At 42.2% G+C, this 144,179-nt stretch overlaps 5 protein-coding genes and 1 long non-coding RNA gene across 6 annotated transcripts in view; 3 read left to right on the top strand and 3 right to left on the bottom strand.

Annotated features, from left to right (window-relative positions):
- LOC138981726 (poly [ADP-ribose] polymerase tankyrase-1-like) overlaps positions 1-28,393 on the bottom strand; it is a 33,209-nt gene extending 4,816 nt beyond the window's left edge. Inside the window, exons 1-27 of the mRNA XM_070354790.1 lie at positions 28,196-28,393; positions 20,769-20,993; positions 20,268-20,363; positions 19,774-19,886; positions 16,320-16,414; positions 15,882-15,948; positions 15,298-15,484; positions 14,744-14,865; positions 12,222-12,313; positions 11,570-11,648; positions 10,918-11,089; positions 10,314-10,393; positions 9,720-9,871; positions 9,222-9,288; positions 8,857-8,955; positions 8,321-8,414; positions 7,674-7,799; positions 7,034-7,143; positions 6,382-6,504; positions 5,870-5,935; positions 3,964-4,079; positions 2,918-3,222; positions 2,364-2,461; positions 2,003-2,071; positions 1,441-1,624; positions 960-1,068; positions 224-380 (exon numbers count right to left, since the gene is read on the bottom strand). Of these exons, the coding sequence (XP_070210891.1) occupies positions 224-380; positions 960-1,068; positions 1,441-1,624; positions 2,003-2,071; positions 2,364-2,461; positions 2,918-3,222; positions 3,964-4,079; positions 5,870-5,935; positions 6,382-6,504; positions 7,034-7,143; positions 7,674-7,799; positions 8,321-8,414; positions 8,857-8,955; positions 9,222-9,288; positions 9,720-9,871; positions 10,314-10,393; positions 10,918-11,089; positions 11,570-11,648; positions 12,222-12,313; positions 14,744-14,865; positions 15,298-15,484; positions 15,882-15,948; positions 16,320-16,414; positions 19,774-19,886; positions 20,268-20,363; positions 20,769-20,993; positions 28,196-28,385 (3,393 nt within the window). The 5' untranslated portion in view covers positions 28,386-28,393. The remainder of the gene's footprint in view (positions 1-223; positions 381-959; positions 1,069-1,440; positions 1,625-2,002; positions 2,072-2,363; positions 2,462-2,917; positions 3,223-3,963; positions 4,080-5,869; positions 5,936-6,381; positions 6,505-7,033; positions 7,144-7,673; positions 7,800-8,320; positions 8,415-8,856; positions 8,956-9,221; positions 9,289-9,719; positions 9,872-10,313; positions 10,394-10,917; positions 11,090-11,569; positions 11,649-12,221; positions 12,314-14,743; positions 14,866-15,297; positions 15,485-15,881; positions 15,949-16,319; positions 16,415-19,773; positions 19,887-20,267; positions 20,364-20,768; positions 20,994-28,195) is intronic.
- On the bottom strand, positions 17,022-19,275 carry LOC138981725 (uncharacterized). Its single transcript, XR_011460701.1, has 2 exons — positions 18,103-19,275; positions 17,022-17,417 (listed from the first exon to the last, which is right to left on the bottom strand). It is a non-coding gene; the product is annotated as an uncharacterized lncRNA (long non-coding RNA).
- A 127-nt stretch (positions 28,394-28,520) lies between the features above and the next one.
- On the top strand, positions 28,521-37,509 carry LOC138981727 (DNA replication complex GINS protein SLD5-like). The gene is made up of 7 exons (XM_070354791.1): positions 28,521-28,785; positions 30,144-30,290; positions 32,158-32,211; positions 32,967-33,064; positions 34,053-34,141; positions 36,160-36,250; positions 37,396-37,509. Exons 1-7 carry the CDS (start codon positions 28,696-28,698, stop codon positions 37,490-37,492), a joined length of 666 nt encoding a protein of 221 aa, XP_070210892.1. The 5' UTR covers positions 28,521-28,695; the 3' UTR covers positions 37,493-37,509.
- Positions 37,510-47,666: 10,157 nt separating this feature from the next.
- LOC138981724 (RNA-binding protein 33-like) lies at positions 47,667-100,825 on the top strand. Its single transcript, XM_070354789.1, has 20 exons — positions 47,667-47,693; positions 48,192-48,351; positions 52,285-52,330; positions 53,409-53,506; positions 54,024-54,054; positions 54,696-54,867; positions 56,814-56,923; positions 64,143-64,296; positions 68,539-69,154; positions 69,876-70,035; positions 70,719-70,788; positions 71,010-71,111; positions 71,570-71,655; positions 73,520-73,767; positions 83,771-83,933; positions 84,917-85,058; positions 85,350-86,362; positions 86,907-87,017; positions 87,968-88,056; positions 99,286-100,825. Exons 2-20 carry the CDS (start codon positions 48,305-48,307, stop codon positions 99,329-99,331), a joined length of 3,504 nt encoding a protein of 1,167 aa, XP_070210890.1. The 5' UTR covers positions 47,667-47,693; positions 48,192-48,304; the 3' UTR covers positions 99,332-100,825.
- A 39,283-nt stretch (positions 100,826-140,108) lies between these two features.
- Positions 140,109-144,129, top strand: LOC138983299 (uncharacterized). Its single transcript, XM_070356719.1, has 3 exons — positions 140,109-141,165; positions 141,577-141,762; positions 143,537-144,129. The coding sequence occupies exons 1-3, from the start codon at positions 140,820-140,822 to the stop codon at positions 143,764-143,766; spliced, it is 762 nt and encodes a 253-aa protein (XP_070212820.1). The 5' UTR covers positions 140,109-140,819; the 3' UTR covers positions 143,767-144,129.
- LOC138983061 (uncharacterized) overlaps positions 144,048-144,179 on the bottom strand; it is a 2,346-nt gene continuing 2,214 nt past the window's right edge. The window contains exon 3 of the mRNA XM_070356465.1: positions 144,048-144,067. Within this exon, the coding sequence (XP_070212566.1) occupies positions 144,048-144,067 (20 nt within the window). The remainder of the gene's footprint in view (positions 144,068-144,179) is intronic.

The following is a 144,179-nucleotide window of genomic DNA, read 5'->3' as shown; positions in this document are numbered from 1 at the left end:
AAAAAGAAACAAAGGCATAGTTCACAGGAGGTTGACCCTATGGCAGTGTTGGGATGTGGACCAAGAAGAGAAACATTGATGTAATAAACTTATTTAATTCTCTTTTCTCCATCCAAAAGTTAAGCTTACACAACAGTCTTCAGTTGTGCTCACACACTGTCAGCACAAGTTGAGTTATTACCAACAATTGTTATGCACCCACTCTCGTTCAGTGAAAACGTACCTGTTCTCCACGGTAGATGACATACTCTGTGTAGTTGAGGCCGCCCTCGGAGGGTCTGCCAGTGACGGAGTGGTGACCGGGGGGAGCGTGCGCCATCTTCATTGCCGAGAACTGCAGGAATGACTTGCCCAGCGTTACGCGACACATCAACAGTTGTCTGTCAATAAAGAAAATATATCCAAAATGACACTCAGCCGATTGCACAGACATTTAGATCCACACTACTGAAGAAGGGTCAGCACAGAGAAATCCAAGCCATATCACAATCACTGTTCACATTTGCCAGTGTAGCTAGAATAAACAAACGCTCTCACATGCTCTCACAGCAAAATTTGTAGATGCCAAGAGTGAGAGAGAAAAATATGACAACATATGTGCATGGAGGAAATCCTTGCAAAATAACACAACATCTGTACAACTTGATTCACCACCATGTAAGAATACCCTTCCAACTTCACTTAACAGGGGAGATAATTTCAAAAAGCAATTGAACACTAATGGACACATTTTCTCCACCAAAAGTTGAAGGAAAACTGGCATAGTTCAAAAAAACTAAATCTACTTCTCATTAAAACTGTCTATTGGGTTTGTTCAGTTAGAATTCTAAACTGCAAGGAACAAGGGTAAATAGAAGGATTTTCTCCAGCAAAAATGGTAGTACAAACTGCAAAATTCAAGACATTGAACAACAATTTCTGGCTAACACTGTCCACAAGACTGGTTCCAAAGCACTGACCTGTTACAGATGTAGCAGGACCTGTCTTTGTGCAAGGGACAGCCAGTGCCTCCACCGATGCCGTACACATACTGGTTGCTCTTGGACGAGTTTTCAGCAAAGTAGATACCTGTGAAAGGACCTTCACTGGTTATTACTGCATCAGCTACAATTACAGACAAGTTTATTACAGACAAGTGTGTTGTGACAACGAATTCAACAGAAGCAATTCTGTTGAATTTTAAGCAAAAAATGTCATCTGTTTCTTCAATGAAGATCTATTGCTTGATATCACTTTGCCCCTTAACCTGATGTTATCACATAAAATAATCACACACCAAACTTTGGATGTTCCCAAATCACTGCCCGTATAAAATCACTCGTCAGGATAGCATGAGGGTTCAAAGCTTAAATCCATTGTGACAGAATACACACACACACATAGCCCCGAAACATTCAAGCTGTTCACCAGTGAGAATTGTTAGAAACCTGAAGGCCTCACCTGCCCCAAACATGCCCCCAATGTAGGCGTGGCGCTCGTCAAAGCCCTTGTGGACGATGGCACTGATGAAGGGTGAGCCGTGGAACAGCAGGTGCTCGTTCGGCTGACCGTGGTTCTCCTCCGACACCTCCTTCCTGCGATGCTGGTACTTCTCCAGCAGCTTCTTGTTGCGGATCTTCTGCACCTGGACACACATCACAGGAAAGGTGGAGTTACTGTCTCTGAAGAAACTACATGTGAACTGATGACACGTGAACACTCAACACATTCAGATTTTTAACTTGTGACATGTTGAACAATCCCTTGTTAGCCTCTCAGAATTCACATGATGGAGAACACTTCAATACAACTTCAATAGTCACGACGGAGGGAATAACAAATGCACCTGCCTGTAAGAGTGCACCTCTCATACCTCACAACACATATATATGACAATATTCTTTTACCATCATATATCAATTAAATATCACAGGTGACTTATAATCCTTAATTTGTCTCAATTCGAGTCTTTACCACACTTCTCAAACTCTGATAAAAAAAATGAAAGTCATTGAGATTTTACCTTCACAATGTCATATCTGTTGAAGATGCCACCAACGTTGTCCTTATGGTCTTTGAGAGTATTCACCATCTGCAATGACAAAATTATATTCCTTGTATTTGTCAGAACTGAACATTCCCAAAACAGAAAAAGATAAAAAGAAGGAAAAAAATCAGGGTTGAAAGAAATCAAAATTGAGCATGCCCAAAACACTAAATAATAAACAATACAATCGGCAAACAAGAACCAAAAAAACAAACACACATTCAAAGCACAATGAACTACAGAAAATTGACTTTGACAGAAGCTCTATTTACATTACACATGACACATGTAGGTGACCATGTATTCTCGGACAGAGAGACAAATGCCATTTCCCTACCTGATCATTGACGGAGATGTACTCAGCATCGTCAAGGTTGAGGTCGATCAGAACTGTGCCTTGACTAGGTACCACACCGATCACAGCTGTGCTCATACCTGCAATGAAAAACACAGCATTGTGGTCTACATTTCACACCTGATTTGTCCTAGTTTCATGCTATATCCCTGCTGTCTCTCTCTGAAAACAGGAAATGTCACTGTTGTCAAATCCAATGAGGTAACATATACCGCATGAACAAAGCAACTGACTGTGTTATTTTCGTGGTATTTTAAGATGTTCTACATACACAGGTATTAAATGACTGTAGTGTACAAATTCAATACTTATTTTCCACACTTATCTTATCATGGCACATAAAGTCAGAATTTCCCAGAAAATTATTCACAGCCATGGATGAAAACTCACAGAGAGACATACAGACACAACAACCAACACAAACCTCCCAGAGGGACTTTCTTGAAACGCTCCGTTGCTAATAGGTTTCACCAGCAAAATCAATCCACCTTCAAAACATCACGAACCGAAAGCAACAGCACCAAAGACGCACTGACCTCTTGAAGCAATAAGTTTCTCCATGCCTTTGAGGATCTTGTGGCGGTGGCCGTACGCGTTGATGCCAATGTCTTTCAGCTCCTCGTGACCCATCTCCATCAGGATGTCCATAGTGATCTGCTCTCGCTCGAAGATGTCACGCAGCTGTTCCAGACCCAGCGACCCCAGGAAGCCTGACACGCTGACCCCTTCCAGTGCTCGCTCGCCTTCCGCCATGGACCGCTCACCCACACAGCCGTCGCCCATCCCTGGCATGCCCCCCACTGCCCCCAGCGCCGCTTCCGTGCTGCTGTTGAACAGGCTACTGTTTATAGAGAGAATGCAAGACGTTTGAATCTCTCCCATAACACAAAATATCCTCATCTCTTCCCATAATACAAACTGTCCACACTTTAATGACAACAAACTACTGCTTTAACTGCTACTACTACTTCAGCTGAAAGTCATAAAAACAAATGTACATCAAGTACTTCCTTAATGCCTACTGAAGATTCAAGCACATTAACAAATAACACAAGAAGGCAATACAAATGGAGCAGGATAAGCACCATTCGTTGAGGAATGTGGTAGGTAATGTCAGTTTGGAAAGGTAATTAAAATCAACAAGTCACAACAAACTACTTCAACTTGTGAGAAGCTATCAAAGAGACCAAAGAAAATCAGAAATCCGCCAGAAAGGAAAGCAGCACAACTGTAGATCAAATACACAGCCTCCTTTTACATTTGTCTGCATTGATGATACCTTTCACACTGGAACTCCCCGTTTGATACCCCCCAATTTAAGACTCCCTCCCTTTTAAGACCCTGTTTTTGTTGTTTTTATAACCTCAGTAAATTTACCCCTTTATTAAAGACTCCCTCCCTTTTAAGACCCTGTTTTTGTTGTTTTTATAACCTCAGTAAATTTACCCCTTTATTAAAGACTCCCTCCTTTTTAAGACCTAATTTGGGGGTTCCACTGTATACATCATTTGCACCTGTTCCACAGAGAATGCCCTGTGAAGTGATGCAGAAGTGCAGAGTGTAAGCGAACACTACAACTCACTTGTTGGAGGAGGACTGACTAGAGGCCATGCTAGTGCTGGCCTGGGCCTTGGGCAGTGTGGGCGGCATGGTCACTGGAGGCATGGCATCCGTCAGCAGCGCTCTCACGTCATCCGCCTGATCACACACACAAACACACACAAGTTGCATGTTGATTCTTAATTCCCATGAAAACACTCAGTCTTGCAAACAAATCTGTGTGCAATAAAGGGAGGGTAACCCATGAAAATGTGCCCCGCACTGTCTTCCAAAACTCATATTGAGGCAGCTGGCCCAGACTACAAAAGAATGCATGTCTGTGTGCATTCAATCATAAAAATAAAATGGATCGATCAAAACATGAATGTTATTTGTCTTTTTGACCAAAATACGATATTTCACAAAGATCTCAACATTCATTGTTCACCTTGACCGCCAGCACGGTCTCCATTAACAATAACTGTCTCGATCTGTGTAAAATTTTGTATTTTGGTCAGAAACACAACTAACGTATACAATTCGAGCGGCTATATGCCAGGTATGGTATTGTAACTAAAGCAGAACTGGACCTTTCACATACAGGTAAAACCATCTTTGTACCATTGAAAAACAGGCATGATAGCCATCATAAGTCTGCATGCATCATAAGTTTAACAGATTGTTTGGTCTTACTGCCTTGACCGCACATCAAAACAATCAGACATGGGATTCAGAAAAAGTGATAATTAAGGAAAAAGAAGGTGGAGGTCTGGGGGCCGCAGAAGGTCCCCAGTAGGGTTCAGGGGCAACGCCCCTGGTCGGGGTCTGGGGGCAAAGCCCCCAGAAGCTGAAGGTTTTTAGTGTTTTAGATACACAAAAATGGCCCTGAAATGCATATTTCAGCTTAATCATAGCCCCCTCCCCTCCCTTTCTCTTCCTTCCCATGTTTCTCAAATTAATTTTACGCTAAGACTCAAAATAAGGAGGAGAAAGAGAGAGAGAGAGATAGAGAGAGAGAGAGAGAGAGAGAGAGAGAGAGAGAGAGAGAGAGAGAGAGAGAGAGAGAGAGAGAGAGAGAGAGAGAGAGAGAGAGAGAGAGAGAGAGAGGCGGGGATGGGGGAGGGGTGGTGGCATGTGACGGTGTGGTTTCAATGTTCTTACCTTGTCGGTGCCAAACGACCCCAGTGACTGATTACACGACTGGGTTTTCAGGATAGTCAGGTGCTTGTTGCTTTTCAAGTGGCTTTTGAGGGCAGTCTTTCCATTGGAACCGTAGTTGATAACATTAACATCGTTGCACAAAGTGCACTGAGCTTTTCCCGGCAAGTTGATTTTAGCAAAAGCATCGCCAACTTTCAGTTTCACGTCTTGTGTCTTCTGGCCTTTCTCGTATTTCCAGCTCAATGATACAACTTCATCGAGCCAGTCGAATCGCCAGAGATTTTTCTTGTACTTCTGCTGGTCAATTTCCCGGGATAGAACGGTTTCGTCTCGCTTTAGCTTCCTCATCATTTTGGCAAGTGGCTCGAAGCGATGTAAAAATGGCGCCGAATCATTCTCATACGGTATGCTTATACTGAATCCCTGATAGCTACGTTGAAACGGTGACTGTAGGAGACAAAGACACAGAGCGCGTTCCCATACGGATCGACCAGCAACAGTCTGACCGTTTTAGGAACCAACCGTTCAAGAATAGTATGGAATGGAGCGTCGCGATCAGCGGACCGGCCGAAAAACTTGGGTCTATACCTACATATACCCCAAAATTTTCTCAGCGGATTTGCACGAATCTCAAGAATGATCCCTGGAGCCTAAAAATTTACGGAATTCCGTAATTTTACGGAAGAATCCCATGTCTGAACAATAGGACTTGATCCTCATCTTACTTTTGAATAATACTGTCAGTTAGCACTGCACTTGACTAACACTATTCTCTGCTGCTGCCTTACCTGTGCCAGGTCCAGAGGTGTCTGTCCCTCCTGGTTCTTCATGGTGGGGTCCGCTCCATGAGCCAGCTGTCAATCAAACAATAACAAAATGTCAGTCTCAACAGAACTGGGGTTCTCTTTTCAGTCTCCAACGTTCCCAAACTGGATTGTCCTCCATAACACTAAACACACACTGGCTCCTACATGCATGATTATAAAAATCTGATTTTCTGCCAGAATTGTAAATAATTCAAAAGTTACAACACTTCAGCTGACCAAACGTCAAAATCCATTCTCAAGGTCAATAATATCTCCAGACCTAATAGTAATAATGTAACTGACTGACTAGAACAAAAAGAATATCATTCTATTCCAAGTGACAACTGAAGACTAGTGTGAAATGCACATTATCATCAGGATGATCAACCATATGAGTGAGAGCAGATCAGGGGAAAAGTATCATCCATTTGACAATTCTCTGAGCATGTGATGCAGTTGTGTAACTAAGTTAACTAGCAGTTCAAAGTACCCACCAACAAGGCACAGAGCTGTGTGCGTCCCTTCTGAGCTGCTTCATGAAGGGGTGTGAAGCCCCACCGGTCTTGTGCGTTGACACACGTGTTGAACTTGATCAGTAAAGCTGCGATGTCTACATGCTGCAAATTTGAAATACACAAGACAAGTTCAGGGACTGGTACAAAAAAGACAGTAAACAATTAGTCAAACCTGTCTAAAGAGACCACCCAAGGGACTGAGCAAAAGTGGTCTCTTTAGACAGGTGGTCTCTTTAGACAGGTGATTTATATAGTTGTCAAAACCGTCGGGGATCCTTATGGGTGGTCTTAATGGGCAGGTGGTCTTTATGGAGAGGTGGTCTCGCGGGCAGGTTCCACTGTACAATCATTTAACGCTAATGTCCAACAAAGCATGCGAAAGAAGTAGTCCTGGAGCATCACTGAAAAAGTCTGTCAGCACCAGTAAACTACGAACTAAAACAACGAATCTAAACGATTCATCAACAATGCAGCAATGAGGCCAAGAAAAATAAGCAGGTTTATGTCAACACGCCTCACAGAAATAGAGTAGGTTTAGGTTAGTTGAAAGATGCTCACTTAATCAATTTTTCTTCAAGCCACAGGATGAACAAACAATAAAGATGCAAAACTATTTCTGTTTCATACTGACCCCATATGAAGAAGCGTTGTGAAGAGGAATCAGGCCTCCCTTGTCCTGGGCGTTCACATCTGCTCCATTCTCCAACAAGAACTCGGCCACCTCCACATTGTTGTAGCCAGCTGAAACAACACCACGCACATCATGATATTGACAGAATACACTGGAAAACACACCCATTTTCTTTCTTTTTTTGTTGATGAGGAAAAGCCATTATTCAACACAATACGAAACCAGTCCTCCAGCAAAAAAACGGGAGTGAAGATTGGTCTTATTCTTCTGTATTTGTGGGCTGCAACTTCTGCATACATTTGAATTTGTATGAGTGGTTTCTTATGTGCGTGACAGTGTCTGACCCCATACTTCCATACTGCGTTTTCTTGTGATTCCATGACCCACTTAACTCTGGCACGGATCAAAGGATCTTGTCAGTATGTGATTATCTGCATGCATAGACCCACAAAGGGGGCTCAGGTACTAGTAGAGTTGCACAACTCAGATGTAAGAAAAGTTGAACTGAACTCTTAAATCAAAAAGCGCTGTCCAGAGTTGAACTCAGATCTTCCACCTCGGAGGAGGCAGCACAACCACTTAGCTATATATATCCCAGTCTATGAGTTAGCTAGAGACAAATATGCAAATGCTGACCAACCTGCAAGATGCAGCGGTGTAGAGTTGCGACCTTGTGTGTCCCGACAGTTGATGTTCTCCGTGGAAGCCAGTTTCTGTACACGTGCCAGGTTGCCTTTCTTTGCCGCCTCCAGGAGTGCAGCATCACCTTAAATCATAGGATAATAAATATAGAAATGTCAATATCAATTTGTCAACAGTACTTTTACACTCAGTTTCTCACATTAACCACAGGTACTTCCTGAAACACTACCTAGGATTTTACATGTCCTGTTGCAAATGTAATCAAGTTCACTCGTACTCATCATCTTGAATTCAGATTATGTCTTTATCGCACCCAGTCTTCTATCATCTGTATACAAGCCTCTATGTTGTCAACTAACAAGCATGACACTTTTGTTTTAGAAATAAGGCAGCAAGCTGTGATATGGCGCCCAGAAGAGATGCCCTAAAAGACCAACTCCGGAAACAAGTCTGTCAGGTTTATATGGGTTGTCAAAGACTCAATACTTTTGCTTTTTTTGAGGCAAGCTTTCTACATGTGCTCACTTGTACACACCTGAGTTATTTCCGAACATCGTCCATTAGAATAAATGCAAATCACCACCACACATAAAACAAACAAAAGTCAACATTCATGTTATTGTTATAAAAGAAAAGGGGGCTCACCTCTGAGCAGATCAGCCACGTCCTGGTCGCCCTCTTTGACTAGATCCAGCGGTGTGTGACCGTCACGGTTCTTCTTGTTTGCATCCGCTCCATGCTAAGAGTCACAGTTCAATACACTGTATCACCAGACATATATGTTTAAACCACACTTTTTTTTCTCCCTCAAACTGTTAAGCATTGCTCTAAATATCTTTTCTCAAACTGATAGGCATTGCTCTGAATGTTGTTTTTTTATCACATTAACACTCCATTCCAGCTTTCCAAATCCATCATTGATCAGTGGATTGAATATCAGTTCTCACACTGTTTTTGTTGTCTGTTTCAGAACACATTGACAGAGATGTAGCAGTTGAGAGCAGCAAACCCTGTGGGCAGGCCGATGCTGTTAAGGTCATCAGATTGAGAATATTTTTTTTTAATAAAACAACTTTCTGACTGACAACTTGTTGAAATTTGTTCCTCCTGCTTGAAGAAAAGTGTAGCTCCTATTTTCAGGTCAAACACTCAAATCTAGCAAGTACAATAGCATTGCTCACCTTTAATAACAGTTTGCAGATTTCAAACTTCCCTTTGGATGCTGCTTCATGTAGCGGTGTGAACTTCCACAGGTCTGCCACATTCACACACGCCCCATGCTGAAACACAACAAATTTCAAAATACTTTGTCAAAAAACAGCAACATCGGCATCACACACCAGAACAGCAATACATCAAACTCTCCAGAAGTAAGCCCATGATAATAGTTACAAAATGTAAAACGCTTCTGCTGATTATTTTTATTTCATGAAAAAGTCTGATAATTTTAACGAATGCAAACTATCAATATTTCATAGTTTCCTTTTCTTTTTCCAGTGCACAACACAACATTTCTCCGTCTGGAAGTTTTATTCTTTGCGCTCACCTTGATCAAGAGTTCTGTCACTTCATAGTGTCCATAAGAACAGGCGTTGTGAAGAGGCACCAGTCCCCTGTAAGGAAACAGCACTCGTGATATATGACAAACACAATGACCTTACGCAAACGTTACAAATCTGAACAACATCTATCAGGTGTTAAAAAGAACAAAGTTTAAAAAGGGAAGTACATTTACAGTGGGGGCAAACAAATCCGAAAAATCAGGCTGGTGCTTCAAAAAGGACGGGAGGGGGCAACAGCAAAGCTAATGCTATGTTCAAACAAACCTGAATGATGTATTCATGTTTGACTCTTATAGAAAGTGAATAGTGCAGACTAACAGTGCTATACACAATCATTACAACGTAAAGAATGACAGAAACATTAAAGTTATTTTCAGTCCTCAGCATAACTTTAGATAAAACGACAGATATGGCATCAGTTATAATCAAAGACTGAGGAATGGACATGCAGACCAGACAGACAAACAGATAGACAACCTTACCCTTTATCTTTAGCATGGACATCAGCCCCGTGCTCCAAAAGGTACTCCACAACAGCCACCCTGTTGTAGCCTGCAGCAAAGTGCAGTGGGGTGGAATGTCGCCCATCCACGTCACGGCAGTTCACCGCGTGCACGTTGGTCGTCACCAGTTTCTGAAGTAATACAGCTTACATCGTAAATACTTTTTCAGTGATAGGTAGCAAAGTATTTTGGTCCCCCCAAAAGTTGTTTTTTCATGGTCTGAACTGACAACCAGTTTACTGAATCGAAATTGAATCTTGGTTATGTAACGTTAGCAGTTGATCTGTTTTGGAAATATTTTTTTTACCAGTACTCAGCATGCAAGCATATTTAACTTTTTCAGTTGTATTTTCATAGTAAATCAAGTGTCATTCATGACCCCCAACTCATTGCTACCAAACACCAAGCGACTACAAGAGACATCACTAGTCGCTGAAGAAAACCGAAACTTGAAGAAAACTGGTACTTTACTTAACAAAGCAGGTAGGTTTACGCCAATAGTTTGAAAATTCCACTGTTGCACACACAAAGTTGCAGGTTTAACCACAAATAGCCTGGAAGCCAATTCCTTACCTTGACCAGTTCCATGTCCCCTGCCTTTGCTGCCTCCAACAGCTGCAGGTCTATGTCTGTGCCACCCACCGGAGGGTCCTCTGCAAAACATACAAATTCTCTTTCATGAATAACATTTTCAAATCTTTTCATTGAACACTGAGAAGAAAGCACCTTTTTACAGGATAATGCAGAATGCTTTCCATCATGTTATTTCAGACTCTAGAATTTCATACAGCACTCAATCCTCCATTCCTGCTGTTCTTCCTTCCTCTCCTTTCTTTTGCAAAGATGTTGCTAAAATATATTTTCACCAGCAAGAGTTTCAGCAATTTTATTGAAGCTTTGTGCGTTTTTTGGCATCACTTTCTCTTACAGTGAAAAAAAGTTTGGCAATTTCGCCAAAATGATGGCAAAGTTGTTCATGATTTCAAACAAGTTTCATTGTCTCACTGACTGCCGATGCAAAAGAACATCGATAAGCCTCCATTGTCCCTCTTTTTCAATCACTTCATATTATCACTCTTTCTTTCTTTCTCTCCCTCTCATCCCCCCCCCCCCCCCCCCCCCCCACTCTCCTTCTGTCTCATACCTTCTCGAAAAATCCAACAACAAAAACACCAACCTTGCAACAATTTCTGGATGTTGTCCGTGGCGAGCTGTGCGGCGGTGTATCCCTGATGGGAGACGATGCTGGGGTCTATGGCGTAGGACATGAGCAGGCGACAGGCCTGCATGTTGCCCTGTTGTGCCACGCGGTGCAGCGCTGTCTGACCCAGGCTGTCCAATGCGTTCACCTGTGGGTTCAAACCATGCTGTGTACAATGGTGACACAGACAGATGCATACAATCACTGTGGCATTCCGTCATATAAATTCTCTATTTTGCTGCACCAACAGAACCAATCCAGCTCAAGAAATTAAGCTGTACTGCACACTGATTTAGCTGATAATGTTTTTAACATGACATGCACCTTCAGCAGTAATTTGGCTCTGTCCGATTCTTCTGCATTCATCAGCTACAACTCCCACATGCATTCAAATTACAAATGAGTTGACTGTTACTTGACTATCCATGCCTCATTTGAATGAATGCTGTGTGATTTACTGTGGATCAGCATCATCTGGTAAAGCAACTGTTTTCTCAGACATAAAAGGTGACCTCATTTATCTAGACAAACAGGAATGGAGAACACGTTATACCAGGTAAAGGGGTCCAGTTACTTTCAAAAGAAAAACATACACACACAGTAACATTTAGACACAACCATTCCTGACCTTAGCTCCATGTTTGAGGACGACATCCATCACATCGTAATGAGCCTTGTCTGCCGCTATGTGGAGAGGAGTTAAGTAGCTGCACAGAGAGAAATATAAAGCGTGTTAGAATAAAGACTGCAAACTGATCATGTAAACATGCATCAATGTCAACAGATGTGTCAACACACACACTTTCGGATAAGGATAAGATTTCGTAAAGTCCTGCGAGATTACCCTCATTGACATTTGGGCTGCTTTCTTACTGGGGAAAGAAAGCCAGCTGCCATACAGTGCGGTGCTACCCAATTTCTTTTTCTTCCCTGCATGTGTGGACCATGTATTCTTGTTTTCAAGCCCTGAGACTTTCACTGTAAACTTGAGTTCCTAATCGTGCACATTCGTACACACAGGGGTGTTCGGACACAAAATTGACTCTGGAAAATAGCTCCCTTGGCGAACGTTGGGATCGAACCCTAGCTGAAAGCGACAACTGGTTTTGAAGCCAGCACAGCTACCAACTGAGCTACTCACTTGAAATAAATTCCCACCCTCGTTCACTTAAATCAAACACACACCACCAACCAGTGTCCACAAATTGAACACGAAACCTACACCAACAAGCTTTCGTTCTTTTCCTCATACCAGCAACAGACAAAATTAAGCTTCTCACTCTTTGTTTTTATCGTTGAGGTTGCCTCCCTTTCTGACCAGCAACTCCACCACTTGTTTACGTTTGGGGAAAGGTGAAGCCGCCGCACAGTGCTGAAACACAAAACAAAGACCAATATTGATTAGAAACTTGCCCTCGTGTCATCAGTAAAATAGTACTTTGTAATTCTCCCCCTCCCCCTTTCCAACCCAAATGTTCCTTGACTCTACACAATTTACAATGAAGTGAGCTAATGTAAACAAGATTCTAGAATGTCCTTAAACACTGACATAACCAATATTTTGAGCATTTTTATTTAATAATACAGGAAAAGAAAAGACCACACATCAGTCCTACTGGTTTTGATTGCATTTGGCAGATTTTCATATCATAATTAAGGTGCCGGGTTGTAATTACAACATAGTTTGAACAGTTATCATGACTAAGTGACCAGTTTCTGTTCTGTGTATTCCTTTTGCCTTTGGGTAATACCAGTTTACAATATCCCAGGCTCACACAAACATACACATGCAGGAAAAAGGACAAAAAAGACGAGATCGGGTTGCCCAACTCTGTCACTGCACGCTAACCCTGGGGATAGCAGCTCAATTTTCCCTGAGGATATTCCCCAAGGACAAAAAGTATATCAAATCACCAAGCCAGGTCACTGCATAATGCCTGACCATATTGGCAGCTGATAGTGTTGCTTAGCAGAATTGCTCCCCTTGCATTATGCACACACCATGTGCAGACCTGTCAACCTGTACGGTTTTCCAGTATTTTGTACGGGATTTACTCAAATTTTGGTGTGTACGGTGTACAACGCCTAGCTGTACGGGTAAACCAAATTGTACGGGAAAATTCAAAACCCGAACAAAGATTCGAAACCGATCATCAGATTCGTTTCTGTTTAGCAGACGACAACAACTAACAGAAAAAGACTGTAACTGAGCTTGTGCGCATGCGCAGAAGGTATCATAGAGGGCGCTGTGGCCCAATCCGCTACTTCCGTGTCGCGAGATTTGGTCTTTGTTTTCACAACTTACTTCAGCGACAGACAACGATTCACGTCACTTTTCGTGCTACAACTGAAGATGGAGAGGCCAGCGAAGAAAAGAAAGAAAGCCGGACATGGTCAGCACATGTCGGAGTGGGAGAAAACGTACTTTGGTGTCGTGCGATCATCGGACAAGGGAAAGGAGTACAGTTTGTGCGTGCCATGTGGCTCGCACATCAAAGTGAAAGTTGCTGCTTCTGGTCACTACGACTTGAAGCAGCATTTTGAAACGGCGGTACACAAACAATCATTGATTCGTTCGAAACAGTTCAAGCCTGTGAACCAACATTTCCAGAAACGAGACAGCCGCCTTCCAACGGAAGAAGATGTGACGCAAACCAATGCCATGAAACCATTACCACAGCCAATCTGCTTGCCACGGCAAAGTCAGCTACTGCTACCTACAACAAGTGTCGTGCTTGAAGTGATCTACTCATCTAGTGAGACTGGACTGTGGTTTTTCCTGGTGAACAGTAGTACAAAGTAGTTGTGTGGGTGTGACAGTGTTATACATTTAAGCTTAAAGTGATCTGGAGAGACTGGACTGTGATTTTTCCTGGTGAACAGTAGTACAAAGTAGTTGTGTGGGTGTGACTGTGTTATACATTTAAGCTTAAAGTGATCTGGAGAGACTGGACTGTGATTTTTCCTGGTGAACAGTAGTACAAAGTAGTTGTGTGGGTGTGACTGTGTTATACATTTAAGCTTAAAGTGATCTGGAGAGACTGGACTGTGGTTTTTCCTGGCGAACAGTAGTACAAAGTAGTTGTGTGGGTGTGACTGTGTTATACATTTAAGCTTAAAGTGATCAGGAGAGACTGGACTGTGATTTTTCCTGGTGAACAGTAGTACAAAGTAGTTGTGTGGGTGTGACTGTTATACATTTAAGCTTAAAGTGATCTGGTGAGACTGGACTGTGATTTTTCCTGGTGGACAGTTATAGTAGTTGTGTGGGTGTGACTGTGTTATAAATTTAAGCTTAAAGTGATCAGGTGAGACTGGACTGTGATTTTTCCTGGTGGACAGTAGTAGTGTGGGTGTGACTGTGTTATACATTTAAGCTTAAAGTGATCAGGTGAGACTGGACTGTGATTTTTCCTGGTGGAAAGTAGTAGTTGTGTGGGTGTGACTGTGTTATAAATTTAAGCTTAAAGTGATCAGGTGAGACTGGACTGTGATTTTTCCTGGTCAGTGGACAGTAGTAGTTGTGTGGGTGCGTTTTACAGTAGTTGTATGTATAATTTATTAATGCTAAATCAGATGTGTTTTATGAATACACAATAAATGTTGAGTATTTACCAGCTGGTCTTTCTTCTTTTTTATGTCGTGCGAGTCTTGCGTGTGAACTCAGGTTTGCGTGTGTTCATTTTTTGGGAGTGTGTAAGGGATTGTTGCCCTGATTACAGTTTTTAATCATATTAGTACAGGTTGGCCTTGGAAGGGGTTGACAGGTCTGCATGTGCAGGTAAAAGCGTAAAGTGCTCACCAAGGCAGAGTCTCCGTTGTAGGGATGCTTGAAGTTGACGATGTCCACAGTCAGGTATTTCTTCACCCGAGCCAGGTCTGCCTGTCGTGCTCCCTCCAGCAAGGAATGACCCTTGTACTCAACTGCAGACAAACAAAGACACATCATAACAGTTGTTCACAAAACTTTGTAATATGAAGCACATGTACCTGTTTGGCTTCTTCTATGGAAAGTACCCCTTTACACATTAAAAAGAAATCAATATTGATGAAAAGCATCCTGTTACAACCTGGAACAGTACATTAAAACTCAATGAAGTCGTTTCTCTGTCAATTCCACAGCTCATCTCAAGTCCAATGTTTGTGTTGATCTCTTTGTTTGCTTTGTTCACCCTCACCTTTCCCCAAGTAACAATGGCACAATTTACTACTTTTGTCGGATCTTTCATTTCGAATGAGATTTGTCCTTCCAGATCACTATTTCAAATTCTCCATTCAAAGATTCCTAGTTTCAAGCATGATCAAAAAAATAAACTCTTAAAGCAAATAACTAAGAAAAACAAGGCATGTGCATACATTGGATGCGTTCTTGCAGTTCTCTGGTTGGCCCCACATCGATGATGGACTTGGAGTGACAGTTGACAAGGTGGGGGTCTGCACCGTGGGCCAGTAGCAGGGAGCACACCTCAACACGAGACTTGGAGGCTGCTTCATGCAGAGGGGTGAACTGCCACAGGTCCACTGCGTTTACACTCGCTCCAGCCTGCAAACATGAAAAAAAAAGCATCATGTGAAAGGGATCATCAAACTAAGACCCTGCCGTAAACTTCATAGGCAAAAACAATGAAGGCATCATGAGAATGGGATCATCAAACTATAACCCTGACGTAAACATCATACTCATCGGCAAAAACAATGAGTGCAATAGATGACATATATTTTGCTTTTTCAAGTTATATCTATGCTCACAATCCAAAAACAGGACAATAATCTAAATGCAATACAGGGCAATCTGTATACAAATACTCTTTAATGACAAAATAATTCTAATATCAAAGAAGTTTGATTATCAAGGAAAAAAACCCGAAGCACAGATAAATATCTTTTTAACTGTTTTTTGACACAAATTCATAAAACCATTCTTTCACAATGATCCTTACCTTGAGAAGCATTTCTGTGACTTCAAAATGTCCATAAGAGCAAGCATTGTGAAGTGGTACAAGACCTCTGCAGAGAAACAAGAATTCAAGATTGATCAAGACATACAAAACATCCAAGAAATTGGATCCGGTCCCCCACGGGAAGAAGAAGATCAGGACATACAAAACAGTGCACAAAGAGTATCCTGTCTAAAAGCAAGGACAAATATGAAGATTATACTCAGTGATTTTAAAACAGCAGGTTTGGTTCAGCAGTTATTCAAAAACGAAGTAACTAAATGAAATATAGCAGCAAGTTAAGTCAAAAGCTTGAATGGTTTTACAAGAACAAATACTTTATTGTCTGTTCTTACAAAACAGAAATTTGTTTTTCCTCATAAAAATGCGCATCATTTCACTCGCTCAATTCACTTTAGGTATTTGTGTAACTCCTCTTACCCCTTGTCTTTGGCATGGACGTCTGCTCCATGTTGTAAAAGCAGCTGTACAATGCGAGTTCTGTTGTAGCCTGCCGCAAGGTGTAGAGGAGTAGACTGTAACATAAAATACAACAACCCTGTCAAGTTTTGCCACCAAAGTAGTCACAATTGATTTTGGACCTTAACATCTCTTTAAGGGGAGGCACTGGTGTTAAAAGTGATTTTTTTTGTTTCTTAACTCTTGGGTCAACAAATGTTTCAGAATTTAAGTACTCAGTCCATCTCCTGAGAAAATGAAAAAAAATAAAAATTTGGACCATCGGTTGCCATGGTAGCAATCCAAGATGGCCACCAAACTGCCCCTTTTTAAAACCCTAAGGCTTTTTTAAAACTGCATGAAATTTTGTTTTGATGCTTGTTATTTATACTTTAGCACAATGCCGAGAAACTGATAGAGTCGTTTTTTGATATCTCAAGTCATTTAAAAAATATCAGTGATGAAAGTGAGTGATGTTGAGTTTCATGAAAAAACGCCCCCCAAAACGGTATAACTTCTCAATAAATATTTTTTTCAAGAAATCACTCTATCAGTTTCTGCAAAATAACACACTCAAGATGTATGCAAAGTTTCAACAACGCAAGTTCATAAGAAAAAAAGCCTTAGGCTTTTGAAGTGACAAAAAAGTAGTTTTGAGAAAATACACAAAACGCGAAGAAAATGTATTTTTTGTACACAAACGTTTATGAAACATGTAACAAAACAACACTAACAAAACAACAAGTCTTGCTTAGTTCCACAAGAAAAACAGAAACTAAATTCAACAAAATTTAAAATAACAACACCCAGTGTTCTGCAAGCACCAAGGAAACTGTTCGAAGGTCACAATGATCAACTCTCATCCGTTATGTTCACGCTGCGTAAAGTATGCCCATCCATAACTCCCAACTTGTTATCAGTGAAGCCTTTTATCTTGGACCTCTTTTGGACTTGCTTTGAATAATCAGGGAGTCATATGACAGTGTCCTTTACTTTCTATACTACAATATTTGGGTTGACTTCTGTGAATTGCCTTGCAATGCCATGGGTACTTTGGAAGCTCCTCTCCAGCTTCTGCATCTGTAGAGACAACATAAATTCAAAATTAATATATGTCTATGACAAACTCATATACTGCTATTCACATTTTCCCAACAATGACCCCCCCCCCCCCCCCCTTACACACACATTTGAAAAAAGGTATTCTAATATTGTGATACATGGTAACACGATATTTGGGCGCATGCATATGTCAGTGCTGATAGTCAAGCAGTGAACAAAAAGATGTTGACAAATCATGTGAATGGTACTATTAGGCAGTGCTGATCTGGTTTACAGCTATTGCACATACATTGCATGCAGAAACCATATGGTCTGCATGGGACGTATGACCACAAGCAATGTTCACTCACTGGGCCATGTGAATGCATGTTTGTTTGAGCCACAAGAAAACTGTGATCAAAGGAGCAAGCTATATATAATATGCTCGAGAAAATAAATGAGGAAAGAACAGATGTTTTGCCCCAACACTGACAAACCTTGTGACAACCAAGCTTCACAGTAGCAGCACATAACTGACTAAATTTGCATCCTATTCAGTTTCTTTGCATCAGGGTGTTGTTACTTAGATTCTGTTCTTCAGCATAAAACAGTCACACACACACACACACACACACACACACACACACACACACACACACACACTCAAAACCAAACAAATATATAAACTTCTACATGTTTGTCAAAAGAAGAAAAAAATACATACCTACTACCATCTTGCTTATCAGCTGCTTGGAATCTTCCCTGCTCTGCTTGGGCTAGTATTCACTGCACCAGATTTCCCAGGAGATGCAAGTTGCACCATGGCTGAACATAGTCATTTTTGTATTGATTGTTCTTTTTCTAAGCAGTTTATTTGCTTTTTTCAAGAGAAAAGATATAGGGTCTGCCTTCTCGTTGCCATAAATGGCAAACTCCGTGTTGTCCTTTTTGCCGTACGCATTCCGCTCCGCAACTCTAAAATAAGTCGTGGCTCAAAACACTCATGGCAACGTGCTTCAAACGTACACCACCGGTGGTGATTTCTTGCTCCATCTCAGCTGTTGCAAGGGAAGCAGCATAGTTTCCAGCCAATTTTCATTCTGGACGAAGAAGAATGCACAAACTTGATCTTCCGATTCGTTCGTAGCAATAGCAGACGACACTATCGACTCGCACTTTCTTTTTAAACTTCTGTCACGCCAGCCTCTGCAACTGATCTGATTTTAGTCGATAATTATCTCCTTTGCGTGTCAAGCACTGAAATCCGGGCAAAACGTGTGATAAACTGAAGTTTCCACAAAGATATCCAAGGAAAATCGCAGCTGTAGATGTTTCACATCGCCTTTGGCGAGACCTGGCGGAAATCAAGAATATTGCATTCTGGGAAGGCCGAATCGAACCGAACGAGACCGAGCATAAACGAAGTTTAATATCCGCGATTCGATTGGTCAGTAGACAAAAATGTTCACACGGAATCTCCCGGAATCTTCATCGGTTGTCTTCGGCTCATTGGAATGTCTTCTAGTTGCTGTTACTAACGGCGCGAAATCTGTAAACGGAAATTCCCGTTGTCCGCGGTATGAACTGATTGTAGCAAAGAAAAGACAACTCATTCCAGTCATGCTAACGTGACCACCGTTGACGATGTGTTTGACTCACATTCACCTCTCAAACATACGCATTTTTTTGATGTTTTGTGTTTGTTCAATACACAATTGCATACACATACATTGTTCATTTAGCCGTTTTGACCGTTTATGATTAATTCTGATCTAATATCAGTACATCAGAGTAACCAGAAGAGGTTCAAAATCCAGAATCAGAAAGAAAACCGAAATGACCAGGGAACAAAAAAATCACTTTTTTCACTGTGGTGTCTGCCCTTAAAGGCCCAGTCTGCCTCAAATGGTTTACACAACGATTTAAAGCCAAAAAGAGGCCTCCGATTTGTCTAATGGTAAATACGTTCTGACTGCACAAAATAAATTTGTTGAAAATGCCTCATTCTCAACGGAAAGCAGCCAGGATGTTCCCGTTCGGTGAGCGTTCAAATGGAAGTATGTTAGTACTGTATGTAGAGGCTCGGGGAGCTCAGCGATCAGAAACGGATGGTTTATGGGAGGCTGCGTGTACCTTTAAATTTTAAATAACCTTAAAAATCTGCTATTGGTACCAGGACAAAAGGAAACATACACAAAATGGCCAACAACAACACAATAGGTCAATTGTAATGGTATTAGATATGTCTCCTCGGTGACCAATACTGACACACATTTACATCCGACATACAACGAAAGGGATATACTCCACAGAAGTACACAAAAACTAATCAAATAGCTTGTTCCCCGGCATCAGACATATCTGCATGCAAGAATGTTTTGTAGACACTGCTTACCTTCCTGCCATCGCTGGCATGGCAGTTGACGTTGAGCGGTGTGAGCAGAGCCATCATCTGCTCCTCGTTGCCACTGCGAGCAGCCTCCAACAGCTCATCCTTCTTGTACTCCCCTGCACAGACAGAGATTGCGTCATCCTTACGGCACTAACAAGAGAACTGGAACACTGAACCACAAAATGTAATTGTCTCTGTCAGTGACAGACCGATGGTTGGGCTATGCAGTTTTCATGCTGAAGTAAATACATGTTAACTTTTCTGAACATTCACAAACTTGCTAGTCAGTTACCCCCCATGTTATAATATTGCACATGATCACACATTGTTGAAACTTAGTTGCTGACAGATTTAACTATAAGAGTCACCAGCAACTGAGAACTAATTACTGATTATCAATCAGTCCCTGTTTGTTTTTTTGTAAATCCAAGACATTGCATTAGTTCCACATTATAAAGCAAATTCTGTCGAGAAAAAGGCCAAAATGTCAAGCTGACCTGTAAGGACGACCTTGGCGGAGGCATCAGCAAGATCCAGAGCGGTCTTTCCATCTGTATTCCTGATGTTGGGGTCCGCTCCATGCTGCAGTAACACTGTTCAACAACACAATAAGCACCGATTAACATTAACCATTTCCTTCAAAAATTACCTGCAACAAGAAATTAATAAGCACAAAATTAATGCATCAAAAGGGAGGCTAAACGGCTTCACATCGGTGCAAAACAAAAGATAAACCAACTAAGAGCACATTGATTTTTCCTCAGAAGGAGAGCTGTGGTTTCCACCCTTGATGCAAAGCTACACAGCAGTTGAGACTAATAAATAAGCATACATTTCTTTTTTTATCCACCAGACACAGACAGACTTTTTAAGGCCAATGCAAGTGCTCAACTTATTGTCAAAGTTTCTCAAGAATTAATTTCTTATTATCTCGAACAGAAAATAAACACACACAAACACACACTCTCTCACACATAAGACACCCTTTCTTTACTGACCTATGCAGACATCAATCTTTCCCTTGATAGCTGCCTCATGCAGAGGGGTGTAGTTCCAGTTGTCCCTGGCGTTTGGGTCAGCCCCGTGACGTAGGAGGAGCTGGACCACCTCGGCATGTCCGAAGGAACAGGCATTGTGCAGAGGGATGAGGCCACCGTCGTCACGCGCATGCACATTGGCACCGTTCTCCAACAGGTGTTCCACAACATCTTTGCGACCAAACCCTGTTGACAGACCAATAAACTGTGTTCAGCGGTGCATAAAAACATTCAAAAACCTCAACATATGTTGGTGAGGATCAGTAGAGTAGTGGTGCAAAAGGGTGAAAAGATGTCGTTGAACCTGTCTGTAAGTGTAACAACCGCCAAAGGGACCGACCAAGGGCAGTCATTATAATACATAGACAGGTGGTCGCTTTAGGAAGATGATTTTTGTTTAAATCGTCGTGGATCCTTTGGACAAGTGGTCATTATCGAGGTGTCTCCATGGCAAGTTTCATTGTTCTAACTGATAACTCAGTAACTGCTTCTTTTTTGTTTTGTTATGTGACAGACATACACACTCTTATGACAGTACATGTATCATAATTGTAAACTTTATGAAAGTATACTATTTAATTTGGGGGGGGACAATCGCAGATACTGAGATAGTGAACACTTTGTAACAGCGCTTTCATATCAGTAAACATGCATACCTTCCAGAGTATGATGATGTTTACCTAAATTCCTCTTTCCTCAAGTGACGTCAAACAAGGTCGATCAGAGGCTAACACTGCGTGGGCACTTCTACTACTGACAGAGTTGTCCGTCACGGATTTCACTTCGTTTCAACCCGCCAACAGCTTCGCTTTCTTTCAGATTGTGAGTACTAGCAGCAAGTTTCACACATTCTTATGGTTTCAACCTGTAAATAAAAGTGTGTTCTTGTGGACCAAATCAACTTTCTTTTGTTGAATCTATTCAGAAATCTTTAAAATGCATTTTTGCAAACGACTCCGCGTATTTTTGTGGCGAGGCAACCCGACAGCTGCCCTTTAAATTAATAATGTGATAGTGTGGACTCAGCTCTGCATTGGATCAAGTTTTTGTTAAAATCGGCTGATTGATTTGGGAAATATGTTTATGTACATTGAGAAACTGATAGGCAAGTAAGTCTGTTACCACTTAGGTGTAAAACAAAATGTTATGTGGTTGCGGTTATATGACCGTACCTATTTTTTCCTCTGCCGATTCTTAACTTTTTCTTGTGAAGAACTTCTGTTTTTTTTTTATAGACACACAAACAGAATAGAGAAAGAACAAACTGGCCATAGACTTACAACACTTAAGTGCTTTAAACAAAAAAAAGTTACCATGGAGATGATGTACCTACCCTATATGTTTGCTTCAACATGTTACCATAACAATCACTATTGTTTTTAGGAGGGGGAGTGTACCTCTTTATTGAGTCCATACCAGACATAGTCATAGTAGAGACATTTTGCTGCACACTCAAAGGCCCAACCGGCAGAAATAGTAAGCGTGACAAAAACACTTAAAATAAATAGGAATAAACAGAAGAGAACATTCTCTGACATCAGATTTAAACCTCTAATTTCCAAGGACTGAATGAGGTTTTATAGCCTCTGTGACTAAGCGATGTCCAATGAAAGCTGTAACTAAATTTAAATTTGTTTGTTTGTTTGTTTGCTTAACGCCCAGCCGACCACGAAGGGCCATATCAGGGCGGTGCTGCTTTGACATATAACGTGCGCCACACACAAGACAGATGTCGCAGCACAGGCTTCATGTCTCACCCAGTCACATTATTCTGACACCGGACCAACCAGTCCTAGCACTAACCCCATAATGCCAGACGCCAAGCGGAGCAGCCACTAGATTGCTAATTTTAAAGTCTTAGGTATGACCCGGCCGGGGTTCGAACCCACGACCTCCCGATCACGGGGCGGACGCCTTACCACTAGGCCAACCGTGCCGGTCAACTAAATTTAAATGGCTAATGGGGTATTCACAGAGAAAAAACTACTTCAACTTTCAAGTCCTCTTGACTGAGAACTTAAATATATTGCAAAATAAAGGTGGGGCATTACAGAGTATGTGAAGCTTTGATACTTTTAACAAGAATAAACCAATGTCATATCCAGTGTGGACACTTCATTTCATTCTAAACTGAGGCAATAGTGAAAAATTTTCTCCCCAAAGGAAAAACTGTACTGACTTCCTGCTGAATTGGAGCAGCACACTTTGCACCATAAGCAGGGATGTTGCTACAAATTTATACCTATAGGACAAATGTCCTTGCTCTTCAGCATCAATAGAACATTTGACCGCTTTCAGAAATTTCAATAGGACGTCAGAATTTTTTCATTTTCAAGAATGACACTTGCCGTGTTCCCCCCTGTTTTTGACCCTAATGTGGCATAACTCAGTGAGCTTCGTCAAAATGTCTCGAACTGAAAGCAAAAGCAGACGCAAGACTTAGTCAGTTGGAGTTGTCTCCCATACTCCTAACTTTAATGTGCTGCAGACGGGTGTCACCCAAACGCAAGATCCGCACTGCACAACCCCAGTGCACCTGTACGCGAGAGTGCTTGGTCGCTTTCTGAAAATGTGTATCTTGAAAGGAACATTAACGAATATCGCGCTGTCCAAATGAATTGAGTTCTTATCGGACAATGCCAGCGCTTAGTTCAAAACGTTACATCTGACCGCCATGCGGCTATGTGAATCGGACATTTGAGCCTCTAAATCGGTCTATGTCCGATGCCTAACAACATTCCTGCATAAGGGCTGGTATATCATTTTTTATTTAAAAGACACTACACACAAATAAAAATGTACATGTTGTCACTTCAGCTGGGTGAAGCAAACAAACATCCCCTCCACCAAATAAAAAAATTAAGAAATCGCCGACAAGAAAACAATAACAAAACTAATCACACAGAAACACTGACACCCCCTCTCTTTTTAAGTGTTACAGAGTTACAGTCACACACACAAGCTACACAAAACAATACCAATGGGTGCATATGACTGAGTGTATTCTTCCCACCTAACCCCATGATACAGCTGTACAAACAAGATCAGCTTTACAACTTTCCCCTCAATCCCTGCAATACACACACACACCCCCCTAAGCAGATAGGAGTTAGGACCACATGTGTAATAGCTGCAGGAGTTGCTGACACTTGAATGGCTGATCCCCAGCTGACACCCTCTGACACCTGTAGCCACAGATGGTTATCCCTTGTCAGCAACCCACTTGAAGTTGAGACCCCCTCTCCCCACTAATTTAGTAATTAACTTCCTCTGCTCCACCCCCACCCCACCCTTTTCAGGTAGAACATGGTCTTACACAGCTTTGCTCCCAGGCCCTAGCTTGCCTCCCCATTCTTCTTTCCCTTCCCATGGCCTTGTCACAGCAGGTAACAACTACACTCTACAGAGTAAATTTGCTTGCTCATGACAACTCTTCCTTCCACCAATGTCCCCATAAAAAGCCCAGAGGGGAGAGGCAATTCTTTTTTCCAATGTTGATGTTACTTTTCAAGTTATGTAACCATCGCCAAATAGTGACTTTCAAATACTCTTCCTCTTCCCTCTGACCCTCACCCCCTTTCTCGAAGCCTGAGTGCATGTAGGGTGGAGGGGTTTGCTGGGTAGGGGGTGGGCGGCAGGAGAGGGACTAGGTGTTATTCCTTTTCTTCTGTCCTCTGGTCAAAACAAATACATGTACAGACTTTCTGCTGGTGGTAGGACACTTCAAATCTCAACAAACAAACAAAACAATCCTTTGTGGACTGTTTGAACAGGCCCTGCAAGTGTCAATATAATTGACAGGGGGTTTCATGTTGCTGTCCTCTGTCAACACAAACTAGCTCTTACAAGTTACAGGTCTACCTCCCCAGAGACAAAGCAGTGAAAGTTCTGGTGAGGTAGGCCACACATTTCGATTTTAAGCAAAGACTTATCCTGGTATGATATCAATTTGTTAACCTCCACTATCATCCATAAGATACAGGATGTTGAGCATTGACCACTGACCACCTGAGAAAACAAAATATGGGGACAGGGGAGTCTGATGTGAATGTGATGAAAGATGCCAACACCTTTACTGTCTCTGGCTAATTAAAGTGATCACCACTCTGCCCCCACCCCCTCCCACAAAGATGTGACCTCAATCAAATTTCCAAAACATAAGGGTTGGGGAGTGGAGCAGTGTTCTGTAAACACTGAGGTCAGTTTTACTTTTGTGTCTGCCTCCACACTAGCAGTACATATACTTACAGTTACACCATGAAACTGTGTGGCAACTTTCTATTTCTTAAATTTCTTTTTATTAGTGTTACAAATTTCTTTTTATTAGTGTTACATTTGTATTGAGAATGTCAACATGGATGTGTTCTAATATATATATTGGCAACTTAATTAACGTTACAACATCCACAGGCAGTAGAGTAGCACGGGGTTAAACGCCCAGGTGAGGTCAAACGCCCACCACCGATATTTCGGAGATGACATGACCAAACGCGTCTGCTTGGTAAACGAAGTCAGAAAAGCAGGAAGTGACGCGCTCGGTCATGTTATCTCCGAAATATCGGTGGTGGGCATTTGACCTCACCTGGGCGTTTAACCCCGTGCTACTCTACTCTACACTTGTTTATTAAAGCAAGGTGTATACAAACATTTCTGTTGTCCCCTACCATCCTTCTAATAATATGAACTGAAAAGTGCAAGCAAAGCATGTTTGTGCAGTGGAAGTTGGAATCCCCCTTTTAAAGACAGGCCAAAAACTTAAAGGTGGTGGTCAACATTTTTGCCTTTTTTCAATAATCTTATGGTTAGATTTCACTAAAAAGTTATGTCAGATGATGAATGAACCATGGGGAAAAAATGTATACAAAATAAATATCGGTAAAAAAGTTTTTATTTTTGAGAAGTGTTAGTAACACTTCCAATGTTTTGATTTCCATGTGCAGAGAGTATGTGCTTTGACTATAAATATCGACCAATCAAATTCATGTCACTATGCTGACAACCACACCCACACAATCACAGCAACAGTTTGACTCTGGGTATTGGAGCGCTGTCCACGAATTTGTTTTAAACGCACGAAATGCATGGTATTTGAGAGGAGTTTTGACCTCGGCATTTGCCAAATAAGGATATCCTGCCTACTACGCTGAATTACTATAATGAATTTTCAATCGGCTACCCTGGCTTCGTCCTTCCTGGTTGAAGGGGGGTGTATTTTTTATATTTGTAGAGCATAGACTCAGTATTTCAATGGTCAAATGCCAATTTCTGTATAAAAATGTAGACAAGGACTTTAAAGAAAATCAGATCTTAAAAAGGAGGGACTCTCCAAATCGAGGTAAATTAAGATATATTCAGCCTTACACTTTTTACAGGTTCTGGATTCATACAGGCACTATGGATAAAAAATGTATACACACCAGGAGTTTTGTATTGAGCGGTACAAAACACAGTGTTCATATCAATGTGTGATAGCTCCATGAACAATGACTGAATGAGGGAACTTTGGAGGCGAAGGAAATTGTGTGATTCACTGATTGTGAACCAAGTTGGCTTTTGTATAAGTCTATAACAATCACTGAATCAGTATTAATTTTCAGGGAATTTATAAGGCGTCGGTTATAGTCCGATTAACTGCCAGAAATGTCTAATTCATATGGCCAGAACAAAAGAACAGAAAACAAGTTCTGTAAAGCAAAATTAATACATTTACTGATTTAGTCAATTTGTCGAACTCACAGAATGAAACTGAAGGCACTGCATTTTTTTCCACCAAGACAATAGCTTTGCCGATACCCTGTGACCAATAAAGCTATGACACATTCATGTGAAAAGCGTACAGAATTGCCCCGCTGATCACTTGAAGTGACAAGCAATAATAGCGCAGTAGTTCTTGCCCTCAAAAGGAAAGCTCGCTTTTTAACTTTCTGAGCTTGTTTTAAATCCAAACAAAACATATATAGATCTATTGTTTTTGGATTCAGGAAATGATAAAGAATAACATTTTGGATCGATTACGAACATTTTAATTTCAAATAGAATTTAAATGACCAAACTTATCAAAGAATTTTTAAGCTTCCAAGCTGAAATGCAATCCCATAGTCCGGGCTTTGTTGAAGATTGCTTGACTGGAATTTCAATTAATTTGATTGAAAAATGAGTGTGTGACTACGTTGCGTATGTCCATAACCTTAGTGGGATTCAAACTTCATAATAGTTTACTTAACACAGTGACAGACACACATTTAGAAATCAATTGTGGGCCAAGTGTCAAACAATCAACTTTTATCAAGTGTACATTCGAACAAGTATACCATCCAACAAGTGCCCATTTGTTCATGCCTTTTGAATGTATTTCAACAAGACACGGAAACCTAGACATACTGAACAACGCACTTGCAGTTGCACTAGCTTCATCCAAAGATTATTTTGATCATGATTTTCTTTTTTTTAAATGTTTCTTTTGATTTATTACATTTTGTAGGTCGGGTGACAAGATTGCTACTGCTGCATGCCGTTGGAGAAATTGCCATGCAACATGATTCAATTTCAATCAATTAAAAAGAATGTCTTATATTCCATTGTGAGCTACTATCATGGAAAATCACTACTGAAGCATTGCCGTCCAGGTAGCATAACATGTAACACGACGATGATAAAGTATTGAGGTCTAACGAATGACGTATCACAACGTGCGCGGTCGTCCTTGGCGGTCAAGAAAGCCGCGGGCGCCGCCGTGATCATTGCGCAGACGACACTTCTAGACCGCCAATATTTTTTGTGCGCATCACGTGCTTCACATTTATATTATAAATCGGCCGGAAACGAAGCAATTGAGAAACCTGGATATCCATTCGACCAGCAAACTGTGGTATTGATGTGCTGTCAGCTGTTTAACACATGATCTAAATCCTCCTAGGTAGTCAAGTAAGCTGTAAGGTGTGCCTTTGATAATGGCGGTGAATGCAGTATTTCAGTCTCTTAGTCTCTTAAGTCTTATCATCAGTTTACGGTAGTCTCGCGTAGGTCAGTAACTCTAGGACACGAGACTGAGTGTGATCTGTTTTCCTACAGCAACAGCCCTTTAGGAAATCATCCAGTCCCACTAAAGGTCGAATACTACTACTAGTAGTAATAGTAGAGTACTGGACCCATTCTGCATGGCAGCATGATCACTGTTATTGTTTGTGTTATTGTTTGTGTTACTTTCTTGCTGTTTTTATAATTTTAAAGATATTTATAGTGTTGTGCGCTATGTGCTTCTTTGAGGTTAATAATAACAACTCTAATTGATTGCACATGAAATGAGATGACCACATGTAAACACAAATTAACTGAACAGGAAAACTGACCACACAGGAAAATGACAAAACAAGCAAAGGAAAACAAACCAGCAGCAAAATGCAGAGGGGTAGACTTCCTTCCTGCGGTGTCCTTCGCGTTCACATTGCTCGATGTCACTAACTTCTTAACTTTGTTTAAATCACCATTTCTGCACGCTTCGAATAATTCTCTTCCTGGGTCATTTTGTGACGGGATGTTAGAATCGTTGGTGAGAGCTGCGCGACGACCGGTCGCCATATTTCCCTACTATCATCTCGCACTCTCTCATAGAAGTGACGAGACTTCACGTTGTACTTTCAAATTTAGTTCAGTCCAAAACAGATTCTTGGCTAAAATAATATTTTTGCTGGCATGTTTTACTGCTACTACACTGAAGCTTCTTCAAGTATGTTATATTTATCAATAACGTTGTTTTAGAAAAAGGGACCATCTCTACTTCTCCAATCCATACTTTTTATCTTTTCTCGCGGGAAAGTTTCATTGACAACAAGGCAGAATCATCGTTTGTCACCGCAAAAGAAACTCATCTTCGAAAAGTTGAAATAATATGGCAGAAGTTGACATGTTTCACGAGGAAGGAGGAGATGAGGAAGATGTTGTGATGACAGCAGCTGAAGTTTTGGAAAAGCTAGAAGAGGTGCACACCGGGTGTCTGTGATGGTTCATGTGTGTGTGTGTGCACTGCGCTTTAAAGAGATAGAGAGAGAGAGAGAGAGAGAGAGAGAGAGAGAGAGAGAGAGAGAGAGATGTTGACCATAACTATGCTGCAAGTTCCTTGATAACCAAGTACTTATACAGAATGTCTGCCTCTCTTCCGTCGATATGTGTGCGTTTGATATTGAACGAAGAATATATTTTTAGTTCCATCTGCATTTGCACAGCATTGGCAGGATCACTAGGCCAAAAAAAAAATTGTCTGTTTAGGGTAACATGACCAAAAAAAGTAGGGTCGGTAGGTAGGTAGTTTTTTTGTTTTTTTGTTTTTTTTGTTTTTTGTAAATGCTATGTTGGCTGAACATTCACTTCTTATATTTGATGAATACATGTTTCAAAACTAACGTATAAATAAAACAGAGAGAAAGGGAGAGAAAGAAACGCCAAATGTCTCTTTTTAGCATTTTTACCTCTTTTTTTTTTTTTTTTTTTTGAAATCCAAAAAAAATTTTTGGGTCGGCGCCAAATCGATAGGGTCGGTCGGGTTACCCTAAACAGACAATTTTTTTTTTTGGCCCTATGTAAAATGGCTAAGAGTAGGATCACTATGTAAAATGGCTAAGAGTAAAATCACCGTGTAGATTCCATTCTCATGTCAACATGCAAGAGTGCGCCAGGTGGCTGATGCTATAGAATCACCAGAACTCGATCGGTGCACTGATGGGTAGAAAGTCGCTACAACTCCTTAGTTTCTTTTTTTTTTTTTTTTTTTTGTTTTGGGGGGGGGGGGGGGGGGGGGTGAGTGAGTGAGTGTCCAAAATATTTCACTTTTAGGGTGGGAGAGAAAAAAATAGGGTCGGTCAGGGAACTTAATTTTATTTTGTACGTCTTTAACAGTACATTGGCAAATGGGGAAAAAACAGGAACTGGGCTCAAATGATTGCATGCATCCTTTCCTAGCATAGCCTCTGTTAGGAAGGACAGCTGGGACTATGAATTGTTTCTACTTTTTAATCCATGAACCAAGTTGCACAGCTGGTAGAGCACCCGACTGCGAGATCCTCGGATCACTGGTTCGAATTTGAGCCAGAACACACACGAGTCAACTCTATCTGCAGACTCTGAAATGGAATCTATGTCCTGTTGCTCGTCAAAGAAGACGGTCATTCTGCCATAACTGCAGGTGGCTGATTACACCTTAAGAAATACACACACGCCTGCTCTAAAGCTGCTAGATTGGTACTAAATGGTAGTGACCCGAATTTCCCGGTTGCCATCTAGGGCAGCAACAAAGTAACGAAAATGATGGGAAAGAACTTTAAATCTGTTCACAACTTTCAGGCATGGTTGAATGAGAAGTTTTCCCCCGAACTGCTGGAGGGGCGGATGGACCTGGTGGACTGCATGCTGGACCAGCTAGCGGCCATGGAGAACAACCTGCGCATGGCCAGGAAAGGAGACCTCAAGATCAGTTTGCACCGCATGGAGGTCAGTGTTCATCTCTTAAATTGGAGTAATGTTGTAAGACCTGTCGAGTTAAAAGAAGCACTAGACAGCATATACAGTTGTCACATTGTCAAATTATGGAAGAAGATAATTTCAAACGCACTGGCTATATGCACTCGGAGTGTATACAAGACCTGACCACTGTAAACACTCCGGCTTTAACTTCCGGTTGCGAAGCAAATTTGCCATTCGACACCACTTTGCGATAGGAACGCAGAGCAGTTGATTATAAGAGTACAAAGAAACGAAAACAATCTGATGCTGCACGGCCTTTGCTGTGACGTAGATTACATTTTCGACACTGAACCGCATCAACATTCGGAGTGTCATTCGACGCCATTTTGCGAAGGTACGATTCCCTTTTGATTCATGGTATCAAAGTATGCTGGGAACAAACACAGACAAAAACAAACACACACACGAAACTGATGCTTCATGGCAGTTTATTGTCGGAGTTTGGAACACACTTGGAGTGTGTATCGACCTAGAAACGGTTGTATACTAGCTATGTGAATATGTACATTATTTGCCAACCCTCGACACTCCAAAAAAGAGATAGCGGAAGTCCATACATCAGACTTATTTTTCCACCTACGACGCATCGCCTCTATCCGTCGCTACCTCACCCCTGATGCCTGTGTGAAGCTGGTCGTCTCCCTCATCTTCAGTCGACTGGACTACTGCAACTCCCTTCTGGCTGGCTTCCCCGCCTCATCCATTCATGGCCTACAACGAGTCCAGAACGCTGCTGCCAGGCTGGTGTTGAAGAAGAGGAAGTGAGATCACATCACCCCCCTACTTCGTTCCTTGCACTGGCTCCCTGTCAACACCCGAATCTCCTACAAACTGTCCACTCTGGTCTACAAGTGTCTCAACGACTCGGCTCCTGCGTACCTTCAATCCTTCCTGGACCTGTACACCCAGCCCTCCGACCGTCCCCTTCGTTCTGCTGCTGACCCACTCCGCCTTCACATACCTCGCTCGAAACTCGCATCTGCTGGTCAGCGTGCATTCCCCTCCGCGGGCCCCTCCGTCTGGAACTCCCTGCCGCTGGAGCTTTGCCAGAGCCCCTCTTTTGACGCGTTCAAGAGTAGGTTGAAGACTCAGTTCTTCCCGTAGCTGGCTGTGACTTTCATGTTCGACGCGATGTGTTGTGCCCCAAATGACATCCTTGTGTTGTGCTCTGTGAGAGGTGTTTTGTGTGTGCTTAATATTATTTTGTTTGGACCTAGCTATTGATGTGTACATTGTTGTTAAACAGTTGTTTGTTGTATGTTTATTAGGGTCTGCTAGTGTGTGATAGGGTTTATGTCCGTCTGTAGATGGGTTTTTTCTTTTTCTGTTAGTCCTGTGTTGACAGCTCTTCGACAAGCGCTTAGAACTGTACCCACGGGATACGCGCGATATAAGCTTCTTGTTGATTGATTGATTGATTTTTCATTGGCTACTTCCTAACGACTTGTTAGGGGCATTTCATTGGCTACAGATTTGTAACAGAGCTTTTCATTGCCGGAGTGTATACAGACTCATCGATCCTGTATACTCTCGAAGTGCGTATAGCTTTTGCCAATTTCAAAATATATGATTATGAAGTAAGACAAGAAACAAAATTGAAACATAATCTTGTTGTGTTTTTTCTCAGGCAAATCTTACTGTAGTCATCTGGAGTACACACAGAAGTTTTCTTTTTATTTGATTTTTAAATACGCGTATATATTTTGTAGTAAAATTCCACTTCTGTGATAACATTTGGCAATATTTGTCAGAGTGTTTAGATTGATCAAGCAGAGTTCATGAGATTTTGTTCTTGTGAAACTGACTCATAATTCATATATCTTTTTTGTTCAAGGTTGACCGCATCAGATTTATCGTCAGCAGCTATCTAAGGCTCAGATTGGAAAAGGTTTGTGCATAGTATAAGATGCTTATATGTATCCCATGGATTTGTAACACCCTATAACAAAACGTATAATGTATGGTATGTACACATTGAAATATTTTTAGATTTTTGTACGAAAAAGAATCTTTCAACATTACTTTGCTTGAAGGAAAGAATCATTGCTTACTGTCCGAAACTCAACAGTCCTGTGATCAAAGCTTTAACTGAACAATACTGGTGGGTGAAATTTTTTTTTACATACAGTTGAACCCCCCTTTAAAGACCTCCACAAACCTGAGAAAATCAGGTCTTAACAAGGAGTGAGTCTAAAAATGGGTGTACAGTTATGTCTGTTATAAACAGAAAGTCTGAGAAAACAAGGTCTTAAAAAGGAGTGAGTCTAAAAATGGGTGTACAGTTATGTCTGTTATAAACAGAAAGTCTGAGAAAATCAGGTCTTAAAAAGGAGTGAGTCTAAAAATGGGTGTACAGTTGTCTGTTATAAACAGAAAGTCTGAGAAAACAAGGTCTTAAAAAGGAGTGAGTCTAAAAATGGGTGTACAGTTATGTCTGTTATAAACAGAAAGTCTGAGAAAACAAGGTCTTAAAAAGGAGTGAGTCTAAAAATGGGTGTACAGAAATATGTCTGTTATAAACAGAAAGTCTGAGAAAACAAGGTCTTAAAAGGGAGGGAGTCTTACATTGGGGTGTCTTAAAAGGGGGGTTCCACTGTACTTTGCTATTAAGTGGGTAGGACATTGGCCTCTTGTGCTGTGCAGGTTGAGAAATACACTAGCCATGTGCTGGAGAAGGAAGAGCAGAAGAAGGACAATGAGGAGCCTCTGATGTCCGATGCTGAAAGGCAGTTTGCCAGAAAGTGAGTTTCAGCATGATCCGGTTCTTGTAGCTTTCATATATATATTTTCTTCTGTTATTATTCTAAAGCAATAAAGAATGTATTAACTTCTACTCTAAGCTCTGACTGCAATTCGGGGTTGAACACTTCTCAAGTTGTGGTCACAAGAGGCAGGTTTTTTGACAAACTAAAAGCAGATTTTGCGACAGACTTCTTTCTCACGACAAGTGACTGTGCATGCAGCAAACCATCTTTGTGTCAGACAAATACTTTGTACCTAGCCCTGTTGTGTCTTGGGAGTTGCATGCATTCAGTAACAACACCTGCACTTTGTCAATGTCAGCAATAACTGGAGATGAGCATTAAATAAGACTATAACTAAGCACACTCATAGTCATTTTCAACATAAGGCCCAGAACAAAAAAATTCAATGATTCCCCGACTGACCTTATTTTTTCCTCCCAACCCTAGACCTTTTTCTTTTATCCTGAAATGAATAAAATAAAAATGACAAAACTCAATTTTCCACCCCAACTCTTTACAAGGAAAGTTATTGTTCTGTTCTCCGACATCCAGGGGATACAGTTGCATGATTTTTGCCCAATAAAAAAATCAAGTGCGCCTGTGTAAATACATGTAAAAAATGAACTGCAATAAAAAAACAACTGTTTTTAAAAAATAACAACAGGGAACAGACCTACCGATCCTAACCTTTTTTGTCTTTTCATTGGAAACAAATGTTTTAATTGTTTTGGCCTTATCACTAATACTCTTCATTCCACTCGCTGAGAATGCTCTCACAGGAAATTGCATTAACTCTTCAAAATTCTAATGTTTGTCTCTGATTACGTAGGTTCTTCAAAAACTGATAGATAACATATTTTTACATTCTGTACAAGAGAATTTAGGTTTTTTGTAAAGGCAAAGAATAAAGTTTCTTTTGGCTCTCACTGTCAAGCGATTGCTTAAGCTCTTCAGAATTCTGCATTTTGTCTCTTTCATGTTACAGGTTTCTAGAGTGCAAGAAGAACCATTTCGGCGCACTTGCTTTGAAACACATGCCTCCAAACATGCAGTCTGCTGAGAAAGAGCTTGCAGGTACTATTTCAGTTTCTTCTTCGTTCATAGGCTGAAACTCCCACATTCACTCATGATTTTGCACGAGTGAGTTTTTAAGTGTATGACCGTTTTTATCCCCAGACATGGGATTCTTCCGTAAAATTACGGAATTCCGTAAATTTTTAGGCTCCAGGGATCATTCTTGAGATTCGTGCAAATCCGCTGAGAAAATTTTGGGGTATATGTAGGTATAGACCCAAGTTTTTCGGCCGGTCCGCTGATCGCGACGCTCCATTCCATACTATTCTTGAACGGTTGGTTCCTAAAACGGTCAGACTGTTGCTGGTCGATCCGTATGGGAACGCGCTCTGTGTCTTTGTCTCCTACAGTCACCGTTTCAACGTAGCTATCGGGGATTCAGTATAAGCATACCGTATGAGAATGATTCGGCGCCATTTTTACATCGCTTCGAGCCACTTGCCAAAATGATGAGGAAGCTAAAGCGAGACGAAACCGTTCTATCCCGGGAAATTGACCAGCAGAAGTACAAGAAAAATCTCTGGAGATTCGACTGGCTCGATGAAGTTGTATCATTGAGCTGGAAATACGAGAAAGGCCAGAAGACACAAGACGTGAAACTGAAAGTTGGCGATGCTTTTGCTAAAATCAACTTGCCGGGAAAAGCTCAGTGCACTTTGTGCAACGATGTTAATGTTATCAACTACGGCTCCAATGGAAAGACTGCCCTCAAAAGCCACTTGAAAAGCAACAAGCACCTGACTATCCTGAAAACCCAGTCGTGTAATCAGTCACTGGGGTCGTTTGGGACCGACAAGGTAAGAACATTGAAGTCACACGCCACCACCCCCCCCCCCCCCCATCCCCGCCTCTCTCTCTCTCTCTCTCTCTCTCTCTCTCTCTCTCTCTCTCTCTCTCTCTCTCTCTCTCTCTCTCTCTCTCTCTCTCTTTCTCCTCCTTATTTTGAGTCTTAGCGTAAAATTAATTTGAAAAACATGGGAAGGAAGAGAAAGGGAGGGGGGGGGGGGGGCTATGATTAAGCTGAAATATGCATTTCCGGGCCATTTTTGTGTGTCTAAAACACTAAAAACCTTCAGCTTCTAGGGGCGAAGCCCCCAGACCCCGACCAGGGGCGTCGCCCCTGGACCCTACTGGGGGCCTTCTGCGGCCCCCAGACCCCCACCTTCTTTTTTCCGTAATTATCACTTTTTCTGAATCCCATGTCTGATCCCGCCATTCAGGCAGCCATACGCCGCTTTCAGGGGAAGCATTCTGGGTATTTTTGTGTTTCTATAACCCACCGAACTCTGACATGGGTTTCATGATCTTTTCCGTGCGCACTTGGTCTTGTGCTTGCGTGTACTCACGAAGGGGGATAAGACACTAGCAGGTCTGCACATAAGTTGACCTGGGAGATCGGAAAAATATCCACCCTTAACCCACCAGGCGGCCGTGGCCAGGATTTGAACTCACGACCTCCCGATTAGGAGGCCGATGTCTTATCCACTAGGCCACCGCGCCCATCCCTTGCAGATACAACTGTAGAAGCATTCTGGTGAAGTAACTCATGGATTTACGAGACTGAAACATTAGACAAGGATTGATTCACAACATGTTATGTCCGGTAATAGGGAGCAGTTTACTGTCCTATTGTTTAAATCATAAATGTCCAATGCACTTTTTTTAAATGTGCCCGGCTAAATAGTTTGTCCATTTACAAGTTTCCCTGTAAAAAGGATGTTTCCTCTGGAGATCGCGTCTCTTAAAGTAGCAGCCCACTTTGCAACCATGTTTACCGTCAACTGATGCATGAAATCCCGTGTTTTCAGTATAGTATTCATGCTAGTTTTGCTACAGGAACTTACTTATTCAATGAAAAATTAAGGTTGGGGTGGATAGACGTCATTTGCCTTCCTCTGTCTAACTATTACTGCATGGTCTAGCATGCTAAAACATGAACTTGAAGAAGCTTTTGTTGGTGTGTTAGGCATGGGTATAGCACGTTTGAGTCTTGTAATACATAATCTTTATTTTTTCAGGAGTTGCACCCAAGCTCAACAGCTATGTGTTCCTGAGAGTGAACGAGAACACTGCAAATGTATTGATAGAAGAAGACACAGTCGATACCGGGTTGGTGCCAAGTTGCTTTTTACATTTAGTCAAGTTTTGACTAAATGTTTTAACGTAGAGGGGGGAATCGAGACGAGGGTCGTGGTGTATGTGCGTGTGTGTGTCTGTCTGTGTGTGTGTGTGTGTGTGTAGAGCGATTCAGACTAAACTACTGGACCGATCTTTATGAAATTTGACATGAGAGTTCCTGGGTATGAAATCCCCGAACGTTTTTTTCATTTTTTTGATAAATGTCTTTGATGATGTCATATCCGGCTTTTCGTGAAAGTTGAGGCGGCACTGTCACGCCCTCATTTTTCAACCAAATTGGTTGAAATTTTGGTCAAGTAATCTTCGACGAAGCCCGGACTTCGGTATTGCATTTCAGCTTGGTGGCTTAAAAATTAATTAATGACTTTGGTCATTAAAAATCTGAAAATTGTAAATAAAAATGTATAAAACGATCCAAATTTACGTTCATCTTATTCTCCATCATTTTCTGATTCCAAAAACATATAAATATGTTATATTTGGATTAAAAACAAGCTCTGAAAATTAAATATATAAAAATTATTATCAAAATTAAATTGTCGAAATCAATTTAAAAACACTTTCATCTTATTCCTTGTCGGTTCCTGATTCCAAAAACATGGCATTGCGTTCAGTTTCATTCTGTGAGTTCGACAGCTACTTAACTAAATGTTGTATTTTCGCCTTACGCGACTTGTTGTTTTTCTGTTCTTTTTTTCGCATATGTTGTGCTGTATCTGCATATATACTATTTTTAAGCAAGTCCATGCTCCCTGGAATTACAGGTCATTGGCATTGCGTGCAGTCATGTTGTCTGTGTTACTCATAAATAAAAAGGTTGTTTTCTTTCTTTTTTTGGCCTATTTTATTTTTTTTTTTTAACTATTGATGTGATATTTTTAGATTATATATTCATTCACTTATTTGCTTAGTTGCATGTCCTCTTGTATTCCCTCCCCAAAAAAGAGTAAGGCTTTGGCATATTTTACTCATAATATACTAGGTTGATAGTAGCAGGACACAAAGAAGCACAGGCATTCATTCTGACTGATAAAGTATGGTAATTGCTGTTTTATTTAAAATGGTATTTGATCTCAAATTTGAAGTTCATAACTTTTTGTGGCTTATTCTTGCAGGGAAGAAATCATTGACTTGGAGAAGGGAGATCAGCACATTCTTCGCTACAAACCCATTGCTTCTCTTGTCAACTCTGGAGCAGTTTCACTAATTTAGTGAATGTGTGTGTGTGTGTGTAAAAAATAGAGAGCAAAAGAAATCTTGGAGTGAATCAGAGAAAAATCAACAAATATTAAATTATTCAGATGACACAAATATAAGGTTAATTAGTTTTAAAATGTTTTTTACTTCTTCGCAGCAATATATCATTACTGTACATGATAAATGTAATAACAATGTGGTATATATTCTTCTTGTATAGTACATGTATCTGTTAAGAATAAAGTTTGCTCTTCACGCTTCCTGTTTCCCCTTTTCCCTTATTTTCTTCTAAAACCGTATGCCTTATTGTTTTTCAATTTTAAAATGTGTGGATTGTCTTTTAGTTGAGTGAAGCAAGAAAAGGACGGTGATATGAGATTGCTATTACTTCTTTTGGGCACACATGAATTGACAGGTTATAACCTTGAAAAGCTTGACTTGATTCAGCAAAATTTCCATGCCCTTCATCCAACCTCCCAATTTTCCCTGAATAAGAGAAAGTACAAAATGTTGTAATGTACAATATTGCACAGCTGAAAACACCAGTCATAGTTGCAAGCTTTTCACTGTGGGGACTTTTTTCAGAATTCTGATTATTTAGTGCAGAATGTTGAGGTTGTCTTTTAAAAATTGTACATGAGCTTTGAAGGGTTAAGAACTGTTTTCAAAGTTAGACTGGCGATTCTTGAGATGTTTAGATTGTAAGCGAAATTTGTCTCTTTGTTGTGCAAGACACTTGGACGAAGGAACACATGCATGTCGCGACTACAAGAACACAGGAATTTTGGTTCAGTGGCGGCAGCTGCTTGTCAGTGTTGATCAGCAAACACCAGCTGTCTCACTTCTGCAGAAACACATCAGACGTTCAGGCCACTACTGAAAACATCACACACTTTAATAACTTCATGAATATTCTCCTTATCGGCGGCTTTACCAGACAACTAAAAAGTTGAATTGACCTGATGTTTAATAGGCTATCTTGAAATTTCTATCTACTGCTTGTGTCACTCCCTTACCGAATTCAAGCCCGCTTTACAGCTTTTAAAACGTTTTGGAGGTATTTTTTGTTAAAGCTTATTTTACGCCTATCAAATGTGAAACGCAATGGAAGTGAAGTTCCTCAGAATAGCCAATTCTATGAATTCGATTTCTCTCGGCAAACAGAAGTTCTGTTCATTGAAATCGGAAGTCATGTTTACTAAATTAAGTAGAAGTACAATGACAAGGCACTGCATACCCCCCCGTGAAGGACAAATCGCCTGCCTCTCTCTCTCTCTCTCTTTTTTCTCTCTCTTTTTTTCTCTCTTTTTTTCTCTCTCTCTCTCTCACACACACACACACTCTCTCTCTAACACATACACACGCGCACATACACATCCACATAACTAAACACACACGCCACGCGCGCTAGAGGGGATGACGTCACGATGCATTGAAGTGAAACATCGTGACGTCGTCTCAGTGCGCAAACATAATTGCCGTAGTCTCGAAAATTCTACCCCAACAAAACGGCCCTGATATGTTTGGATTGAACACGCTCACAAAGTTAACAAGTCGCGTAAGGCGAAAATACAACATTTAGTCAAGCTGTCGAACTCGCAGAATGAAAATGAACGCACTGCAATTTTTCAGCAAGACCGTATACTCGTAGCATCGTCAGTCCACCGCTCGTGGCAAAGGCAGTGAAATTGACAAGAAGAGCGGGGTAGTAGTTGCGCTGAGAAGGATAGCACGCTTTTCTGTACCTCCGACTCTTCGTTTTAACTTTCTGAGCGTGTTTTTAATCCAAACATATCATCTATATCTATATATACTAGAGGAATACCCGGCTTCGCCGGGCCTGAATCGCGAGACAGAGACAGACAGCGTGGCGGTTCACCACAATCACCTTTGAAGGCGAAGTCCTGTCAAACGGGTTTGAGAATTTTAGAGCTTATTTCTTAGCCCTATATTATCTGTTGTGGCTTCTCAAATGCCAGAACATACAGACAGACAAAAACCGCTAGACCACATCACAAACAGAACTCTACAATCCACAGGTTTTTGCCCACACACACACACAGACAGACACAAGTCGTATATACATAAAGATATACTAGATGATTACCCGCTTCGCCGGGTACCGGCTTCACCGGGAAGAAGTAGAGCCGAATACCAGGCTGCGCCTGGGACCCGGCATTGCCACACGGAGGAAGGGAGATAATCGCGGCTAGAGGAATACCCGGCTTCGCCGGGGTGAATCGCGAGACAGAGACAGACAGCGTGGCGGTTCATCACAATCACCTTTGCAGGCGAAGTCCTGTCAAACGGGATTGAGAATTTTAGAGCTTATTTCTTAGCCCTATATTATCTGTTGTGGCTTCTCAAATGCCAGAACATACAGACAGACAAAAGCCGCTAGACCACATCACAAACAGAACTCTACAATACACAGGTTTTTGCCCACACAAACACACACACACACAGAGAAGCCGTATATATATATATATATCTATAAATATATAGAGATAGGTGACAGTGTATTTTTCGCGTGGCTATAAATTGATTCGACCTTTTCACTTTGACAGTAAGAACAACTTACGGGTGCAAGGGAAGCGTTCTGGTCAGCGCAGTGACATTCTAAAAATAGTAACTTAGAAACGGGAATATGGATTGAAGCCACACGAAGGAAGGGAGATAAACGCAAAACACTGGAGAAGACGATAAGGAAGAGTTACTTGTAATGGTGAAATGAACACAAAAACCAAAATCGGTTCAGCGCTGCGCGCTGAGAGCACGTGTTGAAACTGATATCTCATCGATGATATTGTGTCCGGGGTGTAGCTGAATACGGTGTCCAAATTTGAAAAAGATCCACCGAGAACTTTGGCTTTGGTGTGTCGGTATGGGGGCCCGGGTAGCTGAGGTGGAACCAAAATCGGTTCAGCGCTGCGCGCTGAGAGCACGTGTTGAAATATCTCATCGACCAGATTTTGTGCAGGGTGTATCTGAATATGGACACCAAATTTGAAGCAGATCCATCGATAACTTTGGCCGTGCATGGCGAACAAACACATACACACACACACAGACACACACACAGACACAAGTCGTATATATATATATATATATAGATGTATATCTATATCTATAAATATATAGAGATAGGTGACAGTGTATTTTTCGCGTGGCTATAAATTGATTCGACCTTTTCACTTTGACAGTAAGAACAACTTACGGGTGCAAGGGAAGCGTTCTGGACAGCGCAGTGACATTCTAAAAATAGTAACTTAGAAACGGGAATATGGATTGAAGCCACACGAAGGCGCAAAACACTGGAGAAGATAAGGAAGAGTTACTGGGAATGGTGAATTCGCCGGGGTGAATCGCGAGACAGAGACAGACAGCGTGGCGGTTCACCACAATCACCTTTGAAGGCGAAGTCCTGTCAAACGGGTTTGAGAATTTTAGAGCTTATTTCTTAGCCCTATATTATCTGTTGTGGCTTCTCAAATGCCAGAACATACAGACAGACAAAAGCCGCTAGACCACATCACAAACAGAACTCTACAATACACAGGTTTTTGCCCACACACACACAAACACACACACACACAGAGAAGCCGTATATATATATATATTTATATCTATAAATATATAGAGATAGGTGACAGTGTATTTGGATTGAAGCCACACGAAGGAAGGGAGATAAACGCAAAACACTGGAGAAGATAAGGAAGAGTTACTTGTAATGGTGAAATGAACACAAAAACCATGATCGGTTCAGCGCTGCGCGCTGAGAGCACGTGTTGAAATATCTCATCGATGATATTGTGTCCGGGGTGTAGCTGAATACGGTGTCCAAATTTGAAAAAGATCCACCGAGAACTTTGGCGTTGTGATGTGGTGTAGCGGCTTTGGTGTGTCGGTATGGGGGCCCGGGTAGCTGAGGTGGAACCAAAATCGGTTCAGCGCTGCGCGCTGAGAGCACGTGTTGAAATATCGACCAGGTTGTGTCCTGTCCCGGGTGTACCTGAATATGCCCACCAAATTTGAAGCAGATCCATCGAGAACTTTGGCCGTGCATCGCGAACACTCACACACACACACACACACACACACACAGACAGACAGACACAAGTCGTATATATATATATAGATATGACTACTGTCTGTCTGTCTGTTTGCGATGCACGGTCAAAGTTCTCGGTGGATCTTTTTCAAATTTGGACACCGTATTCAGCTACACCCCGGACACAACCTCATCGATGAGATATTTCAACACGTGCTCGCAGCGCTGTGCGCGCTGAACTGATTTTTTTTGTGTTGGTTGTTGTTGTCGGGATCCACTACCAGTAACTCTTCCTTATCTTCTCCAGTGTTTTCGGCCGCGATTATCTCCCTTCCTCCGTGTGGCGTCAATCCATATTCCCGTTACTACGTTACTATTTTTAGAGTGTCACGATTGCACCCGTAAGTTGTTCTTATTGTGAAAGTAAAAAGGTCGAATCAATTTATAGCCACGCGAAAAATACAGTCATCTATCTCTATATATTTATAGATATACATATCTATATATATATACGACTAGTGTCTGTGTGTCTGTCTGTGCGCGATGCACGGCCAAAGTTCTCGATGGATCTGCTTCAAATTTGGTGGGCTTATTCATAGAGACCCCGGACACAACCTGATCGATGAGATATTTCAACACGTGCTCTCAGCGCGCAGCGCTGAACCGATTTTGTGCGCGCTGAACCGATTTTGGTTCCACCTCAGCTACCCGGGCCCCCATACCGACACACCAAAGCCAAAGTTCTCGGTGGATCTTTTTCAAATTTGGACACCGTATTCAGCTACACCCCGGACACAATATCATCGATGAGATATTTCAACACGTGCTCTCAGCGCGCAGCGCTGAACCGATTTTGGTTTTTGTGTTCATTTCACCATTCCCAGTAACTCTTCCTTATCTTCTCATCTTCTCCATGTTTTCAGCGTTTACCTCCCTTCCTTCGTATGGTGCACTTATGAGGGGGCATCTTCGGATATTCCCGGCGTTCTGTTACTATTTTTAGAAGGTCACCGCAGTGTCCAGAACGTAAATTGGACCCGTAAATTATCCTCACTGTAAAAGTGCAAAGGTCGAATCAATTTATAGCCACGCGAAAAATACACTGTCATCTATCTCTCTATAGATACGGCTTCTCTGTGTTTGTGTGTGTGTGTGTGTGTGTGTGTGTGTGTGTCTCTCTATGTGAGCAACACCTGTGGATTGTAGAGTTCTGTTTGTGATGTGGTCTAGCGGCATTGGTGTGTCACTATCTTCAGACGCCTCCGTGCCGGCGGCTGCCGCTTCCATATCTTTAACAAGTCCTGCCATTGTGGAGAACCCTATTCATTTCAACACATTTTCGCTCCATGCGCTACAAATAGAATTACCTTTAAAACCTTATATGACCATATGCAGCTCCATGGTCTGAGTCCCCAGGATTATTTGCGCAGTAGCAGTTCTCTAGGCTGGTCACACAGCTTGCTGCTGTGCCGACTGGTCAGGGACTCGGACATGGGGCTGTGGGTATAACTAAGCCCAGATTATCACATCAGCGTGTTTCAGTTTGAGGTCGAGTGGCTCCCGCCATCCCTCCTGATTCTAGCGACTACCCTCTAGACAACATATCCTCACCCAAGGCCCACTAGTCGCCAAACTGTACATATTGTTTTTATTACCACGGCCTTCGTGGCTTACATCTTAATCCTTTTATTTGTAAAAAGTTTTGAGATTTATTGTTCGTGTTCCTCTTACTTGCTCATCTATTTGGTTTTATTGGTGATCCTGAAAGGTTCCACTTTTTAACTCGATTTGAATTAAAAAAAAAATCATTTTACAAACCCGTTATTCAAGATATAGAATACAGACTTATAATTCTTACCAAGAAACATCTTAACTACTTTTCATTTTAACAAATTCCACAGAGCATTATCAACTCTACCCCACCCCCTGCCCTCCTCTCCTTATTTTTTGTTTCTTTCTTTCCTCTTTTTGAAAGCGGACAAACACTCAAGTCCTTAATGGCTCAAAACCGTAGGACTTTTAATATCAATTTTAACCTGTCTGTATGTTCTGGCATTTGAGAAGCCATAACAGATAATATAGGGCTTAGAATTAAGCTCTAAAATTCTCAATCCCGTTTGACAGGACTTCGCCTTCAAAGGTGATTGTGGTGAACCGCCACGCTGTCTGTCTCTGTCTCGCGATTCACCCCGGCGAAGCTCGGTATTCCTCTAGTATCTATATGTTTTTGGAATCAGGAACCGACAAGGAATAAGATGAAAGTGTTTTTAAATTGATTTCGAAAATTTAATTTTGATCATAATTTTTATATTTTTAATTTTCAGAGCTTGTTTTTAATCCAAATATAACATATTTATATGTTTTTGGAATCAGGAAATGATGAAGAATAAGATGAACGTAAATTTGGATCGTTTAAAAAAAATTTTTTTTTTTTTTTACAATTTTCAGATGTTTAATGACCAAAGTCTCTCCCCTTTCATTCATTTCCGTTCCTAGAGTTCCTTCCCCTTTTTGCGTGTTTCCCCTCCATTTTCTTTCAAACCCTGTTCGTTCCGTGTTGCGTCTGCTTTTTGTTGTCTTTTGTGTTCTTTTCCTGATGAAGCTTCCAGAAGCGAAAATTCGTAATCGTCTTGTGTCGTCTTTGTATTGGTGAGTACAGTAATCCTTTTGTTACACGACACTTGAGATTGCCACAAGTTCTCAAACGTCGTATAGTTGTGTTCTTTTATTCTACGTCGCCCGTCTTCGCAGCAGCAGAAAACAACTCGTCAAATTAAGTTCGAGGATTTATTCAGCATTCAATACATACAACTGCACAACGTAACAGAACTCAAATAGAAGCTTTTTTAACATTCAAATCGCGCTGGCATATATAGTAAATACTCAATCTCGAGAATATTCCAGACCGAACATGATACAACTACATTATATGAACTGTCCTTGATCTAGAATAGTGACGCTCTCTATGACGTACATCAAAAGCGCCGACGCACTTAATCCCAACGAACGCCACGAACTCACACTACAAACAGCGTGGTAAATAACTTGTTTTGACAGGACTAGAAAGTTCACCTGCATTCTCGTCTAAACATAAATATTGTGTTTACAAAATATAATATCGGTACTTTCCCACAAAGTACAAATAAGTCAACTACATGCAACACACAAAACCGAACCAAAGCTCAGCAACGGTAGCGTTTCCTAACACCTTTGTTTTTTAACTTTGTTCATCTTACCACAATCACTTCGTTGTTTAGATTACCAAAGTCATTAATTATTTTTTAAGCCACCAAGCTGAAATGCAATACCGAAGTCCGGCCTTCGTCGAAGATTGCTTGGCCAAAATTTCAATCAATTTGATTGAAAAATGAGGGTGTGACAGTGCCGCCTCAACTTTTACAAAAAGCCGGATATGACGTCATCAAAGACATTTTTACATGAGAGTTCCTGGGTATGATATCCCCAGATGTTTTTTTCTTTTTTTGTATAAATGTCTTTTATGACGTCATATCCGGCTTTTTGTAAAAGTTGAGGCGGCACTGTCACACCCTCATTTTTTCAATCAAATTGATTGAAATTTTGGCCAAGCAATCTTCGACGAAGGCCGGACTTCGGTATTGCATTTGATCATGTAGGCTTAAAAATTAATTGATGACTTTGGTCATTAAAAGTCTGAAAATTTTAATTAAATTAAATTTTTTATAAAACGATCCAAAATTACTTTTATTTTATTCTTCATCATGTTCTGATTCCAAAAAACATATAAATATGTTATATGCGGATTAAAAACAAGCTCTGAAAATTAAAAATATAAAAATTATGATTAAAATTAAATTTCCGAAATCGTTTTAAAAACAATTTCATCTTATTCCTTGTCGGTTCCTGATTCCAAAAACATATAGATCATATATGATATGTTTGGATTAAAAACACGCTCAGAAAGTTAAAACGAAGAGAGGTACAGTAAAGCGTGCTATGCAGCACAGCGCAACTGCTACTGCGCTAAACATGTACAGGCTCGTCACTTTCACTGCCCGTTTTGCACTAGCAGCGGACTACGGTCATTGTGAACAAATGCAGTGCGTTCAGTTTCATTCTGTGAGTTCCACAGCTTGACTAAATGTAGTAATTTCGCCTTACGCGACTTGTTTTTTGGTGTGTGTGCCTTTCAATCTCAGGGAAGCTGAAAACTTAAATGCAAGTGTCCACCTATGAATTGTATTAAGAAAAGCATTTTCAGAATCTTCTCATTAGATAGCCATTTGTGCATTTTTTTTCATCACATTTTGTGTAGGTGATTGCTAATTTTGTCTCATTCCTTTCTTAATCGTTTCTATGCACGCATACGCCAGTATGCACTCTCTCTTTCTCTTCTGTAAACACGCCAGTACCACGCTTTTGATGCTGACGGGATTTATTCTGTGCAATGACTTGTTACTACAGTACTAAATTACTTTTGTTTTTGTTTTTTGTTTTTGAGTGCCTGTTTGTTTCATGGAAACTGAAAACTGTAGTATAAATTCATAACATGGAGAAAAAAGAAACAAGAAATGAAACCCGCAAAATCCTTGCTCTTGTTTTCCTACTCTCTCTTAGTGTGTGTTTGTGTGCATGTGGTTTGTGTGTATGCGTATGTGTGTGTGTGTATGTGTGCGTCAGTGTTTGTGCGCGTGTGTGTGTTATGAACATGGAAATATTATTGAAAGGGGCACTGTCCAAGGAGTGTCAATGACATATTTTGAGATTTGACACAAACCCTCGTTTCATCTGTTAAGATCGAAAGCGGTGTACATGTACCATGACTTTTGGAAGCAAATTTTACAAACGGTGGAAATACCAGTTGAAAATAAATGATTGTCTGCTGCAAAAGTGTCTAATGTCAGTGGTACACGTGTAACCAGGTTTGAGGAACGAAAAGGAAACAAAATCGATTACTGATCAGCCATTTATTACCAGGGCTGAGGTGCACGAGAAAGTTATCACCCAAGTGGGAGCCACCCGCAGTGTTGGATTGCCATTCATTGGTTGAAACTGAGATGTGCTGTGATTTCAATGAATCAGAACCCGCGTTTTGTTCTCTCCCGTTTGGATGGCACCCTTTTTCGGTTCGTGCCCCTCAGTCCTGGTTCCCGGCACGAAAAGATGGAAATTTAATCAATGATAATTTGATTTTATGATGAGATGTGTTTGGGGAAGACTCACTGGATTTTCACTCGTGGGCATAATACAACGTGAGAAGATACCAGAACAACAAATATATTACATGTAAATGCTGAAGTTTGAGGTCACGCGTTTTCTAAAAAACAGGTCGGACATGGTTGGATGTCACAGACAGAAACCAGGCCGGGGCTTTTTACTTTCGCTCGCTAGCTCTTCGAAAATGCCTCATAACTCCCTTTTTACATTTAGTCAAGTTTTGACTAAATGTTATAACTTAGACGGGGAGTCGAGACGAGGGTCGTGGTGTATGCAGTGTCTGTGTGTCTGTGTGTGTGTATGTGTAGAGCGATTCAGACAAAACTACTTGACCGACCTTCATTAAACTTGAAACTGGGTATGATATCCCCAGACTTTTAAAAATTTGTTTCGTTAAATGTCTTTGATGACATCATAACTGGCTTTTTGTTCTATTTTTTGATTAAATGAATTGAAATTTTGGTCAAGCAGTCTTCGACGAAGGCCGGACTTTGGTCTTGCATTTCAGCTTGGAGGCTTAAAATGTAATCAGTGATGAGTTTGGTCATTAAATGTCTGAAAATTGTAATTAAAATTATGTTTTATAAAACGATCCAAAAATTGTTTCATTTTATTATTTTCTGATTCAAAAAACATATAAATGTGTTATATTTGGATTGAAAACAAGCTCTGAAAAATAAGTACATGAAAATTATGATTGAAATTAAAATTTCAAAGTCTATTTAAAAATTATTTTATCTGATTCCTTGTCGGTTCCTGATTCCAAAAACATGTTGTAATTTTGCCTCACGCGATTTGTTTTGAATTTAAACCAGCGTAAAATCAATAAAAGGGGGAAAACGAAATGATACAATGTTCGGTGACATCTTGTTGTTTGACCTTTACCCTTTGACCCAGCAGTAGTGCCCCGCGAGAAGGGAAGACAACTTGTGTTAAGTTCCGGTTCGCCATTTGCAGATGCGGCATAATGTAAGTTGTTGAAGAAACGTGATCGGTTGTGCAGTCACATAGATGTACTTTTTGGATATCTCTGTACAGTTGTAAGTCCGGCATGTCTTTAGTGTTGAACGGACTGCCGAGGCTTTAATAATACCTCATTACCTGTGCTCAAATCATTTTGCACATTGTGAATATTGGAGCTACGAGTACGACGACCAACTCGGCGAGTACTCGCTCGCTGAGACAACCATGCGCCTAGATAATGGTATTCTATTAATTTAAAAATGTTCAAGTAGTAAGTTTAGCCGATGTTAGATTCCGTTCAATTGGAAACTGGTGTAATTTATTGATTTATTGTTCGTACCTGTAGACTGATCTCTCCTTTCGAAGGATCTTCATTGTGTGTTGCAATTTTATGCACAAACTCAAAAGAGTCAGACTTGATGCAAAAAAAGGATTTTGCTATTGAACAATTTGAAAATTGAAGTAGGCATTCCATTGAAGTAAACTTATTTACTACCTTTTCAGAAAAAATAACTTCATGAAGTTCATGTCAGGGTTGTGCTAGATCACCACATGATTACCATTAACTGAAGAGGAAGGGTAAACATCAGGAAATCAAAGGCCTTCTTTGACCAACAATGTCAAGGAAAAAGACTGCCAACACGGGCAACAGTGGCTGGGAAAGGTAAGCTTTATTACTGTAATTACAGGGGTAAACTGGGGTTGTATAGGTTCACTCTGTTTATCTGTCTGTCCTTCTGTCTGTGCTCAGAGCTCCAGTGTTCATCGGCTGTTTGAGCTGAAATTTGGTGTGTATCACTGTATGGAAATGTGTCTTAAAATTGGTCTTGTCGAAAAAATTAAATTCCTGCCCTTAACGGAAGAGGGGGTATACCGAGAACATGTTCTAGTACTAGTAGTATCCACTGAGTATGCTGCACATTTGTTAATTGTTATTGCGGATTCCAACATTGTATGAGGCCAAAAAAAAAAGGTGTGGTTAAGGTAACATAGCCACAAAAAAATAGGGTAGGAAGGTAGGCAATCACTTTTTTTTTTTTACTTTTTTTTTAATGTGTACAAATTAAACCTACTTGACAGGGAAATAAGTGTGCGACTCGAGCGCTTTCGCTTTCATTGCGTTTTTTGCACTCGTTTTCTTGTGTTTTTTTTTACAAATGTAATAAAAAGTTACAGGGTCGGCCCCTAAAAATAGGGTTACTGGGTAGGTCGGGTTACCGTAACCACACCTATTTTTTTTTAGGCCTGATACTCGATAGCTCTGTACTGTTAAGTGTTAATGTTATAGGCTGTGGCTATATCCACGGGTCCGTGTCTCTAGACTCGATGCTATATCCACGTCACTGACGTCATCATACTCAAGGGACCCTACTCTCGCCTTATATTTTCCTGCTTTCGGTTGGGCACTTCAGTTCACTGACTTCAGCTGTCAAATTTTAAAAGTCAAAATTCACTTTTATTTTTAAATAACGAGTTAGACTCCATGAGTGGAATACAGGGTCCAAAGTTCGATCAACAGCACTTTGAAGGGGAGGAGAGGGGAGTTTATGTGATAAAATGTAAACAAAGCCGGCTGACGTCCTACCGTTGTGACCAGTGAAAATTGCAGGAGTGCATTTTTGTTGCAATCTCAGCTCTATCAACGAAATGCTTTGGAGAAAAGAACAGCAGAGCAAAATAAAAGAATGTAAAGTTAAGAGGGGGTAAAAATAAGTCAACAAATTTATTTTAACAAAAATTAACAAAAAGACTGGGGCCAGGCTCGAACCGGAGGTCTCATGGACTGGCAATTCACTATCGTCTGAGCTACGGAGACAACATGTCCGTAAGGCCAAAAAAAATAATAGATGTGGTTACGGTAACATAGCCAAAAAAAATTGGGTAGGACTAGGAAGGTAGGCAATCACTTTCTTTTTTAAAACTTTTTTTCTAATGTGTACAAATTAAACCTACTTGACAGGGAAATAAGTGTGCGACTCGGGCGCTTTCGCTTTCATTGCGTTTTCTGCACTCGTTTACTTGTTTTTTGTGTGTATTTTTTTGACAAATGTAATAAAAAGTTATAGGGTCGGCCCAAAAAAATAGGGTAGGTCGGGTTACCGTAACCACACCTATTTTTTTTGTAGGCCTAAGGGGAAAAATAGGAATCTATGTTTTGTGCGATTCATGACTGCTATCGATCTCGACGAACTTTTCAAAAGTTGCACATGAGTGCACTCCTGTTAAACTTTCAGTTTAGTTTGCAGGTTGTCAAAAGAGTTGATTGTTTTGTGGTAAAAACAAAATGGCGCTTAATAAGAGTGCCAACACGAGGCTTCCCGTGCGACGATGACGTCAGTGATGTGGATATAGCCTGGGGACTAGAGACACGGACCTGTGGATATAGCGAGTTCTGTCCCCTGAATAATCTTGCATATTCCCACTCCCAGGCATTGAATCATTAATCGCTGATCTCTTCACAGTTTAAGCTTTCTTTTTTTAGTAATTTTACTGTCTCTCAGTTTTGTCTGCGAACATAAGTGATAAGGTCAGCATACACTCCGTCACTGCATAGCCTCGACCATAGCTCAGTCATGCTGATAATTACAAATAATATCAGTATACAGAGTATGAATTCATCGAATGCAAGGATCCTTTCTCCAAACGGATGTCCTGACCACCTTAAACTTCGCTGGATCACACTTTGGACTCTACAGTCTGGATGATGTGGGTTGTGTACGACCCATTCTTTCGTAAAGAAAGATTCAACATAAAAAGTATGTGTCGTACATGACCCATGCCATCCGAATAAGGATAAGCGCTTTACTGCCTCTTTGCAGGGTATGGGTTGGGCACGACCCACACCATCTGAATAGGGATTAAGTTAACACAATAAATTGAATAATAATTCATGTTTATTTCCATATGGGTCGTCCACGACCCTCAACATCCGGACTGTTTACAAAGCTAATTCTTCAAAAGATGGTCGATGGGAAGGTTATATAGTGTGAGGATTACATGAAGTCTCAATCAAAAACTGGCAATACTTTAAGAGATACCGTAGACACTTTTGTGAGGCTCTGGGTCACCCAAGACCCTGGAAGCACGGTGAAGGTTAAGGCCAGCACTTTAGGGTATGCTATTTGCTAGGTCAGTAAGTGATTACATGTACAAGGCTGTGGCTCCTCATCCAATGCAAACGAAAAATTCATTAACTTGATTGAGAAAGAAATGATTACATTAAATTTGATTGAAATTTGAATGTTGTCAATTATTTGAATTTTCTTAGTTATTCCTCGATTACATTTTGAATGCAATGCAATGGCCACAGTAAATCAATGAATGAAATTTCTTAGTTTTAGCTTAACACTATTGTGACTAGCACTGCCACGGCGTTAACGTCCTGCCTGCCCAAGCTTGCCACCAAGAAACTTCCCAAAAATCAGTAACTGTAAAGAAATCTGTCTAGCAAGCTTGAATTAAGTCCAATCACCACCAAATTTTGTGTACTAATTCAAAAATGGATGCCCAGTTCAGTCGTGCTATTTATAAGTTTGTCACGCGATTTGTTTTAGCAAAGGGGGGTGAAAGGGGGATAATTTGTGTTTTTTAATGTTTTTTTGTGTGTGTTTTATTTTCCACTGCTTTTTTTAAAAGTTATTTTTTAACAGAAAGTATTATAAATAATGTTATAACCAAACAAGGTGTAAAACCTATGAATTAGCTGAAATATTGTTAACATTGTACACAGAAATAAGGAGACAGTACAAAGAAAAAAACAAGCAAATCACGCATTCACTCACAGCATCCTGACTCAAATGAAACAAAACTGTAACACTCACCAAATGATGTCTAGGTAATCCATATTGAATATAAGTCACATTTTCACAACAAAGTACCAACTGTACACCTATGAACAATTCCAAAAGGATTTGAAGGCTCCAGCCATCCATTGTTATCAGTGCTGCCACGCCCCCATAGCTCCTGCACGATTCCGAGATACATGTTCGTCTAGCAGTATCACCCCCTACCACGTGTAGTTGCCGACTCGTACTAGCAACAACGGGACTGTTTCTTCCTCAATATCACTGCTATTATCGCTTTCTTGAGGCTAAAACGACACGATGTATCATGATCTACAGGATCCTCAAGATCCAACATCCGGAGAATCTCCTCCCGTGACAAGGCTCGCCTTCGATTCATTTTTTTTTGTTCGAAAACACCACGCAAATCTGCACTAATTTGATCAAGCCGGAAGAGAAAACCACGTGTATCAAGGGAAACAACTCAATTTATTGCAATCTTCAAAAACCGGGAAGCAATCACGAGTCTTGTACCTTGTATGACTGGTACTGAAAAATGCGCGTCCCGTCCATGGGCGTGTCAGCGCGGTTACTGATTTATCAGTGTCCCGTCGCGAAAGTGTTAAGTGTCATGGCACAATGTACAAATATCGCCTTTGTGGTAAGTTCAAAAGAAATACTGTAACTGTTTGACATTGACAATATTCAGAAGTGCAATATATATGGCAATGACATCGTTATGACTATATATATTATTATCTTCTTGTCGTTATTATTATATATATATGTATATCAGTGTCCTTATTTTTTTACAGTGATGAAGAGGACCTGCTGAACGATGGAGGAATCACTGCATTCAGAGTAAGTATTTGTTGTGTTTGTTTTGGATTTTGTGTTTTATTTGAACATTGAAAAACAAGAAGGAAAAAAAACTACTTTAGGCAACAGACTTTGAAATTATGTCTTTAAGATTTGGATTAGCTTGATTGAAGTAGTTCTGCCTAGAAGAATATTTTGAAAGGACCTAGATCAGAGTGGTGACTGGTGAATATATATATGATATAATTTCATAGAAAACAGAAAATGACCAGTCCTAGGTCATATTATATATTATATACAGAATTCAAGAAACTCTTTTTCCTCTGCACCACTCCACACAATGAAAGCTGGAAAACTGTTTAAAGCTTAAAAAGCTTATTTATACAACACAATAAAAAGTCAAACACCAAGCCAGAATGTCTCATCTTTTGATTCCAAATTTTTGGCCCGCAGGAAAGCATTCGACCTAGTTTTCATTAAACGGAGAACGCTTTATGTGTTCTTGTTAGTCACTGAGTGGTCTCCGTCCGGTATGTGGAAACAAAGTGCTGCAGTTTTAGTGTGGCTTGCGCATTTAAACAATTTTGAGATTTTTTTTTTTTTTTAGGAAAGTGACTGTTTTCAAGAGAAAACGTATAACATGTACCCACCAAATAAATAAACGAAAAAATTACAAGAGGAGTGGAAAAAAAGAGGAAAAAAGATAATTGAGCAATCTTTCTGGGTCATTTTTCACATCCACTTTATTCCATTGTCAATAAAGTGTTTAAGAGCTGTGCTAGTTTCAGCTGCCAATGGAAGATAAGAGATTGCCATGAAAATTGCTCAATTCTTTTTCTCAAGCTGTCCCTAGACAGTTGTTTTTTTTCGGTTTTTTCCTTAGCTGTTCTCCAGCCTCTTGAAGCGTATAAGTTGTAAATTACGCTCCGTAGATGGCAATTTAATTTTGTTTTATAAGTGTCTTCTGTTCTAATGTTTTACTTTCTTTTTAACTTTTTTTTCTTCTTCTGAAAAATGAAATGCAGAACAGACAGTTATAAATGTGTTTAAATCAATAAATGTGCTCCAGTAGATGCACAGGTTAACCTTCAGTAATGGTTTAACATGTCATTTTTTTCAGACTGAAGATGAACTAATTGATGAAGAAGCCCTACTGGGACTTGGAGATGATGATGGAGGTGGTGGTGGCGTTGACGTCTCATACTCGGATCATCATGGGTTGGTGTTTTTTTCATTGTCTTTTTCACATTGTAATATATATGTTTGAATTGTGTAAAATGCTAACTCAGTGCGTAAGTAGTAGTAAGGTAAGTAGCTGCATAGTTGACAAAAAATACATTTGACCAGGCCTGAAAGTGGCGAGTAGAAATCTGTAAATGGCTAGTTAGAAATGTTAATCTACTCGCCAAAGGCGAGTCAAGTTGCTGAAACAAATGGTTGGTTTGGCGAGTAAAATTTGCTCTCTGGCTAGTAAACTATGAGAAGTACTCGCCAAAGGCGAGTGCCCCATTTTGTGGACTTTCAGCGCTTTCATTTGAAGTCGGTATTAAAATGGTGAATTTGCTGGATGTCTCAATTTTGCCATTATTATTTGTAATTGTTCGTGTTTTTGGTTAACTCGATCTAAGAAACAAAGGGCTGTTATTGTTATTGTATAAACTATTACAATAAGTTCTGTTCACCTTCAATAACAGTGTTATAATGTACATGTACAATGGGTTTTCTATATTTGCAGAATGCAAGAAAATGATTTCCAACAACCTGAGGTAAAGTCAAGTGTGTGGTTGGAGGAGGGGGAGTGATGTCAAATATTTCACATAAAATGTAGTGTATGTCTATTATCCTTTCCTTCCTTTCTTTTTGTTTTCTTTTGATTTTACTTGCTCAGCTTTATCCATCTTGTCAAGCAGCCAATGTATAACGCACTCACCACTGAGAAAGAAGTAAAGCAGATGATCATATTTATGCACACAGAATGTCATCTGTGAAGGTTTTATGCATATATTTCCAACAATTTTACTTTGTGACTCATTCTCCTGCACACACATGCAAACTATTCCCATTTTCTCTTGTCTTTTGTTAGGTAAGTGCTTTTCTGCATGTCTTTGTAAGGGGATTTTCTGTGTGTGTGTGTGTGTGTATGTTAAAATATCCTGTCTACAAAAGAATTGTTCAATCAGAAGACCTGCATGTCAAACATATTGGACCAATGACCGGCCATTGGTCAGAACAATGATCCCGATAAAAGAAGTATGTGTCAGTGACCGAAGACAGAGGCCTGAGAACTACACGGATCATGTACACACTTCTATTTGGAATTGGCATCTTTTATAGCATCAGTTCCTATCATATTGATATTATTATTATTAATATATCGTTGTATATAAATGATATTGTGTGTGTGCAGGAGGAGATGCTGGAGATTGCTGTTGATGAGGAAGAAATCCAAGATCTTGGTGTAGAGGAGGACGACAACAGCTACACCGTACATCTCAGTTCTGTGCATGAGGAGGACAATGAGCAGCTGGACTATGTTGATGATCTGCCGCAGACTGACGACGTCCATGTGGAGTACGATGGTAAGGGTTTACAAGTTGTTGTGGAATTTTGCCGTAGCTCAACAGAAGGCCAAAACTGATAATTTTTATTCTGAAATAGTGTTTATATTTGTACCTGGAATGAATAAAAACATAAAAGAATGTTAAATCATGTATTGTGGAATTTTAGAGAATATTTCTAATGGAGAATGGTTTACTTAGTCTAAAGCACATACAAGGTTGTCGTCACCAAGACTGAGACTGGTCTTTTTTGCACAGAATCAAATGACGACATTTATAACAAATGACGTCATTATCAAGATTGGTACATAACGTATTATTGTGCATAATTTCTTTGTGATCCGTTGTGTTTTCGTAAAGATACAGTGTATTTAGTCATGTAAGCGAGAGACACTGGCCTAAAAAATGGCGGCAAAAAGCACATTTTCAGAGAAGGATTTTCGATCCTACATCAAAATAAGAACGGCACTTGGTAAAATGGCCGGTGACATACTTGAAGAGCTGAGAACTGTAAGCCCAGGCACAGCACCATCTCGCGCGACAGTTTTTCGGTGGGCAAAGCATTTCTCAACAGGGAAAACGTCTGTGGAAGATGCAAGGGGAAAAGTGAAAAAACCACCTGTAACCGACAATAAAATGGTGTCCCATGTGCAACGGTTAGTTGATGAAGATCCCCGAGTGAGCAGTCATTTTATCGCCGAAACACTGGACATTTCGTCGTCGTCTGTCTTGAGAATTTTAAAACACAAACTTGGATACACAAAGGTGTGCGCGCGATGGGTACCACATTTCTTCACTGAAGAGAACAAGAGGTGTAGGGTTACGTTTGCCCAACGGCTACTCAAGATATACGACGGATGTGATCAAAAACGCTTGGATGAGATCGTGACTGGAGACGAAACTTGGGTGTACTTCTTTGAGCCAAAAAGAAAAGCTCAAAACAAAGCATGGATAAAAAAAGGTGCCAATGCCCCTCGGATCGTGCGAAAAAGTCGCTCCGGCAAGAAGGTTTTATACACAATATTTTATAACACAAAGGGCGTCATTTTTCAAAAACCACACGAAAAAGGCAGAAGCATCACTGGGGTGTACTACAAGGAAAAAGTTCTTGCTGGCATCGTTCGTTACTACTAGAGAGCCAGACCAACTACAGGATTGAAAGGGATCAAATTACTTCATGATAACGCACCTGCTCACAAATCCAAGGTGGTGAAAGAGTACCTGGAGGAAGAAAACTTTGAAACTTTGCCACATCCTCCCTACTCTCCTGATCTTGCACCCTGTGACTTTTTTTTGTTTCCTCATCTGAAAAGACAATTGGCTGGGCGTCGATTTGACAGTCGATCAGCCCTCGGATCGGCTGTTTTCCAGTGTCTGAACCAGGTGCCAAAAAACGACTTCAAACGGTCATTTCTTGACTGGGTCCAACGACTTAAACTGTGTGTAGCCGCTAAGGGAGAATACTTCGAGGGTTTGAAATAAAAAACAACTGCATCATCTAAAGATTTCCCGGTTTTTGAGACCAGTCTCAGTCTTGGTGACGACAACCTTGTAAACGTAAAAATCGCCAAGAATCGAGTTACCCCTAAATTCTAGGACGATGGCGGTTTGTTGTTTTTGTAACCTGATGGAACTTACTCAAAATGTGGACTTTAAATGAAGCCGTGTGTTGTACAACCTTCTCTTGATTATTGGCACGTAACAACTAACATTCTCTTGAATGAACCCCGTTGAAGTGCAGCCTCTCCCTGAAAGAGTCACTTGATTTCTTAGTGTTTTTGCTTATTGTGTGTGGGTTTAAGGTTTGTGTGTGTGTGGCAGTACATAAAAAATAAAAATAAAAATGAACACATTGGGAGGAGATATTAACTTAAGATCTCAGCAGAGGTGTTGGTGATTGTTATTTGAACTAAGTCAAGTGAGTGATTCCAATTCAGCGCATAAATTGCCTTTTGTGTATCACCCAGATGTTGGAGGGGACTTCAGTGTCTCGGAGACTGACATATCTCAGGAAAACTCGCAGATATCGCAGGCAGAAACATCGTTAGCTTATTCACAAAATGAATCAAATGACCAGGTAAGCAAGACTTAATCACATATTCTTACTCCAATTCTTATGAATGCATTGACTTCAGTCCCACATGCTAGATGTCGAAAAAACCACTCAAATTACCTGCCCTTAGTAGGGTGGTAACCAAGCTAAAAGCGACGCCATAGCCGTTGCTATGGCCTGACCTTGCTCAGTTACCCATAACACCCTGCGCACCACGTGAGCGCCAGCATCCGTAATAATCATTCTCGACTTTCGACAACACACGGTGGACGTGTCGGAATTTTGTCACTCACTTTTGGCCTTCGCATGCCTGCTCGTCCGTGAGACTAGCCGGTTTCTTGTGGGTCTACCTGTCCGTCTACCTTTTGGTGAGATCTTTCCTGTTTATGTTTGGTATATATGTTGATAGCTTTGTGTTGAACACGCACGCAGAAGTTTTTCGTTCTGGGTGACTGTTTTTCGCCGGTCTTAAAATGGCCGACAACAAAGCTAAACTTGGTGCGAGACTGGAAGGTGACAAGGCTCTTAGCCCGTTTAAGAAAACTAAACCAAAGAGTAGCCAAAGAACTTTGATTTGCCTATTATGCGGGTCGTATATCCGTCAAACAGCACTTCTTTTAATGTTCCTATCCCTCCGAGGGCGGGTTCAGTTCTTTCACAGCTCGCTTCCCCTGTTGGGGTTAATCAGCCTTTAGGCTCCTTATAGACTTTTTGTTGGATCGTCGTCGGTGCGACTGATGGGGGGGGGTGGCCGTGTGGCTATTCTTTCCCCTTTCTCTGCGTAAGAGGAATCAGTCAATGTCCTCCTTTTGGGGGGGAATTAACGATGTTTTGTGTCTTTATTCTCAGCTGTTTCAGGCGCGATCGGCGGTTCCCGCCCTCCCGTTCGTCAGCTTCGCACTGTGGTCTAGTGCAAATGGCCAGTTCGGTTCAGTCCTTTCTGCCACTGGTAGACTGGGTTGTTCGCGAGCACTCTCTCCGTAGGGAGAGGGGGTCTGCTTCCTCTCTGTCTCTTCCCGCTCAGCTTGCTTTTAGCACTGCTGCGGTGGGAAGTCAGCTCTCTCCCCTGGTGGGAGAGGGAGAGGGGGGGCATGGTAAGTCGCAGCCTGGCCTTGGTCCATCCCTGTCCCATTGGGGGCAGGGGGCTGCTGCTTCCTCTCTGTCTCTTCCCGCTCAGCTTGCTTTTAGCACTGCTGCGGTGGGAAGTCAGCTCTCTCCCCTGGTGGGAGAGGGAGAGGGGGGGCATGGTAAGTCGCAGCCTGGCCTTGGTCCATCCCTGTCCCATTGGGGGCAGGGGGCTGTGTTAGCTTCCCACCCTTTCCCGCCCCCCGGGCGCGTTCGGGTGGGAGGGGTATCAGTGACTCACTCTTTCCCGCCCACCGGGCAGGATCGGGTGGGGGCTGGAGCAGCGTTCCACCCTTTCCCTCCCTCTGGGTTGGACGGGGTGGGCGCTGTTAGACTGTCTTCACAGTCTGTGCCTCCATTGTCCTGGCCCGACAATCGTTCTCCTCCCCTATCGGGGTGGGTGGGCGGTGGGCTATAGGACTACGGCAGGTGGACGGAGGGGGGTCGGCCGTTTTTCGGTTCGTCTCTCTCCGTCGCTCTTACTGCTGTGAAGAGCCACCCCCCTCCCCATCTGGGGCATGGCGTGGCTCAGGCCTTTCTACACAGCGGGGGTGCTATGTACGGCTTTCCAGGCTACGTTACATACTCCTTCTCTGCTCCTTTTGGGACAGGTGGCTGTGTTAGCTGCCCGCGCTTGTCGCGGGTCCACCCTTTCCCTCCCTCTGGGTTGGACGGGGTGGGCGCTGTTAGACTGTCTTCACAGTCTGTGCCTCTATTGTCCTGGCCTGACAATCGTTCTCCTCCCCTATCGGGGTGGGTGGGCGGTGGGCTATAGGACTACGGCAGGTGGACGGAGGGGGGTCGGCCGTTTTTCGGTTCGTCTCTTTCCGTCGCTCTTACTGCTGTGAAGAGCCACCCCCCTCCCCATCCGGGACATGGCGTGGCTCAGGCCTTTCTACACAGCGGGGGTGCTATGTACGGCTTTCCAGGCTACGTTACATACTCCTTCTCTGCTCCATTTGGGACAGGTGCTGTGTTAGCTGCCCGCGCTTGTCGCGGGTAGCGGTCGCGAAACAATGAGCTTGACTCTCTTTTGTTCTCGGCAGGGTGTCTCGCACAGTGGTCAGGGAACAATGAGCTTTGCTCCGTTTTGTTCTCTGCACGGGCTGTGCCGGCTGTCCACCTGGGACAGGCGGAGACAGAACATACTCTTTCTCTCCAGTCTCCCATTCTTTGTATTCACAATGGTCTGCGGGGACTCGGCTATAGTATCGCCTGGCCAGTGGTCATTGTCCTTAGCCAGCATAGGTCACCCCCTCCTAGGGGTGGGTGAGTGATAGGGCTACTTGACTTCGGCAGGTGGACGAGCGGCCGTTTCTCTGTTTCAGTCCTTACCCCCTCTAGGGGTTACGGCTGTGCTGGACCACCCCCCTCCCCACTTGGGGTGAGTTGTGGTTCAAACCAGGTAGTCTGGTTCTTAGCACTGGGATGCTTCTCTCGCACAGCGGGTGGGGTAAGACGCGCCGGGCCCGGCTTTGTCTTGTTTCTCCACTCTCTCTCCTTCTCGGCAGAGATCTGTGCCAGTTACCAACCCCTCTTCCCCCCACCTCTTGTTCAGGTGGGTGGTTTTGGGTTGGCAGTCAGAGACTGATCACGCTTTTCATCCACACTCTTGGCGGTGTTATCGGCAGGAGTATTTAGTGCGCGACCTCCCCTGTCTTCCCTCCTTTTGTGTTTTACACAACTGGTGGTTAGGTTCGGACTCCTTGTTTGAGGAGGGGGAGTGTATAGGGTTGCCTACTGGTTGTAGGCTTCCCATACATAGAGCGGCTGCTGTTGCAGTTTACTTTGTCCCGGATAGGTTGGGGGTGTCTCTCTTCCTTCCTCTTCCGGGATGGCTTTGGGTTTTCACAGGCTTTCTCGCAATTTGTTTCATTTGCTGAGTCTCCGGTGATTGCCTACCTCATGCCACACTTTTTGGCTTGATCCGCACCTTAGGATAGTGGTCTTCAGCCTACACCTTTCCCGCTGCTCATACGCAGGGGACTGCTGGCTTCGGGGTTTCAGGCTGCTTCGTCCTCACTTTTAGTGCGGAAGAAGATAGCAGGGAATTTTCAGGCTCAGGGTCTGATCCGGACTTTTTTATTGCCAGGGGCTAGTTTCTGGCTTCGCTTACAGACCACAGGGAACATGGAGTTTTCATGATGTTGCTCCTCCCTCTCCTCTCTGGAGGAGCTAGGATGGCATGGTTTGGAGGTTTCTGCTTTGGCTGAGACTCTCTTCTGTGCTTTCTTATTGGCAATCTTATCCTCCCTGAACGCTCTTTTGGGTTAGGGAGGATGCCTTGGATAAGGCTTTAGCCAGGCTGCTTGCAGCTTGGGCTAGGGTCGTCACTGAGCGGAGGAGTTTCTCGGTGACGTTTTAGGCCCACACTGTTTTTGCTTGGTGTGATCTCCTTCTTTTACAAGGGGTTTGATTTCACGCTCAACGGGCGCAGTGGCGTGGTGGTAAGACGTCGGCCTCCTAATCGGGAGGTCGTGAGTTCGAATCCCGGTCGCTGCCGCCTGGTGGGTTAAGAGTGGAGATTTTTCCGATCTCCCAGGTCAACTTATGTGCAGACCTGCTAGTGACTTAACCCCCTTCGTGTGTACACGCAAGCACAAGACCAAGTGCGCACGGAAAAGATCCTGTAATCCATGTCAGAGTTCGGTGGGTTATGGAAACACGAAAATACTCAGCATGCCTACTCAACGAAAGCGGAGTGAAGCTGACTATGCTCTCAGAGCATAGTGTGGGGAACCCAAATGGGCAAACGAGCTCACACGTAACCAGAAAATTCTGGAACGCTGAAGAAGAAGAAGAGAAGATTTCACGCTGGTTGCAGGAAGCAAGGGTCAGGCTTTTTCGGGGGTTGTTGAAACCTACTCAATAGCTGGATTCTTTCCCTTCCTTCTTGGACCTCTGGCAGCGCGTTTATGCGCTCCCGGTTACAAAGGGGTGTTTTGGTTCAGTGTCTTCTCCCTCTCTGCGGGAGGTGGGTCGGCATGGGCTAGAGCTTTCAGCTTTGGCTGAGATTTTCCTCGGTGCTCTCACATGAGCTTTCCTTCTGCGTTTCTGCACACAGGAAAGGGCTCGGTTTCTGGGGGGTGTTGGTCTCTGGACTATCTCGGGGGCTGGTTGAGCTTTTTCAAGGTCAATCAGCTTGTCAGCTGCACTTTCGTTTGGTGTTGAACCAGGCTTTTTGGCTGGTGCTCTCAGTAACCAGGCAAAATTCCGAGCTGTCCTTATCCCAGGTTTTTAATTTTTTACCTGGGCATGCTGTTCGACTTTGTCTCTTGGAAGGTTTGTTCTTCACACAAGAGAGAATAGGGAGGCTTTAAGCTCTTTTCACTGCCAGACTGGCACGAGAGCAGGCCTCTGCGGGGTCTTTAGACCCGATCTTCGGTCGGACGGTATCGATAGCTATGCTGGCCCTCTAGTCTTTCCTCAAGTTTTTTGGGGGGTTCGGCCTCACAGGTCTGGGACATGAGGGTCCTCCTCCAGAGTGGGTTCCTCCACGCGGGAAGGTGGCTGGAATCCTTTTGGATCGCTCAGGGGTCTTTTTTCCCTAGCTTTGTTTCCCCCTGGACTTAGACCGCTTTATGGATGCGTTTTCGTCTGGATGGGGCCTGCACTGGCAATTGCAGTCTTGAGGCTGTGATGTAGACGCAACTCCTTGGGCTTCTCTTTTGCCTGGGGTTAGGAGCAGTAGCTCTTGGTCTACTAGCCTTTCTTTTTGGCTATTTACAGGCATGTCCTGTTGCATTCGGGCAATTCTTCTGTTGCTTCTTATGTGAACTAGCTGGGGTGAGCAAGTTCTCACTCCCTGTCAGACAGAGTATAAGGGATTCTGATTGGGTTTTCACACTAAATCATTTTCTCAGGGGAATTTCTCCCCGGCCAGCTCTGCGATCTGGCCGACTCGCTCAACAGGTCCTCTCAGGGCTTGCACAGGGGTTGGCCCATCTGCTTACGGGTCTGGAGGCGTGCTGTTTGTGTTTTAGATCATGGGTTCTGACTCTGGTCTTTGGGCATGAAGCATATATTTCCTCCACTTTATCTGTGTATGCTCCTTTTTTGGCCTCCTTGGCCAATTGGGGGTTTAGAGCGGGGGTGCAACTCCTTAGCGCCCCTCTCTCAAGCCAGGTGGTTTTTCACCTCTGTTTCATTTTTTGGCTTTGGGCAGCTGGGCCTCTTCTTTGAGGTTCCGGCGTCTCGGCTATCTCAGCTGTTTTGGGACAAATAGGCCTCTCTTCTGTTGTTCATGGCGCTCTGGTGGGCATGATCAAAGGACCTTGTTTTACGAGGTTTAGAGGCTCCCCCTTGTTTAGCGCGTTGGACTTTGTTCTACTTACTCTGGGCCTCAGCCCTGTAGGGCAGTGAGGCGCATGCGTTTTTGGGGTTTGCCAGAGGATGTAGCCTTAGGGCTTTTGGTTCCGTTTGTTCACGGTTTTTGGCCAGGTTTTGGGGTTCAGAAACCTGGTCAATCTTCTCTGGTGTTTGATTCCCTCCTCTCGGGAGGATTCTCGCTCAGGGAGATTTGGATTTTCTAACTGTCTGGTTAGACTTTTTTAATCCCTTTTTGACTTTACGGTCTTTTGGAACCACGAGCTTTAGCTCAGGTTCTTGTTTCTTTACAATGGGGCGAAAGAGACATCTTTTATTGGTCTCTCTCTAGAGGCTCTGCTACATTCATAGGACAGTCCTATGAGTGGTGCGTTTTGAACAGGGTGGGGGGGGCGTTCAGTCCTCCCTCTATTCCTCTTCAGGCGTTAGGGAGTCCAGAGTCTGGTGTTCTTCTCTGGCTGGTGGTGTTCCTCTCGCCTATGCGAAGTTTGCCAACAGCTCGGGTACAGATTTTGTGCTTCCTTTATTGCCGTGTTGCGTTCTGGTCGCTTAGGCGAAGCTTTGCAAACGGCTTACTGGAGATCAGACGATGTGTTCATCGGTTTCTATCTTCGGGATATCTCCTGCACGCGGCTAGACGGCTCCAGTTCATTGCTGGCTTTAGTTGCTGCAGGGCAGGTTCTTACAAGGACATAAGTAGGTTCCCTCCACCTTTAGGAGGAATCTGCATTCATAAGAATTAGAGTAAGAATATGTGATTAAATCGAAAATTTTTAATTAAATTTTGATTTAATATAATATACTTACCCAATTCTTATAGTTAATACCCTCCCATCCATCCCCGCTGTCTTATATCCTTGGGGTGTTTTAATAGTCTCGAATGATTATTACGGATGCTGGCGCTCACGTGGTGCGCAGGGTGTTATGGGTAACTGAGCAAGGTCAGGCCATAGCAACGGCTATGGCGTCGCTTTTAGCTTGGTTACCACCCTACTAAGGGCAGGTAATTTGAGTGGTTTTTTCGACATCTAGCATGTGGGACTGAAGTCAATGCATTCATAAGAATTGGGTAAGTATATTATATTAAATCAAAATTTAATTAAAAATTTTCGAATGTGATTGTTTCTGAACATGTCTTTCTTCTGTGTGGTGTGTTTTTCACTGTAGAGTTAAAGTTGTGAAAGTTTGAATGACTGGGTTTCATTTTTTAGATATCTGTTTTAATGATCTGACATCAGAGCCTAAATCAGAGCAGTTGTAAATAGCCATGAACATAATTATTATTTGGAATTTTCTTTTGTTTTTCATGCCTACAGTACTTTTGAGAGCCGTGTCTCTGTTTGTGTTGTTGCCTTGTCATTTTCATGTAATTTATGCGTGAGTGTATATGAGTGTGCATGAGTTGTTAATGCGAAAGAATGTGTATGAGTCGCCTTGTGGTGAGATATGTGCGCGTTATAGATTCTCGTTGTATTATTAGTAGTAGTGTACCTCATGGTGAAATTGTTTCTGGCATGTTTGGGTTGCTTTTGGTTTCAATCTTTTTGTGCTTGGAAAATAGTCAAAATAGATATTCCAGGCTGCAATCATTATCACATTAATCTGAAATAAGCAAAAGCAGCTATTCGTGTGTTTACATTTAAATAAGCTATTTAGTATTTACTGGAGTTTCGTGTACACTGTCACCCATATAGTATCAAAATAAATCAAGTGACTTTTTTGTTAATTTGTTTCATCTGGAACTCTTCATTTGTGGATCTGATATTTTAAAATATTTTGATGTCTTCTGCAGCACACATCAGCATTGGAGGAGGCGAGAGAGAGTGAGAGTGAAAGCGAGGACAGTGATGGGGAGAAGCACAACAGAGGGCGCTTTAAGAGTGAGAGGTCAAACATGATCACCATCGGCAAGGCCAAATCAAGGACTGACATACCGGATACCCTTGGTAAGGCCAACCTGTTTCTAAACACTCAGGCTTGTGTATGCAGGGTTCGTACAGGTCATGGAAAACCTGGAAAGTCATGAAATTTGATTTTTAATTTTCCAGGCCTGGAAAGTCATGGAATTTCAATTCAAGTCATGGAAAGTCATGGAATTTAACAAAAATAAGAAAGAAAAAAAAATTAACCTTTACCACGCCAGCGGCAATTTTCGTTGCCCACCCATTCTCGTTTTGTGTCGCCAGCACAAGGCTTGTTCGAATGACCAACTTCTCGTTCGTATTTGCATACGAGAATAACGGTATTTTTAACGGCACTTGAGCCAAAGCGAGGCTCACTTCCTTCCGTTATCTCGTCGTGTCGTCTGCGCTGCATTTGAGTCTGTTTCGTCGAAGTTTTCTGCTTTTGTTTTTGCATCGATAAAGTACTTTAGCGCTTCGACAAGCAAGATGGAGGATGATGAGTTTGAAACTTTCTTTCGAGTTGTTTCTTGACAACAAAAAGTATGCGGAATTGGAACGAAATACCGAGGAAGATCTTCGCAATGAACTGTGTATCGCGGTGAAAAAAATGACAGTTCGTCAAGTCACAGTGACGGTTACGAAACGGAATTTACGAAAGTGCAGATGGATACAAACAGTGGCTGGTCCAGTTTAGTGAAATGACAGGACCAGCAAATATTACCGATAATCGAAAGAAAAAAAAATTAACCTTTACCACGCCAACGGCGATTTTTGTTGCCCAGCCATTCCCCGATTTGTGTCGCCAGCACAAGGCTTGTTCGAATGACCAACTTCTCGTTCGTATTTGCAAACGAGAATAACGGTATTTTTAACGGCACTTGAGCCAAAGCGAGGCTCACTTCCTTCCGTTATCTCGTCGTGTCGTCTGCGCTGCATTTGAGTCAGTTTCGACGAAGTTTTCTGCTTTTGTTTTTGCATCGATAAAGTACTTTAGCGTTTCGACAAGCAAGATGGAGGATGATGAGTTTGAAACTTTCTTTCGAGTTCTTTCTTGACAACAAAAAGTATGCAAAATTGGAACGAATTACCAAAGAAGATCTTTGCAATGAACTGTGTATCGCGGTGAAAAAAATGACAGTTCGTCAAGTCACAGTGACGATTACGAAACGGAATTTACGAAAGTGCAGGTGGATGGTCCAGTTTAGTGAAATGACAGAACCAGCAAACATTACCGATAATCTGACTGCGTAGCAAATGCTTGACTTGCTTGTCAAAGAGACACTGCATAGAAACTGACTCAAATTCAGTGCAAAGCAAGCCAGTGTCAAAACTGGCAGTGACAATACGTAAAAAGTTTGCGTGTTCGGAAATGGCGACCTGTGGATCTAGTCATGGAAAATGTTATTGAGGCTCATGGAAAGTCATGGAAAAGTCATGGAATTTTGTTTCTAAAAACCAGTGGGGACCCTGTGTGTGTGCGTGTGTACAATGGAATATTGTCTCGTGATAAAAGAGATGAAAGGGCATTATAAGCAGGCTGTCCCAATGAGCGGCCTGATTCATGATAATTGGCTGTCGCAAGAAACGAGCAGGGATTTGCAAATTTGTTCATTGCAGGCAAATCGCCACAATGATGTTATACCTTACTTTTGGGACAAACTTTTTTCCTCGACTTTTCCCCCTGCGTCCTATTGTACCTCTCAAACATTTTTAACTGTACATTGATAAGAATTTCCTGTTGTTTTTAAATAAAATTGTAAATTCTTCACTGTGTTTCTTCTGTAAAGAAGAAGACAGTTTGGATCATTTCTTCTGGGACTGCCCTACAGTACAGTTTTTTTGCAGAGATTTTTTAAAGTGGCTGCAGGAAAGTTTTTCACACTGTGCACAGTTGATTTTGTCAAAGGAGTTAATTATATTTGGTTGTAAAGAGGCTGTACATACAGACAGGTTTTCTGATTTGTTCTTGTTGCTGGCAAAATATTATTTGTATACGGCAAGACTGAAAGACATTGATATTTTTAAGAAAATTGTACAACAACGATTTAGAATAGAAAGATATAACACCTTCAATAGTAGCAATATTCAACAATTTAAAGCTGATTGGAACAAGTACATTTTTGATTGATCCTTTTTACATTTAGTCAAGTTTTGACTAAATGATTTAACATAGAGGGGGAATCGAGACGAGGGTCGTGGTGTATGTGTCTGTGTCTGTCTGTGTGTGTGTGTGTGTGTGTAGAGCGATTCAGAGTAAACTACTGGACCGATCTTTATGAAATTTTACATGAGAGTTTCTGGGTATGATATCCCCAGACGTTTTTTTCCATTTTTTTGATAAATGTCTTTGATGACGTCATATCCGGCTTTTTGTAAAAGTTGAGGCGGCACTGTCACACCCTTATTTTTCAATAAAATTGATTGAAATTTGGGCCAAGCAATCTTCGACAAAGGCCGGACTTTGGTATTGCATTTCGGCTTGGAGGCTTAAAAATTAATTAATGACTTTGGTCATTAAAAATCTGAAAATTGTAATTGAATTATTTTTTTAAACGATCCAAAATTACGTTCATCTTATTCTTTATCATTTTCTGATTCCAGAAACATATAAATATGTTATATTTGGATTAAAAACAAGCTCTGAAAATTAAAAATATAAAAATTATGATTAAAATAAAATTTCCGAAATCGATTTAAAAACAATTTCATCTTATTCCTTGTCGGTTCCTGATTCCAAAAACATATAGATATGATATGTTTGGATTAAAAACACGCTCAGAAAGTTAAAACGAAGAGAGGTACAGAAAAGCATGCTATCCCGCTCAGCGCGACCATTACCGCACTATTCTGGCTTGTCGATTTCACTGCCTTTGCCACGATCGCTGGACTGACGAAACTATGAGTATGCAGTCTTGGTGAAAAAATGCAGTGCGTTCAGTTTTATTCTGTGAGTTCGACAGCTTGACTAAATGTAGTAATTTCGCCTTATGCGACTTGTTTGTTTTGATTTTGTCTCCTGTTATATGTGTCCAGTTTAAAGGCCTTCTATGTCCACAAGCCCGTTTTGTTTTAATTGAACCTGTACTCAATAACAATTACTCAAACCACCACCATCTCTCTCTCTCTTTCTTTCTCTCTCTCTCTCTCTCTCTCTCTCTCTCTCTCTCCTTCTTACACCCGTTACCTGTTCGCAAACCTTCACCCATATAAATGTATGTTTATTGTATATACGAGCCAATGTATATTTGTAAACTTGTCTTTATAATTATATATATATAAAACAAGTCGCGTAAGGCGAAATTACAACATTTAGTCAAGCTGTGGAACTCACAGAATGAAACTGAACGTAGTCCGCCGCTAGTGCAAAAGGCAGTGAAAGTGATGAGCCTGTTCAGCGCGAAGCGGTTGCGCTGTGCTGCATAGCACGCTTTACTGTACCTCTCTTCGTTTTAACTTTCTGAGCGTGTTTTTAATCCAAACATATCATATCTATATGTTTTTGGAATCAGGAACCGACAAGGAATAAGATGAAATAGTTTTTAAATCGATTTCAAAAATTTAATTTTGATCATAATTTTTATATTTTTAATTTTCAGAGATTGTTTTTAATCCAAATATAACATATGTATATGTTTTTGGAATCAGAAAATGACGAAGAATAAGATTAAATTGTTTTTGGATCGTTTAATAAAAAAAAAAATTTTAATTACAAGTTTCCGATTTTTAATGACCAAACTCACTCATTAGTTTTTAAGCCACCAAGCTGAAATGCAATACCAAACCCCGGCCTTTGTCGAAGATTGCTTTGCCAAAATTTCAATCAATTTAATTGAAAAATGAGGGTGTGACAGTGCCGCCTCAACTTTTACAAAAAGCCGGATATGACGTCATCAAAGGTATTTATCGAAAAAATGAAAAAAACGTCCGGGGATATCATACCCAGGAACTCTCATGTCAAATTTCATAAAGATCGGCCCAGTAGTTTAGTCTGAATCGCTCTACACACACACACAGACACACACACACACACATACACCATGACCCTCGTCGTCTCGATTCACCACTCCATGTTAAAACATTTAGTCAAAACTTGACTAAATGTAAAAAATAAATGAAAGAAAAAATTTCCGCTTTCTTCTTCTTCTTCTTCTTCTTCGGCGTTCCAGCGTAGTGCTTTCGAGTAGAAATGCCCAAATTTTTGTTTTAATTAATTTGTCGGAATACTTGTGCTGTCTGTGTGTTTGATTAATACGCTGTTGCATGTAGTACACTGTTTATCCACAGAGGTGTCCGCAGAACAGCAGGCCCAGCTTGACCAGTTTCCAAACAACCGACAACGTAACACTAACAGAGATCGCAACGACAGAGGTGGGCGTGGAGGCAGGAACCAGCGTGGCGGTTTCCAAGGGGGTCGTCAAGACCAGCGAGGTCCCTTCAACAACCGCCAGGGTCCCAGTCCCATGCCCATGCATCGCGGACCGCCTATGAGACATCAAGGACCCCCTTTCCCTCATGGTCAGATGGGACCACCCCGACCCTTGATGATGGGGCAAGACATGGGTTCAAGGCATCGCATGCCTGACTTCCGTGACCGACCTCCAGGGGGACCTCCGTTTGGCGGGCGACCTGGCGTCATGGGCCCTGCACCCCTCATGAGACACCCCCAGGACCAGGGGCCCAGGATGATGCTTCAGGATCAGGGCAACAGGATGATACTTCAGGATCAGGGCAACAGGATGATGATGCCCCCGCATGAGGGGGGCTTCAACATGGGGCGGAGGCAGGGTGGGGGTATGGGCCCCCGCATGCCTGGCCGAATGCATGATGTTCCCTCATCCATGCAGGGCCCCCCTGGTCACCCCATGCAGAGGGCTCCCCAAGGCCAGCCTCCACAGTTCAGGTACGGTCAACTGTCCAAATAGACGGAAGTTTACATCAAGCAGGCATGGGAATTGTCCGCTGAAAGGCAAATTTCCGCTGATTTGTTTGTTTTGTTCCGCCGAAAAAGCAAAAGTGTCCGCCGAAAACATAAATGGGGGAGGCAAAAATGGTTCTAAATTTAATGGCAAACTTGGAGCTCAGATGACACCATATTGCCCCCAAACCCCCCTAGCAGGGCTAGGCGCAGCGAAGATATGGTACACTCTGAATGCAAGAGAATGAGGATTATTCAGTATACATACAACAAAAGCACTATTAAACAAGCAGCCCATATCAATGTGAAGATGCTATTGTTAATCTTCTAAAAGTTCGAAGATAGAATTTGTCAGTTTATCACCTTTTTTGAAAGTTGAATGGTCAGCTTGTAAGCAAGAACATTCACATCCTGGTGGAAAGGAAAACTTCTGAGAGGTATTTGAGTAACATCAAGACCTGCAGTGACTAAAATAATTGCAGGGTAGACTGTCCTTCCATGTGATTGTGAAATACAGTGTAGAAAAAGCAGTTCTAAAATACACTGCAGAAAAAGTGCTTACAAGTTGTGACATATGAACATTACTGCAGAATGATTAGTAAGTATTCAGATACTGAACAGTTCGTATCCTTGGATTTAGTACCAATGACACATACTTTTTAGTATTTTACCGCAATAGGCTTCAAGGTTGTGTTTTCCCACACAGGCCACCAGGCACCCCTACCTCCCAGGCACCCACCAGACCACACAACATCCACATCAACCCCAACTTCAGGGGTCCTGCGCCTGGAGGTCCCCCGGCTTCCTCCATACCTCTGGGTCAGCCGCAGCCCCTCTTCTCCCAGACTGTCAGGATGCAGGCAATGGTGAGCGTGTGTGCATAATATGAAGTTAACATGAGTTACAAAATGTTCATCAATAATATTTCTTCCAAGAGGAATTGAATTTGTGGATTCTAACTAAATGCTTTTCAAATGCGTGGGTATGTATGACTGCATGCATGTATGTATATGTGCATATCTATGTATGCCTGCGTGCACCTGTGTGCGTGTGACTCACTTAGCAGCAATGATAGTGGTGCTTTCCTCTGGGTAAAAAGATATCCTTGAGATTTGTTAAACTTTTAGTATTCTGCTGTTGAAATGTCAACTTTAATTTGTCTTTACTTGTCAGGTACTTTTGTTAACTCATTCTTGGGTTAAAATCTGCTTTGGTGATCGTTTTTTTGGGAAAGATACTGTGTGCTGAATTGAATTTCTGTAACACAAATCAGGACTGATGTGGATGAGAACGTTACAAACCTAGTGGTTGGATTGGTTGAAATTGAGGTTCTGTTTGTGACTCTAACCAATCCCATGCTGCTCCAAACCGGTTTATAACTTCTTGTGCACCTCGGCCTGTGTCACCGTGGCCATTTTTGACAACTTATATCTGTGGATTACTTTGATCTGAAAAAACAACAACTGCAAATTCGTAGTTTTGGGCAGTTATGGCTTTAGTTGATTTTCCCTTTCTCTGTTCACTTACCTGCTGTGCTGCTGTGTTGCAGGGCGAGGGACCAATCATGATTCAGGACAGTCCTCGACCGCTCATGTCCTCAGGCTTTGGTCAGCCGCAAGGTGGGTACTTAGGCTGCCGTCAAGGCACTTGTTTTGGAGTAAGGTGAAATGAAAGTAAAGAGGTACCTGCAACATGAGACCCCTCGATGAGAGAGGACTCCTCAGTAAAAAGGACACCTTCTTATGTCCCTTTCTACATGATCTGAACCAAAAATATACCTGTTATGAAAGGCCACCTGCAATATTCTCTCTGAATAAACACTATTTGATTGGTGTTGCAGGTTTTCAGCAGGCTCCAGGTATGGGTGGTCCAGGGAACCAGCCAGGCATGAACATGGGTCCTGGTCAGCAACAACCACGATTTGGTGCTCCGCAGAATCAAGGTCACACTAAACTTACTCAACTTTCTTCTTTCATATTTTTTTTTTATTTTTTTAGACAGGATGTTTAGATTTCATCACATTTGAAAGAAGAAAAGGTCTTTGCAACTTTGGCTTGAAACACATTCACCAAAGCTACAGGAATTAAACTTTTTTCTTTTTAGACAGGATGTTTAGATTTCATCACATTTGAAAGAAAAGGTCATTTCAACTTTGGCTTGAAACACATTCACCAAAGCCACAGGAATTAAACATATTGAGCAAGGTACTAGCAAGGTACTTAATTGAAAAAAAATGCAGTTTTTCCCCTAGAAGTCAGTGACGTGCTTCCCTCTGTTCTTTTTTATGTTGTGTGTGTAGATTAGTTCTTTTATCTGTGCCAGAAGTTCACAGTCAACCTATTGTTGCTTTTGTGATATCCTTTTCTTTCTGTTAATCCTTTTCCATGTTTGATGTAACAGGTATGAATCAGATGATGGGCTCTCCCCCTCCTGGACATCCTGCAAACTCCACTGGTGGCTTCCCCGGTCAGAGACTGCCGGTACAGGTAATAATTCCAAAACCTGTTGTAATTAGGACTATCCCCCTCCTCTAATAATCCCATCTACTCTTCTCTCGCCCACTCGGAGATACCTTCCTGTAGACAATGTTGTAAATCACCACAGATCTGTCTGTTTCAAAAGGATTTTAATGACATGAGATACCAATACATGCACAGTCTGGCAGTGACTATATGAGTATTTTTTAGCCATGCTAATACAGTGGTACCTCTGTCTAACGACTTTGAAAATGTAACCGAAATTCGGTCGTTATATGGAGAGGTAACATGGAGGATTGTTTTATGTACGGGTCCGTCAATGATCCGGAATGACATGGGCGTTTTGATTGATGCCGCCCACAAAGTAATGTTATTCTTTCCTATGGTAACCTGTTTTCTATTCAATTAATTACCCACACAGTTTTCTTGCTTGTTTAATCAAGAACTACTTATTAATTACTTATTACATGTTGTAACTACTCGTGGGTTAAGGTTTGAAATAAAGAAACTGAGTTCGAACAAAAGCATGCGGCCCCAAAGCATATGCACATCGATGTCAATACCAGCTACTAATCGTAGTCATACAATACCCAGGAAAGATTTGGTTAAAAATAAAGAAAAGTGTCCCAAACGCAAGGAACAAAACGTATTTGCAGACGAAAAGAACCGCGGCAGTGTGTTGAAACTGATGTAAAATTGTAGCCAAAAGCGTCAGTTTTCTCGATAAAACTTGACTCGCACGTTCAAGGGACATAACTGCACTACGGACTGTCCACAGTGTTAAGTAATTTAGGCCACTCCACTACTCACCTTCAAACTTCACTGACGGGATTCTGAGGAGAATTTATTCATTCAAACGAACACGTGGTTGTATATCGCGTCATTCGGTCACGGATCGGGGAAAACCAAGAACAGTTTCAGATTTCAAAACCGTGTTCGTCGGCCGCCATTGTTAGCTAGACCGAAAATGTTTACACGCGCTTTGCATACGTACATCGCAAAATTTCATGACGTCACCACAACTTTCGGTTTTGGTTCGATGTTCGGATTACTTTCATAACGTTTCTGTAACTTTGCGTGTTTAAAAGGTAGGAGTTCCTGCACAGTTCTTTGCAAAATGAAGCAGACATCTGGCGAATGACCTTTATCTATTAAAAATAAAGTATTGACCTGAAATAGAAACGAAAAACCATGGCTTCAGCCGTTTGCGTACCGAAGTGATGTTATACACAGACAGGATTTCAGCACGTGTTTGTGTCCGTATCGCTTACTCACTCGACTGGAGATATAAGTTAGAGTAAACCGAACCCGTGATAATTTTGGGAAAAGTTGTTATAAGTCCACGTATGGACGGTCGTATGTCGTATTAGAGAGGGGGACGTAATATGGAGGTGAGAAATACTAAGACAAAGGAGAAAAAATCCGTCAGAGAAAAGTCGGTCGTAATATTGAGGGACCCGTAAAAGATAACGGTCCTAAAGGGAGGTACCACTGTATGACCAAGTCACTGAGACAAATTCTTGATGCTCTTTGACATTTCCTTAGGAGACATAATAGGAAGTTACAGAACTTTTAGGTGTCGACATTATTTGCGTTTATGACATCGTTACGAACTTCGCTGCATTTGTGAGGCCAGAGATTTTATTTTAGATGGGAGGGTCAAGAAGAGACGTCTTGGTTTATTCAATCAAACATATGTCATTAGTGGAAGGACTATTCTTGACATTAGTAAATAAGTGACAGACCATGACTTGTTTGTCCAGGATCTGAGTTGAAAGTGTGAAGAAAATACGGGTTTCAGTTGAATGGTCACCAGTTAACACTTTCTGACTTGTCTTTCTTGTTTTAAGATTTGGTTTTTATTTGTTGATAGAACCAGCAGCAGTTCAACCCTCGATTCAACAACAATGACAACCAGTCTCCCTTCACCCGAACCATACGACAATCAAACAGCGCCCAGCCCTCGCGCTTTTCGCCCCCCAGGCAGGGCGTTTTCCGCGGTCCATCCGCACAGCAGCAGTTGCAACAGCAGCGGCCAAAATTGTCACCAGGGATCCAGGGCAGATTAGGGATACAACATCGGGGTGCACCACAGAAATTTAACACCATCGACAGGGCAAAGTAAGCCTTGTATAGTGCATTTCCTTAGCTTGGGGCAGTGATTTGTTTTTTACGCCAGGGGGACAATGCAGGTTTAGAGACACATTGAATTCCCCCGAAAGTGGCGTGTGGTTGCCTTAACTGCGGGGTAAAAACGGTCATGCACATAAAAGCCGTGGAAGTTTCAGCCCATGAACGAAGAAGAAGAAGAAGAAGATACATTGAATGTGGCAAAGTAAGATAGGTATAGTGCAATTGCGTAACTGTGGACACTCCATTTTTTTTATGCCAAGGGGACAACGCAGGTGTGAGAGGCAGAAACGAGAATCATCACAGTGATTTAACTCCATCAATTTTGTATAGTCCTCGCGTCAAGTCGACAAGAAATGTAGGGCAATGGGAAGTGCTGGGCTTGAGCTTCATTTAATCACATATTCTTACTCCAATTCTTATGAATGCATTGACTTTAGTCCCACATGCTAGATGTCGAAAAACCTCTCAAATTACCTGCCCTTAGTAGGGTGGTAACCAAGCTAAAAGCGACGCCATAGCCGTTGCTATGGCCTGACCTTGCTCGGTTACCCATAACACCCTGCGCACCACGTGAGCGCCAGCATCCGTAATGTTCATTCTCGACTTTCGACAACACACGGTGGACGTGTCCGAATTTCGCTCTCACTTTTGGCCTTCACATGCCTGCTCGTCCGTGAGACTAGCCGGTTCTTGGGGGTCTACCTGTCCGTCTACCTTTTGGTGAGATCTTTCCTTTTTACGTTTGGAATGTAAATGTTGATAGCTTTGTTTTGAACACGCACGCAGATAATTTTGTTCTGGGTGACTGTTTTCGCCGGTCTTAAAATGGCCGACAACAAAGCTAAACTGAGTGCGAGACTGGAAGGTGACAAGGCTCTTAGCCCAGTTAAGAAAGCTAAAGCTAAGGGTAAAGCCAAGAGCGTTGATTTGCCTATTATGCGGGTAGAAGATCCGTCAAATAGCACTTCGTTTGATGTTCCTATCCCTCCGAGGACGGGTTCCGTTCGCTCACAGCTCGCGTCCCCTGATGGGGGTGAGGAGCCGGGGCCTTCAGCCCTGGGCTCGTTAAAGTCCGAATTGTTTGATTTTATTTCTCAACAGTTTGCGTCTCGCTCTGGGGTCCCTCCTCTGCCTCCGGCGGTAGGGGATCCTTCCTCCCTGGCTCGGCTGGGGTCGTCGTCGTCGTCGACTCTGGCGACTCCTGCGGATGGGGGGGGTGGCCGGGCGGCCATTTCTTCTGCGCACTTGCTTGGTGCACCTGACCAGTTCGGGCCTTCCCTCTCTGCCTCTGGTAGTGCTGCGGTTGCGCTCGAACACTCTCTCCGTAAGGAGAGGGGGTCTGCTTCCTCTCTTTTTCTTCCCGCTCAGCTTGCTTTTAGCAACACTGCAGTGGGAAGTCAGCTCTCTCCCCTTGTGGGAGAGGGAGAGAGGGGGCATGGTAAGTCACAGCCTGGGCTTGGTCCCACCTTGCCCCACTGGGGGCAGGGGGCTGTGTCAGCTTCTCACTCTTTCCCACCCACTGGGCGGGACTGGGTGGGGGCTGGTGTAGCGGCTCACCCTTTCTCGCCCGCCGGGCATGATCGGGTGTCCGCTGTTGGACTGGCGTCTCAGTCAGTGCCGCTATTGTCCACTGCTAGCAGCCGCCCCTCTCCCCAGCAGGGGTGGTGGGGTGGTGGGGCATCGGGACTACAGCAGGTTGACGGGTGGGGGCGGCCTTTCACGGTCTCGCCTCTCACTCAGTCTTACCCCTCGCAGGGTTCGCTTGCTACAGCTACGAGCCAACTCCCACCGCATGCAGCGGGCGGGGTAGCTCAAACTGGCCAGACCGGTTTTGACTGTTGGGGCCAAGCGCCCGGTCAGCGGTCTACCGACAATGGGCCTGGCGCGGCTTTGTTGGGTGGCCCCCTCCCCCCGCCTTCTTGGCGGGCCTCTGTGCCTACTGTCTACCCTTCTACCCCAGTGGGGCAGGGGGGGGATGGTGGGTGGCAAGCGGGATCGGGTCACGCTTTTGTTGCTCCTGTCTCCCCTCCTGTGTACAGTGATACTGTACAGGCTGGGGATTCGGATTCTTCTGTGGAAGATGAGGAGTGTGTAGTCTTGCCTTTTGGATTTAGGCAAGCCATGAGAAGAGCGGCTTGTGTGGCAGCTCGTTACTTTCCGGAGGGGGTGGTGGATTCAGGACAGGATGTCTCTTTTCCACCATCCGCGGCGAATGATTTTCGGCCTTCGCAGGAGAGTTCACAATCGTTTCGTTTTGTGGAATCGCCTGCCGTGGCTTATCACATGTCGCAACTTTTGGCTCGACCGGCCCCTCAGGGCAGCGGTCTGTCGCCAACTCCTTTCCCTTTGTTGCATGCTCATGATACAGCGCCTGCTTCAGCCGATCCATGGCTAGCGTCAAACGCGCAGGCCACTGCTTTTTCGCCGTTAGTGCAGAAAAAGCTGGACTGGAATGTGAAGTCAAGGAACTTTGTTCAGACTTTTGCTTTGCCGAGGGCAACTTTGCCAATTCCGCCGGAGTTGCTTGCCTTGTTGCCAAAGCAACCTTCTGCTAAGGAAGGGGTCTCGTTCTCGGACGCTTCTCTCTCTTCTCTGGAGGAGATTGGGCGTCTTGATCTGGAATTGGCTTCTATGGCAGAGTCTTTGCTCCGAGCTCTTACTCGAGCTGTGGCTGGCTCTTTGGAGCCGTTTAGACTCAGGGAAGACGCCTCAGCCAGTGACATCTCCATACTGCTTGCTGCTTTGGGGATGGTGAATTCTGAGAGGATGAGCATTTCAGCGAGGCTGTATGCTCATGCTGTCTTTTCACGGCGTGATTTGCTGCTTTCTCAAGCAGGTTTTTCCCAGCAGTCCACTGTGGACTCGCTTCGTTCCTCGCCTTTTGTTGAAGGCTCTCTCCTGGGTAGAGTAGCCCTGGATGCAAGGCAGCGGGAAGTTCAGGAGGCTAAAGACAGACATCTCGTTGGGATTTCGTTTAAAATCCCAAAGAAATCTCAGTCTTCTTCTAAGCCTATCTGGAACAAGAAGCAGCACAACGCCTCTCGTCCCAAGGAACAGGGAGATAAGGGCGCACCAGCTAAGGGTGCTCCTTATCCTAAGAAACCCTCGTTCGGGAAGGGGAGGGGTGGGGCTCGAAAGCCCTCCCCCCAATGAGGCTCTCCCGATCACATCACCCCTGTTCCCCCCACTTTTGTGGTGGCGGGGGGCCCCACCAGGGCCATTTCCATGTGGCAGGCGTTAGTGCACAGCCAATGGATTTTACGGGTGGTGCGATCGGGATTCCGGCTGTTGTGGGAGGGGGAAAAGGCTCCCTTGACCAGGGTTCCTCCTCCCTTTCGTTTTCCGGCCAGCCTAGAGGCCAGAGCGGCCATAGAGACAGAGATCAGGTCTCTTTTGGCCAAAGAGGCTATAGAGGAGATTGTGGATCACTCCTCGCCGGGGTTTTACGGACGCCTGTTTGTTGTGCCCAAGGCGTCGGGCCGCTGGAGGCCTGTTCTCGATCTTTCGGTCTTGAACAAGTTTCTGCGGAAGATCAAGTTTCGTATGGAAACGCCAGCTTCGGTCAGGGAGGCCCTACGCCGGGGAGATTGGGTGACTTCGGTGGATTTGACGGACGCCTACTTTCATATCCTTATGTATCAAGTGGACAGAAAGTGGCTCCGGTTCCGCTGGGGTCATCGGATCTTTCAATTCAGGGCTCTGCCCTTCGGGCTGTCCCTGGCCCCGTGGGTTTTCACTTTGGTGATCAGACAGTTGGCCGCGCTGATCAGGCAAAGAGGTATTCGTCTACGGACGTACCTCGACGACTGGTTGATTCTGAGTCAGAGTCAATCAGTGTGCCTCTTGAACACTCAGGTGGTGTTGAACCGGGCTCTGAGCCTGGGGTTCTCTGTGAACCAAACGAAGTCGGAATTGACTCCCTCGCAGAGGTTTGTTTACCTCGGTATGGCGTTCGACACTGTCGCTTGGACGGTCCGGCCTACGCAGGAGAGGATTCAGAAGCTTCATGCTCTCATTTTGGCAGTGGCTGGCAGCCAGCAGGCTTCGGTGAGGGTCCTTACCTCGATTCTGGGCCAAATGGAATCTATGGCAACTCTGGTTCCCTTAGGGAGGGTGTACAAGAGGCCTTTCCAGGCTGCGCTCAGCTCTCTCTGGGAGCCGGCTTCGCAGGATTGGGACAAAATCGTCTCCACGCAGGGATGGTTCAGTCACGCGACGGCTCGGTGGCTGGACCTAGACTGGATCTCTCAGGGGGTCCCCATCTCTCTGCCCCCTCCGGACATAGACCTGTTTACGGATGCGTCTATGGCTGGGTGGGGGGCCCACATCGGGGGCCAGGCGGCCTCCGGTCTTTGGACTCAGGCCCAGCGTCTTTGGCATATCAATCGCCTGGAGTTGGAGGCTGTTTCCCTCGGTTTGCTTGCGTTTCTCCCTCTGGTGGGCGGCAGACATGTCCGGTTGCACACGGACAATACCACTGTCGCTGCCTACATCAACAAGCAGGGAGGAGCTCGGTCGTTTTCCCTGTCAGACAGGGCGTGCGAGGTTCTGGTGTGGTGCCACTCGCATCGGATCATGATCTCAGCAGAGTTCCTGCCGGGCAAGCTCAACGCTCTGGCGGATGCGCTCAGCAGGTCCTCTCAGGTGTTGCACACCGAATGGACGATCACTCACGGGGCGCTCCAACGCCTGTGGGCACAGGTGGAGAAGCCCATGATCGATCTATTTGCAACGAGATTTTCAAAGAGACTTCCCATTTTCGTGTCTCCCTTTCCGGACACGGAAGCTTGGGCAAGCAATGCGTTGGAGATCTCGTGGAGCGGCCTTCAGGCCTACGCATATCCTCCCTTTCCTCTGCTCAGCAGAGTGGTGAGGAAGGCCGAGCTGGATCGTCCGGAGCTCCTGCTGCTGGTAGCCCCCTGGTGGCCTTCCCAGCAGTGGTTTCCAGATCTGCTGTTGCTGGCAAAAGGAGTTCCGATCCCTTTAAATCTAGTGCGGGGAGAGCTCGTTCAGCCAAGAACAGGCATCCCGCACAGAGACCCGCAGGCCCTGCGCCTACACGTTTGGAGACTGTGAGGTCGGAACTGCGGAAATCTGGCGCTTCAGACTCTACGCTGGATTTGGTTTTTAAGGCGCATAGGTCCTCGACTGCGTCTGTGTATGCTTGCCATTGGGCCGCCTGGGCCAAGTGGTGTAGAGAGGCGGGGGTCAATGCTGTGGCCCCGCGCTCGTTACAGGTGGCAAATCATCTTTCTTTTTTGTCTGCTCAGGGCAGTTCGGCCTCTGCTTTGAGAGTCCGACGTTCTGCTATATCTGCTACTCTGAGACAGATAGGCAGAGTGATTAACGTTAACGGAGTGATTGCTAGTGTGATCAAAGGGGCCGCTCTCCAGGAAGCGCAGAGACGGACCTCTGTCCCGGCATGGGACTTATTTTTGGTTTTAGAATATTTGCGTTCTGCGGCGTTTGAGCCTTTGCAGGCTGCTAGCCTGACTGATTTAACACGCAAGACGGTTTTTCTGCTTCTTCTGGCTACTGCTCGGCGAGGCAGTGAGATACATGCCTTGTCGGGTTTGTCGGAAGACATCGCGTTTGAGCGCGATGGTTCAATGTCGCTTCATTTCCGGCCTGGTTTTCTCGCGAAAAATCAAAAGCCAGGCCAATCCCCGCCCGTGGTCCGAGTCCCCCCGCTTGGGACTATCCTAGCTTCGCACGATCCGGACTTAGCTAACTGTCCAGTTAGGGCCTTGAAGTCTTACTTGGCTCGCACTCAGTTGGTTAGGGCCAAAAGCCAAAAACTTTTGTTCATTTCATTGAACACGAAATATGACAGGGACATATCGAAATTGACCCTTACAAGATGGGTGGCGACCCTCATTAGACGAGCTTATGAGTGGTGGCTCTCTCAGGAGAGGGGGGGGCGTTCAGTCCTTCCTCTGACATCAGCTCGAGTACATGAGGCCAGAGCCTGGGCGTCCTCTGTGGCCGTCTTACGTTCAGGGCGATTAAGCGATGTCTTGCAGACAGCTTACTGGAAGTCAGACGATGTATTCATCAGCTTCTACCTTCGTGACATCTCTTGCACGCGACTGGATGGCTCCAGTGCTTTGCCGGCTTTGGTGGCTGCAGGGCAGGTGCTTGCAAGGACATAAGTAAGTTCCCTCCGCCTTTAGGAGGAATCTGCATTCATAAGAATTGGAGTAAGAATATGTGATTAAATCGAAAATTTTTAATTAAATTTTGATTTAATATAATATACTTACCCAATTCTTATAGTTAATACCCTCCCATCCGTCCCCGCTGGATTATGTCCTTGGGGGTTTGTTTGACTAATAGTCTCGAATGAACATTACGGATGCTGGCGCTCACGTGGTGCGCAGGGTGTTATGGGTAACCGAGCAAGGTCAGGCCATAGCAACGGCTATGGCGTCGCTTTTAGCTTGGTTACCACCCTACTAAGGGCAGGTAATTTGAGAGGTTTTTCGACATCTAGCATGTGGGACTAAAGTCAATGCATTCATAAGAATTGGGTAAGTATATTATATTAAATCAAAATTTAATTAAAAATTTTCGATTCAGTGGTATGAAATTCAAGTACAAAGTAAACAAGAAGAAATCTAGAATGAGCAACAGGGTTTCATTTACTAGTGCGCATTGCACCATTGGCGCATAACATCTCAAAATGTCCCATTGGAATTCCCTTCACTGCGCCACCCAAAGCACACTTTTCACGGGAGTACAGTGATCGAAAAGACCTAAGCAAAAACGCGCACCAAACCGATCAATTTGCGAGTTTGTGAAATGCGCTGTGATTGGCTTTTAAAATGTAATTCCTTAGTATTCAACCGATCCTGCGAACTATCTGTGTGGGACCGATCTGTGCTTGCGCGTTTACCTCTGCGGGAACTGTCAACACAAGCGATATCAATCGAAACACAGACCCATGTACAAAAAGCAATGCCTCAAAAGAAAAAAAAGTTACTTCCTGGTCAAGGAAAGATAACCTTTCAACTGCCTTGCCCATCAACCTCAGGTGATGTTCGCATTGAAACAACAGAAGAAGAGTGCGGCGAAAGTGTTGAACAACTTGCTTCTATTTACACATTAACATGCTCCCATTTCAAACTTCGAGGTCGTCATCGTTCATTGACGCCTGACCAAAGCTTTATTGAAGCCTGACGGAGCGAAGCGATGGAGGGCTTGAATGGGCGGTTCTGGTGAGGTTATGCCCCCTCTTTCTTTCGGCTGGTAACTGGCGCCACCTCGCGGCAAGATCACACGAGAAAGGGGAAAAAACATGCATTGGTCCCAAATAGCATATTGGTTTGGTAACAGTTCGTGTGTAAGTCATGCATTTTATACGGTAAACAGACCGTGGTCGGTTCTGGTGAGGTTATGACCCTTCTTTCTCTCGGCTGGTAACTGGCGCCACCTCGCGGCAAGATCACAGGAGTTGTCTCGCGTTATCACCCCAGAAGCGCTCATTAGGCTTTGGGAGGGCATCAATCCACGATGAAGACCGAGAAGTTTCAAATGGAAGCATGTTAATGTTATTGTAATTCAATCTGACGACGATCTTTTTCCTGCTTTCATGCGGTTGTAAACAGACAGAATTGGTTCTGTTCTGTTTACACACTACTTTCAGTCCACCCACCATTAAGGGTCAAGTCCCAAGAAATATGTACTCTGTATTCCTATCTTATCACTCTGCTCCTGTTTTTTGTTCTTTCATATACATTTTCCCTTCTTTCTTGACGGGTTTCTGGACAGCAAACTCTAAAACAAGTTCTTCTCATCACAAATGCGATCTTTGGAATTGACTGACGTAGTCCGGAAGAATTCATGCATCAACTTACGTCACGTATTTGACATCATCACTTCGCAAAACTTATGGTATTTCGTTGGCCTTCATATTTCCTACTTGTAAAATGACCCTCAAAGCTAACCGAGACTAGTTGAGGTTGTATCAATGCGCCTCGCCAGCAGGTGGTCATTGGCTTTTTTAGCGAGTGTACATCGACAATTAATGACCGGTACTTTTTAATGAGTTGGGGCATTCTGACCTTCTTCTTCTTCTTATTCTGCGTTCGTGGGCTGAAACTCCCACGTACACTCGTGTTTTTGCACGAGTGGAGGTTTACGTGAATGACCGTTTTTACCCCGCCATTTAGGCAGCCATACGCCGCTTTCGGGGGAAGCATGCTGGGTATGTTCGTATTTCTATAACCCACCGAACTCTGACATGGATAACAGGATCTTTTCCGTGCGCATTTGGTCTTGTGCTTGCGTGTACACAGGAAGGGGGATAAGGCACTAGCAGGTCTGCACATAAGTTGACCTGGGAGATCGGAAAAATCTGCACTTTAACCCACCAGGCGTGGCCGGGATTCCAACCCACGACCTTCCGTTTTGGAGGCCGGCGTCTTACCACCGAGCCATTGCGCCCGTCGGCATTCTGACCAACCACAGGATCTGTTTCATTAAAACGCCAACTTGATCGAATTACAATTTGTCCTCTCTCTCTCTCTCTCCCTCTCTCTCTCTCTCTCTCTCTCTCTCTCTCTCTCTCTCTCTCTCTCTCTCTCTCTCTCTCTCTCTCTCTCTCTCGCACACACACGCACACACACACACAAACTCTCTACCCCGATACACTGGCACATTCGCATATCATCATATGGCCCCAAATAGAACTATTTTGCATCTTTCGACAAAAGCATTTTTCGGACCGCATAGCCTGCTTGTGAGTTTTTTGCCTTCGACTATGTAATGTCCCATCAGAATTTGGTTGAGGGACACAAATGTCCCATTGTCTTTTTCTTCCAGGCTAAGTCCTGGAGCACACTGGGTCCTGCTTTTAGTAAATAAAGATAAATTTAGGAAAGATAAATGATACGTGAATGTACTCTTTTTTACATTAAAATTTTAGTCAAATTTTGACTAAATGTTTTAACATAGAGGAGGAATCGAGACGAGGGTCGTGGTGTATGTGTGTGTGTGTGTGTGTGTGTAGAGCGATTCAGAGTAAACTACTGAACCGATCTTTATGAAATTTTACGTGAGAGTTCCTGGGTATGATATCCCCAGACGTTTTTTTCATTTTTTCGATAAATGTCTTTGATGACGTCATATCCGGCTTTTTGTAAAAGTTGAGGCGGCACTGTCACACCCTCATTTTTCAATCAAATTGATTGAAATTTGTGTAAAGCAATCTTCGACAAAGGCCGGACTTTGGTATTGCATTTCAGCTTGGTGGCTTAAAAATTAATGAATGACTTCGGTAATTAAAAATCTGAAAAATTGTGATTAATTTTTGTTTTATATAAAACAATCCAAATTTACGTTCATCTTATTCTACATCATTTCTTGATTCCAAAAACATATAAATATGTTATATTCGGATTAAAATCAAGCTCTGAAAATTAAAAATATAAAACTTATGATCAAAAATAAATTTTTAAAATCGATTTAAAAACAATTTCATCTCATTCCTTGTCGGTTCCTGATTCCAAAAACATATAGATATATGTTTGGATTAAAAACACACTCAGAAAATTAAAACGATGAGAGGCACAGAAAAGCGTGCTATGCAGCACAGCGAAACCACTACCGCGCTAAACAGGCTGGTCAGTTTCACTGCGTTTTGCACGAGCGGCGGACTACGGTCATTGTGAAAAAATGCAGTGCGTTCAGTTTCATTCTGTGAGTTCCACAGCTTGACTAAATGTAGTAATTTCGCCTTACGCGACTTGTTTAAATTTAATCCCATTTATTAATTTTTGCGATGGCGGCAAATGTTTCACTCTTGTAAATGTCTTCAGTACACAAGGTTTCAGTCATAATGCAAGACAATAATGCAATACAATACTATACAATATAATACAACAGAACGCATTCTTTGTAGTCTCATTAAAGAGAAGTTTGTTGTTCAATAGATTCATTGTTCAATCTGGGCACAGAGAAATCCATTACATTCATTGCATGTTCCTTGCAGGCAATTGACTCAGAAGGCGAGGGCGACGCAGCTGGCCAAAGCGGAACCACAGAGCGGCATCAAGAACATCACTGTCGTTCCATTAAAGCGACGCTCCTCAGATCAAGGGGACTCTAGCATCTCGCCTAAGGTGGCCAGGATCACAGGAGAGAGCGTAGCTGAAGTAAGTTGTAAAGTTTTTGTCAATGTGTGTGCCCATGACATTTAGTGGGTTATTTTTGTGTGTGTGTGTGTGTGTGTGCATTTGTTCATTGCACAAATTAAGAGTTCAGTATTTGAATGTAATTAATATCTGTGAGTTAGCTCAAGTATGCTTGTTCCAGATATTTTGCAGCATCTGGTTTTTTTTTCAATGTCTGTAGTATTTGTTTGATTTTTTTTGAATTCTTAAACATCCCCCCAAAATCTGTCTTATTCATATCAAGTATATTTCCCAGACTGCTCTTTCCTTCTGCCTTTCTACTTCTGTTATGAAGGGCGCATTGGGCTAGTGGATAAGACGTCGCCTCTCATGTGGAGGGTTGAGTGTTCAAATCTCACCAGTGCCTTGTGGGTTAAGAGTGGAGATTTTTCCTTTTTTTTTCCCATCTCCCAGTAAATATATGTGCAGACCTGCTAATGCCTTATCTGCCTTCGTGTGTACACGCAAATACAAAACCAAGTATGCTCAGAAAAGATCCTGTAATCCATGTCAGAGTTGATTAAAATACATGAACACACAAATACCAAGCATGCATCCGCTGAAAACATATGGTTGCCAAAATGGTGGGGGGTGGGGGTGATGCACTTGAAAACCCACTCATGCAAAAGCAAGTTACTGTGGGAGTTGTGGCTCATAAAAGAAGCAGAAAAATACTTCTGTTGTGAATATTGATGATGGTACTAGTTGTTGCTGTTGTTTTTGCTGGATGAGGATATGTCTTGTGTCTTTTATCTGCTCTTGGTTCGCTTTTTAACGCAATTTTAACACAGGATTAAGTGGTTCCCCCTGTCCAAAATCTGAGAAAATCAGGTCCTAAAATGGGGGTTAATGTTCAGACTTTGTGAACAAAAAATCTGAGAATGCAAGGTTTTAAAACAAGGGTAGTCTTAACTGACGAGGTCTTAAAAGGGGGTTCCACTGTACAAAAAAACTTGTTGGTGCAGGAGCCTAGCGATGCAGAGCTGAAGAGAGGCCTGGAGCAGCAGAAGCAGCTGAGAGAGATGATCAAGAAACGCAAAGAAGAGGCTCGGCGCAGACAGGCCGAACAGCGCAGGAAAGAACTGGAGGCTAGGCTGGCCAGAGAAGGTGTGTGGTGGTTTAAAAAAAATTTGAACATTTGTTCTCACATCTTGGCAGGAATGTTGCATATTTGTGATATGAGTCTTCTTTATGTTAAATGGATGTAGATATTTGATTTGCTGATATGTCGTTGTTAGTTGCACCAAAATGTCAAAATAATGCTAGATCAGTGGTTGAAAGGAGAGAAAAAGGCCATTTCAAACCGTCTGTTGTTATACCATCATTAACATGTATTGTGTACTGCTGTGTGCACATGGAAGATACATACATACATACGTTGATCTGTGCGTTTGACAGGTAAGAGCCTGAACGACCTGGAGGGAGGTGGTGCAGAAGAGAGCGGCAGACGGGAACCAGATCCCTTTCCACAGGAAGGGGTGCAGCGTATCACCACTGTGGTCAGTCGAGGGGGCAAGAAGCAGCTGGTTACCAAACGACCGACACAACAACGCCAGCAGCAGCAGCAGCAAGTACAGCCGCAACAACAGCAGCAACAGTATTCAAGTCACCAGCCGTATGAACCCCAAGGTCAGCTACAGACTCAGCAGTATCAGCAGCCAACGCCCATGTTCAGCCCTCCCCCACGTCAGCAGCAGCAGCAGCATCGTCAGACCAATCCCACTGCGTTCAGCAGTCCTGGATTCAACCAACAGCGGCAGCAGTATCAGCAAGTGCAGCAACCGTTTCAACCCACCCGCCAACCAGCGCCGCAACAGATCTCACCCATCAGCCAAACTCAATCACCTTTTAAGCATCAACAGCAACACCCACAGCAGCCGTACCAGCACCAACAGCAACAACAACAACATCAACAACCACAACGGCAGCAGCATCAGCAATTCCAGTCCCCACAAGTAGTGAAACAGTTCCAGCCAACCCCCAGCCACCAATACTCTCAGCCTCCCCCAGTGCACCATTACATCCCCACGCAGTCAGGGGACAATGCGCAGAACATTCTGGGTACTGTCGCCACCCGCTCTGCCCCTCAGGGCATGGCTCTGGGTCAGGTGGCTAGTCCCAAAGGTCAGGCCGGCAGGGGTCAGGTTGCCAGGGGTAGGGGTCAAGTGGTGAGAGGTCGCGGGCAAGTGACACGTGGTGGAGGTCAGGGGAGGGGAGTTATTATGAACGCTTCTACGCATCGTGTGTTGGTTGGCTCCTCCAACCCCTCCCTCCAGCCAGCTAGCAACCGGACAGTGATACCTGTGGGACGGGGCCGAGGAATACCCAGAGGCGGGTCAGCCCCTGTCGTCACTGGACGTACGGTCATTCAGAGACAGGTGGTGACCCGTCCGGTGGCTATGCAAAACAAGGTCAGGAAGTTTATGGGTGTTATCTGTTTCATCTTTCTCTCCCCCGTATCTTCTCTCCCCCGTATCACACACACGCAAACACATACACACACACACAAACGCAAGTATGGTTTATGTTTTCAGTGTGCTTATGCTTACAAGAGTTCTCTCTGCCTTCAGAGGTGACACTGAGTGGCTCTGCTTGTTTAGTTGAAATTAAAAAACCTTTATCAAATATGAAAAGAAGAATGAAAGTTAAGTGTTTTTATTCGTCATACAAATGGTGAAATACATAGATGCAGTTTCGTAGAGTGGGTTCTGTTGTAAATTGCATGTGATAAAAAAAATAATTTTAAAACCTCTGCATTTGACAACATGAAGTGGGCAAAAGACATGTAACACTGGTAGAGGCGCTTTGTTAGGTCAAAAAGCAGACAGCATTATCTATCACTGTACTTCTTCAAAATGTCCACCCTATGAAAATTGAGCTCTTTTTACATTTGATGCAAGTGTATTTCTTTTTTTTGTATTTGAAACTTTTTCTTGTATGTTTTTTCCCTTTTAGGTTGGAATGTCTGTCGCCCGCACACTTCAGAAGGTATCCATTGATAACCTAGTCCCAGGGACTCAAGAGTCTACCATAAGAACGATCTGTGAGGCTGCCGGCCCTCTTCTGGTGAGCATAGATTCGTTCTATTAACACGTTCTGAGCAACTGCTGATAGCTATAGAAGTAGGTGACATCTTTTTGGCACACAAACCTAAACACAGATTTTAGTGTCGCTTAAAAACAAACAAATTTGCAGAAAATGTGGTTGAAAGATAAAAATGCTGGATTTTTTTCTCACCAATTTTTGGATAAAGAAACATATAAACTAATTATAGCATTACTTGCAGTATACCAGAAATGTTTGTTAGGAAAAATCATTGAAAGATTGAAATCCAGATTTTTTCTTTTTACAATTACTGATTTAGTTGATATTTTTCTGCAGACTGTACAGAGAGGTAAGTGAGGGTGTATGTGCGTGTGTGAGTGCCTGCAAATCAATTCCCAGATGTTTATCAAACTAAACTTGTAAATTCTTCCAGATAATATCCAATCGTATTTTCATTATTTGGATAAATGTCTGTGATAACTTTATATCAGTCTGTTCAAAAAGTTTAGGCCGCACTGTGGCAACCACATTTTTCAAGAAAAAATTCATTAAGATTTTTGTTATAACAATCTTTGTTCTGGTCCCAATTGCATTTTAGCCTGAAAGCTTAAAAATCAATTTGTTAATGTGATAATTCAATTTTTACTTGAAATTGAAATTGCAGTCACAGATTAAAAAATGGTTGCATTGTTTTCTTTATTATTTCCTGAATCCAAGTATATTATACCAAGACCAGTCCGCACTGTCTTGGTTTAAGGGTTTCGGCCAGCCCAGGACTTAATAGCCACGGTGGGGGGAAAATTCCAGTGTGTTCAGTTCCATTCTGTTAAGCTGACAGATCAACAAAATGTTTTGACATTGCTTTACACGACTTGTTCTATTTTTTTGTATTGGCCATTGTATTTCCATCTTCATGAAGTTGTCTTTATGTTAATCTTACCTTTAGTGTAACAATCTTGTGTCTTTTTCAGGATGTGGTTATGATAGAGTCAGCCAAAAAAGCCATCATCACATTTGCCAGTAAAGGTCATGCTGTAATGTTCGCCAAAACATGGAACAGGTGTGGTTTCTCTCTTTTTGATTTTTCTCTCTCTCTCTCTCTCTCTCTCTCTCTCTCTCTCTCTCTCTCTCTCTCATTGAAATGGGCCCAAGGCCTAATCAATAAACCATCCAGACTCCAGACTCTCTCTTTCTGTCTCTCTCTCTCTCTCTCTCTCTCTCTCTCTCTCTCTCTCTCTCTCTCTCTCTCTCTCTCTCTCTCTCTCTCTCTCTCTCTCTATGTCCCTCACACTCTCTCTCTCTCTCTCTCTCTCTCTCTCTCTCTCTCTCTCTCTCTATGTCCCTCACACTCTCTCTCTCTCTATCCTATCTCACCCCCACTCTTTCCCATACAGTGTGGTGGCACGTAACCACACAGCAAGGACAGATAGTTTGCAGCATGACTGTGAGCAAATGCTTCATAGTACATGAGTTAAACAGGGTTCAAAGCTGATGTTTATATCTCATATGAAGCTTGTCATGTGAGGAAGCTGTGGTCGGGGGACATCTTTCAGCCCTTTCCCTGTCTGCAAATGTTGCCAAAGTATTTGTGAAAAAGGAGCTTGCTGTGGAAGAACACTTGGATGGTCATTTATGTCATTAGGGTGTCAACTTGGGACAGCTTCAGTGCAGTGAAACAAATCAATGTAAAGGTAACTACAGTGGAACCCCCTTTTAAGATCATCAAGCTCTGAGAAAGATCAGGTCTTGAAAAAGGGGTAGTCTTGAAAATGGAGCTAAATTTACAGATGTTATGCACATAAGATCTGAGAAAGCAGGTATATAATCAAGGGGTCTTAGAGAGAGGTTTCACTTCATAAAATGATTTAATCACATATTCTTACTCCAATTCTTATGAATGCATTGACTTTAGTCCCACATGCTAGATGTCGAAAAACCTCTCAAATTACCTGCCCTTAGTAGGGTGGTAACCAAGCTAAAAGCGACGCCATAGCCGTTGCTATGGCCTGACCTTGCTCGGTTACCCATAACACCCTGCGCACCACGTGAGCGCCAGCATCCGTAATAATCATTCTCGACTTTCGACAACACACGGTGGACGTGTCCGAATTTCGCTCTCACTTTTGGCCTTCACATGCCTGCTCGTCCTTGAGACTAGCCGGTTCTTGGGGGTCTACCTGTCCGTCTACCTTTTGGTGAGATCTTTCCTGTGTATGTTTGGTATAAATGTTGATAGCTTTGTGTTGAACACGCACGCAGAAGTTTTTTGTTCTGGGTGACTGTTTTTCGCCGGTCTTAAAATGGCCGACAACAAAGCTAAACGTGGCGCGAGACTGGAAGGTGACAAGGCTCTTAGCCTGGTTTAGAAAACTATACCTAAGAGTAGCCTAAGAACTTTGATTTGCCTATTATGCGGGTCGTAGATCCGTCAAACAGCACTTCTTTTTATGTTCCTATCCCTCCGAGGGTGGGTTCAGTTCTTTCACAGCTCGCTTCCCCTGTTGGGGTTAATCAGCCTTTAGGCTCCTTATAGACTTTTTGTTGGATCGTCGTCGGTGCGACTGATGGGGGGGGGGGGGGTGGCCGTGTGGCTATTCTTTCCCCTTTCTCTGAGTAAGAGGAATCAGTCAATGTCCTCCTTTTGGGGGGACTTAACGATGTTTTGGTCTGTGTTTTCAGCTGTTTCAGGCGCGATCGGCGGTTCCCGCCCTCCCGTTCGTCAGCTTCGCACTGTGGTCAAGTGCAAATGGCCTGTTCGGTTCAGCCCGTTTTTTGCCTCTGGTGGCTCTGGGCTGTTCTCGAGCACCCCTTCCTTTCGGAGGGGGGGCCTGCTCCCTGCCTGCGTTTAACCACTCTGATTACCGCCGGTACTTCACAGTGTGTTACGCAGCCCCCCGCCAATGGGGGGGGATAGGGGGGGCGCTCCTGCGTCGCACCGTCGCCTGGTGCAAACGGCCAGTTCGGTTCAGTCCTTTCTGCCACTGGTAGACTGGGTTGTTCGCGAGCACTCTCTCCTTTAGGAGAGGGGGCCAGCTCCCCGCCTGCCTTGGCCGCTCGGCTTGCTTTAAAACAGCACTGCTGGGTCGGTCATGCAGCCCCCTTACCGTGAGGAAGGGGGAGTGGGGGGGCACGGTAAGTCACGGCCAGGGCTTGTCCCACTCTGCCCTTTGCGGGCAGGGGGCCGTGTTAGCTTCCCACCCTTTCCCGCCCCCCGGGCGCGTTCGGGTGGCGGCTTTCCAGGCGACGTTACATACCCCTTCTCTGCTCCGTTTGGGGCAGGGTGGGGGGGGAGGTATCAGTGGCTCACTCTTTCCCGCCCACCGGGCAGGATCGGGTGGGGGCTGGAGTAGCGTTCCACCCTTTCCCTCCCTCTGGGTTGGACGGGGTGGGCGCTGTTGGACTGTCTTCACAGTCTGTACCTCTATTGTCCTGGCCCGACAATCGTTCGCCTCCCCTATCGGGGTGGGCGGGCGGTGGGCTATAGGACTACAGCAGGTGGACGGAGGGGGGTCGGCCGTTGCTCGGTTCGTCTCTCTCCGTCGCTCTTACTGCTGTGACGAGCCACCCCCCTCCCCATCTGGGGCATGGGGTGGCTCAGGCCTTTCTACACAGCGGGGGTGCTATGTACGGCTTTCCAGGCTACGTTACATACTCCTTCTCTGCTCCTTTTGGGACAGGTGGCTGTGTTAGCTGCCCGCGTTTGTCGCGGGTCCACCCTTTCCCTCCCTCTGGGTTGGACGGGGTGGGCGCTGTTAGACTGTCTTCACAGTCTGTGCCTCTATGGCCTGGCCTGACAATCGTTCTCCTCATCTATCGAGGCCTTTCTACACAGCGGGGGTGCTATGTACGGCTTTCCAGGCTATGTTACATACTCCTTCTCTGCTCCATTTGGGACAGGTGGCTGTGTTAGCTGCCCGCGCTCGTCGCGGGTAGCGGTCGCGGAACAATGAGCTTCACTCTCTTTTGTTCTCGGCAGGGTGTCTCGCACAGTGGTCAGGGAACAATGAGCTTTGCTCCGTTTTGTTCTCTGCACGGGCTGTGCCGGCTGTCTACCTGGGACAGGCGGAGACAGAATATACTCTTTCTCTCCAGTCTCCCATTCTTTGTATTCACAATGGTCTGCGGGGACTCGGCTATAGTATCACCTGGCCAGTGGTCATTGTCCTTAGCCAGCATAGGTCACCCCCCCCCCCCCCTTTCTAGGGGTGGGTGAGTGATAGGGCTACTTGACTTTGGCAGGTGGACGAGCGAGGATCGGCCGTTTACGGCCGTTTCTCTGTTTCAGTCCTTACCCCCTCTAGGGGTTGCGGCTGTGCTGGACCACCCCCCTCCCCACTTGGGGTGAGTTGTGGTTCAAACCAGGTAGTCTGGTTCTTAGCACTGGGTTGCTTCTCTCGCACAGCGGGTGGGGTAAGATGCGCCGGGCCCGGCTTTGTCTTGTTTCTCCACTCAATCTCCTTCTCGGCAGAGATCTGTGCCAGTTACCAACCCCTCTTCCCCCCACCTCTTGTTCAGGTGGGCGGTGTTGGGTTGGCAGTCAGAGACTGATCACGCTTTTCATCCACACTCTTGGCGGTGTTATCGGCAGGAGTATTTAGTGCGCGACCTCCCCGGTCTCCCCTCCTTTTGTGTTTTACACAACTGGTGGTTAGGTTCGGACTCCTTGTTGGAGGAGGGGGAGTGTATAGGGTTGCCTACTGGTTGTAGGCTTCCCATACATAGAGCGGCTGCCGTTGCAGTTTACTTTGTCCCGGATAGGTTGGGGGTGTCTCTCTTCCTTCCTCTTCCGGGATGGCTTTGGGTTTTCACAGGCTTTCTCGCAATTTGTTTCATTTGCTGAGTCTCCGGTGATTGCCTACCTCATGCCACACTTTTGGCTTGTTCCGCACCTTAGGATAGTGGTCTTCAGCCTACACCTTTCCCGCTGCTTTATACGCAGGGGAATGCTGGCTTCGGGGTTACAGGCTGCTTCGTCCTCACTTTTAGTGCGGAAGAAGTTAGCAGGGAATTTTCAGGCTCAGGGTCTGATCTGCACTTTTTATTGCCAGGGGCTTGTTTCTGGCTTCGTTTACAGACCACAGGGAACATGGAGTTTTCATGATGTTACTCCTCCCTCTCCTCTCTGGAGGAGCTAGGATGGCATGGTTTGGAGTTTTCTGGTTTGGCTGAGACTCTCTTCTGTGCTTTCTTATAGGCTATCTTTTCCTCCCTGAACGCTCTTTTGGGTTAGGGAGGATGCCTTGGATAAGGCTTTAGCCAGGCTGCTGGCAGCTTGGGCTAGGGTAGTCACTGAGCGGAGAAGTTTCTCGGTGACGTTTTAGGCCCACACTGTTTTTGCTTGGTGTGATCTCCTTCCTTTACAAGGGGTTTGATTTCATGCTGGTTGGAGGAAGCAAGGGTCAGGCTTTTTCGGGGGTTGTTAAGACCTACTCAATAGCTGGAATCTTTCCCTTCCTTCGTGGACCTCTGGCAGCGCATTTATGCGCTCCCGGTTACAAAGGGGTGTTTTGGTTCAGTGTCGCCTCCCTCTCTGCGGGAGGTGGGTCGGCATGGGCTAGGGCTTTCAGCTTTGGCTGAGATTTTCCTCGGTGCTCTCACATGAGCTTTCCTTCTGCGTTTCTGCACACAGGAAAGGGCTCGGTTTCTGGGGGTGTTGGTCTCTGGACTATCTCGGGGGCTGGTTGAGCTTTTTCAAGGTCAATCAGCTTGTCAGCTGCACTTCCTTTTGGTGTTGAACCAGGCTTTTTGCCTGGTGCTCTCAGTAACCAGGCAAAATTCCGAGCTGTCCTTATCCCAGGTTTTTTACCTGGGCATGCTGTTCGACTTTGTCTCTTGGAAGGTTTTTTCTTCACACAAGAGAGAATAGGGAGGCTTTTAGCGCTTTTCACTGCCAGACTGGCACGAGAGCAGGCCTCTGCGGGGTCTTTAGACCCGATCTTCGGTCGGACGGTATCGATAGCTATGCTGGCCCTCTAGTCTTTCCTCAAGTTTTTTGGGGGGTTCGGCCTCACAGGTCTGGGACATGAGGGTCCTCCTCCAGAGTGGGTTCCTCCACGCGGGAAGGTGGCTGGAATCCTTTTGGATCGCTCAGGGGACTTTTTTCCCTAGCTTTGTTTCCCCCTGGACTTAGACCGCTTTTTGGATGCGTTTTCGTCTAGATGGGGCCTGCAATGGTGATTGCAGTCTTGAGGCTGTGATGTAGACGTGAATCCTTGGGCTTCTCTTTTGCCTGAGGTTAGGAGCAGTAGCTCTTAGTCTACTAGCCTTTCCTTTTTGGCTATTTACAGGCAGGTCCTGTTGCATTCGGGCAATTCGTCTGTTGCTTCTTATGTGAACTAGCTGGGGTGAGCAAGTTCTCACTCCCTGTCAGACAGAGTATAAGGGATTCTGATTGGGTTTTCACACTAAATCATTTTCTCAGGGGAATTGCTCCCCGGCCAGCTCTGCGATCGGGCCGACTCGCTCAGCAGGTCCTCTCAGGGCTTGCTCAGGGGTTGGCCCATCTGATTACGGGTCTGGAGGCGTGCTGTTTGTGTTTTAGATCATGGGTTCTTACTCTGTTCTTTGGGCACGAAGCATATATTTCCTCCACTTTATCTGTGTATGCTCCTTGTTTGGCCTCTTTGGCCAATTGGGGATTTAGAGCGGGGGTGCAACTCCTTAGCGCCCCTCTCTCAAGCCAGGTGGTTTTTCACCTCTGTTTCAGTTTTTGGCTTTGGGCAGCTGGGCCTCTTCTTTGAGGTTCCGGCGTCTCGGCTATCTCAGCTGTTTTGAAACAAATAGGCCTCTCTTCTGTGGCTCATGGCCCTCTTGTGGGCATGATCAAGGACCTTGTTTTATGAGGTTTAGAGGCTCCCCCTTGGTTAGCGCGTGGGACTTTGTTTTACTTACTCTGGGCCTCAGCCCTATAGGGCAGTGAGGCGCATGCGTTTTTGGGGTTTGCCAGAGGATGTAGCCTTAGGGCTTTTGGTGCCGTTTGTTCACGGTTTTTGGCCAGGTTTTGGGGTTTCAGAAACCTGGTCAATATCCTCTGGTGTTTGATTCCCTCCTCTTGGGAGGATTTTCGCTCCGGGAGATTCGGATTTTCTAACTGTCTGGTTAGACTTTTTTAATCCCTTTTTTGACGTTACTGTCTTTTGGAACCACGAGCTTTAGCTCAGGTTCTTATGTCTTTACAATGGAGCGAAAGAGACATCTTTTATTTGTCTCTCTCTAGGGGCTCTGCTACATTTTATTGCCGTGTTGCGTTCTGGTCGCCTAGGCGAAGCTTTGCAAACGGCTTACTGGAGGTCAGATGATGTGTTCATCGGTTTCTATCTTTGGGATTTCTCCTGCACGCGGCTAGACGGCTCCAGTTCATTGCTGGTTTTAGTGGCTGCAGGACAGGTTCTTACAAGGACATAAGTAGGTTCCCTCCACCTTTAGGAGGAATCTGCATTCATAAGAATTGGAGTAAGAATATGTGATTAAATCGAAAATTTTTAATTAAATTTTGATTTAATATAATATACTTACCCAATTCTTATAGTTAATACCCTCCCATCCGTCCCCGCTGGATTATGTCCTTGGGGGTTTGTTTGACTAATAGTCTCGAATGATTATTACGGATGCTGGCGCTCACGTGGTGCGCAGGGTGTTATGGGTAACCGAGCAAGGTCAGGCCATAGCAACGGCTATGGCGTCGCTTTTAGCTTGGTTACCACCCTACTAAGGGCAGGTAATTTGAGAGGTTTTTCGACATCTAGCATGTGGGACTAAAGTCAATGCATTCATAAGAATTGGGTAAGTATATTATATTAAATCAAAATTTAATTAAAAATTTTCGATTTACGTGCATCCATTTGACTTCTTTGTCGTGTAATATTTGAAAACACCTGTTGAACTAAACCACAGTGGCTGTGACGTTACTGTGGTAAAGACGGTGTGCGAAAAAAACAGAGGATCTTTTGGTGACAGAGCTGGCGCTTTGTGCTCTGTTCCCACTTTCCCCCTCACACAAACACAGTCTATTTTCCTTAATTTGGTAGTTAGTTATTCTTTGATAATAGAAATTTCACAGAGAGAATAATATTAGAAAAGGTTTGATAATTGTTACTGTGTAACAGAGTGGAATGTGAAAATAACAGGCTGAAGTCGACTTTTATGTGATGCTCTTTAATATTAGAGTGTATGCAGTTATTCATTATGTGCATGGGTATATGTTGCATTGCCTGAAACCTGAATCCTGTCGGTTTCATTTATTTAGGCACTTCTTAAATAAGATTTTAAATTGTACCTTGGTAATGGTATTGTTTGCTTGGAAAAATGTTCAATCAGAGGTTTCAGTCACCATTTTTAATCTATTTGTTTTTGTTATTTTGTTGTTGTTGGACAAACCAGTAGAGGCTTAAAATTGGTGATAGTTGATACTCATAGATAATGTATATTAAAGCCACCCTCGGTCTCCTGTAAACCATCTGTTTCTGGTCACTGAGCTCCCCGAGCCTTTACATACAGTACAAACATACTTCCATTTGAACGCTCACCGAACGGGAACATCCTGGCTGCTTTCCGTTGAGAGTGAGACATTTTCAAAGAATTTAATTCGTGCAGTTAGAAAGGAAGTACATTAAAACAAATCGGTAGCCTTGTTTTGGCGCTAGACCTAACTTTTAAAATCTAAATAATAAATTGACAGCTTGTTACACAAACATTCTTAAATCAAAAAAGAATTCTTTTTTTTATCAATACAAGATCAGTACAATTCGAAGTTTTGAAAGTTTGAAAAAAGGGAGCCCGGAAGCAGGTCATGCAAAGTCGTGTTTGCCCAAACAGACAAATGTTCTGCATATCGCTGGTTTCTTTGAAACCAACCGCCGCAGATAAGTTCGTGTGACTCGCAGTTGTTTGTTGCATTTTAGATTCAGAGGGACACAGTAACGTGCTATTGCAGACACAGCCAGTCGCATTGAAACCACAAGCTGACAACTAAATTGTGATAAAAAGGAAAATGGGTCACGCAGGTCCACGATGGCTCAGGGGGTGAATAAACCACGAGAACTGGTGCGTGGTTTACCTATACTAAATAGCCATTCAAACGAACTGTGTCTTTTAATGCTGTTAATTGCTATTGCAAGTGTGTTCCATAAGGTTAGAACTGCTTATTTTGTGAAAGATTCCGTCGTTCTGTAAACCTCATGTGAGGCGTAGTGAGTTCCATGATCAGAATTTTAAAAGTATCATTCATAGCACAGCACCTGTTAACTGAACTGCAGTGACTGCTTGCCGTGTTACTGTGGCAAAGACAGTGTGCAAGAGTAAGAGAGGATCTTTTGGTGACAGAGTTGGCATTCTTTGTACTCTGTTCCCACTTTCCCCCTCACACATGGCATTGTCTCATACCCCCAGCTGTATTTTGTAAGGAAAATACAGTAGAACCCCCCTTTTAAGACCTCCAAAAATCTGTGAAAAATCAAGTCTTAATAATATTACTTTTATTTTGAGGGAACTCCAGCGTTCACAGTGATACAAAGCATGACATTGACAGGGAGATCGATAATCGCCTGAATGTCTGCGGGGGATCATTGAATCTTTCATACCTCCTGACCATATTTGTGGTACACATTTATTATACCTCCTAAACAAAATATAGCACATGTACCTGTTCATACCTCTTGCCTTTGCCGTCTTTATGTGATTTCTGACATCAGGAGGTATAATTCCCCTAACTTTGTTTGATCTGAACAATGATTTTGAGTTAGAAAGTTTTGAGTTTAGAAAATATTAGTCGCAGAACAGCACCTGTTAACTGAACTGCAGTGACTGCTTGCCATGTTACTGTGGCAAAGACAGTGTGCAAGAGTAAGAGAGGATCTTTTGGTGACAGAGTTGGCATTCTTTGTACTCTGTTCCCACTTTCCCCCTCACACATGGCATTGTCTCATACCCCCAGCTGTATTTTGTAAGGAAAATACAGTAGAACCCCCCTTTTAAGACCTCCAAAAATCTGTGAAAAATCAAGTCTTAATAATATACTTTTATTTTGAGGGAACTCTAACTATCACAGTGACATAAAGCATGACAGGGAGATCGGTAATCGCCTTGACTCTTTATACCTTCTGACCATATTTGTGGTACAGTGGAACCCCACTTTTAAGACCCCCCAATTTATGAATTCCCGCTGTTTTTAAGACCTTGCTTTTTCCGATTTTCTGTTCATGAATAAGGTCTGTCATTTTAGCTCCATTTTAAGACTCCCCTCTTTTTAAGACCCGATTTTCTCAGATTTGTGAAGGTCTTAAAAGAGGGGATCACCTGTACAGGTTTATACGGTCTAAACAAAATATTGTACATGTACCTGTTCATACCTCTAGACTTAGATCACCTGTACAGGTTTATACGGTCTAAACAAAATATAGTACATGTACCTGTTCATACCTCTAGACTTAGCCGTCTTTATGTGATTTCTGACATCAGGAGGTAGAATTCCCCTAACTTTGTTTGATCTGGACAATGATTTTGAAAGCTAGATAGTTTTGAGTTTAGAAAATATCAGTCGCAAAACAGCACCTGTTAACTGAACTGCAGTGACTGCTTGCCATGTTACTGTGGTAAAGACGGTGTGCAAGAGTAAGAGAGGATCTTTTGGTGACAGAGTTGGCATTCTTTGTACTCTGTTCCCACTTTCCCCCTCATACATGGCATGAAAAAGCCATTTCCCCTTCTTCCTGTGTAAGCCCATCATGTAAACCAACGCAGTTCTGTCGAGGCTTTTACATGGGATAAGGGCATCCTTCCATTTTGTTGCATGCTAGAAATTAATAGCCTGGCTGCTTCCAGTGCATAAGAGATTTTTTTTGCTGAATGAATTTTGCCAAATAACATATGACAGTATTTGTTTCCATTATTATTCTGAAATTTAAAAAAAAAATTGAGTCTGCATAGGAAGCAGCCAGGCTCTAGATCTTTGGTATGAGACTAAGTGAAAGACTGCTCTTATGCCTGGACAGTTCTGTAGTATGAGGCTAAGTGAAAGACTGCTCTTATGCCTGGACAGTTCTGTAGTATGAGGCTAAGTGAAAGACTGCTCTTATGCCTGGACAGTTCTGTGGTATGAGGCTAAGTGAAAGACTGCTCTTATGCCTGGACAGATCTGTAGTATGAGGCTAAGTGAAAGACTGCTCTTATGCCTGGACAGTTCTGTAGTATGAGGCTAAGTGAAAGACTGCTCTTATGCCTGGACAGTTCTGTGGTATGAGACTAAGTGAAAGACTGCTCTTATGCCTGGACAGTTCTGTGGTATGAGGCAAAGTGAAAGACTGCTCTTATGCCTGGACAGTTCTGTGGTATGAGACTAAGTGAAAGACTGCTCTTATGCCTGGACAGTTCTGTGGTATGAGGCTAAGTGAAAGACTGCTCTTATGCCTGGACAGTTCTGTGGTATGAGAGTTTAGACTAAGTGAAAGACTGCTCTTATGCCTGGACAGTTCTGTAGTATGAGGCAAAGTGAAAGACTGCTCTTATGCCTGGACAGATCTGCAGTATGAGACTAAGTGAAAGACTGCTCTTATGCCTGGACAGTTCTGTGGTATGAGACTAAGTGAAAGACTGCTCTTATGCCTGGACAGTTCTGTGGTTTGAGACTAAGTGAAAGACTGCTCTTATGCCTGGACAGTTCTGTGGTTTGAGACTAAGTGAAAGACTGCTCTTATGCCTGGACAGTTCTGTGGTATGAGACTAAGTGAAAGACTGCTCTTATGCCTGGACAGTTCTGTGGTATGAGACTAAGTGAAAGACTGCTCTTATGCCTGGACAGTTCTGTGGTATGAGACTAAGTGAAAGACTGCTCTTATGCCTGGACAGATCTGTGGTATGAGACTAAGTGAAAGACTGCTCTTATGCCTGGACAGATCTGTGGTGGTTCAATCGATTGTTTAAACAAGATGACCTAGAGGGTTTCAGACTCCTCTCCTTGCCCACCCCTGCTTAGAGCACAGATTTTAACCCTATATGCAGTCTTGTGACAGTTATGGAGTGAACGTAGGTCTCTGCACTGTACAATTCTGAGTAGCTTTGACTTTTCTTTGATTTGTATGTACATGGACACAGGTGATTTCACTTTCTAGTGAGGAGAGAACTGCAAAGCAGCAGCAGGCAGAAATGTCTTTCTATCCAATGTCACCTTCATAACTTTAGGCAAAGGTCACTTTATCTAGACAGAAATTGACACATGTTTTGACTTCAAGTCAGATGTTATTGTGCAACACGTATTTTTTGCGAGTTACAGAGATGAATGTTTATTATGTTTCAGGCGGCCTCTGCGCAATGTCCCTGTGACGGTGACTTTGCTGCCGTGAGTCATTGATGTTGAGGTAGCAACAGTCTCATCACTTCATCACTAAAATGATGGTGATATACTTAGGCTTCTGAGGTACTGCCGCATTGTGAGTAAGGTTACTGCAAGTCACTGCGCTATTAGGAAACTGTGTTTGTGTATTGTTAGCAGATGTTGCTTTAGGAATCATTATGAAAATTAATTTTTTCAGCAGTGTTTGAGTTTAGAGTAAAAACTTCAAACAGTTCTGTATCGTGAACAATTGTTGAACACATTTGGAAGCCAGACTACTGTGTTGTGTCTGTGTGTTTCAAGCAAACGTTGCGTTAGGAATACTGTACCATCATTATGGAAATACTTATGTCACAAGTGTTTGAGTGAGAAGCATCAGCTTCTAAACATTTTTGTGCGATGAACAATTCTTGAACAAATCTGGATACCAGACTATTCAAACCAGTGAGAAACTTCAGGAGGAGTTCTTCGCTGCGGGAGGAAAAGCTGTCAACAATGACGACCAGCTCCATATTCTTTTGGATCATTTTTGATGTTTGTGTGCGGTTATGATACCTAAAGTTCCAAAACTAGACATTGCTGCAATTTCATCACTTTTTGCATCATTGATGGCTGTGTTATCACCAACAATGACTTATTATCCAGCCTGCCTCGCACATCTTGAACATTTATTTTGGTGGTACATTGTACCTATGAATCTTGTGTCTTCAGTCAGAAATGTGACCATGGATTGAATATCATCAGGCATGAGATTTTCATTTTGAAATCTTCAGAGATCATTCTAGAGATCACCAGACAGCACGAGTTCACATAATATTTCCCTTTTTTAATGTTTATTTTTACGTTTTCAAGATCTCTTGCCTGATTATGCATTTTGCTTTTAGATGAACAAAAAGAGTGCTGTTTTTGACACTTGAACCTTCTGTGGACACAGCAGACTGCTGTATGGGGTGTCAAGACGTCTTCATGTTCACATTTGATTTACTGAGTAAGGTACCATCTGATACCTTTATGTGTAATCTGATTCATTTGCAAGCGTGCAAGAGGGATGCTATTTGAGGCTGTACAGTATTGGTTGGTAGTGTTGTGACCAAAGAACTTGCAAGGAACAGAGACAGCTAGACACAGTTTGTGTATCTTCCCATGGTTTGTATGATTCAGCAGGTAAAGTACTAAGCTGGTGTTTAGCAGGTTAAAAGTATTCTGTTCATTCAGTATCATTATTATTTTTATTTTTATGTTATTCTACTTTTTATTTTTTTATTATTATTTTTTATTTTTTTATTTTTTTTAACGAGGTTGGTCTCTATGTGTGTGTGTGTGTGTGTGTGTGTGTTGAGAAATGGAGGGAGTGAGGTGGGGCTTGTTTAAAACATATACTGAACTAAGCAGCCATTAAGAAATCAGTATAGAATCTTCTTTAGGTAGATTCAGATAACTATTAGTGAGGTTAGTTCTACCGGATAACTCCTTGAAAAAATTGTATTCCATAAATAGTATTATATGTTGAGGGATCGTCACCCCTCACCCCCCCTGACAAGATTTTTAACTTTCAAAGGAGATCCAGCTTTTTAATGAGGTTTGAAGTAACAAGTGTGAAAGAACCTTCACTTTACTGTGATATACCTGAATCTAAATGTAAACTGAGAAAGGAATTAACATTTAATTGGTCACGAATAACCAAATAGGTACTTACAGGGACATGAAAAACCAACGACCAACTAACCCATAAGGCGACTGAACATTGAATTTCCCTCGTTTGAGCTATGTGACTTCAGAGTCCAACTGAAACTTTTATTAAGACAGTTAGCCGCGGCTCTTAAAAAAAAGTCAGGTGCTTGAATTGGTCTTTTTTTAGATCATTTTAATTTTAGTGGCATTCATACATCAGGTAGGGTAGATCTATTCTCAAGTCGTTTTAGCTTAGTTCTTCTGCAATAATTTCCACGTCATCCGATTATTATTTACATGTGTACAGAAAGTACAGAAAATTAGTTAACCAATGAAATCCAGTACAGATTATCAAGCCAGATTTCAGTCCTGCTGAATTTCCAGACATTTAAAAAAGTTACAATGCATCATAAGATTGCACTTTTAGGTCATAATGTGACATCAATTATTCACATGTTGAAGTTCTTTTATATAGGTACCTCGTTTGACAAAGGAATTGTCTCAGGGGGGTCCCTTGCTTGGTATTTTTTTATGTTTTGCCTTTGTCCAAACTCGTCTGCTACACTTTACCTGAAGCTACCAATTCTTTTTGCCTCCCATTTTTGTTCTCTCAGAAGCTTATTGCATTTGCAGCTGTATTATAATTGCATACGGTTTTTACATTTAGTCAAGTTTTGACTCATGTATTTAGATATACTAGCAATCGAGACGAGGTGATGGTATATATATGGGTCATTCTCAGAAATGGTGGTCCAAAGTGTTACATACAAAGTAAAAAATAAAGTGTCAAGAAATACAAAATAATTGTTTTTACTATGAAGTCTATTGTTTGCTATACATAATAATGCAAAAATTAGACAAAAAGAGTAATTGGTTGCTGAATAAGAGACGTTTTAAAGTGTTGTATTTACGTGATGAATGTTGTAACATGGAAACCAAATTCCAACTTTAAACCACCTAAGCCTTCAATCCTTTGTGCATTTTTTTATCAGTTCTGCAGTATTTTTGTGTTCTACCCAACACATTCTAGTTATGAAAGGTAAGGACTTCAACTAATATTGGTAAAAAAATGACATTTGGAACTGACTAAGGTGAATGTCGCAACACAGAAACGAAATGCTTGAACCACTTTCGGTTCCTGTGCGACAGACATGAATCTGCACTGTTTGGCCTTTCCTGCCGGCAAAACCCGTCTGACCCAAAATAACTACACAAAACACAATTCGTCAGAGTTTGCTGTATTTGTTGAAAGTTCCTGTTGCGTTCAGATTACCCATTTTAAGTACTTGATGAATGTCGAACATCGACGATCAGAGGATACGAAAACTTCTTGGCTGCTTTGTTCCGCTAAACTTCGCGCTTTGATAGACTGTTTGCACTCGATATCCTTCCGACACTACATTGTCGCCATCCGCAGTGTGTAAGTTTGTGACAAAGTTTTGCAGGCTCGACAATTAAGTAAAAACCATCTTCAGTCGTAACGTAGGTCGGGAAACGACGCCATGAGTTTCAGCAAATGATATGATTCTGGTGTTTTCTGTGAATATTTGGCTGTGATTCAAAGGACTATTTTCTTGTTCGAACTTCCTGTGCGCCAAAGAGCTAAAAATAGCCGTGATGTGGCAAAGTCATGGAGCACATTGCTGTCCGATGTTCGCGCGTCGAGTCCGGATACAATGCGTTACAACATTCATAATTTTTTGTTCGAAGCCCGTAACTTCAAATTCAGCGTGAGTTTTTGCAAAGATGTGTTGCTACGTCCAAGACTGAACTCCTGACTGTCGATTGCAGTAATTTGTTGGTGTTTGCATGTTTGCATTTAGTGGGCGGGGATATAGCTCAGTTGGTAGCGCGCTGGATTTGTATTCAGTTGGCCGCTGTCAGCGTGAGTTCGATCCCAGGTTCGGCGGAAATTTATTTCAGAGTCAACTTTGTGTGCAGACTCTCTTCGGTGTCCGAACCCTCCCCCCCGTGTACACTACATTGGGTGTGCACGTTAAAGATCCCACGATTGACAAAAGGGTCTTTCCTGGCAAAATTGCTTAGGCACAGTTAATAATTGTCTACCTATACCCGTGTGACTTGGAATAATAGGCCGTGAAAGGTAAATATGCGCCGAAATGGCTGCAATCTACTGGCCGTATAAAATTTCATCTCACACGGCATCACTGCAGAGCGCCTAGAATTGTACCCACGGAATATGCGCGATATAAGACTCATTGATTGATTGATTGATTGATCACGAAAGTCGTGTAACGCTTCGGCGATCCGGAAACGGCCGAACTTCGCAATTGAAAAGCACACAAAACAACATCAACGTATAGAAACCATTTTTATTGACATACAACAATGCTTTAATGTCTCAGGAATAGATTCAGATGAAAAAAGTCGTGGTAGAAATAATTTTAATTTACTTTTTCATGATTTCAAATGTGTCACCCCTACTCACTCTCACTGGACCACCATTTCTGAGAATGACCCATATATGTGTGTCACGGTGTGTATGTGTGTGTACAGCACTTCTCGGAAAAATAACGGACAGATGTTAATGAAACTAGATATGAATTCTTCCAGATGCATGTAATATCCCCACACTTTTTTCTTTCTGTTTTTTTTTTCTCATTTTTTTTATGTCATATCCCGCTTTTTAGAAAAGTTGAGGCTGCATTGTGATAGTGGCATATTTTAATTGAATTACTTACATTTTTGGTCAAACAATCTTTGACCTGGTCTGGACTATGGGATTTCATTTCAACTGGGAAGCTGTCAAATTAAGTCACTAATTTTCTTATTAAAATACTGCTTGAAAACAATACATGTATTGCAATAACCGATTTAAACACTATTGCAATGTATTCTTTATCAATTCCTCAATCCGAAATCTATAGATATCAAATCCTGAATCCAAAAATCTGTAGATATGTTTTGTTTACTCTAAAAATGTACTCAGAATTTTTTTTAAAATCAGTTGATGCGAATTAGGTCCTATGACTATGTTTGCATGCTTCGCCATGACCAGCTTACTTTGTCTAGGTTCACAGGTTTTAGCTAGCCAGGCCTTAGTAGTCTTGGTGATGACTGATCTCAGGTTTTCAGTGTCTATGTTTTGGTTTCAGGCTGACCGATTGACAAAACGTTTTGATATCGTTCCCATGACAAGCTCTTCCTTATTTTGCGTCTGTTGTGTCTTTGTGTTGAAAGAATTAGATCATGAAAGCATTTTACATTACGAAGAAGATTCAAGTTTATACTCCGGCTTAAGCTTTCACATCTTTTTCTTCTTTCCTTTCTTTCTTCGAAAGAAAACACCTGTGTGCCCTTTTGTGTCTATTTTTTGTTTCAATACTTTCTATCTGATTCAGTGATTGCAATTCTATCTTCTGCTTGCTAGTTAAAAGTTTCCCTTTTTCTACACTGTGTCTGTATGTGTGTTTTGATGTGTGTATTTTTTCTCTTCAGATTTATTAGAGACCAACCTCAAGTTCTTTATAAATTTATATATTTTATTTTTTGATTAATTCATTTATCTATTTATTTAATTATATATAAGTAGTATGGAGTTATGATTTACTATTGCTCATACATAATTCATGTATGAAGAAAAAAACAAGAACAAGGAAAAACGTTGCTGTTGTTGTTGAATCATGCACTGAAACAGCAAGGATTAAAAATAGGTGTTAAGATTGTCAAGCAATTTTACTGATATGTATTCAAAAGCAGAACAGCTGTCATCAGATCAGATAATTTTTTTAAATGAACAAGTAAGTATACAAACTGAATTCGTAAAAAGAGATACAAAGTCACGTTCAAAAGTGTTTTTTAAATTTTCCTTCGACGCAATGCTTCGACATTTGAAACCCTTAATAGTGTTTAGTGCTGACAAAAGAATTGAACAAAATATACAGAAAATGTTTTGAGAGGCTCTCAAGTTTTAATGCAAAGTTTACAAGTGAGCTTTTGCTACGGTCTGACTCCCAACACCCTTTGATTCTATAGTACTCTATACAGATACTGTACTTTGCCCTAAGAATTATGTTTTTGTTTACCATGTAGAAATCAGTTAGTCGTTGATTTATAAATACATGCACATCAAATGAGGCTTTCCAAAATAGCTAGCAAGTTTCAAGAAAAAATCTTTTAAAGAAAGTTTTTTCTTCTGAATTTTTTTCATGCAGCTTTGTCAAAAGAGCAGTAAACTGAAATCAGAAATCAGCCATAGTTTTGCAAAAGGTGGGGAACTCTTCCCCTCTGGTTTCTCTTCCACCTAAACCCTCATCACCTCCTCCCCCATCTATCTCTATCAACCAATTTAAGCAATGCTGCGGCTATGAGGATGTTTGTGAACCAAAAATGGAAACCAAACTTTCAAACTTTGACGTTCAATATTTGTAATCTCACTTTTGCTTTTTGTTTCTCTCTCTCTGTCTCTCTCTCTCTACTCTCTCCTCCCTCCCCCTTCTATTTTTATCAACTTCTCCAACAAGCACAAACTTAAGAGCACTCAGATAAAAAGTTTGCATAAGAGCTTTTCTTTCTTGGGACAATGCAGGGTTTTGGCAATGAATAATTTGTAGTACACTCTTTACTAAGTGCTGAAAGTAGATCGATGAAATACATTATTTCATTTGTATTATTTGTTCCTATCCCCAGAGTATCATTTATATTTGTCCCAGTTTTTTTTTCTCTCTAGGATTTACAAGTTTTTGTGGTCAATAAAGGGTATACTATGTTGTGAAAAGGCCACTTAAGCAGTTTATGCCATTTAAAAAAAATAAGATTCATTATTTGACAATTTACATAACATTTTACTGTTCATTGCAGATATAATCCTAAGGATTCAAGAATCAGTAGTTTTGTGGTTTTTTCTTCTTTTTTTTCTTAAATGAACAGAGTTAAAGGGAACAGTTAAAAAAAAAAAAAATTTAGACAGGGAAAGCTTTGCACAAATATGACGGCACATTCATTTGGTAGTTTATGGTTCCAACTTGCTTTAAGAAAAGAATTGCAGGTCCTTTTATTGCCGGATGAATAATTTAAACACATGCAGATGTAAAAGCTGCTATTGATTATGGTAAAAGTGTTTGCAACAGAGTACACAAAGTTCTTTTGATATTTTTTCCTCATTCTACATGTATTACGTATTCAATTCTGAACACGAAAAGGTATTCCGTGCAAAGTAAATTGACCGTGAAAGAGAAGAAAGATAGTCACCAGGTACTTCTTTTTCTCTCTCCCACCCAGAAGCCCCATCTGTTCTCTCGTTAAAATACAATGGGGATGCAGGTAGATTTTTCTGGGTTTTTTTTTTCTTTTAGTGAAAGATCAGTGTTATTGGAAAACAGGGACAATTCTGATCTCAGCATCTTTTCCACAGCCCTCCTGTCCTCCATTCCACTACCTCAAGTTTATTTTAAAGACCACTCAATCATCCATCTCAGGTGGCTATGCAAATAACACAAAGTAGATCGCATATTTACCAGGTAGAAAAATGCAACATGAAAATAGAAACCATCACCATTGTCATCATCCCAATTTGAAAAATTGTATGAACAGAAGTAGAACAGTTTACAGTCTTATACTGTATGAAGGTTGCAGGGAAGTAGTATTTTACAGGAGCTTAAAACAATCATTTAGTTTTATTCTTTTTACATCTATTGCAGCCGTTAGTACTGCCGATTCATGTTTCTTTAGATAAAACATACGGTTGCTTTGAAAAAGAGTTGATATTTCAGAGCTTGTGGGGAGTGTATTGGTGTAATCTACAAAAATGATTTGATTGCCTTTCTGAGGCAAAAATGGAAGGTGCAATTGACATACCATACCTTGGTGTTAATATCTTTTTTTTTAAAGTCTGTGTGTTTTTCATGGACATAGTTTAAATCTGTTTTCTTTTTTCTTTTGTGTTTGTGTTGCTATGAAAAGATATGTCAGTCAGTTTCCTTTCTTGAAGACAAGCGGCAAACATGCTTTGTATGTGCGCTTAAGAATGTGAGATACTATGTTTGCATTGTACATTGTAGTATGGTGTTTTTATGTTTATTCTTCAAGGTTAAGATGCTACACTTGTTGGTTGCTTTGAAATCACATAGCCTGTTACTATATATGACATTTCCTGTTTGCACATGAAATCTATTATAAGTCAATAAAAAGTAGTGCATCAAATCAACCAAATAATATATTTCTTGTGTTTTTTGTTTGTCCTTGTTTTGTGAGCTGAAAAGAAGAAAATGTTTCCATATTTTCACATTGTACATCCTTTTTGTAAGTGTAAAATTGTGTAACTGTATATTACCTTTATAAGAAAATAAGACTGTTGTTCATGAAGTCAGTTTAAAAAACAAACTTTAATGTGGGTATCATTGTTAACTGAAATATATAAATGTGAAAGTTCATAATATTTTTTGTCATGATGCCTATGCTGTAACTTTTGTTTTGGGCCAGCATGTTACAAGAATATTATGTGAAATTGTGGTGATATGTCCGCATCTCTAGTTTTTCACAAATCCGTCATGAAATATTTATGTAAGATACCCCAAATACAAATGGGTAAGACCAGAAATGTTGCATAAAATAAATCCTACTGTCTAAATCTCTGGAAGCACATGGCTTGCGTTTTTTTTTAGACATTGATACATTAGGTTCAAAGTTAATTACAGGGTTGATGAAAGGTTATTTTTCAAGTTTGGAAAATTGAAAAAGGCGCAGTGGCCTAGTGGATAAGACATTGGCCTCCTACTCCGAAGGTCGTGAGTTCAAATCCCGGCCGCGGCCACCTGGTGGGTTAAGGGTAGAGATTTTTCCGATCTCCCAGTTCAACTTATGTGCAGACCTGCTAGTGCCTTATCCCTCTTCATGTGTACACGCAAGCACCAGACCAAGTGCGCACGGAAAAGATCCTGTAATCCATGTCAGAATTCGGTGGGTTATAGAAACACGAAAATACCCAGCAGCATAGAAGAAGAAAAAGGTTTATGAATATTGAAAAGTAATTGTCCTAGTTGGGAAAATTTGGAAAAGGTTTTTGGAAAGTTTGAATGTCCCGAAAATGTAGTACAATTAGAATTTAGTTAGAAAAATTTTCAAAGTCACTAAATCCAAAGAAGACATGTGTATCAAGGCAGGAAAGGTCGATGCTCTCACCAATGTCTTCAGTTATTCCTTCCACTGGTCCAAAGAGTAGAATTTTGGCCTTAGGTTTTAATTATTGACGTTCATGTGAGTGAATACTCACCGAGAAGGGTTCAAAATATCAAGCTTCAAGCCTTGTTCATATGGATTGGTAAACCATTTTCAAACAAGAGAAAAGTATGACATGTATTTGCAACATGGATTTTGACACTAGATAGAAAATCTTGTAAATCCATGGTTCAACACTTGTTTCAGAACTTTACAACATAAATATCTACTGGCATTTGTATGACTCACAGAAGACAAAATATTGTGTTTTTGAGTCACTTGAGAAAAAGTGACTCTATGTAATCGGTCAGTGTTAGTCTGTCCGGCCGGATGGCCGGGCGGCCGTCCGTAGACACCACCTTAACGTTGGACTTTTCTCGGAAACTATCAAAGCGATCGGGCTCATATTTTGTTTAGTCGTGACCTCCAATGACCTCTACACTTTAACGATGGTTTCGTTGACCTTTGACCTTTTTCAAGGTCACAGGTCAGCGTCAAAGGAAAAATTAGACATTTTATATCTTTTCTCGGAAACTATCAAAGCGATCGGGCTCATATTTTGTTTAGTCGTGACCTCCAATGACCTCTACACTTTAACGATGGTTTCGTTGACCTTTGACCTTTTTCAAGGTCACAGGTCAGCGTCAAAGGAAAAATTGGACATTTTATATCTTTGACAAAGTTCATCGGATGTGATTGAAACTTTGTAGGATTATTCTTTACATCAAAGTATTTACATCTGTAGCCTTTTACGAACGTTATCAGAAAAACAAGGGAGATAACTAGCTTTTTCTGTTCGGCAACACACAACTTAACGTTGGGCTTTTCTCGGAAACTATAAAAGTGACCGGGCTCAAATTTTATGTGAACGTGACTCATTGTGTTGTGAATAGCAATTTCTTCCTGTCCATCTGATGCCTCATATAATATTCAGAACTGCGAAAGTGACTCGATCGAGCGTTTGCTCTTCTTGTTGTTTTGTGTGTGTTGTTTTTTATAACTCAAAATGCAGTTTGCAAAAGTTATGCAGTTTTGCTCAGTGGTTCAAGTAATTTTCATGATGGTCTGTGAACTTTAAATTCTTCAATACTCGCTTCCAAAGCGCATTGTCATGGCTTACCTATGTTCCATTGGAAATCTTGAAATAAGGCTGACAGCTTCAAATTCAAGACTAATACCTTGATAAATAGATAGTTTTTACACTTGGGATAGGCAATGAGCTAAACAATACTGGTGAAAAGGAACTTAACGTGTGCATTTTTGCATATGTTTTTTATGATGCTGTTTGTTTTGACAAAATTGCAACAAAAAAAGATATTCCTTTCTCATCCAAATGGCACAAGGAGCTTCATGTTTCATGAGATATTGTTTTATCAGTTAACTCCCTACAGCAGATACCCCCAGAAATACAAGTCACATGTTAAACTCAACCAAAAATCATACAACTTTAACCTTCGTGGTTGAAAACGACGTTAAACATCAAATAAACAAACAAATCATACAACTTAAACCGAACAACTTTGTATGTCGAAGAAAAGCACGTTCACTTTTGTAAAGACAGAATCGGTGATCTTTTGGTCAGCTGATAATGAGACAATTACCGGTACCCCTAATTGACTGGTTCTAAAAGATGTTTGACATATCACCATGATTTATCAGTTACACATGTACATACAATATGAAAAGGATGCCAGTGTGAATATGAAATCATGTAGGAATGAAAGTATTTGATATTTCTTTAGTAACAAATGGAAACCCTTGTACACTATTGTCTTGTACAAGTCCACGCTTTTGATTTGTGTCAAAAATTGTGTCATTTTGTTAACAGGACACATTCAGTAGAAACCTCAACTTGTAGCCAGGTTTCCTCAAAACAAAGCTATGAGAGTACAAAACCTTTTTGTTTTTACGTATGTAATGCTTTCTTATTGCAGAAAATTTGCCCACGTTAGAATGGTTATAATCTTTTCTTTTCATACTCTCTCTCTCTCTCTCTCTCTCTCTCTCTCTCTCTCTCTCTCTCTCTCTCTCTCTCTCTCTCTCTCTCTCTCTCTCTCTCTCTCTCTCTCTCTCTCTCTTTTAGTCAAGGACTTCCACCCAGACCAAATTGTTATTTTTAAAGGTCAACAACACTGAATCTGTCCCAAATAGCCAAATAGGTTGAAGGGACGTAGAACACACACACACAAAACACATAACAATCAGATCTGTCTCTTAGAAGAGTAGTTTTAAATGTGTGCAAGTGTACTTATTTTTGGTGCAGAATGCTTGGATTTACTTAGTTGTTCAAAGTGGTGACATGAATAGTAGCCATTGAAGTAGTACAGCTGTTCATTTTCTCCAAAGAATACCTTGTTTGTTTCATTTGTCAAGGCTTTCAGGCTGAACACACATTTTCAATGTTGAATTTATACAAGTTTCCAGTTGAATAATGTTGAACAACTTGACATTCTGCTCCCTGAAGATCAAGGATTTCTTCTTATTAAGGAGTTCTATGTTTTTAAAGAGTTAAATAGTTTCTTGACATTTTCCTTGTGCATTGCGCATAGTTCAATATAAGTTTTGTCTTATGCTGCATCTTATTCTGCAGCTTTGGAATGAAATTGTTAGTGCATAGGTTTGTTTTAAGAGCAGTACCATTATTTTGTAATTATTTGCTGTGCTGTGAAAGGAGCCGGAAGTATCGGAGATGACAGCTTATACAGTGTTATACAAAGAACACTACATGTATCGGTTATAATTGTATCGTTTGACAAAACTAAGATTCTTCTACAGTTGCATTTGTCAGCAAAATAATCCCTCTGTTTCTCTTTCTTTTTCCCCCCCTGTCTCTCTGTCTCTCTCTAGTCTAAAAATTCTCTCTCTCCTCTCTCTTTCCCCTTCTCTCAATCTCATTCTCTTGTCCATACATGGGTATGGGCCTTCATTGTGCAAGAATGCACTTCTTAAACGTTTTCTTTCATTTCATGAAATTGACGTTTTTGTTTTCTTTTATGTTTTTGTTTCTTTACCTGAAGGGATTATATGGGTTGATTTGAAAGGAAACCTGGCTAAGTTGAGCTGTTCACTGTCTGTATCATGTTTACACAGAAATTCCTATCATTCTGCAGTTTTAATTGATCACAGCTTTGTAGTTATTTCTTACATGTTTCCAAAACAAAAACATTTTCTTCTTTTATTCTACATTTTTGTGTTAGCCGGTCTTACCTGACCCCCTGGGTTCTTAAAACCAGATCAAGAAACAACAATGTTGTCTGTGTGAAGGTGTGATCCAATACAAAAAACAAGCACCAACATAACCTTTACCTTTCTGCAGATTTTCTTCTACCATCAGCATTTTAGTTATAGCCCCAATTTCCTGCCTACGAGATGCATGTGCATTGGCAAACCTGACTTAACAGCCTTTAAACAGCCTTTATGATGGCTTACTGACGCAGGAGATATTGGCAATGATCTGGATAGTCAAAGTGGGTGCATTCAAACGGAAAAAAGGAAATATGTCAAACTGCTTTTGGGTGGGAATCAATGGGGAAAGCGATAGCCGAGTGCGCTTGGGTTTTTTGTTTTGTTTTTGAAAGAGAAGATGTTTCAGTTAAAAGATGAGTGTTGAGCCAATGACAAAACAGCTAATCCTAATGCCAAGAATATTGCAAGTAATACTTACTGTTGAGGGAGGGGTGCAGGCAGTATGATGAAAAACAAAAGTATTCAAATGTATTGGTTTTTTGTTTTTTTCTTTACTTTTGTTTTTTTACAGAAAATGTCTTTTGCTCAGATTTCGGCATAACGTTTTTTTCTGTTTTTGTTTTGTGGAGGGTTTTTGTTTTTTTGCAAAAATGTCGAACAGCATTGTAGGCTTGGAGAATAAAGGGGGGGATTGGGGTTGTGAGGAGGTAGGCTTTTTGGCAGAAAACGAAACCGAAGAATTGTTTTATCTTTTGTTGTGGGTGTGTGTGTGTCAGCACAGCATCTGAGAGTTCAAGCAGATACACTTTCCTGTTTCTCCTTATCAAGCCACATACATAACATTCCATACCCTACCCAACAAGAATAACACCATTTTCTATCTCCAACTTGCATATTGCAGCCAACCAGATAACATTCATACGAAAACAGACATTTTGCTCAGAAGACATCATGTTGGCATCGTTTTTGACATGTGACAAATCTCTAAACATATCCAGAAATAAGTTCACTTCAGTGGAATGCCCATTCAAGGCATTGTTGCACATTGTGTATGGTGTAAGTATGAACTATTGTGTTCTCACCAAGAAGATATGGGTTATCCTTCCCCCCCGCGGGTTAGGGGGAAGAATTTACCCGATGCTCCCCAGCATGTCGTAAGAGGCGACTAACGGATTCTGTTTCTCTTTTTACCCTTGTTAAGTGTTTCTTGTATAGAATATAGTCAATTTTTGTAAAGATTTTAGTCAAGCAGTATGTAAGAAATGTTAAGTCCTTTGTACTGGAAACTTGCATTCTCCCAGTAAGGTAATACATTGTACTACGTTGCAAGCCCCTGGAGCAAATTTTTGATTAGTGCTTTTGTGAACAAGAAACAATTGACAAGTGGCTCTATCCCATCTCCCCCCTTCCCCTGTCGCGATATAACCTTCGTGGTTGAAAACGACGTTAAACACCAAATAAAGAAAGAAAGATGGTTTATCCTCAGTGTGTGAATAGATCTGTGATGTCATTATATGCAGTTCTACACGTTTTAGCTTTTTTTTCTCTCTTTGTTTCTTTATTAATGACGCAGGTACTCCCAAATCGTTAAATCAATGATATCTTGCATGACAAAATACAACTTGTATTAGCAAGTTGTTATGCATTGATTTTCTGTCATTTTTGTGTGATGGCATTTAAACATGAAGAACGTGAGGGCAGCATTTTTCCCCTCAAGTAAATTTGGGATTAAGTCAGTGCGCCAGTGTTTCGTGTTAGTTATTTTACTGTTCACACAGATAATGGAAAATCAATTATATCTGATGTAGTAATGGATATAATTCAGACATACTGTGATACATGTGATTTCTTGATTCTTATGTTGAAATTTGATGGATCTCTCTTAATTGCTCTAGCTTTTTGTGTAAATAGTTTTGCGGAAGAATGAAGGCGGCAGCAACTGTTCAATCTGACTTTACATGGAATTGGGGAATTTTAAGACCCAGTGTTTCTAAAGGATGCAATCTTTTAACTTCTTGGCAGTTTATTATTTATCCAGACGTGTTCGAATTGGGCAACATTTTACATTGCCGTGATTGTATTTGCTTTATTTTGTTTCTTTTCATAAGTTTGATGCCATAGTGGCATTAAAAAACTGTTTTCAAAGCATTCTTTGTAATTTAATATCTTCAGGGTTTGACACTGATGTGGTACTGTTACATGTTTAGCTTTGTATTCACTAGATTGTTGAAATGTTGACATGTAACTGCCATGCATTTATTAACATTGTCCCCCCTGAGATGATGCGGAAATACTCATGTTTACTTGTTAATTTATCAAGATTTCTTTCTTTTTCCTGGCTAGGTTGCTTCACAAAGGAATATGGTGCATTAATTTTTATATCAAATATATTTATTTATTACAGGTGACAGCGGTGTTGCCATGGCAGGCTTTGTGCAAGGAGAGCTCTTCTCTCGCCATGCTGTTCTGATGTTAACAGTCCAGATGTTTCCTGTCTTGAATTCCAGTGCACAGTTTCTTCTTTCAGCATGCTGCTTTAATGTTTTCTGTCCTGAAGACCTGTGCAGGGAGACCTCTTTTTTTAGCATGCTGTTCGGATGTTTCCTGTTCTGATGTTGTTGTGTTGTTTCCTGTTCCTGTTCCAAAGACCAGTGCAATGAGACCTCTTCTTTCAGCATTCTGTTCTGATGTTTCCTGTTCTGAAGACAAGTGCAGGGAAACCTTTTCATCCCGGAAGACTAAGAACTGGACAGGAATTGCTGAATCAGCTGGATGAAAAAAGGCCGACATATCACTCTGTCTCTTTTTACATTTAGTCAAGTTTTGACTAAAAGTTTTAACATAGAGGGGGGAATCGAGACGAGGGTCGTGGTGTATGTGTGTGTGTGTGTGTGTCTGTCTGTGCGTGTGTGTGTGTAGAGTGATTCAGAGTAAACTACTGGACCGATCTTTATGAAATTTTACATGAGAGTTCCTGGGTACGATATCCCCAGACATTTTTTCTTTTTTTTAATAAATGTCTTTTATGACGTCATATCCGGCTTTTTGTAAAAGATGATGCGGCACTGTCACACCTTCATTATATTTAGTCAAGTTTTGACTAAATATTTTAACGTAGAGGGGGGAATCGAGACGAGGGTCGTGGTGTATGTGCGTGTGTGTGTGTGTGTGTGTGTGTAGAGCGATTCAGACTAAACTACTGGACCGATCTTTATGAAATTTGACATGAGAGTTCCTGGGTATGAAATCCCTGAACGTTTTTTTCATTTTTTCATTTTTTTGAGTCACTTGAGAAAAAGTGACTCTATGTAATCGGTCAGTGTTAGTCTGTCCGGCCGGCCGTCCATAGACACCACCTTAACGTTGGACTTTTCTCGGAAACTATCAAAGCGATCGGGCTCATATTTTGTTTAGTCGTGACCTCCAATGACCTCTACACTTTAACGATGGTTTCGTTGACCTTTGACCTTTTTCAAGGTCACAGGTCAGCGTCAAAGGAAAAATTAGACATTTTATATCTTTGACAAAGTTCATCGGATGTGATTGAAACTTTGTAGGATTATTCTTTACATCAAAGTATTTACATCTGTAGCCTTTTACGAACGTTATCAGAAAAACAAGGGAGATAACTAGCCTTTTCTGTTCGGCAACACACAACTTAACGTTGGGCTTTTCTCGGAAACTATAAAAGTGACCGGGCTCAAATTTTATGTGAACGTGACTCCCAGTGACCTCTACACTTTGACGTCTGCTTTGGTGACCTTTGACCTTTTTCAAGGTCACAGGTATGTCTTGAAGGAAAAATTGCCTCATATAATATTCAGAACTGCGAAAGTGACTCGATCGAGCGTTTGCTCTTCTTGTTGATAAATGTCTTTGATGACGTCATATCCGGCTTTTCGTGAAAGTTGAGGCGGCACTGTCACGCCCTCATTTTTCAACCAAATTGGTTGAAATTTTGGTCAAGTAATCTTCGACGAAGCCCGGACTTCGGTATTGCATTTCAGCTTGGTGGCTTAAAAATTAATTAATGACTTTGGTCATTAAAAATCTGAAAATTGTAAAAAAAAATAAAAATTTATAAAACGATCCAAATTTACGTTTATCTTATTCTCCATCATTTACTGATTCCAAAAACATATAAATATATTATATTCGGATTAAAAACAAGCTCTGAAAATTAAATATATAAAAATTATTATCAAAATTAAATTTTCCAAATCAATTTAAAAACACTTTTATCTTATTCCTTGTCGGTTCCTGATTCCAAAAACATATAGATATGATATGTTTGGATTAAAAACACGCTCAGAAAGTTAAAACGAAGAGAGGTACAGAAAAGCGTGCTATCCTTCTCAGCGCAACGAATACCCCGCTCTTCTTGTCAATTCCACTGGCACTGCCTTTGCCACGGGCGGTGGAGTGACGATGCTGCGAGTATACGGTCTTGCTGCGTTGCGTTGCGTTCAGTTTCATTCTGTGAGTTCGACAGCTACTTGACTAAATATTGTATTTTCGCCTTACGCGACTTGTTTTTCAATCAAATTGATTGAAATTTTGGCCAAGCAATCTTCGACAAAGGCCGGACTTCAGTATTGCATTTCAGCATGGAGGCTTACAAATTAATTAATGACTTTGGTCATTAAAAATCTGAAAATTGTAATTAAAATTATTTTTTTATAAAATGATCCAAAATTACTTTTATTTTATTCTTTATCATGTTCTGATTCCAAAAACATATAAATATGTTATATTCGGATTAAAAACAAGCTCTGAAAATTAAAAATATAAAAATTATGATTAAAATTAAATTTCCGAAATCGATTTAAAAACAATTTCATCTTATTCCTTGTCGGTTCCTGATTCCAAAAACATATAGATATGATATGTTTGGATTAAAAACACGCTCAGAAAGTTAAAACGAAGAGAGGTACAGTAAAGCGTGCTATGCAGCACAGTGCAACCGCTACCGCGCTAAACAGGCTCATCACTTTCACTGCCTTTTGCACTAGCGGCGGACTACGGTCATTGTGATAAAATGCAGTGCGTTCAGTTTCATTCTGTGAGTTCCACAGCTTGACTAAATGTAGTAATTTCGCCTTTCGGGACTTGTTGTGTTATTACAAAGATTTCAGGGGTTCCTGGATGACTCCTTCGATGAAAACTGGTCTTGCTTAGTTTATAACGAATGCGAATGGATGACGAATAACAGCAAGGTTACAGGTGTAGTCTGGGGAAGTCTGTGAGGTTAAGTTTTGCATTTTGTGGTGTGACCACAGAGATATAGACCGTCTTTATCTCTGTGATTGTGACTGACAGTCTGGAATACTCTTCGGATTGTGTGTGTGTGATACCGATTCGAACCACTGCTTAAGTTTGCATTCTTGCCGATACTGCAGAACATTTTCTCGTCTTGGAACCTTTGAGACGAGTGAGTTTTTGAGTGACTTCACAAGTAATCTTTGCTGTTCTTTGTGTTACCGAAAAGGCGCGAAATGAGTCGGGTGCAGCAGTTTGCACACAGTCCTTTGTGGTCTGCATTACGATCTGTAGGCGAGTGGAGAGTGCCATCACCGGGTAATCTAGCAAACTCCCCGCGTGGCACACCAATCAAGAACATCCTGAACTCAGGTCAAAATGCAGTCTCGAATAGCAGCTATCCTGGAACGCCGAAGAAGAAGAAGAAGAAGAATAGCAGCTAGGATCTGCTGAAGGGACATTATTATTATATGAAGTCTTATATCGCGCGCGTATCTCCAGACTCGGACTCAAGGCGCAGGGATCTATTTATGCCGTGTGAGATGGAATTTTTTACACAATACATCACGCATTCACATCGACCAGCAGATCGCAGCCATTTCGGCGCATATCCTACTTTTCACGGCCTATTATTCCAAGTCACACATTAAAACCCAACCAACCAGGTCAAAATGAGTTCGGCTCATTCTCTCCCTGACAGGATGCCTTGAGTTTCCTTGTCTGGCCGATTTTTTTTTTATACATATATTTAGAGCTTTTTGTAATGTATTATTGATATAAGCAGATTCGCGATCGTCGATAATGATTTTCATTGTGTTTTGTAATTTTTAAATTACAAAGGAATTGATATGCAAGACATTTTCAAGCGAGCTATTTTTCGCGGCTGTATTTACTGTGCAAACAACTCTAAATATGGCAAAAGTGTCAAGTGATAATCAACCGTTTGGTTTCGGCGCTCACTGGAGCAGACGATTTTGTCTGTAACCAGTTGACAGTGATGAAACCATATATTACGGTCTCCTTCCGGCAGCAGTCCCAAAATTTTGACTTGTTTTGACCTTAGAACGATGTCTTTATCATGACTGTGAAGAACAGAACGAAGATCACTGTCGAAGTCGGCCAATCTGCAATCATTTTCGTCTCGCGAACACTGATCTCAAATTTAGATCAGTGCTCGTGAAAAACATATGGGAGATAACTCTTATTCTTGTTTTGATAGATTCGCGTAGGACTGTAGCGTCCGGTCAGAGAGACAACTGCTTATCAGAATGCAATCAAGAAGTGATTAACCATCGGCTATTCCGTTTGCTGGTTCACTCCAAGTTCAAAGGCCTATTATTTCAAATTTGAGGATCACAGTAATTCCTGGTCAAATGCGGCTTAGTTTTTTTGACGCCTCTGCGTAATCGCAGAAATGAGTAGCGAGTAGGCCGGCCGGCCGTCCGTAGGCATAGATTAAAAAAAATGTCCACCAGACACGTGTGACATGGAATAATAGGCCGTAAAAAGTAAATATTCGCCGTAATGGCTTGAGATTTACTGGCCGATGTGAATGCGTAATACATTCTGTAAAAAATTCCATCTCAAACGGCAGAAATTAATATGTAAAGCGCTTAGAGAACGTCAAGCGCTATATAAATCTCCCATATAAATAAATACATCAATAAAAAATAACGTTGGGGTTATCTCGGATGTTTTTGAAGCTAGAGCTTCGAAACTATGCACACTTCTAGGGTTTGATGATCTCCCGACAAATGTTGGGGTCACAGCGGGAACATATTCTGTTCCTAAACTCAAAACATTGAGGATTTATCTGATGTTTTTGAAGCTAGATACTTCAAATTGTACACACTTGTGGGTATTCATGATCTCCAGACATGACACAAATGTCACTTGTTTTGGTGAAAGTTCAAGGTCACAACATGAAAATGTTTGCTGTGAAAGATCAATCGTCATTGTAATGGGACGTGACGAAGGGGTGTCGTATAGAGCATTTGTTTTTTTTGTTGAACAAAAAATTCCGCATTTGATTGCCATAAAATAATGGAAACATTTTTGCAGAAGCACAAAAAATAGAAGAAAAAAAACCACTATTTAAAATGGTGAATACTGAGACATGAGAGTAATGTTTAAATTGGAGTTAAAGCCACCCTCCATCTCCCGTAAACCATCTGTTTCTGATCCCTGAGCCTCCCGAGCTTTTTCAGACAGTACAAACATACTTCCATTTGAACGCTTACCCCTCGGGAGTATCCGGGCTGCTTTCCGTTAAGAGTGAGACATTTTCAAACAATTTATTTCGTGCAGTTAGAAAAGGATGTACTATAAAACAAATCGGAAGCCTCGTTTTGGCGCTAGAACTAACTTTTAAAATCTAAATAATAAATTGACAGCATGTGAGACAAATATTCTTAATCATAAAATGATTCTTTTTTCATCAAGACAAGATCAGTACAATTTGAAGTTTTGAAAGTTTGAAAAAAAGGAGCCCGGAAGCAGGTGATGCAAGGTCGTGTTTTCCTTAGCAAACGAATTTTCTGCATATTGCCAGTTTCTTTGAACGGTCCACCGCTCAGTTCGTGCCACACGCAGTCGTTTGTTGCATTTTAGATTCAGAGGCACACAATAACGTGCTATTGCTAATACAGCGAGTCGCATTGAAACCACAAACTGACGACTTAATTCATCACGTATGTGAAAAAGGGAAAGTGGGTCAAACGGGTCCACGATCGCTGGGGGGTTGAATAAACCACGAGAAGTGGTGTGCGGTTTACGCATGCTAAATAGCCATTCAAACGAACTGTGTCATTGAATGCTGTATCAGGGGCGGACCTAGGGGGGGGGGGTTCCTGGGTGCCCGGAACCCCCACCCCCCATCCGTTTGTTTTTTTACCTTGTTATTTTCCACGAGAGGCCTCCGATTGACCTAAAAAAATAAAATTCCTTCAGCATCTAAGCCCCCCAGACCCCCCACCAGGGCTTTGCCCATGGACCCCACCGGGGCCTGAGCGGCCCCTGGACCCCTGCTCCAATTTGGAACCCCCCCCTTATCCACAACTAGGTCCGCCCCTGCTGTTAAATGCGAGTGCAAGTGTGTTCCATATGGTTAGAATTGCTTATTTCGTGAAAGAATCCATCGTTCTGTAAACATCATCTGAGGCGGAGTGAGGCTTTAAATACCCGTTTCCCTGCTAATGACTCATCAAGTACTCTCTCAGGTTTATTGTCTTTTTCTTGAAGCAAAATGTCTGAATGAGTGTCCGAAGGAGTAAATTTGCCAACATTGATCGCTGGTTTCGTTTATTCTACCATGTACACACCAGTTATTACTTTTATACAGGAAAGGAGAAAAGCCTTTGTGGTTATGGATTTTCTGCAAACTACGCATGCCAAAGAAATATTTGCAGGAAACAACTCTGGCCTATCGTTTGGACAGCCATTTTTAATAATGCAGCTGTACTAACTTTTTATACTTTTATATTTCAGATTGCAGGTACAGCGACTTTGGATCTTGATACCCTCTATTTATTTTGATACGGACATAATCGCCTTTTAAAAGAATTTGATGACTTTTCATCTTGTCTTTTTTTGTTGCTGGCATACCTGCGTTCAGTGATGTTTTGCTGTGCCTAGAAATGATGCTTAAATTGTGATTATGAAAATACGCATTTGGGATTAATTTGTACATTCACAAGCGCTTTCATTTGTATTACTAAGCTGGTGCTGTTTATACTATGTGGCCATTTGTTGACATTCCATTGTGCCTTTGATATTGGTTGCACTTTTGTATGGCCTATTTTGCATGGTATTAAAGATCTGTTTACAAAACAAGCGAACAAAACTGAGTTATTCGTTATAATTTGGTGTTTTCCTCTCTCTTGCTCTTGAGCGCGCGCGCGCACACACACACACGCGCGCATTCAAACAAACATGGGGATTCCTCTTTATTTCTACCAAACCACAGTCAGAATCGCGTTCCTCGCTCATCTGTTTTTGAGTAATTAATCATCGAATAATACAATACAGGGTAAACATTTCGGCATCTACAACAAGCTTGGAGCTAAGAGTGATGATCCCAAGTTACATACAAATGATGGTATCTTGAGGCGAGACTTTCACGCATTGCTCTACTGATTGACCCCCAAAATCAACTTCGCTTATATTCACATCCGCCCAAAAGACCGTCGATGACACGACATTAATTCTCTGTCGTAAAATTATTTCTTGATATCTTTGTTGTTCCGCCGACAAAGAATTCGCGGGAAAAAGTGAACATCCGGTGTTATTAGGTGCTTTTCTTTTTTTTGCACCCGGTTTAGAATATCAGTTATAAATATGTTGCGCTTCCGTATTCAAAACATTACTCTGTGAAACACACATGAATTACGCAAATGCTAAAATACCGGCATCATATTGAGCTATGCAAGGAAACAAGAAGGCTCAAACAATGTGATCTGTATATTTAATATCTTTTTGTCTCACGTTTGCTCATTATTGCGTAAAAAGAATCCAAAACAAAAATGGTAGGTTTTTAGAACGTTTTATTAGGCCCAAAAAAAAAAGAGGTCTGTTTACGGTAACATAGGCCAAAACAATAGGGTCGGTAGGTCGGGATTTTTTTTTTCCCCATTTTTTTTCTTCCCAAAAACCATATTTTTACGTTATTTTGCATTTTTTAAATTTTTTTTCCCAAATGCCAAAAAAAAGTCTAGGGTCGCGCGAAAATAATAGGGTCGGTCGGGTTACCGTAAACAGACTATTTTTTTTTTTTGCCTTATGACAAAACAAAAGTTACATTCGTGGAAGAGAGACAAACATTATGATTCAGATAATAAAGTGATCTCAAAACAGTTGCGCTTGCTAGCTTATCCCTCCGTCATTCCTACTATGCTCAGTTCTTTGGTTTAGCAAGAAACGTCAATGAAAAATTCGAATCGCATGCTAAGGTCAAAGTGCACCCATGCTAAGGTCAAAGTGCAATTCTTTCAGGCAGCTTTTTGTGCATTCCCTCGATTTATTGTACACTCTGAAACATTTCGAGAGGTTACAAGCTACCCTTTTCGTATTGTGAACAAAAACAAGAATGTGGAGGTTCTTGATCGCATGAGGTTGAAAACGACGTTAAACACCAAATAAAGAAAGAAAGTTGATCGCATGAAAACAAAATCGTGTGTGGGGTCCCAGTTTTGCTAAGATCAAAGTGCACATGTCTGTAAATTGCAGAAATGCTAAGGTCAAAGTGTTTTTTCAGATTATAGAGACTGCCCTCCAATTTATAGTTTTTATTTGGTTGCAATAGTGTTAAAATATGATCGGTATTAGTACTAAAAGCTGTTGCATTTAAACAAAGAAGTAAAGATAAGACATTGCAGTTTAATTTTGAAAAACAAAGTTATTATTAAAGCATGACTGAATACTTTTAGAATAAGAGTATGCATTCGGTTTTTTTACAGATGGCTACAGGTGCTATTATTGTTAAGTCTCCTCCAACTCACTCATCCAGATCAGAAGCCACTTGTTGTCAACACATTCGGGCAAACCTTTCAAGTTTCGACAACTCTCTGTCAGTAAAAAGACTGGAGTAAAGATACTAGTTACCAGGCAGTTTCGAAAGCCTGAAACTGGTGTACCTGAAAAGAAGGAACTATGCAACCAAGAACAAAGTGAAGAGCAAGCATTAAAAAAAATATGGCCTCAGGCTGCCCGTCGATTGAAGGATCAGGGATTGCGGGACGGCCAACTAGTATATTATGCATATACATGTAAAACGTATATCATAATTATGTGAGAGTGATAATGTTATTTCTTAGGGTAGAATAATGTAATCATGTTGTTCTTTCTTGTGGAATATCATGAATAAGTGAGAAGAGTATAATTATTTGTATGTCTACGGGATTATTGGGTATATATCTGGAAAGGTCTAAATGAGTTGCAAACTTTTGCATTAAGAGGAATTGAAGCTGCACAAGATACAGCCAGCAAAATTACTTTTTGTAGTTTTTATTCAACAAGTTCTAAAAAAAGAGAGATCTGCTCGTTGTTTCAAGAAAATGGGCATCAAATTATTTAGTTGTAGCTTTACAATGACGTCAAAAAGGTGACAAATGAATGTTGTTACGGCCGGAATTTACGTGTGTATGTCTGTATGTATGTATATCTACTCCTATCAGAAATTGTGCGTGCTACTCTCTGTTTACTATCTAGCCTTCACACACACACACACACACACATTCCAACCAGGCACAAAGACACGAACACAGTACAGCCCTTTGCCCCTGTACCTCTATTAGAATGTTCAATAACACAACATAAACATATTATTCTTCATCCATTCTACAGATCACTTTCGCTCAACATAAAAGTTCTATTTCTCTTAACACACAGAAATCTAACTGCACAAGATTACATACATGTTATTTTGTCAGGCAGTCTACAATTCCCGTGCACACACGTAAAACACTTTAAGCTTTGTTCCGTGAGAACCTGTCCGTCTCAATACACACGAAGTCATTGTCTCAAGCAATACTTCTGTCAATATTCACTTCTGTTACACACAGATGACAAAAACCACGACGCTCAACGTCTCATGGTTTGTTCACTTGGGAAACGTATCTCTGTACAGCTATCACGCTGGTTAATTTCTCCCAGTCGTACTCACATATTCAGTGGCACGCACTGCTCCACCCCACCCACACAAACCGTCTTCGTGTGGTGGAATGGGGACGGGGTTCCCGTTTTACAGCGCTTCACGCTGTCTCCCCTCCTGCACTCCCCACAGCTCACGGCTCGGGCGTAAGGGTAGAACCTCCCGTCTCGTTCCCACTTCCGCGACCGCTCTCGGCCCGGGATACTTCCGCGACCCACTCGGCCCGGGATGCTAAAATACACAAGTTTAAACTACCATAAGTCTCCATACTTGAATAAACTTTTATGACATTCTTTATCACTACCGTCAACTAACTTATGCGGTTACAGTATATACACCCGCTTACTCATAAGCGACTTCATTTCCGAAAAACATGTAAACATTCCCTTTTCAACAATGGCTGACATCAACGCACGCTTTTCAGCCAATTCATACATGACTCTCCCGGTCATTTCTCAAGTCAATATTTCCGAGCAAAATAATATCTCCGAGCAAAATATCAATTCAATAAATACCTGTAAACACAGCAGTCGAATCTACCGATTCAGTACCGCGGCACGAGTCTAACCGACCTCCCAGCGCCCGGTGAGAAACTTTGCTAACAGGAGACACTTCTGTTCTTGTCGATGGTCTGCAAAGCTCTGCTGTCTAATCTATCTACAAACGTGACCTCAGTCAATACTCTTCTCTGATTGGTCACATCCTACACGTGACTATACCGCATTGCGTCAACGACATCTCACCGTGCGGTGTCTACTCAAAGTTCGTGGCCCATGAAACTTTGTACACCTGCGTCACATAACTCCAATATACACTATGTGCAAATCCGTTTGTCACATTACCCCCTCCTCCCAGAAAAAAAATGACCGACCAAGGTTATTTTTTCCTTTAGGCTAACAGGTAAAAGAGGGTAACTACTTCACTGAACTGCAATCTTCATACCAGTTTCCCCTAGGGAACAGACTGGTCATGATTTGAACGTGACAACAAATCGGCAAACACGTTCCGTGTTCCCGGTATTGGTTCAACTGTGAACCTGTACTCTTGCAACGAGAGTGACCATCGCAAAACTCTCGCGTTCTTGAAACGACACGTTTGAATGTACGCCAGTGGTTTGTGATCTGTCTGCAAGACGAAGACCACTCCCCATAGGAACTTGGAGAACTTTGCAACAGCCCACACAATTGCCAGACACTCCCTTTCAATCGTGCTGTATCTGGTTTCCCGTGGCAACAACTTCTTGCTCGCAAAGGCAACTGGGTGAAGTGTACCTTCCAAGTCCTGCATCAAAGTCGCGCCCAAACCAACTCCACTGGCATCAGTCCGGAGAACAAAAGACTGGTCCAGTTTTGGCAATTGTAAAACTGGGAACTCAGAAAAGATCTGCTTCATACGTGCTAAAGCAGTCTCACATGCAGGCGTCCACTGGATGGTTCGACCACTCGAATCTTTGACGAGATCTGAGATCGGTGCTGTGAGAGTTGCGAATCCCGCCACATACCTCCGATAGAAGCTCAACAATCCCAACAGAGATCGAACCTGCTTCTTGGTGGTAGGAGTAGGAATCGCCAGAATCTTCTGGATCTTCTCCTCCTGTGGACGAAGCATTCCCTCTCCCACAACATGACCCAAGAACTCAAGACTGCGACAACCTGTCGAAATCTTGGACGGTTTTGCAGTGAGGTTGAACTGTGACAGTTTCTGTAGAACTCCCCGTACATGCTTTAAATGGGCAGAAAATGAGCAACTGTGCACCAAAATGTCGTCAAAGAAGTTCATGCTGGAGACGTCCTGAAGCCTCAACATTCGCATCATGCGAGCGAAAACTGCCGGAGCTGAAACAAGCCCAAAAGGCATTCTGATCCATTGGTACAAACCCATGTGCGTAGCAAACGCTGTTTTATGCCTGTCAACGGGGTTTACAACAATCTGCCAGTACCCCTTTGTGAGATCAATGCGAGTGAAGTACGAACAATGAGCAAGCCTCGTAAAGAGTTCATCAACATCTGGGATTGGTTCTGCGTCAAACACAGTCACCTTGTTCAAAGCTCTGTAGTCAATGCAAAATCGACAAGCACCATCTTTCTTTTTTACCAAAACAACTGGAGCTGAGTATGCAGATTTGGACTTTTCAATCACTCCTAAGTCAATCATAGTCTGCAATTCTCTTTCAACGACTTCCTTCGAAGAGAATGGTAAATCATATGCACGTCGTCGTACTGGCACATCAGTGGTCAAATCGACATCAAGAAAAAGATCTCCACTGAACGAACCTGGCAAAGTTGTCAAAATCTGAGCAAACTCAGAAAATACCTCATGCAGACTCGATTTCTGCACCTCTGAGAGACCTTTGTCAAAGTCTATAGACGATATGTCTTCATCTTTCATGGAAGACGACATGGGAGCCGACAAGGTAGGTAACGAAGTAAAATCATCTTCTTCTTGTACCACAGCAATGGTATCACCTACCACCAATGGAGGTTTCTCCGGTCCATAGACTGGTAGAACAGTCTTCTTTGCTTTTTCAGAGAACCTATCAGAGACTGTCTCAACCTTGAAAGTCGTGATAGTGTTCCAAGAAACACACTTGCCCCCTGACACTGACGTATCACACTCTTGCTTTGTCTCAACAGCACTCATGCCTCGTCGCACATACTGTTTCAACATGTTTGCGTGAAAGATCTTTGAACGACCTCTCACCAGGATCTTGTAATCGGGATGCAAGCATTCCTGAACTTGGTATGGACCAGACCATGTCATCAATAGTTTGTTGGTATTTGTAGGCAGTAAGACTAACACCTCGTCCCCAACATCAAAAGTGCGCTGCCTCGCACGTTGATCAAAGTATTTCTTCCCTCTTTTGGAAGATTCTGCTGAGTTTTGTTTTGCTAACTCACACGTTTCTGCAATGATGTTCTTTAGTTCAAACAGATATGTGTAGATGGGTTTTGCTTCAGCATCTTCAGCATTTGGACCCTGAGTCCACGAATCTGCTATCAAAGAAATGGGACCTTTGGGCGAACGACCAAACATGAGCTCAAATTTCAGATGGAAGCTCTCTGCATGCGAACAATAACGCTGGCAAATAGCGATGCCATGCCTTCGGCTGCGTATGGACAACTTTCCGCAACATCGCTTTCAGAGTTCCATGAAATCTTTCTACAGTCCCATTCGCCTGTGGATGATATGGCGAAGTTCGCACAGCATGCGTACCGCACAACGCATGAAACTGTTTCATGAGTTCAGAGTTGAACTGCGAACCCTGATCAGACAAAATCTCCTTTGGAAAACCCAACCTTGCGAAGATGGACAGAAGAGCTTCAGCCACAGCTACTGACGTGATTTCCTTCATAGGAACAGCCTCCGGAAATCTTGTAGCCAAATCAATCAAGGTTAGAATGTATCTATGACCTTCAGAAGGGGGAGAAAGTGGACCCACAATGTCAATGGCAACTCTCTCAAAAGGAGTTGATATCTGTGGCATGGCCACCAGTGGGACAGGACACACCTTTCCTTTCGACACTGTCTTCTGACAGATATCACAACTTTTCACATACCTAGTTACGTCAGCCGAAACACCTGGCCAAAAAAACTTGCCAAGAATTCTCGACAACGTTCTCCGAACGCCACAATGTCCCGCCAGTAACTGGTCATGTGCAGTCACCATCACAGACGAACGTAAGTTCTCTGGAACCACCACCTGACAAAAAACTTTGTCTTTAGCTTGGTATTGCCTGTACAAAATTCCATTTTCTTTGTAGAAACAATATGTCGCTGTTCCTACTGACTTCGATTCCCCACTCACTGCAAGTGAGAAACAACCCTTTAGACTGAAATCCTCAGTCTGGAACCGAATGAGTTCATCACGTGACACAGCCAAATCCTCAATTACCTCTACCAAAGGCTTCTGAGGGAGATCTTGTCTCTTTGCCTGCGCTCGAGTAGTCACAGCTGCGACCCTCTCAAGAATAGGAGAACACTCTGTCACCTTTTCCGAAATCCCCGGAATGTTCCCTATGATCAAGTCTGCGACAGGATCCTCCAGAACACAGCAAAGCAACTCTCCTGAATAGTAAGAGGACTGAACCATCACTTTCGCTTGGCGATATGTATGTATCTCTCCGCCAAACGTCTTACAGGCGACGCTACCACCCACAAACTGGTCCTTTGCCACTAACCGACTGCGCACTCCACAAATCGTGGCACCCGTGTCACGGAGTACCGAACAAGCAACGTTGTTGACACAACCGTGATCAAGATTCAGACTTCCTACAGCCTGAGTAACCGAACAACCAATGTCTGCGACAACAGCATTTCCTGACTCGACCCGCTTGTATAAACCTGATCTAATCAGATACGTCGGACAAGTCCTCCTGTCATGGCCACCATTCCCACAAATCAGACAAGGGTCCTGAGGGTGTGTCCGTAGGGGACACTGAGATGCCCAATGCCCTTTTTTCTGACAAAACAGACAAGTATCTCCGCTCCGGGACAAACCACCTCTGCGACCACCAGTACGACTGCGTCTATCTCCACGAGGATAGTATGTATCACCGTGTGACTGTGCCTGAGCATCAGACGCACCTCTGCCATAGCTCCAGTTACCTTGTCCACGCCCACCAAAACTAGAACCATACCTCCGAGACTGCGGACCACCTCTCCGATTATTGCTTTGTGAAAAAGCAGCTGCAGCGTACTCTTCGTGACTACAAGAACCTGCAGAAAAAATGGTTGGTCCCGACTTTCGTGACAAGTTTTTCCCAGGTCTCGCTAAGCGATAGCTTTCGGCAGCTTTGACCATTTCATCCAAAGTAACTAGACCTCGTTCTCGAATGAAAGTTGCTAAGTCAGCTGATACACTTTCCAGGAATTGTTCTCCCAGAAACAAGTTCACTAAACCCTCAACATCTGTGGTTATGTCAGATAGCGCAACCCAACGATCAAACAGTCGTCGTAACTCAATCCCAAAAGTTTGGAACGGTTCCTTTTCACTTGGACGGATATTTCGGAGCTTTTGTCTAAATGTTTCAGACGTGCACTGAAATTTCTTCAGCAAGTTTTCTTTCAAACATTGGTATGTTAGTTCACCAGCAGCAGCAAGGCTATGGTATAGGTTTAATGCATTGCCCTCTAAAAGAGCAGACAAGTACGTGATCCACCTTGTCTCTTCCCATCCCAGAGATTTTGCATGAGTTTCAAATCGGAACAAGTATGAGTCTATATCATCTTGCTGTTCCCTGAATGCAGGGAGCCTGGGGTAAACAGGGCGAGCACCTACATTAGTGTGAGAATCCCGACCATTTTGTGGTGCACGCGAACCCGCACCAATTTCAGCCTGCCTAATCTCAAGTTCTCTTTGTTTCAACTGGTGTTCCATTTCTCTTTCTCTTCGTCTTTCCTCAATTTGTGCATCTTCCCTTTCTTTTTGCATTTGTCTTTCTTCCCTTTCTTTTTGCATTTGTCTTTCTTCCCTTTCTTTTTGTCTATCCAATTCTTTTTGTCTTTCCTCTCTATCTTTCTCTTTTTGTTTTTCTTCCATTTCTCTTTCTTTTTGCTTTTCATCTTTTTCTCGTTTTCTCTCCAAACGCTCAAAACTTTCTTTGACATATTTTTCACGTTTCTCTGCACCAAGACCCAAAGTCTCTGCCTGTTTAACAAACTTGTCAAACAACGCATCATAATCATCTTCGCCCTCCATTGTGTAAGTTTTGAACTTTCAAAATCACACCAAAATATGTCCAAGTTTAGAAACAACAAATTTGAAAAAGTTTCAAAGAATAATGCAAGTTCAAGCAATCTACTTGAAAACTGTACCACAAAAAATATTTCACCAGATACAATAGTCAACACAAGACTATATCCAAACACGTTTTGGCGTAAATCTCACGCAACAATATCCAACAATTTTAATTAAAGTCAAATATTCAGTCAATGAAGTCAAAACGAATCTTCAAACATATATACAAGTACAAACAAAACAACAACCCCAAATCACAAATAGTAGGAAAAATTCAAAGTTCAAAGATGCAAACATAAGCAAATACTTAAGACTAATCAACAATCTAAGTGCTAAATCAGAAAATCAAAGCCAAACTAAATAAAGTCCAACTAAAAGAAACGCAGTTGGAAGCAAAATAAAAACGAAGTTCCAACAACAAATTTATAAAGTAAAACAATCCATATCAATCAAAGTTTTTAAATAGTAACTTAAAATACTTAATATGTATACACTTCTAATGAAATTAACTTAATTTAAATCAACAAGACAACAAAAAATGTAGTTGGAGGCAAATAAAACAAATTCCACAAAAAAAATATTAAAGTGACACAATCACCAACAGCAGACTAAATTAAACCACAAAAAAAAATTCAAAGTATCCAATCAACTACCATAGCAAATAACAAATCAAAAATAAACTAAAACTTAACTAATTAAAGTCTATATCAAAATATCACAACTAATTACCTTAATTATTTACAACAAACTTACAAAATCAACAAAACTAATCCTACAAAATCAATACCTAATCAATCACACTAACAAAAAAAAATTTCAAAATCAAATCATAAAATTTCAAAGTCCAAAAGAACAAAATTAATCAAAGATATTCAACCTAACAAAGGCAAAGGGCAATAAACAACAGATAGATCCCTATTCCAAAGCAGAAAGAAAAGATGATCTAACTATTTTACAAAATGAAAGCACAGAAAAGAGCAAGGAAAGAGAAATGAAAGACCCCACAGGTAGAAAAATGAAGCTATTCCCTCAGTGCTTAGAACTGTACAGTAAGCACTACCGTAAAACTGGAGACGGTAACAATACAAAACAAGACATGAACGACACAACTATTCAATCTGAAAAATCTCTGTCTGCGTGACCTACTGCCAAAAAGTTCTGAAAATCCAACACAGGGGACAAAATTAAATTTATTAATGCAGGGAAACAATTACAAATTTTTAACTAACACAGAGTAATCGGGGTCACCAAATGTTACGGCCGGAATTTACGTGTGTATGTCTGTATGTATGTATATCTACTCCTATCAGAAATTGTGCGTGCTACTCTCTGTTTACTATCTAGCCTTCACACACACACACACACACACATTCCAACCAGGCACAAAGACACGAACACAGTACAGCCCTTTGCCCCTGTACCTCTATTAGAATGTTCAATAACACAACATAAACATATTATTCTTCATCCATTCTACAGATCACTTTCGCTCAACATAAAAGTTCTATTTCTCTTAACACACAGAAATCTAACTGCACAAGATTACATACATGTTATTTTGTCAGGCAGTCTACAATTCCCGTGCACACACGTAAAACACTTTAAGCTTTGTTCCGTGAGAACCTGTCCGTCTCAATACACACGAAGTCATTGTCTCAAGCAATACTTCTGTCAATATTCACTTCTGTTACACACAGATGACAAAAACCACGACGCTCAACGTCTCATGGTTTGTTCACTTGGGAAACGTATCTCTGTACAGCTATCACGCTGGTTAATTTCTCTCAGTCGTACTCACATTGTTCAGTGGCACGCACTGCTCCACCCCACCCACACAAACCGTCTTCGTGTGGTGGAATGGGGACGGGGTTCCCGTTTTACAGCGCTTTCCGCTGTCTCCCCTCCTGCACTCCCCACAGCTCACGGCTCGGGTGTAAGGGTAGAACCTCCCGTCTCGTTCCCCAACTTCCGCGACCGCTCTCGGCCCGGGATACTTCCGCGACCCACTCGGCCCGGGATGCTAAAATACACAAGTTTAAACTACCATAAGTCTCCATACTTGAATAAACTTTTATGACATTCTTTATCACTACCGTCAACTAACTTATGCGGTTACAGTATATACACCCGCTTACTCATAAGCGACTTCATTTCCGAAAAACATGTAAACATTCCCTTTTCAACAATGGCTGACATCAACGCACGCTTTTCAGCCAATTCATACATGACTCTCCCGGTCATTTCTCAAGTCAATATTTCCGAGCAAAATAATATCTCCGAGCAAAATGTCAATTCAATAAATACCTGTAAACACAGCAGTCGAATCTACCGATTCAGTACCGCGGCACGAGTCTAACCGACCTCCCAGCGCCCGGTGAGAAACTTTGCTAACAGGAGACACTTCTGTTCTTGTCGATGGTCTGCAAAGCTCTGCTGTCTAATCTATCTACAAACGTGACCTCAGTCAATACTCTTCTCTGATTGGTCACATCCTACACGTGACTATACCGCATTGCGTCAACGACATCTCACCGTGCGGTGTCTACTCAAAGTTCGTGGCCCATGAAACTTTGTACACCTGCGTCACATAACTCCAATATACACTATGTGCAAATCCGTTTGTCACAAATGTCCATAATTTTTTCACCAATTCTTCTCACTTTTTAGGGTGTTCATTTTATCAGACTTGCAGCACATTTATCCCACGCCAGAGCTCAAAAATGTTAAAAAGTAAAATTGCCCAGATTGGGCTCATTTTACTATCAATGCTGGTTTCTCAAAAGTGAGTTCCTGAAGATATACCCGTTTATCCCCATGGAAAAACACACATCGACAAAGTCTGTATTTGTTATTACGCATGCTTTGTAACCATGTTTTAACTGTTTGATGACATAGTTGTAAAACTAGACATAATTTGACCGAACGCAACACTTCAGGCGAGCTGCGCCGCCCAGTCATTTGGTTTGGTCTGTTGCCAATGACGTACTTGCCAGAGCGCTCTGAAAATTTGAAACAATCAAGGTTGGTCCGTACCAAACTACCGACCAAGTTTTATCACGACTTCAGACTTACTTATGTTACTCATTTTCATTCTCATTTTCGTTTCTGAAATAAACTCTACTTTTTTTGCCTGAAATGTTATTGTGATAATAATGAAAACGCTTCACTTATGATTTATACAATTACACACAAGGCATGGTAACAGTGGAAAGAGAGAGAGAGAGAGAGAGAGAGAGAGAGAGAGAGAATTTGTATTTTCAGTTAACTTGGCCTTGGTAATGTTGAACAGTCACGTGTTTGAGCATAAGTGCAACCAAAGTTCATAAGTATGCATAAACAAGCAACTGACAGTCTTTCCTTCTGTAAAGCAGTGTAAAGTAAAAACAGATTGAACATATGTTTTATTCATATTTATTGTCTTCAAGTAATTTTCACAAACGCTGCAAATATCTCCAATCTCTGAAGAAAGGCCGAATGGAAAAAAGAGACTCCGATCTAATGCGATGGTCTGGCACAACATCCTTTCTTGTGTCGAGACAATGATGAGGAGTGCTGGAACCCCTTAAAACAAAATGAGCAAAACAATGTCAATGTCTTGTGCGTTTGCTTATGTTGCACTAGATGATTACCCGCTTCGCCGGGTGGATCGCGAGAGAGCACGTGTTGACGTGATTGACGCCACACGAAGGAAGGGAGATAAACGCGCAAAACACTGGAGAAGATAAGGAAGAGTTACTGGAAATGGATCTACAGAAAAACCAAAATCGGTTCACCGCGCCGCGCTTAGAGCACGTGTTGAAAATTTTCATCGACCAGATTGTGTCCGGGGTCTACCTGAATATGCCCACCAAATTTGAAGCAGATCCATCGAGAACTTTGGCCGTGCATCGCGAAGTGACAGACAGACAGACAGACACACACACACAAGCCGTATATAGATATAGATAGATAAGGTACTTTCTCTGTGTGAATGACTTTTCACACTCCTCACACTGCAACACTGCAGTTGGCTGGACAAGGGGGCATGTGGCTCTATGCCTACGCAGGCTTAGTGTTTTGCGAAAATGCTTGTTGCAGGTAGAGCAAGAAAAATGCTTCTTTCCGTCGTGCCCATTGATATGCGTACTTGGCCATGAGCTCCTTGTCACAATACGGGCATGTGTACCTCGAGCCACCGCCAATCTCGTGATAATGGCGCTCATGTTCTACCAGGGCCCACTTTCTGGCATACATATTGCCGCAGGTGTTGTCCAGATGTGAGTTTTTCGTGGGGGTGGAAGTGGCCAATGGTTGTCCTGGTAGTACCTCCTCGTGCTGCTCCTCCTCACCGACCTCCTGGGACATTGAGGTTGACGCCATGGGTTTCACTGGGTCGACTTTTTCTACTTCCTCCTGATCCCCACCGGCTTCCACCACCACTTCATGACTGATTTCATGAATGCTATCGAGAGTCTCAAATGAAAGACTGTCCATCTGTAACAAGCACAACCTCGCATACCGTAAACATTTTGTAACATAGTTCTCTTGACTGCCTGTGCCATAGTATGGGACGCCACACACATTTTCGGCTACAAGGAAGCCTCTACAACAATATTTTCAATGTTGCAGTCTTAAAAACTAGAATTGGGAGGGCAGTCTCTATGATCTGAAAAAGCACTTTGACCTTAGCATTTCTGCAATGTACAGACATGTGCACTTTGATCTTAGCAAAAACTGGGACCCCACACACGTTTTTGTTTTTAGTCGATCAAGAACCTCCACATTCTTGTTTTTGTTCACAATACAAACAAGAGGCGAAGCCATCAAGGCTCACGTAAGAAATCGACAAACAGTAACACAAACTCAATCACTCCGTCACACATACACACAGTAACACACACACACACACACACACACACACACACACACACACACACACACACACACAGTAAGCATAGGTGAAACTGTGCAAGAAAGCGAGACCCTGGATCTGCCAAGTAGTCTCGGCCCGCTCACAATAACAATGACCGAGACTTTCAGTAATTCCTTTGCGTGACGTCTAACCCTCTTACGTCATAATGTGACGTCTTCAAATAGTTTCTATCACACACGTCAAACACTTTTGACCGAGACGTAATCTTCTTATGCGAGCTTTATCCATAGACTCGGAAATGTTAAAGTTTCTATCACACACACACGCACACACACACGCACGCACAGACAGACAAAGTTACGATCGCATAGGCTACACTTACGTGAGCCAAAAAGGGTAGCTTGTAACCTCTCGAAATGTTTCAGAGTGTACAATAGATCGAGGGAATGCACAAAAAGCTGCCTCAAGAATTGCACTTTGACCTTAGCATGGGTGCACTTTGACCTTAGCATTCGATTCGAATTTTTCATTGACGTTTCTTGCTAAACCAAAGAACTGAGCATAGCAGAAATGACCGAGGGATAAACTAGCATCGTAAGAAACATAATCTAATTAATAGTAGTTATGAATGGCTGGTATATATTGAATACTAAGTGAAAATCCTACCTTCCAGCCCGCCAACACTTCGACTCGAGGGGCCGTATCGTACCACGTGACCGCACGTATACTGAACTTGCCGGCACAGTCATGTACTTGAATTTTTGTAACGTGTCTTTCCGATATGGCTGAAAATAGAGAAATTACATGAAGGTTTTGTTGGCCGCTAAAATTAGATCAGTTTCTCAATTTACATTAACATATTTCCTGAATCATCCACCCTTCCCCCGAAAGTGGTGCATGGCTGCCTGAATGGCGGGCTAAAACTGACGGTCATACGTGTAAAAACATGAGTGAACGTGTGAGTTTCAGCCCATGAACGAAGAAGAAGAATAATCCACCCGAATTTAAAGGCACAGTAAGCCTCCCGTAAACCATCACAGAGCTCCCCGAGCGTCTACATACAGTACAAGCATACTTCCATTTAAACCTCACCGAACGGGAACATCCTGGCTGCTTTCTGTCGAGCGTGAGAAATTTTCAAAGAATTTATTTTCGTGGACTTGGCCCTTACAACAATGGCGCCTCGTTTTGGTGCTAGACGGCTGTTGTGAATATCCCGAAAATCACGCCCGGACAGTAAGCCTCCCGTAAACCATCACAGATACTGTCAGGCTTTTACACACAGTACAAACATCCTTCCATTTGAACGCTCACCAAACGGGAACATCCTAGGTGCCCTACGTAAAGAGCGAGCAATTTTTAAAGAATTAATTTTGCAGATTGTCTCGAACACTTTTTGGACCCATCCTGAACTCAGGTCAAAAACAAACTGCCGTGGATCGATGATTATCAGAATGTTTTTGGACCGTGGTGCGTTTTTGCGCTAGACCTAACTTTTAAAATCTAAATAATAAATTGACAGCTTGTTACACAAATATTCTTTAATCATAAAAGAATTCTTTTTTCATCAAGACAAGATCAGTGCAATTCGAAGTTGTGAAAGTTTGAAAAAAGAAAAGCCCGGAAGCAGGGTCACGCAAGGGTCGTAGCAGACGACGCTGGGTTTACGCGGCATATCGCCGTTCCTCTCAACAGTCAAAAGCCATCGCTAGTGTTCTTGTGAACCACAGTCGTTTGTTTCGTGCATAAAAACGTGCTATTGTAGATAAGCTCACATTGAGTCGCATTCAAATGACTAACTGACGACTACATTGTGAAAAAGGGAAACTGGATCACACGGGTTCACGATGGCTCAGGGGTAAGATAAACCAAGCAAAAATAAATTCTTTGAAAATTGTTCGCTCTTTACGGAGGGCACCTAGGATGTTCTCAATCGGTGAGTGTTTAAATGAAAGGGTGTTTGTACTGTGTGTAAAAGCCTGACCGTATCTGTGATGGTTTACGGGAGGCGTACTGTGCCTTTAACACACACAAACAGGTAACACACTGCAGAGCAGTGTCCATACCATCAGATGTTAATCTGCAAACCGAACCCATTATTAAAAAATAAAATTGTTTTCAGTGAAACAGAGGAAAAGACGGTTGGTTTGTCCACAAGACAGGGAGAGAATGAGAGAGCGCATCAGGAATGTGAGTAGGCCTACGTGGAATAATGACCCATTTGCTGTAATTAAGACAAACCTGCAATGATAAACTCGAAAATGCTCCGCTTTTCTTATGTGCCACAGTTCCAATTTTGTGTGTGCTGGCAGTTATCCATAACCCCAGCAGACGCAACCCGTGTAAAGTTATGTTCTCTAAATTTTGTAATCTAGCAAATGCACGCATTACCCTATACAAACACCCACCACGTAACCAATCGTTTCTTACAATTATGTGATCAATTGGGGCAGTTTTCAACCATTACCTTAATAACCGAACAGTAACAGCACACGTTGAATGCAGGTGGGCAATCTAGTCGCGTGCAGCAAACAGCACGAACCCATCCTAGATCATCGGACCAAAAAGAGTGGAGCGAAAGTTACCTGCGGCACAGGAAGGAAAGGAGGGAGAAAAATTGCTTGGTGTTGCCCCCGTTTCCCCTATTACCTACACGCGATGTTTGTGTGTTGTTGTGCCGAATGGACGTCTTGTTATCCTCAGTTATAGTTCCGCTTCTGCGACGTCGATAGATCAGTCCTTTTTTTTTATTGTTTTTAATTTTTTTTATATATAAGCTAACAGTGTTCTGCGTGCGCCGGTTGGTTTGTCCACAAGATTTCTTTGCTGAAAGTTACACATGAATAGCAAAAAGATTTCCTTTTCTGTATTTATTTTCTGCCCTGTTATGTGGTCAATTAGTTTCCAGAGCCGACTATTTTTATATTTAGTCAAGTTTTGACTAAATATTTTAACATCGAGGGGGAATCGAAACGAGGGTCGTGGTGTATGTGCGTGTGTCTGTGTGTCTGTGTGTGTGTGTGTGTGTGTGTGGAGCGATTCAGACTAAACTACTGGACCGATCTTTATGAAATTTGACATGAGAGTTCCTGGGTATGAAATCCCCGAACGTTTTTTTCATTTTTTTGATAAATGTCTTTGATGACGTCATATCCGGCTTTTCGTGAAAGTTGAGGCGGCACTGTCACGCCCTCATTTTTCAACCAAATTGGTTGAAATTTTGGTCAAGTAATCTTCGACGAAGCCCGGACTTCGGTATTGCATTTCAGCTTGGTGGCTTAAAAATTAATTAATGACTTTGGTCATTAAAAATCTGAAAATTGTAAAAAAAAATAAAAATTTATAAAACGATCCAAATTTACGTTTATCTTATTCTCCATCATTTGCTGATTCCAAAAACATATAAATATGTTATATTCGGATTAAAAACAAGCTCTGAAAATTAAATATATAAAAATTATTATCAAATTTTTTTTTTCGAAATCAATTTAAAAACACTTTCATCTTATTCCTTGTTGGTTCCTGATTCCAAAAACATATAGATATGATATGTTTGGATTAAAAACACGCTCAGAAATTTAAAACGAAGAGAGGTACAGAAAAGCGTGCTATCCTTCTCAGCGCAACGAATACCCCGCTCTTCTTGTCAATTCCACGGGCACTGCCTTTGCCACGGGCGGCGGAGTGACGATGCTACGAGTATACGGTCTTGCTGCGTTGCGTTGCGTTCAGTTTCATTCTGTGAGTTCGACAGCTACTTGACTAAATATTGTATTTTCGCCTTACGCGACTTGTTACCATTTAATGGAACACAGAAGATTGAAAAAGAAAGAATGAAAGACGTAACGTTGAATAAAAGAAAATAAATTAAGGACCCATTGCATTCGCACAACGAACAGCGCTTTGTACAATGCGAACAGAAATAAAACCTGGACCATCAGATGCACAGGATAGGAGAAAGACATAGGGCAATATATCCGAAAAGCTCTATATCATGAACATCAACACTGTGACCAAACATTCAGGATCTGTGTTTTCACTATTTTCTGCGTAGTTTGCTACGTGCCAAATAGCAGTCATTAAAACGCATATTTACTCAAACCTTCAGTTTCTAGGATTCAAAATGATTCTTTGAGCAATCATGTGCATGCTTTTATAGAAGACACACGGATAAAAGGGGCTGACAGAGCCGGAGCTGCCGAACGAGTCTCTGGCAAAGCCTTTTAGCGCTGACATTATCTGATCCGTGTCTGTCCCTTTGTAAGCGCGGCCCTGAAAGCACCATCAATTAATATCAAAAACATCAAAGTTGACATTTCCTTTGAACTATTTTTCAGACGTCAAATATCAACATTGTGGCGGTGTACTGCGTTGATAATATGTGGTTCAATTTCACCTGAATGTTGCAGACTGATTTTGAAAAGGATCTGTGTGTTTTCCTGAACAAACAACTTTACCACACACACACACACACACACACACACACACACACACACACACACATCATCGTATCGTTTGATGCCAGGATGAAAGTCGCTTGTTCGTTTTAATGCTTGTTGCTCAGGTGCCATAAGATTGGTGCCGTACATCTCTCACTTACTTTTGTCGCGCATGTCGTTTGTATGATTTAGAACGCTTACGTCCCTTTGTTTCTCGGATCTTAAAACAGCGCTCTGCCTGTTTTGATGAAGAATTTGAAATAAGTCAAAAAGCAATTACACTCTTTCAGAAGTTTTATTTTTCCAGCTGCACTACCATTTCTATCCTTGAAGGTTTTATATTGAACGTTTGGTTTAAACCGTGTTTTATTCATTTGCATTGATTATCGAAATAAGTATATATAAAATTTAAAAAAAAGCAACAAGCCAGCGACTATTGACCGTTTCCAGACTCCAGTCTACCAGTTGTTACCTGCCAGAAAGTGCCCCCCGCGGAGGGTGACTTGTCATGTCGTTTAAGCCAGGGCTTCCTGGAGAAAGCAATACCTTTGCGTGCTAGTGCTTGTTTTAAGGTTGAAATGACGACCGGCCTTCGCGAAGTATTGACACCACAGAAATGGAATACCCTGTCTCCCAAAGAGAAGGATCAGACACGCAATATGGCTATATAGAGAATACTACATGGCTTGCTGTGTCGTACCCAGGGCCGGACCCAGGGGGGGGGGGGGGGGGGGGGGGTTCCAGGGGTTCCGGAACCCCACCCCTGGAAAAAGCATGTACCTTGCTTTGAGTGTTTTTTGTTTTTTTTTACTAGTTTTAGCACCAAAACAATGCTGCTCTTAACCCTCAAAACAAGGCCCAGAATGCACCAGATTGCACAGATTTTAACCGTTTTTCAAAATTTTTCCGGGGGAGCATGCCCCCGGACCCCGCTAGTTCGCGCGCCTGCAAAGTAGGCGCGCGCTTGTGGCTTCGCCACTTCGCTAATTTGCCCCCCCCCCCCCCCCAAAAAAAAGGAGGAACCCCCCCCTTACAACTCATTTGGTCCGGCCCTGGACTACCAGATTTACACGAGTTGTATTTTTAAATACTGAAGTGCGAGCGAAAGCGAGCTGTTCACTATTTGAAAAAGCAACGAGTGTAAATCTGGTATGACACAGCAAGCCATGTAGTATTCTGTTTTTATCCTACATACGTGAGAGAGACACTCGTGAGATAATAATCGTTCAAACCACGCGTGTGTATATCATGTAAATGAGGTCATGTCAAGCAAGTCTGGCAGGGACATGTTTTTCCACTGCTTATGATGCCAAAGTCACCGAGACAAACGTCATTATAGAAGAAAAAAATTGCGCTAGCTAATTACCCTCGATGACTTTTTAGAACTAACACGTCACGCCACACTTTCAGAGTGACGTTTCTTTACTTTGACGTAATAGATTGCACGAGGCTTTAGAAGAGATCGAGGTTTCTAATAATGACAGTCTCTTCTGTCATATAAAGCAACTTTTGTGAGTTAACAGCTGTGTCTGTGGACAAAAACTAGGATTTTTACACGTTGCTTTTTTAAATTTTGAAAAACTCACTTTCGCTCGTATCTTAATATTTAAAAAAAATCAACTCGTGTAAACCGTTACCTAGTATGACACAGCAAGCCATGTAGCATTCTCCATGGACACGATGGTTTCCACTAGAAGGCGGGTATCTTTAACCAACAATCGGGGGCTACGATTGATCCCGAAATCGCGCGTGCCACGCGACCAAAGATGCTATCAGAGTCACGAACTAGCCGCAAGCTAGGTACGGCTCAGGCTTCTGTCGCAGGTTAAGAAAATTGCTGCTGGGGAGAAATTATTTGGAAGCAAACAACACCCTTTCGCTATCTTCTCTGGAATCGTGATGTTATTTTGTCCTGTATATTATTTGGCGTGGCTGGATGCGGAAGTAAACGTTCGTTATATTGGTGGCAGTCCCAGTTTGTTATGGATGTCGTGCACATGTCGACGCAGTTAAGATAAGTGATACATTCAACAGAAAAGCATAGTGTTCATACTGTTCAGTAGATGTTTTACCAGAAGGTGAAATCCTGATATCGTGAACGACTACCTTGATTTTCTCTCCGTTGTCTGTCAATGTTTCTGACGCTTCAGTATTTTTGAACTCTATGTGTATTTTTGCTGAGTGTTGGTCAGTAAGAGCTGGTGTTCTGTCGTTCGTACCAACCAACACAACTGACCAGGTTGGGTCTCGGTTTGGAAATAAAACATAGGTTTTTAAAAGTAGTTCTAAAACCTTATGGACAACAGGAGGGAAAAGTTGTCAGACAGAACGAAAATAAAAGAATGACGCTGAAGCTGTGAAATTTGATTTACGAACGTTGACCAAATAAAAAGAGAAAAAGGAAAACAATTTTTTTTAAAGTTAAGCGGTTCGCATAAACGTACACAAGTATCGAGTAAAGAATCCAATAGTACTCAAGTACAAATTGCACAGAAACTTAAAAGAACAATCGAGTCTTTGACCTAACACAGGATGCAATTAGACGCACCTTCCTTGTTGAGGACCTTAATCTTGATGGTGACTCTGTTGGCGACCTCCGCAACGCCTGGTGCCAGCTCAGCCAGGTTCTACCGCCTGTCCTTCATGGACGACCACATCATCTTCACCCCTGGGGGAAACCTGGAGGACACCACAGTGGCCCAGCGGTTCAACGTCACGTCCTCATCCCAGTGTGCTGCAGAGTGTTTGACCATGGAGAGTTGCAGCTCGTTCTTCTACCACAGAGGGGACGGGCTGTGCTTGATGCATTCCGTTCTCTTCCTCGGAAAGGACGAGGCTTCGCTCAAGAATGGGACGACGTACTGGCAGCTCACTCAAGGTGAAAGCTTTACTATTTTTGAAAGCATCTTCCTCTGTAAACCATCATGTAAGCCACCACACGCTTTTACCTGGAGTGAGAGCATTCCTTCACTTAGACACCCACCAACAAAATTAAGCTGAGATGCTTCGTGTGCAGAGTGGGATTTTATTTCAGGAGGTGGCACTGTGGCGACCTTACTTTTCAAAGAACTTGATAAAAGTTTTGGGGGACCTTATTTGCATTTATTTTATTTTTTTTAATATTTTTATTTTAGCAAACTAGCAGGTATATTGTAGAATCTCCCACTGTCAAAAAACATGATTATTTGTACGAGGATTGGGGGATAGGGGGTTCAGGGGGATAGCTAAGCTCCCCAAGGTAAAGCAGTAGTCACCGACATTTTCTGTGTGTCCCTTCTCTGTTCGCCAGACGACTGTCCGAGCGGCGAGGGCTTCGTGCTGTACCGGGAGCTGGGGCTGTGCTACAAGTACCACGACCAGCTCGTGTACTGGGACACGGCGGAAACCACGTGCAATGCCACAGGAACCTCGCTCCTCAAGGTCGACACTCCGGACAAGTTTCGACACATGTACCTCTTCCTGAGGGGATCCACTGGTATGTGCACCGTTATGCAGACCTGTGTGTGTGTGTGTGTGTGTGTGTTTGTGTGTGTGTGTTTTGTGTTTGTGGGTGTGTGTTTTGTGTGTGTGTGTGTGTGTGTGTGTGTGATTGTGTGTGTGTGATTGTGTGTGTGTGTGTGTTTCAGAGCCGACTATTTTTACCATTTAATGTTAGTTCGGGGACACAGAAGCGTGCCAGTTCAGTCTGCTGCGCTGGACTGGGTTTTGATGTTGAAAGACCTGTTTTTCGTAATTGTTGTTTCGCGTTCACATTTCCATACCACCCAAGCGCGTTGTTGCTTTTGTACCAAAATTGATCCGTAATTGTAATATGCATTTGTGTTGAAGTGTGCAAAATGCTGAATTTTTGCAACTATACTAACAAGAGTTATTACAGTTTAATCAAACTTTTCTGAAAAGTTCCAGTTCGTCCAAAACACTCATCAAAACGCCATAATATTTTACACACACTTTTGCAATTGTATAAACAATATTCATGTCAAATTTAAAACAATACAACTAGCCATTACCAAACTACGGGTTTTTTACCCACATAGCCCACACAAAATGACGCGAAAACAAGCCTTTTACGGCTTCTGACGAGGCTGACAAAAGTCTTCTTCACAATGGCAAAACAACACTGCTTGGCACAACAGCTGAACCAAATCAATTTGTGTGAGTTGTTCTTCAATTTGAGATCAAAAACAGAGTCACTCTTGCTTATTTTGATTTTTTTGTGTATTTTAGTGTGTGCAAATTTGCTTTTGCGAATTTGATTTTGGGGGGTATCCTGGGGGCGGTACACTGCATAAGCACTAATTGATGAAAAATGAAAATCTTTGTTTCAAACGGTAGGGGAATAACTTACCTTTCTGGCAATATACTTGGTTTTACTATAACTGGCCGCATCACAAAGTTCTACAGCGAAATGTATGTGTTTAGTTTTTTTTATGACGATTAGTGTAGAATTCTTGAACATTGAAATTCTCTGACGGGTGTATTCAACATGTTTGGTGTACTTGAACATTTTAACCACTCATTTCATACAATCGAGAAAACACACTATTAGAAAAGTCGGCAAAGTCACGTTCTCATTTTTCCCCATTGGTGTTTGTAACGCCGAGTCTGAAAGTGTGCTGCTTTGCGTATCACCTCGAATAAACTGCACCGTCGATTTTTATAATCAATCGCCTCAGTGACTTATTTAGTTCCGAGCCTTGTCTAATCTCTGCTAAGGTTTATAAACTAAGACAACCCCGCTAACATTCAAGTTTAAAGCCTTAATTAACATTTTGTCAACAATACGCCATACAGGTGCGTTACTTGCACATGCAATAATGTTTACGGAATGTTTACGAAATTAGACGAAATTCTAAGCCAAATCAATAGCTTCAGTGGCATGGTTTCCTTGGGATACTAAACCTAAATCGGAAAGTTTTAAGAGAAGTGGTCCAAATTCAAAGATGTTGTGAGGTACCAAACTTTGCAGACGAGAGAAACGTGTGTTGAAACTGAAATGAAATTGTGATGAAAAGCGATAATTTCTGCTATAATTCCGTAAACCTTATTTTTATGTTCAAGATACGTACAGATCTACATGGCGGATAGGTGACTAAGATACTCAATTTGGGCCACTTAATTGTTCTTGAAATTTACCCCTGAATACACCGGTACTCTACACATAATGTACTCTGTCTTTGTGTGTGTGTACGTGTGTGTGTGTGTGTGTGTGTGTGTGTGTGTGTGTGTGTACGTGTGTGTGTGTGCAGCAACGAGGGCCAAACACGTATCCATCGGCGCATCGGAAAAGACGGGAAGCGCTCTTTGGCGGGACGGGAGTGATGTGACGTGGTTCAACTGGGCGGACAACGAGCCAAGCAGCCCCACGGAGCAGTGCGTCAACATGGGCTGGTTCTTCAGCTTCAAGTGGAACGACGTGCCTTGCTCGAGCGGTGGAACAATTGCACAGTACAACTTCATTTGTCAGAAAGATATATAGGTAGATGCTTGTCTACAGGTGGCCATTTCTGCAAAAAGGGACACTTTGAACAAAATTATCGATTTTGAAGTTTTTGATATTATTTGACAGATTGCTATATTTAGAACGTGATCTGAGAATTTCAGACTTTGAAATTTGATTTGTACGGAGTTATGGCCCTTTTTCGGAGATACCCCCAAAATGATTAAAAATGGTCAAAATCTTGAAAACAAACTTCTGTCGGGAATTAGCAAGTTCAATCATCAGGTCGACTGCTGGTGGGATAAAAACTACAGAGATATTCACTCACCTTGACAAAGATCTGCACAGATGTCAAATGTTCGCATTTGAAGGCTTTTGCAGGACGTACAAATATATATATAAAACTAGATGAATACCCGCTTCGCCGGGTACGGCTTCGCCGGGAAGAAGTC

Source organism: Littorina saxatilis, linkage group LG12, assembly GCF_037325665.1.
Source record: "Littorina saxatilis isolate snail1 linkage group LG12, US_GU_Lsax_2.0, whole genome shotgun sequence".
NCBI classification, from domain to species: Eukaryota; Metazoa; Mollusca; class Gastropoda; order Littorinimorpha; family Littorinidae; genus Littorina; species Littorina saxatilis.
Note: the sequence above shows the minus strand (reverse complement) of the source record. Positions and strands in the feature narration are given on the sequence as shown.

Excerpts from the sequence above, each read along its gene's own strand:
- LOC138981727 (XM_070354791.1), top strand. The coding sequence starts at position 28,696 with ATGGCAGAAGTTGACATGTTTCACGAGGAAGGAGGAGATGAGGAAGAT. Across the intron at positions 28,786-30,143 it reads TTTTGGAAAAGCTAGAAGAG|GCATGGTTGAATGAGAAGTT; the intron begins GTGCACACCGGG and ends CACAACTTTCAG. Across the intron at positions 33,065-34,052 it reads GAAAGGCAGTTTGCCAGAAA|GTTTCTAGAGTGCAAGAAGA; the intron begins GTGAGTTTCAGC and ends TTCATGTTACAG.
- LOC138981724 (XM_070354789.1), top strand. The coding sequence starts at position 48,305 with ATGTCAAGGAAAAAGACTGCCAACACGGGCAACAGTGGCTGGGAAAG. Across the intron at positions 52,331-53,408 it reads GAGGAATCACTGCATTCAGA|ACTGAAGATGAACTAATTGA; the intron begins GTAAGTATTTGT and ends CATTTTTTTCAG. Across the intron at positions 83,934-84,916 it reads CAGGAGAGAGCGTAGCTGAA|GAGCCTAGCGATGCAGAGCT; the intron begins GTAAGTTGTAAA and ends TTGTTGGTGCAG.
- LOC138983299 (XM_070356719.1), top strand. The coding sequence starts at position 140,820 with ATGCAATTAGACGCACCTTCCTTGTTGAGGACCTTAATCTTGATGGTG. Across the intron at positions 141,166-141,576 it reads GTACTGGCAGCTCACTCAAG|ACGACTGTCCGAGCGGCGAG; the intron begins GTGAAAGCTTTA and ends TCTGTTCGCCAG. Across the intron at positions 141,763-143,536 it reads CTTCCTGAGGGGATCCACTG|CAACGAGGGCCAAACACGTA; the intron begins GTATGTGCACCG and ends GTGTGTGTGCAG.